The sequence below is a fragment of the Thamnophis elegans genome, chromosome 8, assembly GCF_009769535.1.
Source record: "Thamnophis elegans isolate rThaEle1 chromosome 8, rThaEle1.pri, whole genome shotgun sequence".
In the NCBI taxonomy this organism is placed as follows: Eukaryota; Metazoa; Chordata; class Lepidosauria; order Squamata; family Colubridae; genus Thamnophis; species Thamnophis elegans.
Genome location: NC_045548.1, coordinates 16,326,901 through 16,450,512, shown reverse-complemented (window position 1 = coordinate 16,450,512; position 123,612 = coordinate 16,326,901). Strand labels below are relative to the sequence as shown.

Below are 123,612 nucleotides of genomic sequence, written 5' to 3'. Positions count from 1 at the left end.
ATTGAGCAGAATTTTTGAACTTTAATTATAGAACGATCAATTATACAGTTATTTCCTTAGCTCTCAGAATTTGAAACACACTTGAAACTTAGTGTTATCAAATTTGCTTTTCAAATATTGCTAATTTTAATACAAGGGGAAGAAATTATTGCTGCTAGCACATATATATTTCAATATATCCACCTCTTCCATGAATCTAATTGTTTTATCTTAAGACATCATATTATATATGCTTGCAATTTCTAGAGGTACCTGCTTTGTTTAAATTGTATCTGAAGATGGAGGTTGCTATGGATAAAAGCAATTTTGATTGTATTGTGCAAGTTCTTTGTTTTGCTTTGCATTTTCATTTCAACAGCCCTGAAAGTCAAGTAGGTTTATCTTTCTAATGTTCTGTCTCTGAAATGCTTCTTTCACCCTGTTCTATGCGAACCACAATTTTCTCTGTGCTTCAAGCATCCCAGGCCAGAAATACAATGGATCACCTAATGGCTTTTCAGGCTTTTAAAGTTATAATCCTGTGCTCAAAAATAAGAGAGCATCATAATTTGACCAGATTTGGAGCATAAAGCAAGAATTGTCAAGAATCCCAAAAAGATTCTGTAAAAACACAAAAGATTGTGTAAAGAGTGGCACTTGATTTCTACAGTCTCTGCTCACGCTTAGGATTAATTCCATGCATTCTTCCTTTAGACCAGTGGTAGTCAACCTGGTCCCTACCGCCCACTAGTGGGCGTTCCAGCTTTCATGGTGGGCGGTAGGAGTTTGCTGTAACTCTGCTTTATAAATTTTATAAAGTAAAGTTACTTCCCTACTTTATAAATCACCTTTACTGTGGAACTGGTGGGCGGTTAGAAAATTTTACTACTAACAGAGATACAAAAGTGGGCGGTAGGTATAAAAAGGTTGAGTATCCCTGCTTTAGACAATAAAGTATTTTTTTTTTTCTGGGTCCACAAACAATGGGTTGGAGAATAGAGGCAAGGATACTTCACCGTTTGGGTGGAACCCAATTCAGTGTTCTTTGAACCCAACCAATCTACTTTCATCATCTTTTAGCAACATTTGCTTAAGTTTAGATGGTTAATTTTCTGTCTAGGTTATTCCATGTCATCCTTGTGGTATATTGGCTGGTTGGCTGATCTCATTCCATAAACACTAGCTAGTTGGGAATATATTCTGATTTGCTTGCTCAATATATTTGCTCACAAACGTTAGACACCATTTTATATTTCTGACCATGAAAGCCCATCATGGTTCCATATTTGAATACCTTTTAAATTAATGTTGCATGGTGGACCAGTCCCTAGACTAATGTATGATTTAGTTAAAATTCATATAAAGAAAACTTGATCCTATCAATATGGAAAAATTAATGGGTTGCAGAAAACAAAATGTTTCATGTACAAAATCGGACCCACAGAGAGAGAGGTAAAAAGTGGAAGCAAAGATGAATAATACATTTACTTGAAAAGTACAGACTTTGTTTTAGTGTTTTCTCGCTCGTAGCAATACTGTGGAATTATTTGCATAGGATAGAAGACACGTTACTGAATTTATTCATTGAATAATTCATTCACTATGGTAACACTTTCCTGTTTAAGAATGATGATATTCAAATGAAGTTGCTGTTGCCACCATATAGTGTACTCCTCCGAGTTGGTCTGTGTGAATTCAAAGTAATTTCTCCCTAAACGGGATCCATTGTATTGCAAATGTAGTGCATTTAGGTAGTGTATTAAGGATGTGCTTGGGTGGAATAATAGACAGTCTTTTATTTCTTCCTAAAAATGTGTCCCATAGGAAAAAAATATATAATTTGTCCTTATTGCATTTAATTTCTGTAGAGGGAAGTTTTTAAAACAACAACAACAACAATAATCAATTATGTGAGAATTGCCATCTGAAGTATTACACCCTCCTGTATTGCTTAAGAATAATCTTTCATTAAGCAGTGAAAGATTACTTAGGACTTAGAAACTGTGTGCTGCTTCTTCAAATTAACAATGGGAAGATAAACATTGATGAGTTTTTTTTTCTTATAGCAGTTCTGTAACGAGCATTTTTTTTCATGACATCCAAAAAAGAATACATTAATTGTTTCTCCCAAGGGCACTTAATTGTAAGGGGCACATTTGTCTGTGTGTGTGTGTGGGGGGGGGAAGCAGTGATAAGCAATGAGCTTAAGATTCAGTTCAAGGTGTCTCCGATGCAAGAAATGTCTGCAAATCTTCAATGTAGCCCGACCATTCCCAAGAAGATCAGAGAAGGTGTTAGGTTCATAAACCTTCATATTTAGCACCAGTTCTGAATATAGGTAGTCCTTGACTTTCAACCATTTGTTTAGTGACTGTAAAAAGTTTCAATGGCACTGAAAAAAATAACTTACATTGGTTTTTCACACTTTTGTAACTCTTGCAGCATCCCCATGGCCACATGATCAAAATTCAGGTGCTTGACAACTGACTCATATTTATGACGGTTGCAGGGTCCTGGGATCATGTGATCTCCTTTTGTGACTTTCTGACTATGTCAATGGGGAAGCCAGAGTCACTTAATAATTGCGATACTAACTCAAGAACCGCAGTGATTCACTTAATAATAACTCTGGCAAGAAAAGTCATAAAATGGGACAAAACTGATTTAACAACTGTTTTGTTTAGCAACAAATTTTGGGCCCTGTGGTGGTTGTAAGTCAAGAACTACCTGTACAATGTAAAATGTGCCTCCTTTATACGTTCAACGAAATGAAGGATCTTCTCTGACAAAGACAGATGAGAAGAAAACTGTGTTTAAACTTGCCCCTGTTGCTTAATTCACCATGTACTGTATTTTAAAAGTGATATAATCTGCATCCAGACTTCGTTGTGAACTTGATATGCTTTAGTTAGCTGCTTTGTACGTTTGCATGAAATATCTTTAAAAAATTTCTCCAAATGTCATATTAAAAGTTGAGTATTTTATTTTTTTTCAGGAGTTGAACTCATACACTTTAAAACAATACACTTAAATGAAACTCACTATTACGTTGTGGATACACAACGGGACGAGGCTACACATAGAAAAATACACATAGCCAGTAACATTTTGAAAGAAGATGTAATGGAGGGACGTATATATTTGTGTGTTGGTGCATGCTCATGTTTGTTTATTGGTTTTGGTATTTGGTTTTGTTTAGCTTCTGTATTTTTCTACTCTCTCATCTTTCATTGCTGCATATTAAGACTGTTATTTAAAATCTATGGTAGATTAAGGAGAACTATCAGCCATAGTATCTCTCTTCATCTCTGGCATTAAGTGTCAAGAAGTTCTAATATTATGTTGTTGTTTTTTTAGCATAGCTTAAAGTAGATGCTAGCTTGGGCCTAAATGTATTCTATAACATATAAGCTCAAACAAAACTTTGTAAGAGTAAAAGAAGGCCTCAAGTAACAAAACAGGTTTTATGTTTTTAAAATAGTGCAATTCAGAAGAGCATTTTTCTTCATGTAGAGGGGCAAACCCATTCCCACATGCGTATATCTTCATATATGATCTGTTAATATTTTTACCTCTAGTTGTTAGTGCTAATGTCCATTACCTGCAGTGACACAGTCTATCTTATTTAGGTTCACTGCTTGTTTAACTCTGCTGCAGTAACAAGACAACTACAACTACTAACTATGTGTGCAGTTACAATCTGGAACTTCATCACCAAAGGGCTTTCTGGAATGAAAAACATTAGACTTTTTTTTTTTAAAAAAAAACTATTCGCCGCAAAAAAGTTTACTTTGCAGCGAGCCCACTCTTCACATATCTAAGTCTAGGGTTTTCTTGTTCTTTGGGATTATTCCTTATTGCTATCATTGTTATACTACTCTAATTCAAGTTTGATATCTTCATGTCTCTCTCCCAACCACTCTTATTTCCCAATATGTTGGCAGTGACAAGCAATTGGTTATGCACAAGAAGTTGCTAAGACGTTGTGTAATCCTTCTCCATAACCATTGCTTGGACCCATTGAAACATTCACAGCTGCCTTCTCCCACATCACAACATACCTTGTACTCCCAATGTAATATACCTTTCCATGACTGCCTAATCCAGTTAGGAAAAGAAAAACAAAAGGTGTGAGAGAAAAGGGATAAAAAATAAGAGCAAATAAAAATAATAAATCAAAGCCAAATCAAAACATTGGATAAACAGCCCTTACAACATTCTGCACGTGGTTTTTTTTTATTATTATTGTTTGTTTACAGCAAAGATCTCAAAAGATTAATTAATGACCGCATTAATTTAGGGTTATATTTTATGTGGTTAAAGGTTAGTGAAAAAGAAATCGGAAAGGGTATTAATGTTGCTTGTTCCTGAAAAATTAAAGCTTTATATTTCTTGGGGAGCACCTTGAAGAAGAAGAAGGAATAAGATGGGGGATTTTGTTATTTTTTCCTAAATAACGCTGACCGAAAGCTACCTTGCAAGTTTGGGAGGCTTTTGTTGTTGATTTTTCAACTCTTGGTCAGCATTTGCCAATATAGTTTTGCATATTCCTACTGCATGCATAACTCAACTGACATTAACAAATAGATTGTTTTTTTTTTTATCTAAGGAATTCGACAATTTGTTATTAATCCTTGGGGTAGCTATGTTATGAAGCAGAGAATGTAGCCTTTTAGTGACATCTTAAGTGTTTCAGCGCCTAGCAACCGGGGAGCCAGACCTTGACCCAGGTCGGGAACCGGAGCCTCCCTTTGGAAAGAAGAAAGAAGAAAAAGCAGTATTAAAATCAACATATGCAGCTGAAATATACAACAACATACATATTTTGTATATCCAATTCCATTCGGCCTGTGATTCAAAATAGCTCTCAAAGCAAGGTTCAAAACTGGTTGAACTTCCCTCAATAGAATTAGGATTCAATTCAATAAGGTGGCATCTTTATTATACTTCAGAAATGGCAGCTGTCATAAATCGTGGACAGCCACTGAGAAGGATGAAGCAGAGTTTACATTGCTTCAATTTCAAATTCAACACACACTTTCTCTATTTTCCTCCCATGTAATGGAGTTCCTAGCCTTCCATTTTCCAAGCTCATTTGATAGTGGCCGTTGTATGTTTGCAATTCTTTGCATTCCCGTTCTGAGTATTGACTGCCACTAATAGAACAATAGGGATGATGTATTGGATAAAGAATGGATAGAGAATAGCAATTAAATTTTGATTCACAATTTGGCAATTCTGATTACTTGAAATAAGGTAGTAGGTAAACAAAGCATTTTGTAGCATCTTCAATTAAGTTCATATAGATACTCTGTCATACCTAGAAAAACTGTTTTCTTTTGAAAAAGGAGAAATAGTATTAACTCTAATGTTTGCCTAGAATTCCAAGTTTTTAACAAACGTTCACAACAGTGAATCAATAATAATGTACTTTGCAAGAATAGTTCATAATCTCTGTATTTGTAATCCCGTTGTACATTTCGCCTGTGTTCACAAATTTGGGAAAGAGAAATAAATCTGCAAATCTCATATTTTGACATATTTCTAGCACCAAATAATTTTGTGATTTAGCTTCCAACCCTAGTTAGATATTGCAGAAACAAAACCTTTGTACTTCCTCAAAATATAGGAAAAATCAAGGTGGTTCTCATAAACCCAGAATATTCCATGAAATCAGTTTCTAGTTCATGTTTTGAGTACTTTCACCCTCTCTACTACAGGTAGTCCTTGACTCACAGCAGTTCATTTAGTGAAAGTTATAACGGCATTGAAAAAAGTGATTTATGACCATTTTTCACACTTAGGAGCCTCGCAGCATCCCCATGCTCATGTGATCAAAATCCAGATGCTTGGCTACGGACTTATATTTATGATGGTTGCAATGTCCAAGGTTAGGGTTTGCGACTTTCTGACAAACAATGAGGAGGCCAGATTTACTTAGCAACTGTGCTACTAACTCAACAACTGCAGTGACTCACTTAACAAATGAGGCAAGAAAGGTGGCAAAATGGGGCAAAACTCCCTTAACAATTGTCTCATTTAGCGAGAGAAATTTTGGGCTCAGTTGTGGCCGTAAGGTCGAAGACTACCGGTAGTTGAGTGTCTTGCAAAAGTACCCTTTCAGGATGAATATTGCCACCTGTCCTTTATTCGTTTTGCAGCCTTCCTAGGAGAGCTGCAAAAGGAAGGCAGGAACCAGAAACAGAGAAGATTTAGCTCAGCAGCTATCAGATTGATTTAAAGGATTGGGTATTAAGGAACCTTGGTTCCCCCCGCCCCAATTTTTAAATACATGCTTCTGCCTATCTCCTGTTGCCGGGTGCATTCCTTAGATTTCTAAAATTTATGCTTCCATAATTACTTGTTGATTCAGAAGGCACCGTACTACCTTATTTCAATAATTCACTGTTCATTTTTAATCTCAAATTACTCAGCCACAACATTATTGCTTAGTTTCATAAATGACAGAGCACTGTAATTATACTTAATGGCTTATTAATTATGTTCCATGAATCATTGATTTCTATGTTATTGTAGTCCTATTAAATCCATTACTTGTCATGGAAGCTCTCCTTAAATTTGTTCTGGTTTTAGGAACCAGGGTTTTTAAAATATATATATCTGGTGGAATATAATAACAGGGACCATTTCATGCTAAGTTACTGTCGAAAATAAACCTGTATTTTTGCCGGTGCTTAGAAAGAAGTTGGAGGGAACTTTTTTTGGGGGTAATAAGAAGGCTGAGCAAAATAAAATAACGAAACTGTCTCTAATAGATAAAAATTATTAGGAGAAAACATAAATGAAACTGTCTAGGCTAAAAGCCCAGGCTATTCTGAACTAACTTTTACCAGCTCTAAGGAGAATAGTCAACAGTGGAAGTTGTGAGATTCTCAAGGAAAACATCAAAACTTGGCTTACAAAATTAGTAACATTTATATATTTGTGTGGAGGTGTGTGCAGCTGCTTTGAAACTGTTAAAGCTGGGGAAAAGGGAAATATTTAAAACTGAAGAAAATGAGAAAATAATAATACAAGCTTTTTAAAAGGGAATGGAATATTTTTCCACATGTACTTCAAAGGGAACAATATTTATTTTAGCGGAACTTCATTCTCCAACATCATCATTTTGAAGATCTAATTCACCCAGTTCTAATATGAAGTAGTTGTTCCTTTTTTCTCTCAGAAAAAAAATCAAAAAATTCATAACCTGCAATTTCGACAGATATTTCCAAAATATCCAATTTGTATAAGTACTAATGCATAACACCGCCAAAAGCATTGCTGATTTAAAAAAAAAATTTAAGTTGTTAAAAAGTTGTTGTTATGAATGTTTAATTTTGTATAGTACAGCAAATCGTTATTTACTCATTGGCTGAGAGAGTGATAGGCCCATCCAGTGGGCATGCCTAAGAAGCTGGTATAGAGTTATGGTTCAGGTATTGGACCGATATGAAGAGGATCCAAGTTTGAGACTACTCTCATTTTCTCTACATTTGAAACAAAATTATTAAACTATAAATTTCTAAAGCTCTTTATTTCACTCAACGCATATTAACATTGAGTTGGGTGCAAACTAGTGGTGGGATTCAAAACTTTTTACTACCAGTTCTGTGGGTGTGGCTTGGTGGGTGTGGCAGGGGAAGGATACTGTAAAATCTCCATTCCCTCCCCACTCCAGGGGAAGGTTTCTGCAAAATTCCCATTTCCTCCAGATCAGCTGGGACTCGGAAGGCAGAGAATAGATGGGGGGTGGAGCCAGTCAGAGGTGGTATTTACTGGTTCTCCAAACTACTCAAAATGACTGCTACCAGTTCTCCAGAACTCGTCAGAACCTGCTGAATATCACCTCTGTGGCGAACCTCAGTAGTAATTCATGGATCTGACATTACTTTTCCCTATGTGATGGGATTCCACTGGATTTTGTTACATATACTATTTATATTTTTCTCTGCTTGGATGATCCTTTACATTTAGACTGATACTAATAGTAGTATTTGCCTTAGTTTAGATTTTTTTTAGTGTTGTAATCAGACATCCAAACTGTTTTCCTCTTTCCAATCTTTTAGACAATCGCTTAAGACTATTTCCTGGACTGCTTGAATGAATGCAATATATATTAGCAATAGATAGGGAACATTTTCTTATCCCTGCATAATGTTGGTTACTTTTGCTATTTTTAGAAGTATTATCTTTACCAGTCTAAACAATTTAGACAGTGTGCCCTGGCCATCATAGCGGTATCCTTTGTGCCCCTTGTGAGCATATTTATGGTCATAGAATTTGCCACTTCCATATCCAGGTCTGTGAGTTTCGCCACCCTGCAAAAGAGAAAAGCAAAATTACAAATATCGGTAGATCGCCATTAAAATACAGAACCATCCTTCAGGAAACAGTACTAAATGATCAAAGGCTGAATTGTATCAAAGAATATGGCTGCAGGCCTAATGTCATTTATCCTAGGGAAGCCACTGACTTCTGTGCGAAAGTTTATAGCTCTGTGTCATAGATAGCAAGCAGAATGTTTTTTTTTTTTGCAAATTACTAGTGATGAAAGAAAATATTTGAACAATTATTGAAAAAAAAGATACTTGGGGAACATTTCTAGCAGAGATAGTGGAAGGTGAATTCAATTCCATTAAAATTGACATTCTATATATACAACTTATCTTAGCCTAGATTCCCATTGTTTGGAAATTGCCTGAGGTGATAATGATCCATAATTACTTATATTACAATTACTCATTTTTGTATTCATTCTACCAAACAGTAACAAATGAGAGCAGTTAATGGCAGACTATCAGAAGGAGATGCTGGTACAATAAGTGCATCCATCTTTAAAGAATGAAATCCCTAGAAAATATTATATTGAATATTATCCAGAAAAACAGAAAAAAATGGGACATTTTGAGCAAGTACTTACAGATCATTGACATCCGCTTTTGAAAAGCATTATTAAAAATGAACGAAAGAATTGTTCAACATAATTGTGTAATTGTATGAAGAGAACAAGTAATTCAAAGAATTTCCAAATAGTAATCTGCTTTGTAACTAGTTCTTCAAACGAAAACCTCATTTCCAGCATTGGTAATATGCAGCCTTAATGATAAACTTATGAAAATTGCCTCAGCCAACACATTACAATTATGTCTTTATTTTTAAGTGTTTCCTATCAAAGTAATGACCTGGCTCAACCTTCCAAGCAGCAAGCACATCCAGCAAGTTTTCTATGGTTTCCAACTGTTATTATGAAAAAAAATCAGTAGGATTACTGTGTAGATAATTAAGGCATTTCACCAGGGATGTAAAAAGCAGTTAGTATTCACTTCTAAGAGTTTGCAAAAGGGTCAGTTCATAATAGGCATTGCCAACACTCCATGATCATGTTCAAATGCAATCTTATTGTAAATTACTGGTCTATGACTGGTCCCTTCTGTTTATATCTTTCTTGCACTTCTACAAAATTCAAGGTGTTTCAGCCATAGTCTTGTAAATTTGCAATAGTTTTCATGAATACCTTGTGGGCATTTTTACCCAAAGGCAAAGTATAGAATATTCTACTTGGGTGTAAATTAATGGAACAATATAGTTATCTTCCAATATCATTTTATAGCTGAGCTTCCTGATGGAGATAACAATAGCACATAAACTTATATACCACTCCATACTGCTGTACAGCACTTTCTGAGCAGTTTTCTCCCAACATTCTGGATCCTCATTTTATTGAGACTGTTCTAGGTATCTGTTGGGTGAAGTAGCTTGAAACTGCTCTCAGCTGGACTCTGCCTATGCAAGTCCTTTGGACTTGTCTGAGGCCCAATTTACTATAACTTCCTAGAGAAAAGCTATGAGGGATCTAAATGGGGAAGAACAGCTTTGGCTTAACCCAAGCAAACTTGAGGGGCTGCAAGATTTGGGATCAATCAGGTCTGGAGTTGGGACAATATAACCCCTTCCCTCACCAGCCATAAATCCAAGTATCTAACTCTGACAAACTTTCATAAAGTCTTAAAGTCCTGGGATTTTTCCCTAGAGCATTAACCAATGATATTGGTTAAGCTTGTCTAGTAATCATTTTGGGATGTTTGCAAATTGGTCTCAATTGTGGCGTAGTGTTGTATTGTTGTGGCTTTCTGTTATTAATCGTTCTATTTATAATTTGGTTAGTCTTACGTCAGCTATCTAAAGTCGCTCTTTGTGAGTTGGGAGTTAGTTATATGAATAGAAAGATGATGGATGGAAGATGATTGTAGATATAGATATATACCGAAGGTATAGATTTAGATAAATTCATTGTCACATTGCCTTAATGTGAACACTCTCAAGAAAAGCCACTTTAAGATAAAGATTAAAAATTGTGGATTATGAGCAAGAGGGAGAAATAATCTTTGACTTTGATGCTCCTCTGCCTGGTTGTCACTAACAGTACATTTTTATAAGCTTACTACTCTTTCTCTCAGCAAGAAATTACCGTATTTTTGGACTATAAGATGCACCGGTGTATAAGACGCATCAAGATTTCAAAGAGGTAAGTAAGAAAAATAAGGTTTTGTCCTTCCCTGTCCCCAGTGGCACTCTGCAGGCTTCAGCAGGGCTGGAGGAAGGCAAAAACGCCTCCATTTGTGCAAAACATGGCTCATTTTTTGCAAAAATGGAGGCATTGTTGCCTTCCCTCAGCCCCACTGAACCCTGCAGAGTGCCACTGAGGCCTGGGGGAAGGCAAAAATGCCTCTATTTTTGCGAAAAACAACCTATGTTTTGGCTGTTTTTCATAAAAATGGGATGTGGGGCTGGGACTTCGGGAGGCCAAAAATGGCTGTATTCGATGTATAAGACGCACCAACATTTCTATGTTCTTTTAGGGGGGGAGGTGTGTCTTATACTCCAAAAATTACGGTAATCTGTTTTCACAGACGTGATGAACAGGGTGACTGCTTTAAGTGACCTTTTTAATTTCCAGAGATACCCCAATCCATGAAAAGGGTCCAAACTGATAGCTCTACTTCCTTTCAAGTCTGACTAGCATTCTGGTCCTCTCTAGCTCCAGGGTAAAGACATGGAGCCAAGTACATAAAAAGATTTGCCCAAGGAAGAAAAAAAAATGTATTATTTGTTCTCTACATCAGAAGTCCCCAACCCCCAGTCTGCAGACCGGTACTGGTCCATGGCCCATTGGGACCTGGGCTGTACAACTGATGGGCAAGCATATGAAATTTTACTTGTGCATGTGTGGGATTAGGTTGTGTGCACGTAACCATCCCCTCCCTCCGCTGCCACTAATGCCAATCCATGCAACCAGAAAGGTTGGGGAACACCTCTCTACATCATTATCATAAACATAATTCGGCTTTTCCTACAGTTTCATATTTTACATCTTCATTTTTTTTACTTTAAAAAAATGGTTGAAGAATGTGTAAGTTCTCAGTATATGACAATGTTGTAAATATAGGGCAAATCCAATAGAGTACTGTGCTCTTGAACCCATAAAGAACTGGAGCTTTGTACCGTTCATAGTAGAAACCCACCCTTTCCTTCCCCTGCCCCTCCTCCGTCCCACGGACATACAGAACATTTAGGGAACCTTAAAAGAATGCAATTTGCCATGCAGTGAAGGTGCTCTGTGCTCAGGAATCTTAATTTAAGCTTGACTCATTTCAGGATAAAAGCAAGCAATAAAATCATGAATATAAAGAAACTGCTTTGGAACCAGGAATGGATCAGTAAGAGTAAAGCAAACAAGCCAAAGAATAAATAAAAGAATAAACAAATATATACTGGAATTCTGCATCAGCTACAGAAAAGCAAGACAGCAAACACATGCCCTTTGGGCCTGGGGAAAACAAAATAATTGCGAAGGGAAGCATGTTTATCACCTACCCAGCTAAATCTGCTGAAGGATAATCCTCTCCCCTGCACATGTAAGAAACAAACAAAGTGACACGATAACCACCATGGACTTTAAAGACACCGAGCATGCCAACATCTGGTAGAAAAGGATTATCACAGTCGGTTGTGTGGATTAAAATATCTGAAGTCCAAGATGTTTGGATTGCAGTTGTGATGTGGGACTGTAGAAGAGTTTACCACATTACACCTTTCAGATGTGCATCATAAAACCCATTGTCTAATGTGTACATGAATTTTACCAAAGAGATTGGTTGTCTGTCTATTGCAGGATTGTTCACAATAAAGCATTTCAAGTGGTTTTTTTTTTTTTGAGGACAATGAACTATGGTCCAATGTTCTGCATAATGAGTACTTTTCATCCACCCACAGTCTCGGTCTCTGCTATTTTATTAGGTCAGAATTTGAAACAAGGTAGTTTGGCTTTCTGTATTCAGAAGCTGAAGCTGTAGAGAAATTTGAGGGGGGAAATGGAGCGAGTAAACTGTGGGGGTGGTTGTTGTGGGGAAAACAGGAGAAGGAAGAAATAATTGGTATGTTTTCCATCTCGAGTTGTATATGAAAAAAGGGCAGGATAAAAATCTAAAAAGATCCTGCACTTGTAAAGATTAAATTGGATATTGAAATACAGGGAATCCTTGGCTTAATATCCCAATTGAGCCCAAAATTTCCATTATTAATCAAGGCAGTTGTTCAGTGAATTTTGACACCGTTTATGATCTTTCTTGCCATACTTGTTAACTTGTTAACTTACCAACATGGTTGTTAAGTGAATCTGGCTTCCCCATTGACTTTGGTTGTCGGAAAGTCACGAAAGGGGACCACATGACTTCGGGACACTGCAACCGTCATAAATACATGCCAATTGCTAAGCGTCTGAATTTTGACTAGGCTGCAATGGTCGTGAGTGTGAAAAACAGTCATACGTCACTTTTTCAGTGTAACTTGGAATGGTCACTAAAAAAAATGGCTATAATCAAGGACTACTTGTAACAAGCCACAGAATGAAAAGAATCATTTCATCCTGTCCTCTGAAGGGAGCCAGCACAGCCTTAGTGCTTAAGACTGTTTCTAATTTCCATTTATCTGGACTCCTTTGCTTGGTCATCAGACCTTGATGGCCCTGGCTGCTGTTTCTTAATGGAAGTCAGCTTGTACTAAGGCCTCTCTTGTTTATAATTGAATAATCAGTGGAAGGGGCAGCCTCATATGTATCACTGAGATCTAGCTGGTATCAAGGAAGAAGGGGAAGCCCACTCTAAAAATGTGGCCAACCCAGGTTTGGGTGTGGCATCAACCATGACCCCAGGACATTTTATAATCCATATGAATCTTGTGGTTTTCAGTGGTGTTGCCTTGTTAATGAAGTTGGGCATGAAGGATCAGATAGGATTGCTACAGCAGCACAGACTGTGGTCAGGTGTAGGCAATAGTTTTTTTAAGCAACCCAATATCTGCTGTAAATGCATCATTTAGACTACATTGGACCGGAAGGTTATTGAAGTATTTTTTTTTAAAGGAAACCTTTCTTTCTTTTCTTTATCACAGGTTTTGTAGGTTAATATATTCACAGCAAGCACTTACTTTTGCCTGAAGAGGAGGAGTTGTTCTGGGTGACACCTGAAAATCAATTTTAAAAAATAATAATTTGCAAATATATACTGTATATTTGGAATCTCTCTCTCTCTCTCTCTCTCTCTCTCTCTCTCTCTCTCTCTCTCTCTCTCTCTCTCTCTCTCTCTCTCTCTCTCTCTCTCTCTCTCGTAATTCCATGGTTAAGTTACAAATGACCAATAGATGGCAGCAAAGGCAAACTTTTCTTTCTCATTACTGCTATCTAGTGGGTGTCTAATTTTCTGCACCCACACCTGGTACCCACCTGTTTTTCCATTTTCTTCCCAACATAATCAGCTAATTAATACATTGAGATGTTTAGATATGACTGAAACTGGTGACAAAATGTTGTACCGATTTTTTTTCCATCTAAAGTTTTCATATTTCTGCAAGTATTGGGACTTTTTAAAATTAAATTCTTTTCTTCATGGGACAGGTTCTTGGGTTGGTTGTTACTTTAAACCCCTTTCTCAACTTTAGCAGATGGAAGAATTTGGACTTCAACTCCCAGAATTCCCCAGTCAACCATGCTGGCTGCGGAATTCTGGGAGTTGAAATTCATGTACCTTCAACCTGCTAAGGTTGTGAAACACTGTGATATGCAAATAGTATCAGCATTCAGGAAGAGGCTTATCATTACAAATTAAGAAGCCTTCCTAGATAGCAGGGATTCACTGGTAGGCCATGTTGATAAGACATCACTCAGTTCAGCTAAGCATATCATTGTGGCTTGCTCTTTATCCATAAGTAATCCCGCCACAAACAGCTGCAGGGAATAATGCTGGCTTGTCCTACTTCTTGTTTAATATAACTTTGTCCTCCTATTTAACATGCTCAGTGGTGTTTATCGGCGAGTTTTCCATCTTTAAAAATTTGGAGGCCTCTCTGCAAACATTTCTTAAGCTTGTTGTTATCTCATTGTCTGTTCGGTGGGCATAGGGAGAGGCATGCATACAAATATACCGTTATCTACCAGTATCAGAGGTGGGTTTCTACCGATTCAGACTGGTTCGGCCAAGTAGGTAGTAACTCGGCCTGCCATGCCCCCAAACCAGTTCTCTCGGCAGCGCCATAGGTGCCGCCATCTTGTTTTTTGCTTCTGCACATGCGCAGAAGCATTTTTTAGTGCTGCACATGTGCACATAGCACGCATCAAGCGCATGTATGCCCTGAGTGAACTGGCAGTAGCAGCAGCTGGAAGCCACCCCTGACCCGTATGTGCTATTGGCTAGTTATAATACAAAGTAAAGCTTCAGGATTGATAAAGATTGGTGATCAATATCACTATTAGATGTGTTGTAACTGATACATAATTAGTAGTTCCTTCCTGTTAAACTTTCAATCAAAGCTATTTGAATGGGATTGCATGGCCCTAGCATTTTTCTAGGAAACCACTTAAATCTGCTCAAGCTCATTACAGGGACATCAAACATTAGAAGGGTTATCCGTGTCACAGTGCTGTTCTCTTCAGAACACTTTTGAAGTCCCAAAGCCACGACTCTTGCAACCAATTCTGTTAAGTATGTGATACTTCTCAGACAGATCTTGTCATTAAAATCAGCTTTATAACGCCAAGTGAGAAATTAAGACTTAGCTACCAAGTAGTAATTCGCGTTCTTCATCTCAGAAGTAGCCAATAAACCTGGGCTTTTGAATCATGATGTGGCATACTTTGCTTTGAAGCATGTTACTAGAGAGAAAGGAGCTGAAGACACCTATTACTTTCACCATTCATTCTGTATTCATTGTAAATTTATTTCACCTCTAAGTTATCAGATGGGATTGCACAATGTCAGATTAGTTCATCTTTAGGAGTTTGAATGTCTGTCTGCACTTTTTCAGAAGTTTGGGTTGGAAATTTATTTTGAATAATAGCAGCAGCTGTTCAGGCACACTTCTGTCTGTATGACTGGAAGACTGGGTTTATACAGATGAATATTAGAGATTTACAAATCTCTATACAATTAAAGAAACAGAAATAGTCTATTAAACACTATCTATCTATCTGTGTGTGTGTGTGTGTGTGTGTGTTGGGGGGGTATGTGGTGTGTGTGTGGTGTGTAGTGTCTAATAGACTACTTCTGATATATCTATATCTATATCTATATCTATATCTATATCTCTATCTCTATCTCTATCTATCTATCTATCTATCTATCTATCTATCTATCTATCTATCTATCCGTTCTCTCTCTCCCTCTCCCTCTCTCTCTCTCTCTCTCTCTCTCTCTCTCTCTCTCTCTCTCTCTCTCTCTGTCTCTCTGTCTCTCTCTCACACACACATACACACAAACAAATGTTACATAAATTCAAGGCAATGTGACCAGTGAGTGATGATCTCAGCACTTAAGAGTAGTTTCTCAGCTTTTTCTCTGGGATTGTGTCAGTCATAGTTTATTATTCCAGTTTAGTGGTCAGAATTCCCTCCTTAGATCTAACAATAATAGCCAAGAGATGATCCCATAACTGCAGAGGTAGCCTAGGTATCATTTTCAAATCAATCTGATATAGGGGGAAAATAAATTACAAATAGAATAAATAGTTGAAATATTTTGATTAACCCTGGGCAATTTATAATCTAATCCTATAAATGATGATTAAGTACCAGAAAGTTTGCCTAAGCTCAAATATATTGATTATCTGAAACAACTCCCACATGTATACGTAGGTTAAATCCACAGATAGGCACATGAGTGCACATAAATGTGTGTTTACACATCTCTACCCAAAGTGGTTATTTATTTCACTGTAGTAGATGGTTTCCTAAATTCTTTTGAATTTGTAGGACATATCCTCCTATGGAATAGAACAGAGCTGGATTTATGGATAAATAGCAATAGCACTTAGACTTATATATTGCTTCATCATGCTTCACAGCACTTTCTAAACATTTACAGAGTCAGTATTGCCCTCAACAATATGGGTCCACATTTTACTGACCTCACAAGGATGGAAGGTTGAGTCAACCTTGAGTCGGTCAGGATCGAACTCCTGGCAGTGGGAATGCAGAGTTAGCCTGCAATACCACATTTTAACCACTGCGCCACCACATCTCTTGGGAATTAAAGATTTCCATACCCATTGAGGCCTGTGGATGAGAACAATCCCTTTGCAACTCCCACCTACCAAAACTACTTGGAGCCCTGGCAGTTCATGTTTCCTCAAGACATAAAAGTAGAAATGACATAGAAGAAAGTAAAACTTACAATGTTCCTGAAGAAGTGGACAACTGGGTTTTCATCCACATAGCGTCCATGGTAAGATCTTGGATGAGGCAGAGAACTTACGTGGCTAACTCTGGAGGCATGGTGATAGTCCTGAAACACAGGGTAGAGTCATACCTGTAGATCAGCATGTATTCCGAAAGTAATTAATGTTCCCCTCTTGAAATCAAATCAAGAAAACAACATAGATGCATCCATTTAATTGTCACAGAGTTGCATTTGATTTGATAAAAACATAACATTTTTAAAAACTGAAAGTTGGAGCTATATTTCCAATGACTATTACATTTATAGCAAGGGACGTGCTGTCTGGAGAATTCTGGGAGTTGAAGTCCACAAATCTTAAAATTGCCAAGGTTGGACACCCTGATTTAGAGGCTATTGCTAAGATGCTTTAATTGATTTAGCTCTTAAAGCTAATTTCTTTTAAAAACTAACTCTTTATGCTTTAATTCCATGGACAGGAAAGAACTCATTTGGAAAAGAATAACTCTTTGGGTTTCCAAGCAAATACTTTTTTTTTAACTTCTTCAAAAATCTCTTGCTTGAAGTTCAAGCAACTTGAGATTGTTTGTATGCATATCAAATATAGTATATTGTTATTAATTTGCAATCCAGTTTCCTCCATGTATCTACCTATTGTTCAATCGCAAGGCTGTGAAGGATGTGGAATACAGAACTCCTTCCAACTCCTTTAGCAAAATGGCTGTAAGAGGTCTCTGTAGTTTCATTTATGTACATAAATATTTCATTTATTTATTTATTAAATTTGTTTGGTGCCCATCTCACCTCAGGAGACTCTGGGAGGCTAACAATGTTAATAGGTAAATAATGCCTATGTTGTATTAATGTGTATCTAACTTTATCTGGGTTTAATCAACTTATTCAAGTAGAGTACAAATTTGTGCCTCTATGAGTATCTATGTTTCTGCTCTCCCCTTATGTTGCATCTGCATGCTTGTATATATGTGTACACCAGGAACTTGCACAAGTTTCACTCTAAGCCAGGGATGTGCAACTTTAAGACCTGTGGAGATTGGGGAACTGGGAGTTGTAGTCCAAGTTTAGTTGCCAAGGTTGGACATGCCTGCTCTACGCCACGTAAAACAGGATGGAGCAAGGCAGAGGGAATTTGAGCTTCTACCCAACCTATTTTCCCATCAGGATATATTGGGAGAATTTTTTTTCTGGATTGCTTTTTTTCACAGTCCAAGATTGGATCTAGGCCAGTTTAAAGCTTGAGGTTTCTTTTGCTAGCTTCTGCTGCCACACCAAATTTCATTGTTTTCATTCTGTTCTGTTTCCAGAGAATTATCCTGCTGAGAGGCAGGCAGAGTCATGAGCCTCTTAACCCAATTAACCTTTCCAACCCTCTGTTGAGTAGAAAAGAATAAAAAGAGAGAGGTCAGATGAGGCTAGCCAAATGGATTATTTTCCCTGGCCCTCTAAATTCCAGGGTAGATACAGAAAGCCATTTAAGAGATGGTCACCTCTTTAAACTCAGTACAAAAAGTATGTAAACATATGAAGAATAAGTCACCAGTAGCACTTAATTCTGGGCATGATTGAACATTTAAAATGTGACTGGATGCTGTATTGTATGCTGTATTTTGTGAGAACTGATTTCCACAAAAAATCTCCACTGAAATTTTTAGAAGCAATGCTGGATTAACATGATCCAGAAGAAGTTAGCAAATCATTATCCTTTATTAAACCAAGCATTACTCTAAACCTAATTGTCTTTAAGTCTTTAGGCATCGGTGTTTAAAACATGCATGGCAAAAATGAAGTAAAGTATGAAATTATAAGAAAAAAACTGTTGTTAAACTAATCATAATGAACGTTCTTTCTATTTCTATTCACATATACATACACATACTTATACATCATATATATATATACACACAGACACATACTCATACATTCAGTTGGCCCTCTTCTTATACCAATAGCAATAACATTAGGCTTATATACCACTTAACAGTTCTTTACAGCCCTCTCTAAGCGGTTTACAGAGTCAGCATATTGCCCCCCAACAATCTGGGTCCTCCTTTTACCCACCTTGGAAGAATGGAAGCCTGAGTCAACCTTGAGCCTGGTGAGAGTTGAACTGCCGAATTGCAGGCAGCCAGCAGTCAGCAGAAGTAGCCTGCAGTACTGCATACTAACCATTGTGCCACTGCAGCTTATGCTGTGAGATTCTAACAAGAGACACAGCCAATTCTTGTCCTTACTGTGATTTTCTTTTGGGAGTGCTTAGTTAAGGTTGACAACGGAAACCTCCCAGGGGCAAGTCTCTTCAATCCTCAGCCTTAATACCACCTAAATATTGGAAATGTTGCTTTTGGCTATTTTGACATAATGTCAGCTGCTAGGAACATGGAGCATACAGCCCTAAGCCACAGGCAACCTGTAATTGACTTCATGTATCACACCATGAACTAGATAGGTCATAAGGACAAATGGAATCTCCACAGAATGATGTAGAAAGAAATGAATTTGTTCAGCGTTGCAAGTAGTACATCCTCTCTTCCTCCATAATATTGCATCTAGTTTTGCAAATCTTCAAAACTAATATGTCATCTTGGCTACATAAAGATCAGCAACTTGGAGAAGTGTGATTGTAGCTATCCATACAATTATTCATTTGAAGGACTACTTGATGTCTTGGATGGCGAACGGAGGGTAGGACACTGTCCTCTCTTGAAATCACTTTCCATATTTAAGAATGATTAGTTGCCCAATCTGGAGGGATTTAAAATATGTGCTGTACAGTTTTTCCTTCTACCTGCCACCCTATGAAGAATTTTGTGTAACTTAAAAATTCCCATTGTTGTATATCGGTGGAACTCCTGATTCTGCTCCCTGCCTTCAGCCTGTAACCTGGAAGACTATACACAAAAATATGACACAAGGTGCAGTAAATAATATATGAAAGAGTGTGCATTTTAGAATATAAATTTCATGAACTTTTCTTGGGTATCATAAAAATATGCATATACTTACCTTTAGTTGCAGGAAGACCTACATTAAAATTTGAATATAGTGTCTGAATGAGTCATCTTTGCTTTTGCCACTAATTCTGGCTTGTCATTATAGATCTCAGATGCTCCGAAAGAAAGTTCACAAAGTACTTCAAAATTACACAGTTATGTTTTTGAGTTTTTAAAATTCTGTTTATTAAAATACATAGCTTGCTCTTTATGAAAACTTCTATAGTTTTCCATTTAAAAAAATATGTCTCTGTTAACATGTAATCAGGGGTGAAATCCACTTACAGTTGCTACCAGTTTGGTAGCAATGTGAGCACATGCCTCCTCGCATGCACAGGACCTTCCGCGCATGTGCAGAGCGCATCTGTAAAGGTAAGCAAACAGTGAGGGGGAAATCCTGCTTTCTAGCTAATATAAATCATGTGTCACAGCTGATTGTTGGAAAAACTGGTTTGCCTGAACCAGTAGCATTTTTTTTTACTATTGGTTTGGGTGAACGGTAGCATTTTTATTGCCAGTTCGGGCAAACTGGTTCAAACTGATAGTATTCCACCTCTGTAGGTAATGCAAATTCCAGCGCTGATTTGATCCAGTCACTCCTGTAAGGAAAGATTTTTCCCAAAGAGAATAATGGAATAACAGAACTGGAAAGGACTTTGGCGGTCTTCTAGTGGAACCTCCTGTTAGAGTCTGCTAACTTCCCAATGTTTAATGTCGACTGTTTATCAGATGGTCCATTGTCTCTTCTGATGTCCATTGTTAAGATGAAATTCTACAGAGGGTCTGTGAAAATGAGGCTCCTTAGATCAATCCTCATGGGAGTCTATTAAAATTTATATCCAAGGCTGGGTGGTGAGAAAATTTTTTAAAAAAAGAAGGAACAAATGGGGTAGATAAATATACTGGCTCCATTCACGATAGCACCATCTTTGATTGTGTGTGCCACTGCAGATTTTTCTTGATGCGGGAAGAAAAGAGACAGCTTCCTTTAAAAAATAATTTTTTTTTGGCTCTGGCTGGATGGTCATAATTGCTTAATACATCCTGAATCATGTGTTGCCACAGCACAGATTTGAGTTAATAGGCCAGGATAAAGGATATGTTAGAGACCCATCTTGTTCAAAGATGCCTATTAGATAAATGTTTGGAGACATAGTAAGAAGCCTGTGAAACATTAGCCTGAGGCAGAGACACAGATTTGAATATTCTGTGAGAGATCAAAACCGTACAAGCAAAAATACAATCTGGTTCTCTCAATTACATCTATTGAGCTTCAAATATTAGAATTAAACAAAGGTTTTTTTTTTTTAACTGGGCTCTGACTGCGTGGCAGGAGACTACAACTTTCAGTGCTGCATTTTAGTTAAAAGTTATTCTTCTTCACCCTGAACCAATTATTCCACAGATGGCTTTCTGTGAGCAGATTGGAGACTTAATGGTTTTTGTTATTCCACCATCACCCTCAAATTTCTGAAAATGTTTCTTTTCAAGTAACCATTACAAGTTGGAATAGTTTTTATCAACTCCGCAAATGCAATTCAATCATATCCACATGGTAAACTAAACCGAGTCAGTGGAAAGAAAATGCTGAATTATGGAAGAAACGTCCTTTTAAAACCAAGTGGATTTGAGTGATCATTCAGATGCTGTGAAAATGATTTTTTATGAAATAAGGAAGAGAGGGAATCAGGGAGGGAGGAAAGGAGGGAGGGAGGGAAAGGAGGGTGGGAGGGAAGGAGGGAGGGGGGAAGGAAGGAGGGAGGAAGGAGGAAGGAAAGGAGAGACGGAAGGAGGGAGGGAAGGGAAAGAGGGAAGGAAGGAAGAGAGGAAGGGAGAAAGAAAGAAAGGGAGAGAGGAAGGAGAAAGGAAGGAAGGAAAGGAGGGAAGGAAGGGAGGGAGGGAAGGAAGAGAGAGAGGAAGGAAGGAAGGAAGAGAGAGAGGAAAGAAGGAAGGAAAGAGGGAGGGAGGGAAGGGAGGGAGGGAGAAAGAAAGGAAAGAAAACATAGATTGGAAATGCAGTAAATGTAAAACTAAAACTTTTTGAAATTCTGCCATTTCTGCTTTATTCCAGCGAAGGAAAACTTGTTGACAGACCACTACTTAACAATGCTTAGTGGTTCTCAGGTCAGAGTGTTCTCTGGAGAAAGACTTTCCATTTTTAATTCATTTTAAACATCCCAATCTCCTTTTCCAACAGCCAGTTTTCAACCACACGCAAAAAAGAGAGATACATCCTGGTCATGAATGAAAATGAAACTCAAGTGGACTCCTACAAACAACCAGCCTGCATCTGCTGCAGTGGGATTTTTTCTCTCTCAATGTACGCTGTAGAAATTCTGGGATGTCTCTCATCCTGAAGGCACCAGATTGGGGGAAGACTTCAGTAATTGGAAGCTTCAAACTGAACGGTGGCCATCTTACCGTCTGTTTGTTTGGTTTGAACAGATTTGGTTTTACAAATAAGATTGGCACACTTCCGTCTCAGGTGCCTTCATCAAAAAAAAAAAAAAAATCCTGACTGCCTTCAATTGCCTGGGGAACCAGTTCTGCTGAAACACAGGAGACGGGAGGGCCATCTCCATCTCCAGCTTTTGTAACTAAGCAACAAGAATTACCAAGGCAACCAGACACTTTCAGGTAGATAAAAGCTAGTAGATAAGAGCTGAGTGGTGGGGTGACTCTGGACTGAAAGCTCTTTAAACCTGCCAGTCATTTAACTAAAGTACTGGGGGGAATGGAGAAGAAAGTTGGGGCTGTAAAGCTTTGTTGTTGTTGTTGTTGTTGTTGTTGTTGTTGTTGTTTTCAACTGCCTGGCTTCTCCTTTTTCTCTTAAAGAAGATGGGCTACAAAGGGAGGGCTCTTCTTATCCTTGAAATTGATTCCGACATCTGAAAGCTGTGTGTTCTCCAATATCTTTGTAGCTGTATCAAAAGTATAGTTGTTACCTTTTTTGGATTCTTTTAGAAACACAAGCCACTCAGTTCTGGCTACCTGAAATCTTAGGGTTTTTTAAAATTTCAATCGAAATAGAGGTGTTTAACGGTTTTTATGTATCGGTTTTATGATATTATGCCTCAGAGTCGCTATATGAGAGAGTTGTGTAGACATGACAAATGCATTGAAGAATAAAATTAAATTACTCATTTATTTTTTTGACTCGTGCCAAACAAAGCCTTATTCTGAGTTTTTGCTATTGAAGTATTATCAATGATGCATTTGCAAGAACAAATGAAGCATGAACATTGTGGACTTTGGTTACTTATTGAGAAGACAGTATTTCAACTGGTACATCTTTTCTTAACCTACTATATAAGTTGCAGTTATGTAACTAATTTCTCTCCAATACTGATGGCACTGATATAACAGTTCACCGACAAAAGGGTGAATGACAAAACCGCGCCCGACTAAACTGCGTCGCTGATGTCATCAACAGGGCATCAACAGCGCGGAGACAGAAGCATGCTGTAAACCCTAAACCTAAACTTAACCCCTAAACCTAAACCTAATCCTAAACCTAACCCTAAAGCTAATCCTAAAGCTAACCCTAAAGCTAACCCTTACCTTAAGTTGAATCGGCTTTCTTTCAACGCGCTATTTAAAGTGCCCTTCTTTCTCCGTGCTGGCTGTTGTCGCCGCGTTGATGATGTCAGTGACACGGTTTAGTCAGCCGCGGTTTTGTCGTTCGCCCTTTTGACGGGTCACGGATATAACTGCCATGGGCCCTTTACTTAGTCAGTTAAAACTACAAGGGAATCCAGCACTGCTTCCCTGTCAAATCTTACTAAAACAACAGGACTTTGTAAATAATCAGTGCTAGATAAAAGGCATTGTGAGAAAAAAGACATTTTTAAAAGTAAGAATTTAAGACACAAATAATGGACATTTCCTGTCATTGAGAAAGGACGACCGATAGGTTGCATAAACTACACTCCAATTTCAATCCTATGTTTTGGATATCTTTCAAGATGGCAGGAAAAAAAACAGCATTTATAATCCCAAATTCTGAAAACTATTGGTTGGAAAAGGCTATATTTAGGCCCTTTCTTGTATTCTTTAAATCACTGTCATTCTAGTACCTACACCTGGGAAATATAATACCTATATTGCATCTGAACAGAAACTGGTTACTCTAAGGGGAAAGATAGCATGGGGAAAAAAACACTGCTGGGATAGTTTCTTTGAAAATCTGCTTTGTTCCATTAACAGAAGATCCCAGAAGTGCCAAAGCAATTGCATTATTAGTAAGGCTCTTTATCTGGGCAGTACATTACATACCAAGAGTATATTGAGAAATTCATCTCATTTGGTTCAGGAAGAACTCCGCCATGACAATTGTAGCTTCATTATTACAATTTCGGATAGAGTTTTTGAAATGGGCAATCTGAGCCTATTTAAGTCTTCTGCAAGTAAAAAGTATGATTTTCACCACAGGTATGATGATTTTGTAAATAATTACAGAGTTGCAGCCTGGCCTTATTTCTTTTCATATGCAATGTTTGCCTGCTGTGCTGTTCTCCAGCAAATGCCACTGATAGTTGCAGATGCCTACCAGTCTACTTGTATTTCAGTGAAATTTAACATTTTGTCTTTTTCTAAAAATGTATTTAGTGGTGAATCGACATGCAGATACACAGACACACAGACATACACGTCCTACACCGGCAACACAAATGATAGCGATTATACAATGAAGAAAGAAAAGCTCAAAATGTAATTAAAACAATTATTAAAATAAACTGGCTATGACAAAAGCAAGAAAAAAGGTTGCAGATAAAAAAAAGGATCCAAATAGTTACTATACATAAACATAAAATAACATTTACCTTTGTATTAGATTCCACAATGAAAATTGGGCTTGTTGCAACGTGTAGCAAAGGTTTTTGGTGCACATTTTGAAAATCGAGCAAATAATTGCAGTACAAGGTTAGAATACAGTAAATGTATTCGTCTTTAAATTATGAAGAAGATATTGTTGTTTTTGTTTGTTATATCTAGCATATATTTTTAAAAATCACATATTGAATAAGAAATAGAACTGAAAGAAAAAAAATCAGATAAAATTTGTATTATTTAAAACATATGATCCTATTTTTGAGGGAGGGAGCACTATGTATTCAAACCAGGACTTCTTGCACTTACAAATGTGATAAAATTCAAAAACTGTAATACTCTTGATAAAACTGAATATTAAACTAGAATACATTTAATCTTCCAAGCACACTATGAAATAGGATAGGTTGGTAGATAAGTCCTGTTTGAGCACAGACACTTTCAGACTATCAACAATTTATGCCCGGTAATAATTCTTGTAATACCCCCTTTTTATTTTGAAAAGTGTAGTCCTTCCTATTATCTTATGGGTTTACAAGTAATATGATTTTTAAAGAACTATTGAAGTTCTGAAACTCAGTGAAAGAAAATTAGTTATATGAAAGAATGCTAAAATATCCTGTAATGAAAAACTATTATTTCAGAAGATTTTTCTGATAATATTTATTTCAATATTTAGTCAAACTAGAAAATTATAAACAATTTATTATTAGTAAGGTTACTAAATTTGGGTGAAGAACCATGACAAACCACTAGCTGGCAGCAACGATGTACATTCATCTTGAACCTTTGTTTCCATTTAGTGATTAGTCAATGTTTTTGCAGACCATATTTAAAGCTCTTGTATTATATAATTGGACTGTGCATACTTTGAGATGACTTAGAAGAGAAGCTTCAGAATATGTGGAAGCATAAGTACAGCACATTTTTAAAGCAGCTGCATCTTTTCTCAGTGGTCCCCTTAAAGAAACCACATTTTTCTAGTGGCTGTGTGATTTAAAATGTCTCTTTTGAATCAATTGGAAGCATCCACCACTCAATATGATGTTATCTGTATTATTCTAGAGAATTATCACTTCCCTTTGCATTGGACACTATCTAGAACAATATTTGTGTTTGATTGGAATTACTCTTTCCAGAATTAACTTCCACTTTCTAATTTAATATAGCCAATATTTATTTAATTGATCTCTCAAAAGTGTTTTTGCCCAAAAATGGTGCTGAAAAAAACAAGCAATTATACAAAGATAAAGTATGAGTGCCAGCAAAAAGAGCCAAATAAAGTTACGCTAGCTTAAATGCTCCTGAGAAGGTCAAATTGGATTATTGGAATACATGTGTTAGGTGTACCCAAACTGGAATATTGAAAGCCACTCTGTTTGTTGGAGATTCTTTGAAATCTACTTCTGTTCCAGAATGCAATTTCAAGATTGTAGGTGGGTACTTTCAGGCAGGATCATATCATATCTTTCTACAAGGGCTGCAATTGCTACCCATTTCTTCCTGGGCATGTTTCAAAGTATTTGTTCAAGTTTCCTCAGGAGCCCTCTCTTCCAGTACCTGTTAGTCTTGATGGAGAGATCCTTCTGGATGTGTTTATGTAGTTGAGGTCAGTGGTGAGATTCAATTATTTTTACTACCGATTCTGTGGACGTGGCTTGGTGGGCATGGCTTGGTGGGCATGGCAGGGGAAGCATACTATAAAATCTCCATTCCCTTCCCACTCCAGGAGAAGATTACTGCAAAATCCCCATTCCTTCTCAATCAACTGGGACTTGGGGCGGGGGGGGGGGGGGAGAGAATAGATGGGGTGGGGCCAGTCAGAGGTGATATTTACTGGTTCTCCGAATTACTCAAAATTTCCACTACTAGTTCTCCAGAACTGGTCAGAACCTGCTGACTACCACCTCTGGTTGAGGTAAAAGGCCTTCTTAGTGGCTGAAACTAAACTTGTTTGTTCCTACTTGGGAATGATATTCTTCTATGTAGTATTTTAGCCACGGGCAAAGATATCCTTTTATTAGCAAACAATTTCTCATGGTAACATTAAACGTTAGTAGAAGCCATCTTATCCCTCTGCTAGATTTACAATTCTTATTAAAAAATTTTGTAAGTGTGCTTGTTTTGACTTTCAAATATTTTAAATTTGGTGGTAGTTTAATTTCTGTAAGTTACCCTATGTAATTTGTATGCATTGAAAACATAAAATATAAAAGCATCATAAGTGGACCCTGCCATAGTGTGGGAATAACACTTTGAAGACGAAAACATAAAAAAATAGTGTTTTTATAAATACATTGACAGTAGAAGAACCCTCTTGAATATAATATATTTGTCTGCTGTTGGAAAGACAATGAAGAAAGAGCAAATTTGCCTCATGGGTAAGAAGTTCCAAATCCTAGGAGTAGCTACTGAGAAGGCCCTGAATTTTCATCAAGACTGCCTCCCACAGTGATAAGCTTGAGAGAAACGCCTCTTGCAAAGTCCCTGTATGGGACAGTTCAGTTTTTTCAGATGCACTACCTATGTAGTTAGGATTTTCATAACTAGTCCCTGAACATGTGCCTGCAAACAGAACTGTTAAATATTACATGTTCGTTACAATGGATCCTGTTCAGACATTCAATTGCAAATTTCTACATTGGATGAAGTTTTCAACTACTTTCCCAAGTTAGTTTCAACTCAGTGTAGTCCTCGACTTACAACCACAATCAAACTCAAAATTTCTGCTGCTAAGCATTTGTTGACTGAGTTTAGCCCCCATTTTATGATCTTTCTTGTGGCAGTTGTTAGGTGAATCCCTGCAGTTGTTAACTCAGCAATACGGTTGTTAAGTGAATCTGCCCCCCCCCCCCCTACTTCCTTGGCTTGTCAGAAGTGATCACATAACACACGCACACATCCCGGCACTGTAATGTCAGAAATACATGCCAGTTGGCAAGTGTCCAAATTTTGATCGTGTGACCATGTGGAAGCCGCAACAGTCATTAAATATGACAAATGGTCACAAGTTACTTTTTCCAGTGATGCTGTGACTTCAAATGGTCACTAAACAAAGAGCTGTAAGTTGAGGAGTATACTTGCATATGCTACCTTCACCCATGGACATCATTAAAGAAGATGGTATTTCCTGCTTCTCTTTCTAATTGCACATTAACGGGGAGAGATTTAAACTGGCTGTGGGCCATCCTGATCAACAATTTTCAGCTATAGCCAATGCACACTCACTCACTGGCATCATGCATTGCTTCTTGTCCTGCCTTCTGGTGCTTTTACATATGACGTGTGGGTCCCTGTTGGATGCATTATGAGAAGCAATGTTTAGTTCACATGGTGCAAAACTGAATAGGACTTAAATGAATAGGCTGCATTGATCAGTGCTAATTGCAACAGTTCTTACCAGAGTTAGGTTGTATGAATATATAACTGAGATAGGTAAGAGGATGACTTTCTTCTGAGGTATGTTGGGGATATTTTGTTTGCTTTGCATTATTATTTTTTCTTCCTAAAAGGGTAAACACTGTTTAGTATTGAGTAGAAACATGCATTTATTTATATGCTGCCTCAATAAGAGAACTTCTCTGGGCAGCTCCCATTAAAAATACAATGTAAAAAGAACCACATTATAAAAATAAAAATGCAACACAACAAATATAAAAAAATAGATAGTACCAATAGTTCAGTTCAGAGAAAGGCTCTAAAAAGGAATCTCGCTCTTTAGAAATATATGGAAAAGTGGCAAAGAGTGAGCCAGACAATTTGCTCCAAAGAGGCTAATCTACCATTGACACTGCAGTCCAATCCATCAGTCAGTCAATCAATCAATCATTCAATCTGTGAATCAATTAATCAGCCAATCAATCAATTAATCAGCCAATCAATCAATTAATCAGTCAGTCAGTCGACCAAGTAGTAAAGCAATCTCCCCTTACATCACTCTCTGAACTTTCCCAAAGTGTGGGGATAGGAGCGGTTTCTCCCCGCTAGCTCTAACGGGTTGGGTCAAAATTGGCTAGAAAAGGCAGTCCTGAAGAGATCAAAGTGCCAAGCCATGGATTCAAGAAGTTGCCTAAATTAAATCAGAAATCCATTGGCAACTAAAGCATGGAGTTCTGTGCTCTCAAATTTTGGTAAGTATCTCCTCACTTTTACAACAGAAAGCTTCATTCAACTAAAAAGTTGAATTCGGGTCTTTTAGACCATTCAGAGTTGATGACTAGAGAACTGGAGGCAGAACCATCGTGGACAAAAATATGCTGCATTCCCATATATTTGTTTGGAATTATTATCCAAAACATTAAAAATACACAACATAAACAATTGGGCATATACAAATAACTTTTTGGGATGAGCAGGGAATCCTCGCCCTGCCTTTTTATATGGTATTGCGCAAAAAAAAAAATTATACGGTATTGTGCAAAGTTTTTATAACAAAATATACATTTTAATCCTGAGCCTATAATATTATTGCAGACTACCAGACTTATTAAGAACCACTGGTCAATATGTAAAAGCCGCATCTATAATATTCTCCTGCATATGAGCAGCTATTAGTCAAATCCATCGTATATTTGAAATTGTGCTTAGTAGTTGAAATTCCTTCTTTCTCCTTTACTGTTGATTGAACATCTTGATTTTTGGCTTCAGAAAGCAAAAAAGATTGGAATTTGTCATGCGTTTTGCCTAAATGACAACCTCCAACCAGTGGATGTTGCTTTCAAAAATACAATAGTGGTTACCATCTTGAGTGGTTTAAATTTGAAGGAGGCTAAAGCTAATTGCTTTGGCTGTATAGCCACATCAGTAATAATGTGCTTTGCTCTATCAGTTGCTGAGCAACAGTAACAGGAAAGCATGACTACATTCCGATCCTAGCACTGTACTCATGTCCTATTCATGTCCTACTCCCCCAAATTTCATATTGGTGTCTGGAAAACATTTCAAGTATTGTTCAGAGGCCTGTGTCAACATTAGCAGATTCCAAATGAGCTGTTTATAAGCAAAAAGAATAACTTCAGTTGATGTGACTTTCTCTTAAAAAGTTTTTTGTTTTGAATCATGCCCTGAAGTATTAGAGTTTTTCATTTGTGTATATTCAATATTTCCCTATTATGAATTCTACCATCTTATGCTGCAGGACATTTGAATCCCCAGATTCAACTCAAAAAGGGAATCTTAATGAAAGATAGTGTTGTTTACAGAAATATTTTTTCTTATACGGTAGTTTTCTTTAGAGAATTCCGTGCTTGCTATTTAATTAAAAAAAAAGGATTAATTCCCATGCTTGCTTGGAGAGCTGGAGAGTTGGCTTTTTTTCTTGATATCAAAACATTGGTCAAACATCAGCTAATGTGATTGCAGAATCTTATCTTGTTTTTGCCCAAGGATACATTTTCTCAGATTTAATTTTTAGAGGTTGCATGTTGAGAGTGGGGTAGTTGCTAATTAAAAGCAGAAAATGTTATTTCCCCCCTATTTTTCATTTCTTCTAATCACTAACCCCAATAAAGAGCAGTTTGAACCTATCAGAGTCTGAACTGATCTAAACAGGAAATCCAGTCAAAAGGTCCATGTCGTAGGATTCTCAGTTTGCTGCAGATCTGCAAATCTAAAGATCCCATTTCACCAACTCTGAACATTTTAGAAAACCAAATGATGGCTTTCAGCTGGGTTTGGATGGTAGTAAGTGTTGTTAAGAGCACAATTTATGGCTATAGTGGGAGAAAAGAGTGTTTTCCATAGAGAACACTATAGAAAAATCCAGTAAGAGGCAAGCACATTTTGTAGTAATCTCTGAAGACTGAATTATTACATATCAGCAATGTGTACATTCCAAGGGTTATTTATTCATTTATTTAATTGAGCCGAACTGTAGATCCCTTTAACACAATCCATTTTATTCGAAGCTTATTACAGTTATATATTTTACATTTTCGTGTTCTTCTCACCTCAAATCAGCTATCTTTCAAAACCCACATCGTTTTTGATCCCGATCAACAGAATACAGTATGAAAATATGTGACAATGAACATAAGATGTTAATGTATTAACAATGTATTAACTACTTAGTACACAATTTTGCCATGAGAAAGGTGTTTAAGACGTCCTTTACCAATGCTTATGAAGATCAAATATTGAAACAAAATCATGTTGATAATCACAGACTGTGGAAAGCTAGTACCGTTGATTATATATTTTACAATGCTACAATTTATATCTCAGTCGCACAAAATTGACAAGATTTTTATAGACACAACAAAGTTTTGAAAGAAGAAAAAGTCACAGTACATCATTTCTTTCAGAAAGTATATATACATATTGAAAGACTTAAGAGTGAAAACGAAAAGGTCCTATTGATGTGGCTAATTTTTCCAAATACCTTGCACTGAAAGTACAGTCTATTATAGCTATTACCCATTAATCTGAAACAAGTATTTGCTTCATTACATTTTACTTTCCACTTTGAGTGGTCTGTGATTAAATAAGAAGTCCTGGTGAACCACAACTTCTGACATCATTGGAATTGTTGAACCAATAAATTACAATTATAAGATTCATAACAATGAAGCAAATTGAACAATAATATGTGATGTTAGCTTCTTCTGAATACCCCAGATAGAAACACAAGGACTCTCTGGTTTACTCAAGGCTTGTTGCAAAGAGAGAAGTAAAGGATGGAAGGTATTTATGAAAGAACAATGGAAATTTTAGGTTAATAAATCAAGAGATGATCATCTGAATGTGACATATCATTCAATTCATATTAACAATGATCTAACATGTGTTCTGAGGGGAAAAAACCCAAGCTTTTTATTCCTGAAATATTCCTGTCCAGTTTCTTATTGACCAAATGTCAATAAGAAACTTAACTGTAAAATATTTCCATCAAGTTTAGATGCACCTATTTTTGAGAATTTAATTGTATAAAATATTTAGACGCTACATTAAATAAAAAATGTGTCTGTTAGGTCATGAAGCCTAAAAAATGCCAGTATGTTTTCACCAGTGCATAGCTCCTGAGTAGCAATTTAGTTGCTAAACTGAAACAGTTTAGATGCTGACATTTCATTGGAATCTGGAGCCAATCTGGAGCCATTCTGGAGTGCAGTTTAAATGGTCTTATTCTGGGTTTAAAAAAGGAATCGGTGCCACTTAGAAAATAAATCCACCCCTTCCAGTTAACTGCTACAAAATAAAATACAAAATCAATCTGAATCTCTCAGTTTCTACCTTGGTGTTTTAACCATTACACCAAATTGGCTCTCAGTAAGTTATTTAGAAGTTGACCTATTTATTGACCTATTGATAATCAGGTCAATGAAAGATCTCAAAGTTTCATGCCATAAAAGGGTGCATTTGCATTCTGTGTCGCTAACTCACAGGACCATCCCGTAACTGTTATGGGTTTAAAATGACAAGCTAATTTTAAATGGTTAATAAAATAATAATCTTAGTAAGAAGGTATCAGAAGGTAATACTTTGACGTAAAAAAATAATTTTATGTTCTATCATGAAAACAGAATCATTTTTTCAAATGACACAAGCATCTAATCCGGCTTTCTAAAATGGTCCATTGAATTGATTCTTTGATATGATAATGTATGATTCACTTCAGTGAATCCTGGTGAATGCTTGCTTAAACACCATGTTTGCCACTAGGTGCATTATCCCCCCCCCCCCCGGTTATATTCTATAAAATGTTATTATTTGGAATTAAGAAGTTTTGAAACTAAACAAGCTTATAATAACATCAAAAAATATCTCGGTGCTGGACTATAGAAACATGAATAATGGAGGAATGTATTGTAAATGGCTGAGTTTGTAGAAATGGCTAAATTGTTTAATTAAGGAGACAATTGCATTACTTTTATAAAAGACTGGAAACCTTTTATAGCGGTTTTGCTGAAAATGAATAAAAATGAACTGCTGATTTCAGGATGTATTGATAAAAAAAGTTAGTTTATGGGAAGAAAGCAGCTATGCAATATGGGAGGGTGGAAGTGATAATTGCTATGCTTGCAACAGCTGCAAAGAAAAATCAAAAATGGTTTCTTTAGCCATTTCCCATTTTTGTTATTGTTCACTTTTTATTTTATCCTTTTATAATCTGTTTTTTATTCTATTTATTTTACATTTCTGTAGTTTTTAAAATCTGCGTGAGACCTTCCTTCAATAAAAATACCCCTCTGTGTCAGCTGGATATTCATTTTAAATTGTCAAAACCATTTGACTGGAGGTTGCCATCTGAGGTACAAATAGCCATCTTAGACAAATTGCTCTTCCTTAATGGTGAAAAGCATCTTTGGGGAAGCGCCTATCCTTTGCCATTCCATAAAATTCAGTTAATAGGGTTTCTTTGGAAATGTGGTTATTAACGTTGCAGTTACTTGATTTTTTTACTAAAAACATGTCATAGAGGTGATTTGGGGTCAACTTATATGACAATCAGACCAACAATTTCAACCCTCAGATTGTTCTCTATTAATTTCAACTATTAAGTCTTCAAGAAGATGTTGGATAGCCATTTGTCTGAAATGGTATAGGGTTTCCTGCCTAGTCAGGGGGTTGGACTAGAAGACCTCCAAGGTCCCTTCCAACTCTGCTATTGTATATCTTGTATATCTTGTATAACTGTAATTTCTCACTATGCATATATTTAAGATGATATATAGGTGATTTGTGTCCTGCCACAAAGGTGCCTATACTTATATATTCAATTTCATGCGTTTTATTATTTTCCTATTCCTTCCTTTCACGTTTCTTAAACAACAAGAGAATCTGCATCCTGCAATAATGAAGAGGAGGTAGAAACAAAGTAAGTATTCTTCAGGCTTTCCTCCATCCTACTCTCTTTAAACAAAGCATATTATTATTCAAACATTGTGTTTTTTCATCCCTGGATATTAATAAGAAAATGTCTCTCTGCGAAGAATTTATAATGCTCTTTCACTGAATGTCAGCAGCTTCTCTGGACAAAAGGGTTACTGTGTTTGCTGCATTCCAACATTCACTGATGTGGGCAGATCAGTTATATAAACTAGGATTGCATTGCTTAGGGAAGGGATTTAACCATCATCCTAACTTACATTGAACTCTGGGAATCCTTTCCAACAGACTTTAGATAACTTTTCTGGTAGCTCAAGAAGTTCTTCGGTCTTATAACTTTATAAATCCAAAATACTTTTCATGTAAATAGGATCTGAAGTTTTACAGAGATATATGGTGATACTTTTAGTTTGTTTGTTCCATTTGAAGAGAGGTCCTTGAGTACATTTTATATGGGAATAACCTTGGGTGTGAGGTGGAAGAATGATAAGATAAGAGGCAGCTGAGCCCACAAAAGGAAGAGATGCATGATAAACACCTCAGAAGGTTCTTCCTTCTTAGCTTCTTGCACTGTAAAAGTGAGGGGAGATACTGACAGGCAAGAATTCTCTTAATGTAACTTTACAATAAAGATGGAGTGTGTACTCATGAGTGTTTTTCTTGTCTGAATTACTTCTCAGGATTGACAGAGCGTTTGCTCCCTCGTGATTCTCATTGCCAAGAAATTTTCTTCTTTGAATACAAAATGCAATACAAGGGCAGCACGATTTCACTTTCAAGATGCTTTCAAAATTTACAGTGCTTGTTTGTGTTAACTATTTATATACAATATCTAGACACATTTAATAGGAGGGATACAGTGTATTTCGGGCTATTCTGACATAGTTATGGACAAATCCTTTTCTGCCACTCACAAAAGTCAAGAAAGTCTAGGATGATAATAATTCTATGTTTTCCTAAAAGCATAAACATGCACATATAGTATTAACAAAAGTTTATAGCACTTACTGAATTAACTTCCAGCATTGAATTTCTCCCGGAATGGATTCCTAGGATAATTTTTCATTACCAGCATTATTATTTCAGAGAATAAATAACACTGTTGCACAATGGCATAGCCATTTGTTAATGATTTTGTCTCAAATACCGACAGTCCAGCATTTAAAAGCAGATGTTCTGTTCCAGCTAGACAATATTTGGAACTGTTTATAGCTTTTTAGTTTCTGTCCTTGAGGCACTGAGTTTTAGGTTGTGACAATTGAAATGCATCAGTGAAGGCAATGGAAACTAACAACTGTGAGCTATGAATCAACCATGCAAAACAATCATATATCATACAAAACTGTTTTTGTCTATATACAAATCCACTGTACAAGGTAAACAGCAGTTATTGCTCAATACAGAGCCATCTACAGCTTGAAGCAGATTTAATTCCCTACCACTAGGTGCTTGAAATGAAAACTTTGTGAACGATGGTGTCTCAAAATCGTGACTGACTGATTATCATAATGTTCTTTTCATTGATCATAAATAGGTAATTTTACAAGCATGCCATACCAGTCAGTTTTGCCACTTCAAAACGTTTCTGTATGTACAACAGGGGCCATTGATCAGCCTGGGCAACACTGTAATAATACACAGAGTTTCAAAATTCTTCTGAAAAAGAATCTTAGGAGAGATTTTTTAACTACAGTTGATTGTTCTTGCAGTAACTTTCTTGCTCTCCTCTTTCAAGGCTGTCCAGTATATAATGTGAGTCCCCTTTACAAGAGCTAGACTGTGAAGCAATTCAACATCCTATTAAAAAAGAGAGTTATAGCACCCAAACTCCTAGTTCTGGCTGCCAAGTACCATGATATAAAGAATTACTTGTAGAAATAGTCACCTGTATCTTCAATAGTGTGCCAAGTTTCTTACTCTCCAATCCCAGCTGACGTGTTTAGTACTGAGATGCACTAAAATATCTTAAGGCTTCCTTATTTCCGCCATAATAAGATTTGAAACAGAACAGCAAAACAACAACAATAAAACCACTATTGAATTTAACTTATGGACAGTAGATATAAATCTACATTGTGGAAATCTATTGTTGAGCACATAAAGAGATACAGTGGCAGAGAAAAGATATTTTTTGCCTAAAGATATAGAATGGAATAAAATACATCAACATGGCTTTTCTTATGGCAATATAAGCAACTGCCTTGCTGCTCCTAAGACTGCTGAGCCATTAGCAAACTCAACATTGTCCACACTAACTGGCATTGCTTGTTTGGGCTATAGGTTAAGGAATGCCTTCCAGTTTGGTCAGGACATGCTACTGGTTGGACTTTTTCCATACAAATGTCATGTTCTACACTTTGCTGGCCCTCTAGCGCCTTTACCTACACTGCAAAGAATCTATCCAACCAGAAAGCAGTTTAAGAAGTAATTAGAAGGGCCAAAATTGAAATGATTTAGACAAGACATTACAGTGATATATAACATTAAAAGATGAAACAACAGGCAAACAAATGTTTTTCTTGCATCTCAGCATCTTCGTTTTGCTTTCTCTTTATCCCCATTAAGATACCCATTCCTATTGTTTACATAGGGGCATGATATTTTCCACTAACATCCCCACTTAAAAGTAAGAATAGTTATTTCTCATGTTCCACCACAAAATTGATGTTCGTCAAAAGTGCAGTTAAATATACTTAATAGAGACATGGTCTAATTTTGCCACACTTTTCATTTTGTTTGAGGGAAAAGAGAATAGGCTTTGACTGGAATTCACATTTGCTCTGCATTGCAATAGTCTTCTAATGCTGCCTAGTGCCATGGAATTGCCCACAGGAACAGAAACAAAACAGATATTAAACTAATACACTTTAATTAACCAAAATCACTGCATAGAAAGATATCATAGAAGTATTGCATCAAATTACAAACATTCTAGGATTCTTCTCCAGGCTTTCAGAAACTCTGCAAGCAGTGTGATAGGAGGGGGGGGGGAATCAACAGAAGACTAACAACTTTCTCAATATACATTGGGAGAGTTTTACAACAAGTAAACAACAAAGATCCTGACTTCTGAAAAATCCTGACAACCAAAACTGAGGCATCCAGTTAAAAGATTAAGGACAAGACAATGTTCCTAGTCAACTCAAGGGTATTATATTTTTTGTAGGGATATTTTCTCATACACTATTTTAAACTTTGGACTAATAACCAACATTGCATTAGAACTCGATATATAACATCCTTTTTGGCTAAGCCAATTCTTGCTCTTTGGAGATTATTCAGTTCTTGTGATTTTTCTCCCACCCTCCTTTTAGATTTCTTGCTGCTAATCTGTTCTCCTTTCCTCTGAGCTCACCTTGCCCCGTCTCGGATAATGCTTGTCACCGCCAAAGAATCTGCCCAAAGAATCAAGTAGACTTGGTTCCCTGTATCTTCGTGGAGATCCATGTCTAGCATGGTCTATGGTACTTGCAGTTGCAAGTTTGGACCCATGCCGGAAAGAGGAGCGTTTTTGTGAAGCCATCAAATCCGAGTTCTCAGAAGCTGCTGCTGCTGCACTGTCCTCCTGAATGGTCTGTAGCTCATCTGATTCAGAGGGCCGATCTTTGAAGGTGTTGTCTTCTCTGCCTGGGGCATCTCGGGAAAAGAGGCGGACCAAATGGGGGCGACCAGTTGTGTCAGCTGGGTTGGCTTCCTTCCAGGCATTCTTTGGATCCGCTGTGCCCTTGGAGTCTGTCACCGCTCTGCTCTTAGTGGAGGTCCCATTGTTCTGGTTCACATCTGCCTCTCCTGCAAACAACAAGGATGAGATATGAATACGGGCCTGTGAAAAACAGAATGTTAGAACAATGGTGCTTTCTTCCCCTTGCCTTCAGTTAGCTGCTTCACACAAAAACCATAGATTATATGCAACTGCAACAGATCTGTCCTTTACTGAACCTAAGACACACATATATAATTTATATATATATATCTAAATTATATATATATCTAAATTATACATACATACATACATACATACATACATACATACATACATACATACATACATACATACATACTGGCTAAGAAGTTTGCCTAGGATGTAATATAGCCCAGGTTCAAATCCCAGTAAGGGTATGGCTAGCTGATGAGAGCTAAATAGCTTGAAATAGATCTATACTAGTCTCCCTTTATTTATTTATCAGCACAAATAAAAAAACACAAATATAACAAAGGCAACAGTAAAAATATTGGGTTTCTGTCGTGATGGACTCTTGTGACGAGCCTATGGACAGATGATGGAAGCAGTTAGCTTCCTCCCATAATTGGGGCTTACCAGGGGTTTTGTGTGTGTGTGTGTATGTGTGTGTGTGTGTGTGTATGTATGTATGTATGTATGTATGTATGTATATATATATATATATATATATATATATATATATATATATATTTTCTATTAAAAGTTATAAATTGCAATGTATCACACAAGCTCATTGTACATATGTTGTGCACTGACAATAAAGGAAATTATTAAATATTAAATATTATTATTACTAAAGTTATTTTTATTAAGCTGACGTGTATCTATTTATTCACTTGAAGTCAGTCATTAAGAAGACAATGTTCCTTAAGTGATTGTTAAAGTAAACTATTACCAGAAATTGCTAAATGATTCCGAATTCAAAACTTAAGATGAATCATATTTAAATGTACCATTTATTTCTTGATTAAATTGCAAGACTTTTATCCTTTTACAAAACCCCACGAAGCTTCCTGCCTGTTACCCAAATGCTGATTTTCCTGATGTGATTGATTTCCACCAATATCAACCTAGGGTGCAAAGTAATACGTGACGTTTCTTTAGATAAGGATAAGGCACATGTGGTTGCTTTTTTACCTGTGTTCCATCCCCCCCCCCCCGGTGTGCTTTTCAGGTTGTTATGAAGAAGCAATGGAGCCTGACGGATGAACATTTGTGAGAACCCTCATCATTGCAGAAAGCATTTCAAGTTATTAATACCTGGCCTATGGCAATAAATTATATTAACATTCTAAACGTACAATATAACATTTCCTTGTGATTTCACAATGTGTTCCTCATTTGCAACTGATAGACTGCTGCCCATTTGCAGTAGTGACAACATCCAATCAAGATAGCAGTGGCCTTTTAAAAATTCTGATTGTTACTCATATTTTAAGGGGCAATGCTTCACTCAATAACAGCTGCCAATTTTAATTGCATGAAATATGGCATTAAAATTAGTTTTGCTTCATCACGACAGCCCCAATTAAGGCTTTGGAACCAAAGGCCATGTTCATGAATAATATTTCTGCCACCTTCCTTAACTTCAGCCACTTTTTTTGCTGACTCTAAATGTATAACATTAGAATGGATATGTTAATATGTTGTAATTGAGCATACATCTTGTTAAACGGAAACTTTGAGGCTAAAATAAAAATCATATTAAGATTTTATGAAAAAAATTACTTGTTAACACTAAGCAAATTCTATACCATAATGCACATTCATTATACAAGAAAAAGAAAAACAACAATGAAGATATTGTGTCTAATTAAATGCATTAACAAAACACCAGAGCACCTGCATGCTAATATTTCTACTACAGTTGTGCTTTTGTAAGGGAATGCATTTAATTCTGGAAAACAATGGAGGACATTTGTGCCACAAAAGACGCTTCTCTCAATCCCAGCAAGAATATCTTACGCCGTTCTTTAGTAAAGAAGTTTTACACTGACAGTTTTTATTCTCCTATTCCTTGGGATAGGGTCATAATTGGTATGGCATAGCATAATGTGAAGACATGGTATAACTTGTAGACTTTGATAGTGAAGATGCTAACCACACAAAAGTACTCCTTGGCACCGTACCTATAGGTGCCTCTCTTGAAGCTTGGAGTTAGTCTCACCAATTTCTTTTTAAAGATTATTTTTATAAGAATTAATACTTAAGTGGGAAGCCAGCTTACTGGCAAAGTATTAACCTCCAACATAGTATCTTCTGAAACATTCTAATGAAATAAAGATGGTAGGCTCAAACCATGTCTAATGCTTTGTTTGCAAATATAACCAAATAAACCAAATAAAATATGAAGTAAGCTGGGTGGTCAAGGTATCCTAGAGAAGGGGTCTCCAACCCCCTCTTTGTGGAGTGGCACAGGTTTGCGGCATGCCAGAAACTTGGCCACATAAATAAGCAAAGCCCCATCCATGGGATACAAGCAGCACCTGAAACCACGCCTCCTCTGATCCCCGGAAAAATCCCTCCCCCCCGGGAACTGGTCCCTAGTGCCCAAAAGGTTGGGGACTGCTGTCCTAGAGGATACATGAATCTTTTCTGAATGGCCATGTCCACAACATGGTCTCAGAATTCTAAATATGCCCATCAGCTTAATAGATTTACATTCAAACAAAGCAATACAACTTAGTTTTTCTATGGCTCGGGTGCAGGGGTGGGTTTCAACCGGTTTGCAGCGGTCCCCGCGAACCGGTTGGTCGGCGAACCCGGAAGTAAGTAACTTCTGGGAACGGCGAAGGGCCCACCCACCCACCTGCGCTCCTTACCGGTCTTTGAAGGCTTCTGTGCTTCCCCGCAGGCGCATGGCACATACAGCACCTGCGTGATTCTCCGCGAGCAGCTGGATGGCACATACAGTGTCTGCGCGATTCTCTGTGAGCAGCTGGAGCATCGCGCAGGTGCTAAGACGCATGCGTGAACTGCGTGCGTGCACGCCGCCGCTGCCCCCGTTCCAACCGAACCGGTTGGAACGGGATTAGCAACCCACCACTGCTCGGGTACCTATCAAAATTCATCAGCTCCGAATATTCAGGGTAAGAGAAGATGTATCAGTGAAGTTGCTGATAAGTTAACCAACAATCCCTATCAGTTCCCACGAAAAATTGATTTGAAGAAATACACATAATATAGTAGCATTAGAACAGCCCTGCTGCCTCAGGCCAAGGCCTACTTTAGACTAACATTTAGATGACTTACCTTGTCAGTGGTTGATCCTGTTCTTGGTAACATCCTGCCTTCAGATTTAAGAAAAATTTCCAATCCTCTGAGTGTCAGACGATTTCAAAACATACTTATTCCCATAGCTCTGAAGCTGCCTTAGTTAGTTAGATTGTAAATGGTTTTTGATTGTATTTCTATTGATTGGTAGTATAAACTGCTGTCAACTCTTTCAGAAAAGCCATGCAGAGAACAGGCAGCACAAGGACTACCTGAAGTCTACTTTATTTTTATAGTGTATATTAAAAGACTCTTGAATACCTGCCTGAGTTTGATCTTTCTTCATCTTCTTATAATAAATGGAATCAAGGTAGAGTTTCTTCTTTCTCGGGACTGAATTGTTATTTACTGTACTTAACAGTTCTTATGTTTCCCTTAGTCAAGATAGCAATAGCAATAGCAGTTAGACTTATATACCGCTTCATAGGGCTTTCAGCCCTCCCTAATCAGTTTACAGAGTCAGCATATCGCCCCCAACAATCCGGGTCCTCATTTTACCCACCTCGGAAGGATGGAAGGCTGAGTCAACCCTGAGCCGGTGAGATTTGAACAGCTGAACTGCTGAACTGCAGTCAGCTGAAGTAGCCTGCAGTGCTGCATTTAACCACTGCGCCACCTCGGCTCTTAATCATCTCTGTAAAATGGAGGGTTATGAATAATTGCACAAATAGGCAAATATATGTTATTTTCAGAGTGACCAATCAGATGCTTCTTAAGTGCTCTCCAGCAAGAACAGACACATAGCTCTCTTCCCTTGTGGTTCCCCTATAAGTTGTATAGGGTGGCATGTTCCAGATGTTTTGCATAAAACTTATAAAATGAGTTTTAAATTTTCCTCCTGGTGGTGGCTCAGTGGCTAAGATGCTGAGCTTGTTGATCAGAAGGTCGGCAATTAGCGGTTTGAATCCCTGGTGCCACGTAATGGAGTGAGCTCTTGTTACCTGTCCCAGCTTCTGCCAACCTAGCACTTCGAAAGCATGCGAAAATGCAAGTAGAAAAATAGGAACCACCTTTGGTTGAAAGGTAACAGTGTTCTGTGCAACTACAGCGTTTAGTCATGCCAGCCATATGACCACGGAGACGTCTTTGGACAGTGCTGGCTCTTTGGCTTTGAAACGGAAATGAGCACTGCCCCCTAGAGTTGAGAACGATTAGCACATATGTGTAAGGGGAACCTTTACCTTTAGGAGCAAGATCAATCTATGAATACAAAGAGTATACATTTCTGATGTCAACACAAGAACACATTCCCTTAAATTGCTTTCAATGTTGGTACCTGCTCCCTCCCTTGTGTTTATTTGTGGTGATATTTCAAGTTTCATTACAAGCAAAAATACGGGACATGAAAAAGCATTCAGGAAAAATAAATTACCATCTGTCAAGTGTGGCTTAAAGATTGGGAAGAAGACTTCTGGCTCTTCACAGATTTTCACACAGTGGGGGAAAAATGAACTCCTGCTGAGATGAAATTGAAAAAAAAACAGCCCTAAAGCAAGATTCTGTAGTGTACACCTAATGTTCAGCACATCTTTGTTTTCTAACTACTTTTGGCTTGGAAGTTGGTTATTTAGAGTATAGTGTAGGGAGAGAAGGAGCAGAAAACAAAAGTCTGTGGTAATAGGTGGTGGGATTTGCTATGGCAGTAATTTGGAATGTATGAAAAGCATGTGGCAGCCATCCATATCACCCCACAGAGACCTTAAACAAATACACACATACACACTCTGAATCAAAGCCTTTTCAACAAGGAAGTTCTATTAAAACACCCACAGATTTCAAGTAAATGTAATCTTTTGTGTTTCTGGAACGTGTAGTTTTTTTAAATTTAATTCTAGCATTTCATAGCAGAGTTCATAAACAGTGCAATGATAATATGTATTTTCTAGGATCCTTTACCTGTAGGTGTTTGTCTCCTACTTTTCAGAAGAAAGCATACAACTTTCTTCTTCTATAAGATATGCTGCAGTCAAGGAATGCTGCTTCATTTTGACATTGATATTAAATAACCTAAATTGACAATCTTACATATGGCAGAAACCAGTGGTGGGTTTCAAATTTTTTTCGAACCTACTCTGTGGGTGTGGCCTTCTTTGTGGGAGTGGCTTGCTGGCCATGTGACCTGGTGGGAGTGGCTTGCTGGCCATGTGTTCTCTCTCTCTCTTTCTCTCTCTCTCTTTCTCTCTCTCCTTCCTTTTGTCTCTCTGTTCCTTTTTCCTTTTTTTTCTTTCATCTCTCTCACTTTTTCTTTCTTTCTTTCTTTTTTTATTTATTTATTTCTTTCTCTTTCTCTTTCTCTGTGTGAGTCTGTGTGTGTGTGTCAGTGGTGGGTTTCAAAAATTTTTGGAACCTCTTCTGTAGGTGTGGCCTGCTTTCTGGGTCCACTGGTGGAACCTCTTCTAACCGGTTCGGTAGATTTGACGAACCGGTTCTACCGAACTGGTGCGAACTGGTAGGAACCCACCTCTGGCAGAAACCCTCTGACTGGCAACCCAATTTGTGACAGTAAGCTACACATTACACATTAAGGGGTTATTTCCCAAACCTCCCATTTTTATTCCACTAAATGTCTTAGGGCTTCTTCATGATATCTTGAAATACCATTTTTGGAAGTAAACTTACCGGGAAACTTTTAAGCATTCTCCTGACAAGAATGGGAAGATATATTTTTTTAAACATGATTTAGATATTATGGAGTTGATCTGTTGGAAAGTACAGTGAAAAGCATTTACATAAATAAAGATCCTGTCAATTATGTTATTTTTTTTCTAAGACTGGTTTTAGGATGGAGATGCAACTTACTAATATGTTAACTGCAATTCCTATTTCAATATAAAATTTACCTTTTAAGATGCTAAACCTTGTTTTTATGGGTGGTTGTTTCAAAAGTGTGCCTGGAGAATTGCTAGACCCTCTTTTTCTTTTGAAAAATGTAATTTCTTTTAAAAAGTTCTATTAAGCTCACCAAATATGATTATTTGCTGCTGTTAGTTTTTATAATTGCTGTATTAATATTTTTTTAAGTTTACTGTAATAGTTTTTATTATGTATAATTAGGAATTGCTGGGTTGTTTCTAATCCTCATGAAAAATAAAATAAGAATGATAAAAATAGTAATAGTAATAGCAGTAGTAATAAAGACTGCAATATATTATTGCATTAAATTTTAATATTTATGGTAAGTCTTTAAAATAAATAATGATTTTAAAAATGTGGACCAGAAACATCCACAGTGTATTAAAAGTGGTGCAAAGATGTAAGTTATGGAAAGTAGTTTAATAAATTCCTTTAGTCATTAAATTTTTTCTAAGTTTAGAAATAAATTATTTAAAAAATAGATATCTCATTTTTTGCACATTTATAAAAGAAATATCCAAGGGAGAAAACTGAGAATTTCTGCGGTTCCAATTGAGTGTTTCATAACATGGCCTAAAATGTGAAAGGAACCTTCAAAGTTTTTTGAAAATTGAAAATCATATTGTTCTGCAGAACATCTATTTCTGTCATCCGAGAGATATAGGTAGTCCTCAACTTACAGCCACAATTGAGACCTGAATTTCTACTGGTAAATGAAGCAGTAGTAAAGCAAGACATTACATGACCGTATTGCTTAGTGACTGCAGGGATCATTAAGCGGTGGGAGTCCTAGGTAAGAAGTGCAGGGGCTGAGGGATGCCCAGGGATACCCAATGTAAGACACGCATGAGTTGGGGGGAGATGTATGCTGTAATGCCACTCAAAGCTGCAGCTGCCTGTGGAAGTCTCAGCTGCCCCAGTCCAGTAGTGTGGCGCAAAACTGGGAAACTTCAGTAGCCTTACCTGATCCAACAGTCTCCCCCTATATCTCCCCATGCCTGATTTATGCCCTTTTGGGCACCTTATACAGTGGCAGTCATTAGCAGAAGTCCTTGGGCTGGAGCTAAAGTAGAGATCCAGGGCCTCCAGCAGTCTTAGTCAGGTACTACTGCCCCCAGGCACTTACTTTAGACCGAGGGCCACTGCTGTCACTGATAAATGCCACCTCGAGCTCCCCGTTGTGACCAGCCATTGCAGCACCATTGTGAAAGGACTCAGTTTTCCCCTGCCACTATGTGCTTCACAGGTTGTGCCATGCCCCGCTGACCTTCGCTATTTTTCTCCTGCTGCTGATAGGCGCACCTGGACTATGTGAGGCAAAGGCTGACTGCACCAGACTGTCTTTTTGAGGTCATCTTGGGCCACTCGCCAAGCCTCTAGTGCCACTCTTTCTCCAAATTGCATGCCTCATTGTGGTGAATCCTTTGGAAACCTTCTGGTTCTCTCCAAGACTCGCGAGAAAGGGGTGCACGATTTGGAGGAGAAATGAAAACCGCGATTTGGAGAAGGAAGTCTTCCAAAACTGGGGGTGAAGTCAGGGCCTCAGGATGGAACTGAGGCTACTGAATGCCCTGGGCCTTTGTAGCAGGTGGGCTGCCATGTGACCAAATTTTGATCACGTGACTGCAAGGGATTCCACCACAAAACCGCGCTCGACGAAACCGCGCTCGACAAAACCGCATAGCTGACGTCATCAACAGGGCGACAACAGCGCGGAGACAGAAGCACGCTGTAAACGCTAAACCTAAAATTAACCCCTAAACCTAAACCTAACCCCCCTAAACCTAATCCTAAACCTAACCCTTAACCTAACCCTAAACCTAATCCTTAACCTAACCCTAAACCTAAGTCTAACCCTTAACCTAACCCTAAACCTAACCCTTACCTTAAGTTGAATTGGCTTGCTTTCAAAGCGCTATTTAAAGCGCCCTTCTTTCTCCGCGCTGGCTGTTGTTGCCCTGTTGATGACGTCAGCAACACGGTTTAATCGGGCATGGCTTAGTCGAGCGCGGTTTTGATGGGTCACGACTACAAGGGGCGCTGCAACAGCCATAATTTCAGGTCTGGATTGTAAATCCAGTTTTTAAGCATCCTTTCAATTTCAAACGTTTACTGAACAAATGACCACAAGTCAAAGAGTATATATAGTTTCACACACTCACTCACGCACACATCATATAAACAGAACATTAGGAATTTCTCTGACTGCTCTGTTTGGAAGTTCATGACAAATGAAATAAAAGCTAATATTAACATTTTTTGTCATTAAATTGTTACATAGTTTCACTCATTTTCCCTCTCTTCTTGAAATATGTTAAGATCTGACAAAGGATACTTTCTTCAGGTTCAAAAGTACAGATAGCTCTCAACATATGACCACAACTGAACCCAAACTTTCTGTTGCTAAGCGAGTTTTGCCCAATTTTCTGACCTTTCTTGCTATAGTTCAGTGTTTCTCAATCTTGGCAACTTGAAGATGTCTGAACTTCAACTCCCAGAATTCCCCAGCCAGCATTCGCTGGCTGGGGAATTCTGGGACTTGAAGTCCAGACATCTTCAAGTTGCTAAGGTTGAGAAACACTGCTATAGTTATTAAGGGAATCACTGTAGTTGTTAAGTTAGAAACACAGTTGTTAAGTAAATCTGGCATTCCCATTGACTTTGCTTGTCACAAGCTTGCAAAAAGTGATGATAGGACCCCAGGACATGGCAACCGTCATAAATACATGCCAGTTGCCAAGCATTTGATTATCCGACCACAGAGATGCGGCAATGGTTGTTAAATGTGAAAAAACAGTCATAAGCCACTTTTTTCAATGCCATTGAAACTTCGAACAGTCACTGGTTATAAGTTGAGAATTACTTGTATAATATGGGTGAAGATAGAAAAATGTTTCATATTATAGCATCAGAGGTGGTATTCAGCAGGTTCTGACCAATTCTGGAGATCCAGTAGCGGAAATTTTGAGTAATTCGGAGAACTGGTAAATACCACCTTTGATTGGCCCTGCCCTCATCTATTCTCTGCCTCCTGAGTCCCAGCTCATCGGGAGTAAATGGGGATTTTACAGTAATCTTTCCCTGGAGTCAGGCGGGAATGGAGATTTTACAGTATCCTTCTTGTGCAACGCCCACTAAGCCATGCCACGCCCACCAAGCCATGCCCACAGAACTGGTAGTAAAAAAACCTGAATCCCACCACTGTTCAGCATGATGGTGAATTTGGTAGTATGGTTGACTTTTTTATATTGACATACTACACCCCAAATTTGGCTTTGAAACATAAGCTATAGTTTAATTTCTGGTTACAAACCAGAATCTGATCTTGGAGAGAAGCATTGAATCCAGGATCACAAAAGAAATATAGAATAATAAGGAGGGAAAATGAAAATACAAAGCTTATTCTGGGTTTAAGTTATGCCACTCAAAATTAATATGAGAATAAATTTAGTGAATTATATGTCCCATATAGCTAAGGGTGGTTACAATGTGCAATGTTAGAAATTTAACATCTAAAATGCTTAAATTTGTTAACAATCACCTTCCAGGTTTTCTTCTAAATTGATCAAATATTGCAGTTATGAGGGGAATGGTCTCTATGTTCAGTAGATTTACTGTAATGATGCTTTAAAATAACAGGCGAAAGGCACCTCACTTAAATCCTTATACAATGGACAATGTAAAAAATAATGAACAATGTCTTGTACGCAACACAAACATATGCACAAAGGCATTCTTCCAAAGGAATGTTAGAATACTGTCTTGTTAAAGGAAAGAAAAGGCATAGATTGAAATCTGAACTTGGTAAAAGCATGCTGAATTTTCAGAAACTGGAAATAGCTGGCTTCACAATACTCCATCTTTACTGAAAGATTTTTTTTTAAAAAAATGAGAAACGAGAACCTCAAACTATAGACTCTTTTTACCTGCATCACAACCTAATACTTCAGGGGATGGTAGAAAACATCTGGCAGTGAAGAACTGCAGCTGTAAAAGGATGAACTTGGAATCTCTTCCTTGAAAATTTATGCTGAGCAGTTTCTAAACTTTAATAACAAAACACGTATTATGATAAAAAAAAAATAAAGAAAAATGTATGTGGATAATAAGCTTACAAAATCAAAACCTACAGGATAAATTTTCTTGTAAGATTCATTTCAAAATGTCACTCTAGATACGGTACTTGAAAGTACAAAAAAATAGCCATCTAGCAATCGTTCAAATTTGGAGGCTTTCTTTAACTATAGGAAGTCCTCAGCCTACAACCACAATTGAGGCCAAAATTTCTATTGCTAAGTTAGAGATGTGTTAAGTGAGTTTTGTCCTACTTTACAGCTTTTCCTGCCACATTTGTTAAGTGAATCATTGCGGTTGTTAAATTAGTTAACACAGTTGTTAAGTGAATCTGGTTTCCCCATTGACTTTGCTTGTCAGAGGGTCGCAAAAGGTGTTCACGTAACCCCAGGACACTGCAACCGTCATAAATGTGAATCAGTTGTCAAGCATCCAAATGTAAATTACATGACCATGAGGTCGTAAGTGTAAAAAATGGTCATAACTCACTTTTTTCAGTGATGTTGTAACTTTGAACGGTCACAAAGTGAACTGTTGTTATGTCAAGGACTATCTGTATTTTCATTATTCTGATTTTGGAATAAGAAATCTTTACATAAAGTACTAAACTGGTTGATACTCCCAAGAGGCCTCTCCTGTGTTTCAATATTTCTACCAGGTCATCATACACAATAAACTAATAGTTTGCTCTGCCAGGTATTTGAAGAAAAAAACAAATGCAACATTCCCTTAACAACTGTTGTGTTGACCTATATCATAGAACAGGGTGGACTGACTCATTTCCTTGTCAAATCCTTTTTAAAATCTAGAAACCTCAACTCCCCACTACGGTGAATAGGATAATTGCTCTAAGAAAATGTGTTACATTCTTTATTATAGATAAAGGCTGATTATCTTTGTCACTATATCTAGAGCACATCCAGATTAAGTTTAATTAGTTAAGTTTAATAAATTTATATGCTGCCCAATCCCGAAGGACTCCGGGAGGCTTACATAAAAGACAATTTAAAAAGTACTAAAAAGTTTAAAAAGTAAAGAAAACAAAGCAGGTTAAAACACAACACACTCAACCGTAGTGGGGCTGGACCTCATTCAAGAGGTCAACAGCCCCAGGCCTGCTGGAAAAGCCAGGTCTTAATAGACTTTTTGAAGGCCGTGAGAGTGGGGAGGGTTCAAAGTTTGAGGTTCATTTTATTTATATGCCGCCCTATTCCCAGAGGGACTCAGGGCGGCTCACAAACCCAAGGGAGGGGGGAGGTAAACACAAAGAAACAACAACATAAAAGGTACAGGGGAATTTAAAAAACAGCCAACAGTCACATGATTCGAGAGGGGAAGGGAACTCATCAACCCCAGGCCTGCCGACATAGCCAGGTTTTAACGGCTTTTCGGAAAGCCTGGAGAGAGGTGAGGCTCCGAATCTCTGCGGGGAGCTTGTTCCAAAGGGCCGGAGCAGCCACAGAGAAGGCCCTCCCCCGGGTAGAAGCCAGATGACATTGGCCAGTAGATGGAACCCGGAGGAGGCCTAATCTGTGGGATCTAATGGGCCTTTGGGATGTAATTGGCAGCAGGCAGTCTCTCAAGTACTCAGGTCCAATACCATGAAGGGCTTTATAAGTGACGACTAACACCTTGAAGCGTATCCGGAGACCAATCGGTAACCAGTGCAGCTCGCGGAAGATAGGTGTAACGTGGGTGTACTGAGGTGCACCCACAATCGCTCGCGCAGCTGCATTCTGGACGAGCTGAAGTCTCCGAATGCACTTCAAGGGCTGCCCCATGTAGAGCGCATTGCAGTAGTCCAGTCTTGAGGTCACAAGGGCATGAGTGACTGTTGTGAGAGCCTCCCGATTCAGGTAGGGATGCAATTGGTGGACCAGGCGAACCTGGGCAAATGCTCCCCTGGTCACAGCCGATCTCTGGGGGGTAGATCGTTACATAGGGCCGGAGCAGCTACAGAGAAGGCTCTCCCCCGAGGAGCCGCCAAACGACATTGTCTGGTTGACGGCACCGGAGAAGGCCCACCCTGTGAGATCTTATCGGTCGCTGGGAGGTATGTGGCAGAAGACGGTCCTGTAAATATTTCCCACACTACTGGGAAACATGTTTCCCACCCATATTGAATTTGGAGGAAGCGGAATTACATATTACTGAATGTTTTCCAATGAAATCTAGAATTGTTCTTGAGTCATTTGCCATTAATAAACACCTTCCAGTCATAATCACTCCTACACCCTGCACTGTAATAAAAATCACAGAAAAAGATGTCCTACCATTGTTTCTGCTTACTTACTGTGTCTCAAGTCTCAGATATAAAAACAAATGAGGTCAGTAAAATGAGGTTCCAGATTGTTGAGAGCAATATGCTCACTCTGTAAACTGCTTAGGCCCATAAAGCAATGTGAAGTGGTAAATAAGTCTAAGTGCTATTGCTAAAATGGCAATAAAGTTTAATTTTACAAAGATGACATTATGTTACCAACTCCATGGCAGTGGTGGGTTTCAAAAAGGTGGGTTTCAAAAAATTTTACTAGCATTTCTGAGGGCATGGCTTGGTGGACAGGCTTGGTGGGCGTGGCAGGATAAGGTTACTGCAAAATCCCCATTTCCTCCCAATCACCTGGAACTCGGGAGCCAGAGAATAAATTGGGGGGGGGGGCAGTCAGGGGTGGTATTTACTGGTTCTCCAAACTACTCAAAAGCTCCGCTACCGATTCTCCAGAATGGTCAGAACCTGCTGAATGCAACCTCTGTTCCATGGGTAGTGATGGGTAGCTAACCATTACATGGGTAGAGCTTTCCAAATCAGCTTTCTGCCAATGCGATTCAGTTTATTTGATGTCACAGTTGTAGCGTCACCTGCAGTGAGCCAGTTAAGTGAAACTCTTTGTAGGCAGCACAGTGGGCTTACTCATCTGCTGGAACCTCTTTCCTCATCCCCTAATTGCTTCTCAGTACGCGATATTTTTTGTGAATGAATCCAGGACCCACAACGATGATGATGTTATCCATACAGCCATGTTGGCTCTTGATGATTCTATGGGCCAGGTCTCCATGTCTTCCGATCTTGCGCTACTTTTTTGAGTTGTTCTATACTTTGGTTGGTGTCAGTTTTGATGTCCAGCCACCATGTTTTTTGGTGGCCTCGATTCCTTTTACCGCTATTTCTTCATGTATCTTCATGCTTTCTGCAGTTATCTCGCCCACATAACATGGCCAAAATAAGTGAGACATAGTGTCGTGATTTTGCCTTCCAGTGGCACAGCTGGTGTTATGAGCTCCAGTGCTTGCTTGTTAGTCACCTTTGCTGTCCAAGGACTAGGACATACAGAGAGACCATTTTGTTGTTCCTACAATTCCCCAAATTCTCCTTTATTGATTTTTTGCTAGACTTCTGAGATCATATTATATAGTGGATATTCTCAAGAGAAAAAGGACCTTGTTAAATAAGCAGGGATGGATTACAAAAGGGAAGGAAATAATCAATAAAATCACCAGGGCTGAGAAAATTACATGTCTATCTGAACAGACAAAACCGGTAAATAAAAATAAAGCCAACACTAAAGCAAAACAGCAAGGGAGATTTTAAAAAAAACACCCTGGGGGAAAAAAAATCATAGCTAAATAAATGGAATTGGGTAGCATACTCCGCACTAAATCTGCCTTACCGAGCTGGAACTAAAAAAATAAAAAAGTTTTAAAAGGAATACAACTGTGAGGGTTTAAAACTAGCCTAGCACATAACAAAATATCACATTTTAATTTAATGTTTCTGAGGATTACTGAGACACATCATCAAAAGCAATATAAATTCAGTACACCATGCAGTATGAATAAACAGAGCACTTTGGCTTCTATTATTCCTCCCCAAATATGCACTTAGAACTTTCTCAGACTTTTTATGTATAATTTATGGAACCCTACATAAAAGGAACACAGAGGCTTTTTTTTTTTTCACATACTGCACACAGCTGTAGAATTATTCTCCCCAGAGGTTTATCAATGCTTAGCCCGAATAGCTTCTAGAAAAGCTGCAGAACTTTTCATTTCTGGCTTGTCACTCAACAGGGTTACACAGGTGTGGGATAATTATAATTTAATAGGGTAGTTTGATGTCATTGAGTTTAACAACAACAGCCTGGAGAATGTCAACGCAGATTTATCATTTTAAAATGCAGATATTTGGATCTTCTATTATCCCTTCATTTGACTCTTTAAAATTTTATTTTTTAATTACTAAAAAGAAATGCATTTCAAAAACCTTTAAAAGGATTGAAAGCTAGTTATCAAAATATACCTGTTTATTTCATGTATACTTGGCCTCTCTACTTCAACAAATAGTCAAAATGGTCATACAGGTCATCTTAAGAGCTCTTTTCTTTCATTTTGATAAAGAGAGAGAGAAAAAAACGAGAAGTAACATTTACAAAATGTCACTGAGCTCTGTTTCAGTTGTTTTTGTATCATTCAACTCTCAGCAACCTTTTTATTCAAAGGCAGCATTTATCAAAAAGGAAAATGATAGTGAATGTAAAATGACACCTCTTCCCAGCCTGGAATAATAGAGAGAAAAGAAGAGTTAAAAAGAAAACTACATATAAATATAAATTAAAATCCTTTGCTATGTCAAGCTTTTCCACACAATCATTGCCCATTCTCATTTTAGAAGAAACCAAGAGGAGGAGGAAGAGGAGGAGGAAGAAACTTTTTGGGATGAGTGGAAGATAAAGGAGAAAAAAGACAATTGCACTGGAACAGGGCCGGATTTAGATGAAAAGAGGCCCTAGGCTATTCCACTTATGAGGCCCTTTCACCTCCCATTTTTAAGTTTGTAAATTACATGAGAGACAATAAAATACATCATTACTGTGATATATAAATATATATCAATATATATAGCTGGCCTCCCGACGGAGGGCGGCTCTGCTCTGCGGCAAAGGCAGCGAGGCCAGCCGCCTCCCCTGCTGCGCTCAGCTGCCCGGCTCAGCCCCCTCGCCCTCACCTGCCTGGCCACTGGTAGGCTCCGCATCGACGGGGCGGCTACTGGGAGCGGCCGCTCTCGCCTGACCGCCGGTGCCGGGAATGTGGGCGGGCTCCCCAACTGCCGCGGCGCTGGAATGATCTTAACCAATACATTTTTATGTTTGTTTATTAGTCATATGCGTAGAATTTCTCCTTATTTTCGGTTCAGTGTTTTAGTGTTCACTGTTTTTAGAATAGTGTAATTTTAATTTTGCTAACAATTTGAATGTAGGCCCGTCTTGATCTTGAGGCCCTAGGCTGAAGCCTAGTTAGCCTATCGGAAAATCCGGCCCTGCACTGGAAACAGAATGAGAAGGAATAAAACAGAATTGAAGAAAAGCAAGGAGAACGGGTAACTGAACAGCAACAGAAAAAAATGTTATTTAAATGCTACCTAAAACTTCCTTGTATGCAGAGGTGGTATTCTACTGGTTCAGACCAGTTCACGCGAACCATAGCGGAAATCATGGATGGCCCCCCTATTTGCCCAGGCTCTACAGCATCCCATTTAGCGCATGCGCAGAAGGCTGTGTGCATGATCGATGGTGGAGCATGCAAGCAAAGCATGTATGCATGCTCACATTTGTGAACCGGTAGGGAAGGTAACTGAATGCCACCCCTGCTTATATGGTCCTGTAATACCTTAATTCAGGATAGAGTCAAGGTGACTGGATGGGGCTGAATGTTTACTGATTCGAAACCCTTCCTGACACCATGTGGAGTTTATTAACTAAAGATACTACCTAAAGCAGTGTTTCTCAACCTTGGCAACTTGAAGATGTCTGGACTTCAACTCCCAGAATTCCCCAGCCAGCATTCGCTGGCTGGGGAATTCTGGGAGTTGAAGTCCGGACATCTTCAAGTTGCCAAGGTTGAGAAACACTGACCTAAAGGGATTAAAAATCACCCGGCAAGGGAGGTGGGTTTCTGCCGATATGCCCTGGATTGGGAGAACTGTTGGTGGCGGGAGGCTCCACCCACCTTCTGGACACTTCTGCGCATGTGCAGAAGTGTCGCACAAGTGTGCACAAGTGTGCACAAGTGAACCAGTAGTAAAATAAATTGAAACCCACTACTGCCTGGCAAGCAAGAGCCCAGCCCTTTCAAGTGATACCTGCAAGATGTACAGCAATTTGCATGTTTTGCCCATTCACTTGCTTTGAACATATATTCTGTTAATTGCAGAAAAAATAAATAAGAGGAGCCTCTGCTTTCAGATTAGCAAGTAATTATTGCAGGTTTGGGGGTGGGGGAAATATATTTTGCTATTTTCAAATGTCCCAAGTAGCTTGCTTTTGGAGCTTGCCCTCCATATCTATCACAGAAACCATATCCAGATATAACTCAAACCACCTGCTTGGTACTTTGGGGCTAAGAGCCAAGTTTATTTACTCAGCATGTGCCTATGTATTGCTTGGGAAGATTGCTAATGATGTAGAAATGGGCCCATCAAGGAAATTTGTTTGGCATTTCTTATAATCCAATTGAAAAAGAAAAAAACAACAACACATTGGCAAATTTCCCTGGGTTTTGGGAAGCCAGTGTTCAGAGGAAATGTTGCCATTTGACAAGGACATAGAAAAATCTGTCTTAAATAAAGAGGGGGGGGGGGAAGAGATAATTTATAACCACATATTTGTACTCATGTTATGGTAAATGTCTCTTTTATGATTTCAAGCCCGAATAAATACTTGAGCCTGTCAAAGGGAATAAAACCGGCTGAGATAAAATTGCCCTTGGCAGACCCTTGTAGAATTCCTATTATATCTTCCAGCATGTCCCCAAATAATCCTTTGGCTGCAGCACAAGGAGCACAGCGCCACAGAGCACAGCTCCTTCTGGGTACTATTGACTATTGTATGGGGGAAAGGGCAAGCTGATTTGCACTGGGACTTCGCTGGCTTTTCAAAACGCCTTTGTTTGTCAACTGCATAATCAACCACGGCCATAAAGCCTGGAGACACACGTGGTTAATACCCCCCCCCCCAAAAAAAAATCATTACATTCAATTAAAATAAACATTAAACTGTCGATCCCTTCATCAAGGAATGTTTTAGAAATACCCTTGTCTCAAACATGAAAATTGTAAAATCAGCTTTAGCTGTCAGATTGCAGCACTTCCGATTTAGTTCTGAAAAAAGGCTTCACGGCAGGCAGGCTGGAACACATCTGCAACTCTTTAAAGCAGCTGCAATCCTCAAAATAAATAAAAAAGATGGGTGCTGTTCCCGCTACAAGAGACAGGATATTTCTCCCATGTGCTCCCAAGCATCTGTTGGCAAATCTGAAGGACTGTGCAGCTCTGCTGAAAAATAGCACTAAAAGTCATTGGGTACAAGAGGCATTTCAGAATACGTGAATTTCAGAGCTGCAGCTGAGCGATGTCCTCTCGTGATTTCTCTTTCCTTCCCTGAAAACCCTTTTCTGATTACAATGTATATCTTTCCCCTTTCAGGATCGATTCCTTGGGGCCTCTATTTGCTTACTGAGGATGGCTCATCCTTTTAGGCTATAAAATGTACTTAGTCCCTTCAGTGGTGGGATTCAAAAGTTTTTACTACCGTGGGTGTGGCTTGGTGGGCTTGGCAGGGGAAAGATACTGTAAAATCTCCATTCCCTCCCCACTCCAAGGGAAGGTTACTGCAAAATCCCCATTTCCTCCCGATAAGCTAGGACTCAGGAGGCAGAGAATAGATAGAGGCGGGGCCAGTCAGTGGTGATATTTACTGGTTCTACAAACTACTCAAAATTTCCGCTACCGGTTCTACAGAACTGGTGGAACCTGCTGATTACCACCTCTGGTCCCCTCTAAAAGGAGGTCAAGGAATTAGGGATAGGTCCAGAGTGGGCTGCTGCTGGTTTGCGTGAACCAGCAGTTCCAACCAGTGGCTGGGCCCACCCACCTACCCCGCCGCTATTCCGTCTTATATAATTGCCATGTGTTTGAAGCCGCACTCTCATATTTTCGGCTCTGGGCGAACTGGTTGTTACATGGATAGGTCTGAAGTTTGGGAGTAAGATGATTCCAGGTATACAAAGGGCTTTGTGGAGGATGAGCTATCTAGCATTAGTCTATACTTTCATTGGTACAATGCCCTTTCTTTCTGCTCTTCCTTTCTGAATCGCTATTTTTTCCTTCTCTAAGCTGCTCTGGCAGCACTTTGCCAAATTAAGCATCAGACCAACACATCTGATGACAATCAGAGATCCTGCCACTAAGTGATACTGGGTGTAATCCTTTGCCTGAGAGCCTAATTATGCAGTGATATTTATATTTAGGTTGAAAAGAAATGAATCTTATTAGAGGACATTGTTGTTGTTGTTTGTTGTTTATTAGTTTTGTATGCCGCCCACTCCCGAAGGACTCCGGGCGGCTCACAATAAACAGGGAAAGGGAAATAAATAAGACAATACAAATAATTTAAAAATGCACAACATTCACAATTGAGGCGGGGCTAGATATTTCAACAGCCCCCAGCCTGTCGGGACAGCCAGGACTTGGTAGTGGAAGGCCGGGAGGGTAGTAAGGGTCCGGATCTCCACGGGGAGCTCATTCCAGAGGGCCGGCGCAGCAACAGAGAAGGCTCTCCCCCAGGGGGTTGCCAGCCGACATTGGCTGGCAAATGGAACCCGGAGAAGGCCAAGCCTGTGAGATCGAATCGGTCTTTGGTAGGTAATTGGCAGGAGGCGGTCTCTCAGGTACCCAGGTCCGATGCCATGCAGGGCTTTATAAGTAACGACTAGCACCTTGAAGCGTGTCCGGAGACCAATGGGTAGCCAGTGCAGCTCGCGGAGGATAGGTGTAACGTGGGTGTACCTGGGTGCACATTGGTCTTAACTGCTATCAAAATTACTTATCATAGTTTCAGCTAAGTCTCTTAGTATATTACATCATGAATTGGAGATAGTGGATTTGCAGACACCTTAAGGGATTCCTAAAATTTGTAGAAATGCATTTCAAAAATAAGTTTGAAAAAGTACACAAATATCCAATGACTGACTGTGATTTATATTTAAATTATAATTAAACTGAAATACTTTGCTGATTAGATAAGCCAAGTCTATAACATTGCCATGGCTAATTTTTTTTCTGTGGAGTATATAAACTATCTTAGTCCTCATGAATCTGCATTTTGAGTTATTTTAATATTTAACAGAAATTTTATACAATGAGTAACACCTCTGCGGCCCTTATTCAGGCTTTTCTATAATCTAGAATAGGGCTGTTAAATTCTCAGCCCACGGGTATCACACACTGGCCATGCCCACACCCAGTTTAACAAAGGGGGAGGAAGTCCCAATATGTCATGTGATGCCACCATGATGACATGGGTTTTACACACCTCATCTAGAAGCACAATATTTTCATGGTATTGTAATGGAAAGAAGTAACACAATATGTCAGCTCCAGAAATTGCTATAATATTGTCTCTGAAACAATCTCCCACTGAGCCAACTCCCTATGGTGGTTCACATGCCAACTGCACCCATTACAACTCTTAGACTCAGATTTTTTTTTTTAATTTTCCAAGTTCATTTGGAAACTTTCTTCTCACCCACAAATAGTACTCCAATGGGTCTATGACAATTTGCCACCATGGCCAACTCGCTGGGGACAGGAGTTACGCTAATATCAAAGAAATGGTGGAACAGAATCATTTAAAAAAGGATGCAAAAGAATGGAAAGAATGAAATATAAATGACAAAAATTAAAACATTTTGTATTTATTTTAAGCAATTAAATTGCATTTTTAAATTGTCCTATGGTGAGTCCTATGTCCTATGGATTCCAGAGCAGTGTTTCTCAACCTTGACAACTTGAAGATGTCTGGACTTCAATTCCCAGAATTCCCCAGCCAGCATTCGCTGGCTGGGGAATTCTGGGACTTGAAGTCCAGACATCTTCAAGTTGCCAAGGTTGAGAAACACTGCTCCAGAGGATAGTAGAGGACAGGAAAGCCTGGAGGAACATTGTCCATGGGGTTGCAATGGGTTGGACATGACTTCTCAACTAGCAACAATGGCGAGGTGGCCACAGTGAGTTGACTAAACATGAGAGCCATTGCCACAAATCCACCCCCCCTTTTTTTGCAATTTTCAAAGGCCATCAGCATGCTTTAACTTTTTGTTATAATCTTGCCTGTTTTATTTTAAATAATTTTTATAGCAATATATACCGTACTTGCTGAATTGCACTATTTTAAATCAGACTCCTGAACAATATTTTGACAGAATAACTTTATTGGCTACTCATTTGGTCTAGTTATCTAGCTAGCTAGTTTGATATAACGATTAAGGTGCTAGACAAGAAACTGGGGGACTGTGAGTTCTAGTTCTCTCTCGGGCATGAAATCCAGTGGAGGCTTTGGATCAGATATTCTCCCTTAGCCTAATCTACCTTACACAGTTATTTTTAATGAGAAAATAAGAACCAGGAACATTATGTATATCTCTTTACGCTATATAGATTAAAGGCAAGATAAAAATCATACAAATCTTATCCATCTGTACTTTCCTACGAAATTATTTTCTTTTTTCGCACTTGAATCCTAAATGTGACTCCATATTTCATGAAGAACAATGGTGGCTAATGACACAGACACACACACACACACACACACACACACACAGTAACAGCAGCAGTGATCGATGGGATCTTAACACAATATCAGCTTTTCAGACTGAACGTTCTGCAGAGAAAAGCTGCATGCACAGTACAAAGCTTTGTACCAGCTTGTGGGTGTTACTGCTATTTAAAACCCATTTTGCAACAAAAAAAGGCAGTTAGCTTTTCAAATATGTATAGTATTCTTCAGTATAACATTGTGCAGAAAAGGCAAGCAGAAAAAGCTGTGGGTTTTCCAAGAACACAATTATAGGAATAGTAAGAAAGATGCCGCTTATGATGTTTCAGCACTTGAGGGGAGGAAAAAACAACAACAACCTGGTGAAATGCTATTAACTTTAATGCCTCTTTTTGCCATTTATTTGAAATAACTGTGACTTAATGTAACAGAATAATATTAAGCAGAGAAACGTTCCACTGAGAAGGAAAGAATAATACAGTCAGGTGCTTACGACGATTTGTTAAACAACAATAAACTCTTTTCCCTACCTATCAATGTGTTAAATTAATACTGCTCACTTTCTGTGACAGTAACCACATGATTTTACCATATAGTCATGCAGACTGGTGCCTTCAGTTGTTAATGTACATTTTAGTTCCATTAGTGGCAGCCTGAAAATTGCAAAGAAAAAAGTATCTGCTATGAACTCCACATGGTGTCAGGAAGGGCATCTGGCCAGTAAATGCTCAGCTCCATCCAGGCATCCCGACTCTACCCAGAATTAATGGCAAAGGACAGTAGGAAAAAAATTCCTAAATTTCTGAAATCAACTATTTGTATGAGACGGCTTATCATTGAGAAACTGAACAGGGTAGTCCCTTCAAAGCCACCCAGAAATTTGTATATGCAGGATTGTATTTCATATAATTTTATTTATATAATGCCTTCTTATATATATATGAGATACATTTCCCTAAATTGATGAATTAATTTTGAGATGATTAGTGATTGTTTTTTAAAGGAAAACAAACATTACTTGTTCTTTTAGAACATGATGGTCAGACCTGCTGTCGATACCAGTTCTTTGGCTGACTAAGCTACAAGAAAGGATTAATGAGGGTGCCTACTGCTATTTTATATTTATTTATTTCACTGACGTCGTATCTTTTTGTATAGCAGATCAAGGTTATGCACAGTGCTTTCTCCTTCTATTTGTCCCCTCATAGTAGCGCTAAGAGATAGATTAGGGTGAAGAACAGTAATTGGCTCAAAGTCATCCAGAGTGCTTCTGGGGCTGAAGGTAGATTAGAAACTAGGTCTCTTCACTTATAGTCCTTGGCCACAACACATTGGCTCTCACAATACACAAAATTATCCACTACAATGTCCTACCTGTCAATGACTACTTCAGCTTCAACCATAACAATACATGAGCACATAATCTCAAGGTAAACCGCTCTAAACTCGATTACAGAAACAACAACTTCAGCAACAGAGTGGTCAATGCCTGGAATGCACTATCTGACTCTGTTGTTACATCCCCGAAACCCCTATAACTTTAAGCTAAGACTGTCTACTGTTGACCTCACCCCATTCCTAAGAGGTCTGTAAGGGGCGTGCATAAGCACACCAATGTTCCTACCGTCCCTGTCATACTGTCTCCATTTATTCATAACCATTTACTGTGTTCGTACTTACTTATACCTGTTATCTTTTACATGTTTGACAAACTAACTAAATAAAAATAAATAAGTAATATTTGGATTTGGATTTGGATTTTTTTTGGATTTTAACTTTATTTATATGCATGCAGTTTGTTAACCAGAACTGAAGGCTTACTATTCTACCTGAGAATGGCAGCCATTGAAACTGGAATTTTAAACAAAGTCAGGTGACCTTGCCTTATGGCCAGCTTGAGCCATCCAACATTTCTTAAGAATCAGAACAGACATAGCACCCGTGCCAGGTAGCTGCAATTCCACAATCCACTATTATTTTGAACCACTGTTTCAAATGTACTCTTTTCCATTATGGTCCATCTTAATCCCTTCCAAACTGTTGGTCTATTACCCTTCATTCCAGTGTATGACATCTCCAGAGCCTGGCACATCTCTTGCCTTCTAGCAGCTTGTCAGCGCTTTGAATGACCATTTCATCCTGGTTGCTATTATCAGCTTCATTCCCCCCTTCCAGTTGATCCCACCATGCTCATAAATAATCACAATTAAGCCCACTTCAGTGGTGGGATTCAAAATGTTTTTCTACCAGTTCTGTGGGCATGGCTTGGTGGATGTGGTATGCCTTGGTGGGCGTGGCTTAGTGGGCAAGGCAAGACAAGGATACTGTAAAGTGTCCATTCCCTCCCCACTCCAGGGGAAGGTTACTGCAAAATCCCCATTCCCTCCCAATCAGCTGGGACTCGGGAGTCAGAGAATAGATGGGGGGCCAGTCAGAAGTGGTATTTACCGGTTCTCTGAACTACTCAAAATTTGCACTACCATTTCCCAGGAGTGGTTAGAACCTGCTGAATACCACCTCTGACCCACTTCTATTTTTCTCACCTTCTGCCCTATCCAATTTCATCTATCTCAGCGGGCACCTTTTTGGTTTCCAAACAGGCTGGGTGAAACACGCTTTCCTGTGTGTGCTGCAATGATCCCGTTTCTTTTTGTTTTGTTTCAATGCTTAAATTGCAGCACAGGCATGTTGGAAGAAAGCTAAAAGGTTTCAGTGCATTCTACTTTGCTTCAACGAAGCTGAACCCTCATTCCTTTTGCCATAATGTTTCTATGGAGCCAAGGTGGAAAGAAGGAACAATACTGTTCCTTTTTTTGTAAAGTTTGTAGTATTGAAGCAAGCATGATACAACGAGGAGGGAAAATAGTCTCTATGTTAGTGTCAAAGTCTGTGGGAAAGCACAAGGAAAAAAAGGATTACTGGAACCCACATTCTTTAAAATGAGGATGGGTACTAGGAGACACACTGGGGTGAGCCAATAAAGCTTGTCTACTGGGAAGAGCAAGAAGCATAGGAACAACCAGTCCCAATATGAGGTAGCTTTAATCTGAGACAGATTAAATATCCCAGTATGACAGTGGTGTGTTTCAAAAATTGTTCAAACCTACTCTGTGGGTGTGGCCTCCTTTGTGGAAGTGGCTTGCCACCCATGTAACCGGATGGGAGTGGCTTGCCACCCATGTGACTGGATATGAAATTATGAATTAGTACTTAGATCGGTCCAAGTAGCTATTCAGAAACTCTGGCATTGAAGCATGCAAGTCTTAAAGCTCTCAAGTTACAAGATCCTTGCACCCCTAACCCTTTAGAAAAAAAACCAGGGGTCTTCAAACCTGACAGCTTTAAGACCTGTGGACTTCAACTCCCAGAATTCCTCCTCCAGTCACGTTGGCTCAGGAACTCTGGCATTGAAGCATGCAAGTCTTAAAGCTGTCAAGTTACAAGATCCTTGCACCTCTAACCCTTTAGCAGTGGTGGGTTTCAAAAATTTTTGGAACCTCTTCTGTAGGTATGACCTGCTTTCCGAGTCCACTGGTGGAACCTCTTCTAACTGGTTCAGTAGATTTGACGAACTGGTTCTACCAAATAGGTGCGAACTGGTAGGAACCCACCTCTGCAGTATGATATCCCAATATAGGTACATATCCCAATATGACAGGGCTGTGGTTGACCATGGGGGGCCAGGCAGGCATGGCTGACTGGGTGAGTGTTGCCAATTAGGTGGGTGTGGCCATATTAAGGCCACTCCCCAAACTGCTGGCATGTTTCCTCTTCGCATTGGGTAGACTGAGCCAAAGCCATGCTGGCCCCATGTTTCCTCTTCACATTGGGTGGATCAGGCTGAAGCAACACAGGCCAGACCCTTACATTTTCCAGAACAGCCCCATGGGCCAGATCTGACCATATCACAGGCTGCATCTGATCCATGGGCCTTGAGTTTGATACCCCTGCAATGTGAGGTAGCTTTAATCTTTAATTTAAGCCCCAGTGGAGCCACCTAACTTTTTGTATTCCAGGATTTGAGAGGCTGCCACAAAGAAGAGGGAGTCAATTTATTTCCTAAAGCACCAGAGGGCAAGACAAGAAACAATGGATGGAAACTAATCAAGGAGAGACGCAACCTATCACTAAGGAGAAATTTCCTGACAGTTAGAACAATTAACCAATGGAACAACTTGACCTCAGAAGTTGTAGGTGCTTCATCACTGGAGATTGTTAAGAAACAACTGGACAGACACTTGTCTGAAATGGTATAGGATCTCCTGCTTGAGCAGGGCGCTGAACTCGAAGACCTCCAAGGTCCCTTCCACCTCTATTCTGATTCTGGATTGAGCACCAATCTAGTCCCACTTCTGGTCCACTGCAATCTGGATTGAAATTTTTAGTCAACCTCAGAAACAGCTGGAACACTGTCAGAAGCAAGCAGTTTGAATTTACCATGCAAAATTGCTCAAGGGTTGACTTAAATTTACTTTCTATACATCAAGATGGAGAACCTGAAGGGGGACTAACATATGACTGGAGTAGAAAATAATATGGGCTTTGGAGCTTGGTGGATGATGCAGGTGTAGCTCTGCTCTTCAAGTTCCACTGGATCTTTTCCAGATGACTGGATTACAACTGCCTATAATTCCTGCCACGATAAATCCTTGAGATGGGAAGACTGTTTTAGCTTTATGTTTTTGCAACACCTTATAGCAGGAAGCTAAGGCTCAATTATCACTGAGGACAACAACAAAAAATAAACCTGTGAAAATCTATTTGCATTATTCCTTTGTTTGGTATCAAGTGATTGTTCTAATAACAATATATTGTGAAATTATCTCTTCTGTTCCTCAGAGGGTTTTTTTAATTAAGAGGTTTGAAAGAAAAATTAGAGGATGCTTGGAATATGTGAAAATATACTTTTTATTGCCCTCATGGTAACCCTAAATCCATTATTGTCTGTCTGTCTGTCTGTCTGTCCGTCCGTCCGTCCGTCCATCCATCCATCCATCCATCCATCCATCCATCCATCCATCCATCCATCCATCCATCCATCTATCTATCTATCTATCTTCTATCTATATCTCTCATCCATCCATCCATCCATCCATCCATCCATCCATCCAATCATTTATTTAGGTGATTTTTATAGCTACCCCTCTTAGCAAACCACTCTGGAGGGTTCACAATTCAAAAATATATATTACAATTCCATAAGTGCTTTTCAAAAGGCAACTGGACTTTATTTTCCTTGAAAATGTTTCTCATCCAAGAAGCTTCTTGTCCAGCCTCAGAACTGAAGAAGCTTCTTGGATGAGAAGCGAAATATCTTCAAAGAAAAACAAAGTCCATTTGCCTTTTGAAAAAGCACCTTTGCAACCACCATGACCTGGATGACTGAGATCCATATATCCATAGACATATATTACAATTAAAATCTTAAAACATTTGCAAACAATAAAAACAATAAAACCATTAAAACAATAAAAAACCAGTAAAACTTCTCATCCGAGTACATATAAGACATCTGGCCTGTTAATAATATAGCCAGGATGCGGGGCTTCTTGGTGTATGTAGCACCCCAGGCTCGGGGGCATAGCCAAGTCTTTACAGAAGCTAACAGGGATGGGGCCATTCTAATCTTCTGAAGGGAAGATGTTCCACAGATTAGGAGTTGCTGCAGAAAAAGTTCCCCTTTTATTAGAACTTCAAATGGATGTATTCACAATTCTCTCCAGCAATATTAATTACACTCAAATATCAGTATGCAGAGAGCCATAATCCACTTTGCTTTAGTCTTTGGCAACATCATTTAACATTCAGCAAACAATCAATTAAGAAGTCTTTAAGTTCAACTGACCTACAGCAGAGTTCAGTACTAGTCTAACAGATTGCTCCCACTTTTTCTCTGTTCTTGACAAAATTGAAATACAGCTTGATCTCAAAGGCCAAGGATGGGCAATTTGTAACAATGAAACTTAGCCTCTGGCATATGTTTGAATAGCCTCAGCCAATAACTAATCTTGGACTTATGGCAAGGGTGATCTATTTCATCTTGAACTGCTTGCTGGGCAGTGTGTTGGAGGAAAAGGTTAAATGGAAGAGAGGGAGGATTTTTAGTGTCTACCCTATTTATCATGAGCTTCAGCCTTGACCCCTGGAGTTATAAGGCTGCCAATCTATTATCTCTGAGTAAACAGAGACTTTTCCACCACAAGCAATGTTTAAACATTGAGCATAGTATAGAAAGTCAGCTTGTTGTAGTGGTTAAGATTTGGCCTAGAAACTAGGAGTGTGAATTCTAATCCCATTTTAGGTATGAAAGCTGGCTGGGTGATTTTGTGTCAGTCATTCTCTTTCAGCCCAACCCACTTCACAGAGTTGTTATTGTAGGAAAAATAGGAGGAAGGAAGGGATATTAGGTATGTTCATCACCTCGAGTTGCTTATAAAGTAATAAAAGCAAGAAAAAAATTGAATCTATCAATCAATACAGCATAGCTGCATGTTATGCAGTTTTAACTTTTGACTGGAAGCTGCCCAGAGTTGGTTAAATGATGGGTGGCTATATAATGTTTTAATAAAAATGATGGAAATCTCAAATTTGTGTTCCCAGAGCCTTTGTGTTCTTCAATCTTTAATCCTGCCATTTGCCCAAGTGGTAGTGGCTTTGCAGTTCTTACTATCACCATTTACCTTTAGGGGGCACTTTACCTGATATGAGCTTACATATGGAGAGAAATGGGCCTTCAACACCATGCTGCCTTATTGACAACTACAAAGATAAAAACAAAATAATGAAATAATTGCTATTGGGCCATCACTGGGCCATGTAGTATATCAGATTTCTCCACGCTTAGGAGACAAACTAATCTTGCAGTGAATAAATACAAGTAAATATGACTAATAGGAATCAGTGATGTAACAAACTCTTTTGGAACTCATTGGTAGCCTCATTCTTTAATGAACAAGGACACATTCAATTTTGCAGCTACTAAGATTGTTGGATGAGCAGGCACAAAAACAGCCAGGGAAATGATTGAAGCCTGGGAAACAGGCCCTTCATCAATCAACAGGAGTGCTGATTTACCACCGCCCTATCAAGTACTTAGAAGGTAGGGGCTGGGCAACACAAGGAAACAACAGCTAACGACTTATAAGCCAGCCATCTACACACACCCAATCAACATCTAAAAACCCCCCCACATACAACAAGCACCATGAATACCACACACAGAACAACATAAATTCTGCTGGAGAGAAGATCTCTGAAGATGAGTCCAAAAGCTCAGAAGACAAAACCTCTGGTCCTGGTGACTGACCCAGATTGGATCCTGCAAACTCTTTTTAGTTTCAAATGTTGAAATGGAATAAACAATATTGACAAAGATAGATGGCAAAACCATTCCAATCAGGGGATCCAACAACTCTAATTTACATAATAAGAAAAAGATGCTACAGAACACGTGTAAGTAAATACAGGATAAGAATTCAGTGAGGGTACATGCTGATCTGCTATCAATAAAAGAAATTTTGCTTTAAAGACATCAATAACACAGACTTCCTGAAGAACTGATTCAAATTGACAGCAAAACAACATGTCCTTCCATTGTGTGATGAATAAAAATGACTGAACCCACAGAAAATGAAGATTAAACTCAACAGAGTTTCTAGTTAGACCATTCATCTATTTCTACCCAAGTAACATAGTCGTCCATCAAAAGTTCTTTTTGATTCAATTTAACTGGGCTTCATTTTGTTTTCTGGAAGTTTCAAACTTTAATCTAGACCTGGAGAATTATCTCATCATTCTTCTTCTTTCCATCTCAGAACACATTTTCATGCTTAACTCCTTTCCCACAAAGGACTGCCTCTAGTTTCTAAAAGAAGAAAGCCTCTAGTATTTTCTTGTGTGCTATAACCAATATTTTTCTCACAGAAAAGAAAATGATTCAAAACCAGTCATGTTTGAGAGGTTGATAGAAGATGGTAAGTGTTTATATTGTAAGCAAGGTATTTTAACATGCACATAATCACATGCACGCTAATTAGTAGACTGTCATTTTGATGGGAACACACTAACTTTTATGGAAATATTTGTGTGAAAGGTTTTCATGAACCACTGTATATTTAAGTAACCAAAGTAATTTTCTTCATCAGAAATACTGACTAGTTTGACCTGCAATTCTGTAAACACAGAATTATAATAGTTTGACATTATAATAGAAATGAGTACCTTATTATCCAGAAGATTTATCATTACCAGAATCCTCAAGAGCGTATTACCTGAAACACTAAATATGCACCTCTCTCTTATTTATTGATGAACTTGATATATTTATGGCTCTCAGATTTAAAATCAAGATAATGGCATTGTTAATAAATAATTAACAGGCAGAAATAATTAACAGTGTAAGCACCTGTACAAAAAAACAATGCATGTTAAGCACAAGCTAATACGTCCCTTAATTCTGCAAGGAATGCTGGTTAGCAACAGAGAAAACTCAATGTTCTGTATTCAGCAGAGTTGTGGAACCCCAAGCAAATCTTCTCAGATAAACATGGAGGCTCTTACAGAAAAAGATTTCTCTCAAGTGTCTTGGATCTAAACTGTGTGCAGCGTTCATGATAATAATCAGAACTTTGCATTTCTCCCCCCCCCCAAAAAAAAAAACATTGGCAGCCAATGCAGTGTGTTCAACATAAGTCTCTCCTCATTCGGAATAACCAAGTAGGTTGCTGAGTTTTGTATTAATCAAAGTCTCTAGGCTAGATAAAAAGACAATTCCATGTGAAGTGCATACTATAGTCCAGGGGTGTCAAACTCAAATCCTGGGGGCTGGATCCTGCCTGCAGGGTGCTTAGATCTGGCCTTCGGAGCTGCCCTGGAAACAGCAAAGGATCATCTTGCAGTGCCTCTGGTAGCAGAGGGTTGTAGGAGGCCGTCACAGCTGAAAACAGAGCTTGAGAGCCCATTTTCGCTGGCAGAGCACTTGGGCCACCACAAGCACCTCCAACACAAGTTCTAGCAAGGGCCACCCACCCTGGCCACAGCCCCCAGCCTCTAAGATCAAATACAACCCTGATGCAACCCCAATGAAATTATCTATCATGTGGCTGCTATGAATTCTTAAACCACAGCAGACAGAATGTGAATATTCAAATCTCACAATACATAAGGCTAAGAACCTTTAATGCCAATTCCAAGACCATTTGAGACTGGTTCTTTTGTGATTCTCACATCGCTCATGTTGATTCTGCTGCTTCAGAAATTCCTTCAGCATTAATTTTCTATGGCCCTGGAATATATTTATAAAAGGAAGACATACATCTTAGAAATAAATGAGTATTACAAATAAATAATAATATCTTATACAGCATAAGCATGCTGTGTACTTGAAGTCTGCAAGTTATTGAATTATGTATCTGTGCTACATAATTTCTCATCATAAAAGGTCTATTGGCAGAAGATGATAAAATCTAATATAAGTTCTATTTTTTTAAAAAACACACTTTCCACCCAAGACAGCATTCCAGTCAAAGGGGAAAAAAGTGCTAGGAACCTAAACCTACGAAAAGGTGAATGTGAAATTATACCAATACAACTTGCTGGTATTAGCTTAATTAGCTTATTAGTATAAGTTTGCTGTTGCAACTTATAATTTGAATTTAGTTTTCCATAGCTGCTAGCACTGAATTGCCAGTTGAAAACACTACACTGGGTTACGAATATCTTACAGCAAGTAATGTAATTGACAAAAAAGATTGATAATATTCATCATAAATTATAGAAGTTGAATTCCTTTCTCCTAAATTGCTGTAGGGTTTAGAATACTTGGACTAACAATACTTATATTCTGCATATGTTTTCAAATGCAGTTTCAATTATGTTGAGGAAAAACTTTTCATACATAAAAAGGTAGACTTTGAGGTGGACTTAAATAGGATTAAGAGCAGGCTTTCCCCAATTGTACACTTGATTGCTGATTGATTAGGACTGACCTAACACTGCAGTTCAGGAATCTACAGCTTCCTTTGGTTTGGGGCTGGATTGACAGGAGGGGTCGGTTCTGCCAGCAATACTGCTGGTTCGGCATGTGTGTGCATTTGCACCTAAAAAGGTCTGTACATGCGCACAACATTAGAAAGGGGAACATTTGTTTGCAATGAAGATTGTTCTGTGCGTGCACAGAACTGAAAATCAAGATGGCGCCGCTAACAATAGAACTGGTTCGGGGGCGTGGCAGTCCAAGTTACTACCTACTTGGCCAAACCGGGCCGAACTAGTAGAAACCCACCCCTGCTTGACAGGAGGAATACGGCACTGAAAAAATGGGTGGGTTGAGAACCTGTTTTAGGAGGGAGATTTTTGTATATTAAGGGTGAAATAGATTCCTTAATGCCATACAGTCCTAACTTTAAAATGTCTTCCAATTTCCCCAAATAATATAAAAAAATGTGGAAAATGTGAGTACCCATCACCATCAAGTTGATCTCTTCTTAGATGGTGTTGGAATTAATTTCCTTGTTTTAAGCCTTCTTGCATAGACAATCAAGATCTTCTTTTTACAGTGGTGATTATATTAATCTTAAAATATCATCTAGAGGTGTTCTTTTTTTTTTAACAAACATTTTTTTTTGTTTTTACTAAACAAACAACATACAAAAATGATCATCTTACATTACATCTTGTAGAAAGTGTGTCAATTGGTTACAATTAGCTTTCGTGCATCTCTTCCAGAATCATTACTTACATTCATATCGAATATCAAAGTTCTTAATGAGTCTTACTTTCAACATATCATAGTTCTCATTTAGCTAAAATTGTTTTAATGTCCTTTTGCCTAGAATAATCCATAGTTAAAAAACAACAACAACACAGCCACCTAATGGCATTTCATTAATTATTATCGAGAGGTGTTCTGAACCAAATCACACACAGATGTTAGAGGATCTTAGACAATTTCTAATTATTTTGCTAAATGCTGAATCAGATGCTAAGTAAAATGAGCAATGAGATGAGAAACTTCTAATTATGAGGCAGCAAATTCAGATTTAATCCAATCAAATAATAACATAACTTCCAGATTATGACACTTGAACTTTATAATGTTTCTCAACGATAACAATAACAAAAGGAAACAATTTGTATTCTGCAGAATATGTGCTCACCTATTTCACCAGAAGAATAAATGGATTGCATAATACACAAATATTGTCAAAGCTAGAATAGGTACAAAATCTTAATATAAATTTGTTCCTGAGGCATTCATCTAAGTTGCACCAGTGAACAGGATACCAATGGTAAAACATTAGGTCAAAGCTCTAACTTAAAAGATCTTATTTTACAGTTATCAAATCTAGTACAATAAAACAGCAATGCGAAATAACTATACACAATTCAGTTATATGCAGTAGAGATTTAGGATGCCAATATGCACTGTTATAAAGACCAGGGGTCTTCAAACTTGGCAACTTTAAGCCTGAAGAACTTCAACTCCCAGAATTCCCCAGCCAACTTTTCTGGCTGCAGAATTCTGGAAGTTGAAGTCCACCAGGTTTAAAGTTGCCCAGGTTGGAAACCCCTGATATAGACCATAAGAGCTATTTGGAGTAAGTATTCTAGGCAACAGTTTGTGGGTTTGGTTAATAATCAAGAATTCACCAGTCTTTTAAAGTAACAAATTAGGTGGCCTGAATTAAATACAAGAGCCAACCATGTTTGTTAATCACACTTTCCACATTCATTACCTACTTTAGGTAATGAAACGTCTGCAAGAAAACAAGCAAGCTCAGAGCACCAAGGACCCCTCAAGAACAAACTGCCTGTCTCATTTATTCCACCTTATAGTTTTTATGGAAACTTTCTGGAAAGTTCTGCTACCTAAACATTGTGAAGAGTCTGGGGTTATTAGGAATACTATATAAGAAAATGCTATTATTGAACTGTGTGTATTGTAATGAAAAATCAGAAGAAATGTAATTTAACAGTTCCCAATTTTATTAGTTCTTGAGAGGAAAGTGCTTAAGATGAAAATACCTTTTTAAGAAACCTATTTTCATTTATGATGCAACCTCCATTGCTGGTATTCTTGTTAATTCCTTGTTGAAGAAGTACTAAAAGTGCTACGTGATTCTTTGATTTCTATTAGAAGTCCTGTACAATTATGAACAAGGTTTTCCTTGATGTTATTCACAATAGGGGAAATATTGAGACCTACATAATGAATAGAGCTTTTATTTCATTCCTTTAACTAATTCCAACCAGGGCTATGGGTTAAAAATGTGGAACGCGCAGTGCTGCAGCAAATAAGAAGCTTGTAACTCAACCTCTTCAATAGTTTGCCATTTAGCATTGTTGACTGATCTTGAAGTTATATTAAGAGTAACATAATCTGCCTGGAATATGTAAAAACAACAATCCCACTTAATTTTCTATTGAGCAAATAATAAAATACACTATATTATGTAAACATTTCAAAAACATTTTGGACTTTGTGCATCTTGACTTTCAAGCAATACTTTTTCTTCTCTTTGGAGAAAGCATTTGATGACATAATTGTGTGTGTGTGTGTGTGTGTGTGTGTGTTGTTCTGGAGTTGAAGTCCACCCATCTTAAAGTTCCCAAGATTGAAAAATATTGGTTTAAGAATACAAGAAAGGCAAATAAAATTGTCTGTTTTATCTTGCTATATCTGGATATATATATGGAATATATATCTGGATATCTGCTATATCTGGATATGTATCTGGAAAACACCAGCTTGAGGATGGCGAGTGAGACCTCACCAAAACGTTGCCAAGACAATCTCAATCTTACACGGGAAAAGATCCGAATACAACAAGACCAGCATACGTTCACCCGTGAAAATCTATGAAAACAGTATGTATGTATAGTATGTATGTATGCATGCGTACGTGAATACACACACACACACACACACACACACACACACACACACACATATGTATACATACACACACATACATACACATACATACATATATACATACATACACATGTACATACTTTAAGAACAATGCAAAGAAATCAGAATGGATTCACAATCAGGTGACAAGCAAATATATTCTATGATTAAGGGCTGAAGGACTTTCATATGATCTTGGGCTGGAGGCTAAAAATATTTTATTGGTCATTGGTTGCAGGAATTGGATATGTCTACTTTAATGAAAAGAAGGACTAGGGGAGACATGGTAGCAGTGTTCTGCTATCTCAGGGGTTGCCACAAAGAAGAGGGAGTCAAACTATTCTCGAAAAGAAACCTGAAGGCTGGACAAGAAGCAATGGACAGAAACTAATAAATGAGAGAACCAACCTAGAACTAAGAAGAAATTCCCTGATATTTAGAACAATTAATCGGTAGAATGATTTGCCTCCAGAGGTTGTGGGTGCTCCCAGACTGGAGGTTTTTAAGAAGAGATTGGACAACCTTTGGTCTGAAATGGTATAGGTTTCTGCTTGATCAGGAGGTTGCACTAGAAGATATCCAAGGTCCCTTCCAACTCTGTTATTCTGTTATATTTAGCAGTGAGAAAAGACCATTAAAGGGGGACACAAATATTTGAAAGACTGTCATAGCAAAGATCTGGATTTCAGTAACAAGAAGGGATTGACAGGGCTCTGCCACCTTAACCTAACCATGTGAGAATCACCAATAAAATATTTGAAATGTTACATACAATTTAATATTAAAATGTAATGTTAGAAGTATCTGCAACCAAGATTAGTCCAATGTATTATTATTGGATAATATATAACACTAGCTGCTGCTACAAAACTTTGTGATCAGGTTTGATAAATCGACACTTGAAAATTAATGACCAGTTACGATCGGCCTCTCCTCTCCCCTTCAGGCTTGCCCCAAAGAAGCCTCTCCTCTCCTATCCCCCTTCTCTCCCTAAGGCTGGCCCTACTGATCCTCTCCTCTCCCCTTCTCTCCTTCAGGCTTGCCCCACAGAGGTATCTCCTCTCCTCTCCCCTTCTCTCCCACAGGCTTGCCCCACAGAATCTTTTCCTCTCCTATCCCCCTTCTCTCCCTCAGGCTGGCCCCATAGAGGTCTCTCCTCTCCCCTTCTCTCCCACAGGCTTGCCCCACAGAGGCCTCTCTTATTTTATCCCCTTCTCTCCCTCAGTCTAACTCCTTAGCATCAGAGAGTTTTTCAGGTGGGGAGGGGCAGTAGAATGTCTAAACTCTCAGCCTGCAGGCCAGATGAGTCATGCACTGGCCACACCCATGCCCAAGTGGCAGTTGGAACAGAGTTCTTTTCAGGTGGGGAGGGGGAGTAGATCGTCTAACTCCTTAGCATCAGAGTGTTTTAATAATATTATAAATATAATTTGGAAAAATCCTTTCTTAGTGAGCACCTAGAAGCCAAGAGGAACATATGTGCCAAATGTCAAGTTTGTAGGCTTTACGGTTCTGAAGATTTCGTGATGATGTGTGAATGGTATTTTGCTTTTATATATATAGATTTCAAGTTGGCATCCATTTAACCAAATGCATGAATTATCATTATTTGCACCTGATGCAAGTTCTGAACTAATCCTAGCTGCCCCTCCCTTAAAATTTATGGGGTCAAATATATATTATTTTATGGATTTGATAAAACGGACTATTCTCAAGGAAAGCTTTTCCTTAAAGCAGCATTTTTACCTTTGAAGAAACCTTGAAACCTTTTCAAGTCTCAAGAAACCCCTGTGTAAAAATCATAAAAAATTCAAAAACCCCACAATGCAATTCACTTTTAAACTATTTGATCGATACTTTATATTTACCAACAAAACAGTAGGCTGGAAGCAGAAGGAAGCAGGTAAAAATTTATACTGCTGTGATTTATACTGCTCTAACATAGTGTGATGCATGAAGTCAGAATTCCCCCCGCCCCAACGACAATGTCAGGGACCCACAATCTCTTATGACACTCCTAGTAAACTTTCATGGAACCCCAGTTGAGATAGGCTGCCTTAAAACAATGGTATTGCAGGGCTAAAATACTCTCTTAGCTTCAAAGCTATACTTCTGCATGCACGTATTTATGGTTTAAATATATTGGGTTGTTGAGTAGCATATCGAGTAGAACTTCTCTATTTTGGACTCCATTGTATTTCCAGCCCAAATTATGCACCTTCAAAAAGAAGATTCGTTCTGTTGGCAAATGCTCCATATAAGATAACTATTGATGCTATCATTTCTGACAACCTATTAATAATCATGCATTATCTTGATATATGAGTAGGAAAAAGTTAATATTAAATGTATAACAGACATAGTAACCTTCCCTATCAAGAATGACTCATTTTTATCTTGAGGCAGACAAGACTATGAATTTTAAATTGCAGGCTAAACTTGGTACAGTTGCTGTTTAACTGTATTTATCATTTAATTCTCTTTTGCACTGTAATTCATCCTGAGGCTTTGACAGAATTTACCTACAATATTATTCTTCTAGGGTTGGCTCTAGCAGTGCCACTTAAAATATTCACTCTCACGCTAGCAGCCTTCTATATATTATAAAGCACCACAAAGTTGTTAGAATTGAAACAGCTAGGCCTACGCATGTGGAACAGGTATGCGTATTTCTCCCTCCCAAGAGAGGTGGGTAGGATGGTTGGTGTTAAATACCCAATGATAAGTATTCAGTGAATAGTATACACACAAACCTATGGTCCTGGTTAACAGAAATGGCTATTAATATAAACTGCAGATTATGCAATTCCCTTGGGTCAATAGCAGTCAAAAACTATAAGGAATATTATGTATTTAGAACTTTATTTTTGAAGACGTTCTAAAATATGAAAAGTAGCGACATCAATACTTGTATTAAAGCACAAATAATAAACAATGATTTACAATGGGTACGATCCTGTCTCCAATAGAGGTCCTTCAGTTGGAGAAATGTTGCCCTTTGGTATTTACTCTCCTTAAGAAATCTGTGCAGTTCAGAGGAGACTGAAATTCATTTATTCCTTTACATTTGCCTGCAATCATTCCACCAAGAGCATACTCAAGAAAATAATAAATGTATTGCTCATCTGCCATTCCTCATTGCTGTACTGCTGTACTGCTATGTGTTGGAAGGCAACAGCCAGCTATCCTGTGTCATCTAAGATAGCTTTGTAGGACTCAAGACATGATTCATATGATCACAGTGTGTTATACAATTCTGTTGTCAAATGTCTAAGACTGATCAAAACAATTCAGCGAATACTTCACGTCTCATATCCTTCAGGGATTAAGTAAATTAAAAATGCATTTCATTTTATAAAATTGATTCTGTCAACAACCACTAAGTCTTCTTCATGGTTTACAGCAGCAGCAGCAACAATAATAATAATCACATTTATTATGTGGATGTAGTATCTATCCTAGTCCATAATCCGATATGTATTTTTTTCCTTTGCTATTCAGCCCAGCATGTCATATCCCAACAAGAGCAAACTATATCCATCTGTAGTTGGGCTTAGAAGCCTGGCCTGATTCTTTTTGTAGATATGAATGCAAGTTTGATTAACGTTACAGTCTGACTTCAATTCCATGTTTGCAATAAACTGTTTCTTATGCAAATATAGTCACACTACATCGACAGCACGATTAGAGTAATGGTGCATGGCTGCATTTAAATCATTTGATTAAGCTATTATTGGATCTTTCTGTCTTGCTGATAGCTCATGTTCTTCTGGAAGGCTTGCCAAGCAGGCATCACACATGGGAAAAAAACAAAAGGTTGTTGTTGCAGCTAAATGGAAACACTGCCACCTACATCACTAACATGACACACATTTCAGGGACACTCTGTTAGTACATGGGTAGCATGGGGGATGCTGCTCAGGAAAAGGGCATTGAGAGTTCATTCTGCACAGTGTGGGAGCCACTGCTCCTTCCATTCTCCTCCGGTAACTTCATAAAGTCAAGTAGGAGAAACCCATGAGGGAAGAACATTATTATCTTCTCTGTTGTTGGAAGTACATATAATGCTTCTGTACCGGAGACAAATTCTTTGTGTGTCTAATCACACTTGGCCAATTAAACCTCTTCTCTTCTCTTCTCTCTCCTTTCCTCTCCCCTGCCTTCTCTTTCACCCCACCTACTCTACTCTACTCTACCCTACCCTACCCTACCCACCCTACTCTACTCAGCACGGGCTTTCCTGGATCTTGTAGAAGACATGGCATGGAAAGGAATGTGGATGTTCTCCTTCCAGGATTTCCCCATCTTTCTCTGTGCTGAACAAGGCTCTCGTGCTTCTAAAGGCAATGCCAGAAACTAACAAGAAGTACTTCAATCATGCTAAAAACTGAATTATACATAAGTCTTGTGGTTTATACAATGACAAGCAACAGGTAATAAATCAAATTAACAAGATAGCAAGTTAATATTGTTTTATCTACATCCCATAGACGTACAGAAGGCATACTGGAAGGCTAAGGATTTTTATTTAGCTGATGTTTCTTAGCAGATAAAAAGGCAGCTGCTCCACAGTACAGCGTATTCGGTGTACAAAGAATCCAGGTTCAGTAGGTACAAACTTAATCAACACAGTGGTATAATCTTCATGCACTGGGATTGAGCAAAATGATTTTGATACCTTGCCAGGGATGCAGAGACTTTGATGAAGCCTATTTGAGAATCTCTCTGAATCATCCTATCGGTAATAGACAACAAACTGTACGGAACAGTGTGTACCAAGGTGTTACGTTTCTCCCCAAACGCAGGATTTTAATTAAAGTACACTTTGTTTGCAACTAGTTCTGTGTGTTCACATACCACATATTTCTCAGGATCCTGTGAGAATTAGAGTCAACCATGTTGGGACCAGTTCAAAGAACACACTAAATCTTCAATTTACAAAGGGCAGATAATTGAAACCATGAAGAGTTTCTGCTAATGTCTTGGGAACTTGGGGTAGCTTTTACAGAGTTAAAGGAGTAGCATTTCATTGTAAGTTGATTTTGCCTGGTAAACCAATCCAAACAATTATTTAAGGGGTGGGATAAAGAAACTTCTGAACAAAATAAAAGAGGAGAATGGACAGGTCCCTGAATACATCTGATATACGGCAGTTTCTTAGGTTTCTACAGGGAGAAGATCCACTAGATAAGAACTTTGTAAAAATAATGCACAACAAAATGCTTTTTTTCTGCTTTAACTGTGTACTAGGAACACAGAAAATAATATTTCATCCTGGAATTTTTTCTGAAAACAAGCCAAGTAAACAGTCAATTCATATAAAAGCAGATGCAGTTATATAGTGAATGGCTTGAATCTTCTTACAATAAATAGGTATAAACAAAGCCGCTTGCACAATATTTTGTTACTAAAATGACAAATCATTTTAACTAGTTTAAAAAAAGTTCACAAATTGCTACTTTTGTTTGTGTGGTTTGGCTTTGACATCAAAACAGGCTGAAACAAACAAAACGATTTAATGTTATTGGGACAAAATAAATGTTTAAGTGATATTTCTAGGATAGCAATTCGTACACTTTCAGATTAGTTTTAGTCATTAAGTGAAAATGAAGGTGAGGTTGTGAGTACTAATCTCCCTCAGGAGGAATGGAAAACTGCAACACCGAGCAATTGGAAACGTAGGAAGCAAACAGCTTTTTCATTTCCTGCTTTTAAAAAAAATGAATCTAGGGTTATGTACCCAAACTATACGAATTAATGTGGAAGTAACAGTCATTTAAATCAATAGAAACCTGCTTGCTTGTATGTATGCATACAATTACAGCCTATTCTGTCTTCTTAGCTATTATAACGATAAGCCTTATACCATATATAAGCCAAAGCACAATGGCATTTGCTGCTAATGACAGTGCTATCCCTAAGAGTTTACAAATATCTGAAGCAGCAACATTCATGGTGGAAGACAGAGTATCAGAGGGACAAAACAGCTTTGCAATGCAAGCTGTGGCCTCTTCCATTGTCATTGTCATACCCTACACAAGCCCCAAAGGGCAACGCTAGAAGTATGACACTCAATTCAATGCAATTCCATATGCAATAGGAATCTGGGGGGACACTGCTGATCTAAAAACTGAATTTGTGAGCAACTTTTTCACTGGTTTTTTTTAAAAAATGTCTTGCTGTATCTGAAAAAAGCAATCTTTAAATTGATATTTCCCATCTCACGGATACTTTTCATTCTTTCCAGCCTAATAGAATATTGAAAAGAAATTACACAAATGGTGTCTGATAGCCAACAGGTTAATAACTTGAGAATAGAACAGAACAATCTCAGATCTCATATCATGAAAAAAATCCCCACAAAGTGAATATGAAAATGGCCTGGATTCAGCTTGAGAGACAACTATTCCAGAAAAAAAAAATCCCTCCCCATTAGACTTCCCTATTGCTGATCATTTCATTCTAAGCTCCCTCCCTCTTCTCCATTGGACACGTGACCAAGAGTGATGAAGATGGAACTCATCCTACACTTGCTAGTGTTGACTTTCAGACAAACACCTACATGGGCAAAGTAAACTCACACACAAGTTATTTCATCGCACAGAAGAAAATAAAGGGGACTTCTATGGCCACTTCTGGTCAAGAACTTGGGAAAAAGAAATTAAATTCTTATCCTCTGCAGGCTTGTGTTAGTCTTTTCAATCTAATGGAATGTTGGAAACAATTTCTGTACAGATGTTTGGATTGAGTTCTCCATCAGAATTAACTGGTTAGAGCCTAAAAAAGTACTAGTTCTAAGAATAACATAAATCCAGAAAAAAATGAAATAACTCTCTTTGGGAAGGGCAGTGCCTTGGAATGCTGCTGATTTTTCTAGTCTCAATCAACCTCTCTCCTGATGAAATGTCCAGAAGGACGAATTTCAGAAGTTGTGATCTGCATGCCATCCTTCCCTTTTTCTTTTGGACTGAAGAAGCTCTTTAAGGATATACATTTTTTCCCAAGCTAAGAATAGTAACCTGGGTTGGAGTTCAGTGTCAAAAATGCATTCCCAACAAGTGGAAAAAGCAATTTTATTTAAGTGGAATTTTACTATTTAATTTAATAAAAGTAACGTGATTACTTCCCGTTTACTTTAATTCCAACAATTTAATAATTCTAATCTGGAAAGCCACAATACTTAAAAAAAAACCACTGAACTGCCTAAAGGAGAAGTGTATTACTTTGAAATAAATTGTTAAATTAAATTGTTATCGACTTATTTTATCAAGACAACCAAGATGTATGGAGATATCCGGAAATTGGAATCCTCCTTTAAGAGCATGAAGATTTCAATAAATCTTTACAGGCATTTTCACAGGCAAAACATAGCAGTTACAACTGATAATGAAAAATACATTTCTTAAGTTGCTCTCATTGTTAATTGATTTGGAAGCGGGAGTTGATATATGTTTTATAGCTGGGGTCATTTCATATTTGTTGTTGCTTTAGATTTATAAGAGCCGAGGTGGCGCAGTGGTTAGGGTGCAGTACTGCAGGCCACTTCAGTTGACTGCTAGTTCTGCAGTTCGGCGGTTCAAATCTCACCAGCTCAGGGTTGACTCAGCCTTCCATCCTTCCGAGGTGGGTAAAATGAGGACCCAGATTCTGGGGGCAATATGCTGACTCTGTAAACCGCTTAGAGAGGGCTGAAAGCCCTATGAAGCGGTATATAAGTCTAACTGCTATTGCTATTGCTATTGCTATTGCTATTGCTATTATAAAGCCTTCCAAAGTTGTCTGGAATAGGACAACTCAGCGAGCAGACAGGTTTGCCTAATTGTATTATAAAATGTAACGTTATACTTGAAACAAGCTATCCCTAGAAAATGGTTGGAAGAGGCTGCCTTGATCCAAGAAAAAAAAAAAGCCAAATGAAAATGCCATCATTTGATTGTATCCCCAAACTAAACTAGTTTGGGAAGAGGGCAATATTTGAGCTTTCTTTACTATAGCAAGTCTTCACATACCCTGTTGAGCTGCACATTCAGGAAAAAAAACCCCTGATAAATCAAGCATTTCATTGAAGTTATAACAAAGACAAGAGCAGCATCAAGAAGGGACTGGAGTGAGAAACTTATCTGAATGCCTCTGAAATAAAGAAGAGTATTATCAAGGATTCGCAGGGATTTGCAAGAGACTGCCGTCTTGTCACCACCAGGGTATTTCTACACAAGTGCCAGTGTACGAAGCTGTAAATACTAGTCCCTTTCAATTCTCTTTTCTATCATTTCATTAAACCAAGCAAATAAAAAAGAAAGAACCCAATGAGAACCTGGAACTAATTTTTACTCTGTTGATTTTTCCACCCCATGATGATCTATCTTCAACTTGGTCTTTTGGGTCTTCCAAATATCCACTTATCACCACTGTATCTGAATCCTTGCTGCTGGTTGTCCTCATTTCAATTTTTACAATTTGCCTTCTAAACAAAATCCTCAAGGAGATGCAATGCAATGGGTTGTTAATTAGCCTACATATTATTTTAAAATAGCCTTCTCTCTAAATGTAGTTCTACTGTAATGATAGGATTTCTGCTTGGCCAGACATTGGCTTCAACTCCCTTCAATTTCAAAGAAATTCTGGAAGTTGAAGTCCACATATCTTCCAAGTTGCCAAGGTTGACCTAGAAATTCAGAGAAAATCTTTTGTGGATTTTGAACTATCTTCTGAGAAAACGTACCCTTGTCTTAAAAAGGAACAATAGTCAGGTATAGACTACATCTGGGTTCAAAATACTGTGCCAAGGGATTTTGATCCTTCTCTGAAAACCATTCTCTAAAAACCAGCAGTGTGCTGCAGCAGTCAAAAAAGCCAATACAGTCCTAGGCCACATTAATAGAGGGACAGAATCCAGATTACATGAAGTTTTAGTACTATTTTGTAATACCTCAGGAAGACCACACTGAGAATATTACATCCAGTTTTTATCACAATATTAAAAAGAGATGCTGAGACTCTAGAAAGAGTGCAGAAAAGAGCAACAATTAAGGAACTGGAGGCTAAAACATATATAGAATGGTTACAGCAATTGGTTATGTCTAGTCAAATAAAAAGAAGGACTAGGGGTGACATAATGGCAGGGTTCCAATATCTAAAGGGTTGCCACAAAGAAGAGGGAGTCAACCTATTCTCCAAGCTTCCTAAAGGCAGAACAAGAAGCAATGGATGGAAACTAATCAAGGCGAGAGAACAACCTAGAAATAAGAAGACATTTCCTGACAGTTAGAACAATGAATTAGTGGAACAGCTTGCCTTCATAAATTGTGAGTGCTCCCTAACTGAAGGGTTTTAAGAAGAGATTGGACAACCACTTGTCCGAAATGGTATGTTTGAGCAGGAGGATGGACTACATGACCTCCAAGATCCCTTCAAACTGTTATTCTATTATACTATAAAAGGCTATACCGACTAGAATGGTCTTCATGTTTTGCATTGTCAATAATCTGCTAAAATTCTTCTTCTTCCTGTTGTGGTTCGCTGGTGGCCTGCGGAAGTGGGTGCTTATCAGCCTTACCCTAAAAGACTATGGCAGACTTCTGTCAGACTCTTCACAAACTGTTTGTGAATCACTACAGGCTGTGAATGAACACAATTCGCATCTGTTTAAATAAAAAAGGGTTTTGGGACAAAGTGTGTGATTTTTACTGTATCAGGAAGCCTAGATCAGAACACATCCTTTGGTGGGGGGGGAGGAAATAAGGAGCGCTGCTTTACCACTATCTTTCTATAAAGTTACCATTTTGCCATTTCCTGGTTGGTTATATGCATGTTCAAGATGTGGATATGAAGCAGACATCACAATGCAAACCCCTAGTCTATCCCCAAATAATTTCTGTGACACCCCTCCCTCCAACATGAATAGAACTGATTTCACTTGAATGATGATTGAACAAGAGAGAAAAGTACCCCTTACTTTTAATAATGAAACATTGACCAACACACCATAAGAGATCTTAAAATTTTGTGGTGCTACTATTGCTGCTGTGGTTCGCAGAAGCAAAGATTTGGAACATGTTTTGGCCATACTCTCAATGTACATAAGATGACTAATCATGTTGAAAAATAATTAATGACTCCTCTCTAAGTTATTTGTGACCCCTGGGGATCCTTAACTGTAACTTTGGGGATCCTGCTATTTCAAATTATTATTGTTAAACTTCAAGCATCTTGGCTGATAGGAAAGTGATTTAAACCACAGCATGTTTTGTCTCTCCTACAGCAGGAGGAGATAGGATCTATGATGAGGATTTATTTTTTGGGGAAAAAACACAAGATTCCGAATGAATGAATGACCTAAATTTAATTTTAAACATCACTTCATAATAAAATGAATGGATAATAATCACATATACCAATGGTGAGGAGGAGACTGAGATTCAATCTCACCCATAATACCATTGAACACAGAGTTCTATTCATCTATCTGGATTTAATGGACAGACGTGCTTCTCTTTTTAGACGGTGATATTCTTCAAAATGTGCTAAGACAACCCAGTTGCATTTGGGAGCTGTTCAACATGCTGAGCGAAACCCTGGATATTCAATATGCTGAGTTTTGCCCTGAATGTACAGTTGCACAAAAGTACAGCACAGTGAAGATGTTCCCTACTTATGAAGAATACAAGTTAGCTGACTTTCTTTGTTCTCATTAACAGATGCTTCCTGGAGCCTGAGCTAAAGATCTGTCATTCATTTCTTCCAATGTACTGCAGTGACCTTCTCAGCTGAAATCCTCATAATTAGGTATCAAGTGTAAAAGACCCCAAGTTACTTTAATTAATTATTTAAGATCTCTGTGACAGCAGATAGGATCCAAACTGCATGAGAATGTCTTCTTCTTTATTTAGCACTCATATCAGTCACAGGAATGGGCTCAATTCCATCTGTTTTGGGTCCCATGAAAGGTTTTTGTTTTTGTTTTTGTTTAGGTGTGTATTGGCTGGGATGGAACGGGAATCATTACACTGAAAACTATGCATAACAAATCCCAAATCAAAAAATCTTCCTAGTTTAAAAAAAACAATTGATAGAATGAACTCTGTGGATTGCCAGATAAGAGTCAGATGAACAGCAGAAAGTGGAGTGAAATATCAGGATATTTCCATAAATCACTGAGTAAATTATAGTATAAATAAGAAAAGACATACATCTGTAACCTGAAAGACTTTTTGGAAGATTGGGATGAGGTGTTAAATCACTGCAACAGTGATTTGCAGGGAAATAAAAGCGTTTGGATTCTGCAACTTTCAGAGGTTAATGGGATAAAACTCTGTTTCCTATTGTTCAATTTCCCATTCCTGCACTAATCAGGATTAGTGAAGAAGCTGGTGGCAATGATGGAAAAGCATTCCTTCATTCAAAATTTTCTTCTTTCAGATGATATATCTTAAGATCTGTATAATGCCCTTGAATTTTAAGTTTTAATATGTAGGAGAAGTCCTTCTATTAGCAAAGCTATATTTTCTTCAATATGAAGCAGAAATATCTTCAATTTATGGAAGAAAACATTAAGTATGAAGCTATGAGAAGAATTAGAGATCCCCACTTTTTTTGTACATACACACCAGTGGTGGGATTCAATTTTTTTTTACTACTGGTTCTGTGGGCGTGGCATGACTTGTTGGGCATGGCTTGGTGAGCATGGCTTGGTGGGCGTAGCAGGGGAAGGATACTGCAACATTCCCATTTCCTCTCAATCAGCTGGGACTCATGAGGCAGAGAATAGTTGGGGGCAGAAACAGTCAGGGGTGGTATTTACCAGTTGTCTGAACTACTCAAAATTTCCACTACCAGTTCTCCAGAACTGGTCAGAACCTGCTGAAAACCCTTCTGATACACACACACACACACACACACACACACACATGAACGTACACACACCATACATTTACCAATATTTGTTTAAATTGGATTAGTTGATTAGTAAACTGATCAATACTTGGTCACTCATATACTGTGAATTTTGTAACTTTTTTCTCTCTCCACTTTGCATGTTTTGTAAATACACACACACACACACACACACACACACACACACACACAATACTAGTACTAATAATAGGAGTAAAATGAATAAGCACTGTACAGCTAAAGCTAAATCATTAAATACACAATTATTTCAATGAATTCAATGAGACTTTCTCCCAAGTAAATATATTCAACTCTACTGTATTCTGCATAACAATCATTATACATTTAGACAATGTGTGTGATAGTACCATTAAAATCTTTAAAATGAATAAATACAGAGAAGGATTGTCCTGTGATCATGACACAATCTGGCAACAGCCCCTCTCTGCTCTCCAACCAGAATGAGCTTTGTGTGAGTCTGTCACCACTTGGCATTAATGTTGTGGCTTGTTTTCAAGGAACAATTATGTTTCTAATTGACAATAGAAGCTATCCAGCAAGTAGATTGCCATGAACTGCAATAACCTTACTGCTAGCATCCACTGCACAGCAAGTCCACCAAGCTTGCCAATTAGGTTATCCAGGTAAACTGTTCTTGTTCTCGCTCTCTTTCATTTGTGCTTCATCTTGTTGACTGGTGCCTGAAAATGCACTGAATGCATAATGCACATGATATACTTCAAAACTCAGCATGTACTAAATACTACATGAAGAACTTAAATTAGTTTTTCACCATTGGTGTTGTAGTGCTTTCTGGACCAGCTTCAGGGGCTAAGAGTGGGAAGCACAGTTTTGGATTGTTCTTCTCCTTTCTCCATGGCAGGTTCCAGTTGGTGGCGAGGATGAGAAGCAATCAAGTTCTAGGACCCTTCATTGTGGAATGCTTCAGTGTGGGGTCTCTCCCCTTTCCTCTTTAACACATACATGAAACTTCTGGGTTATGTCACTTGATGGCACATTATACAGGATCCTCAGTACACCAAAGATACTCAGTTATACATCTCTACCCCTGGTCAGGTAAGTGATGTTGATGTGATGCTTCCAAGTACCTGGAGGCTATAAAGTTCTGGATGGGGATGAACGGATTTTGGCTCAACCCTGGCAAGATGGAGTGCTTTCAGGGTCTTGGACCCTTAGGGTCTGGTGCTTGTCATCTTTGACTTTAGATAGCGTTGCATGCTGCTGGACAATGGTGGTATGCAATTTGGAGGTCCTTCCAGACTCACATTCTGATTGATGAGCAATGGCAGGGGGATATTTCCACAGTTTTGTCTCATGCACCAACTGTGTCATTTTGTAGACCAAGACCCTCCCTTTTTATGATCCTATAATCCCTTAATTTGGAGTAGAGTCAGGGTGACTGGATAGAGCTGAGCATTTTACTGGCTGGATGCCTTTCCCTGTCACATGGAGTTCGCAGCAGATTTTTTTGCTCTTTGCGCACCAGGAAAGAAACAGCTGCCACTAGTATTGAACTCTTAACCGTCTGTGTGGGAGGTGAGCATCTTCATCGCTAGGATCAGTGACCATATAAATCTTTTAAATAAATAAATAATATGTGTAGCATGCAGATAATTGTTATCTATTCTATTCATTTTCCTGTATTCATCTGCCTGCATAGCTTGCTAATGTTAACCTAGATTTTCTTTGCAATGATGGTTTGATAGCATGCTTGGCTTTGGTTTTTGATCTGCTTGACAGCTTGAATACGTACACAGCTGATAAGTCTGAGATGCAAATCGATTTTTAATTGGTGGTTAGTTTTTATCATTATGATAATGTCCCATTCTTTAAGCAACTGTTGTTGGAATGTACATATGTACATATGTGGTATGGACTTTGACCATAGCTCCCAGCTCTTATTGGAATTATTTTCTCTCTCTCCCTCTCCCTCTCTCTCTCTCTCTCTCTTTCACACACACACACACACACACACACACACACACACACGAACACTTTATTTCTTAGCAAGAAATCAGTAGGTGAAAATTTGACATCCAATGCTTAGTTCATTCTTTTAATAAGTGATCCTATACTTGTCTCACCAAAACAGAGGCCCTGGTGGTAGGCTTAATTCACCTCTCCCAATTTTCGTCGGCACTAATTTAGAATTCTTCTATCACAATATAGATTTCATAATTAAGTTGGTTTCCGATCCTGGCTTGCTTGGAAGCAACTGACCCCCAGCTTCTAATTCAGAACAATTATAATGAAGAGTTATGCTTAAATGCATAGCTTTTCACTATAATTTGCATAATGATTAGGCATTGTAATTTGCTTATCAGTCTGAATACTGAAAGAGGAACAAAGGAGCAAAACTCCTGCAAGCAGACTGTTCACATCTATTGTCCATTTTTGGTAGAGCTTGGCAAAATGTCCTTTTCGTATGAGAAATGTTGCAACAGTAGGAGGTAAAGCATGGAATCTTTGCCTTAATCTGTGAGGTTTCATTCATTCAACATTTCCTAAGATTCATTAATACCCATGTATATACTATTTGGGGAAAACAGGTAAGGATAAGACAAACAGCAAAATAACAGCAAAAATATTTCTTTTTTCTTTTCAAATAACAGTCATGAGTTTCCCCCCCTTCAAATACACTCAATTATTTTAAAAAAACTCCGTGATTTAAGTGTAATGGATGAAAAGGGCTAATCGCTAGCTCAGCAAAATCTTGGGAAAGGGGAGAATTTTGCATCTAGTAGCCCATAAAAGAAAGGCAGGATAAAAACATACCCAAAGTAGGAACTGAGAAAACGAATTATCACATAATAAAAGCAGCTACCTTCAAACATAGCTAGCCTAAACTTCCCAGTTCTTATGTGGTTAATTCTATTAGGGATTCTATAAAAAAAAAATCAAGAGTTTAACTCTCTTAACAAATTCAGAAGTAGAAAAAGGTGCTATTGGCTTTCTGATCTTTTGCCGCCGTGGACTAACCCAGCTCTCCTACTATTACATTTGCCCTCAGGGTTATCAGTCTTTCATAACAAAAATATCCCAGGCCAGATGAGATTACTTTAGTCGAAAATCTTTCCTGTAGATAAAAGCTGATAACACAGATAGGTTATCACATTTCGTTGCTGCAAATGTTAAATGTTATCCTGCAAATAGATGTTAAACTGCTAAAACTTTACAACTGTTTTGATTTGCCTAGTTACCCAGCAAGATAGGTATCTACCACAAAATGATTTTGTGGTGGAGTAGTATATATTCCTTTCAGAATAAATTGCATCAATTTTAGCGTGGGAATTATTTTAAACAAGCAAGAGACTGGACACATACAAGTGTTCTTGAGAAAATGTAAACAGAGGTCTCCCCCTTCTGACTAGTTCCTGACTTACTCTTCATTAATACAGCTCAGTGGCTTTCTAAAAAAAATCCTTCTTTATTTACACAGATAGCATCTAATGGTCTCTCTAATTTTCAAATAGCCATCTGTACCTCAAATGGTGGAATATTTTAGCTTTCTTTATTTCATTTACCCAGTTAGCCCAGTTATTTTACTTCCAAATTAATAGCCAACACTCAAGGAAAATACTTGGACTGGACTTTTTTTCAGAAACCTAAATAAAAAGCTGCAAGCCTGATTAAACAAAATTTAGCAGGTCCCCCCCCCCCCTCAGAATAGCCACTCCCATTTAATCCCATTTCTACAAGGCAGGGATGACCTTCATAATTCCCCCAAGAGTTGTTAGGGTTTAACCATTAATTTCTGATTTCCTGACTGGATCCAGAACATTAGAGATACAGCATTTTCATTGATTGGAGAAAGCAGAAATTCTTCTCTTCAAAAGAGGCTGGCTTTTAATTATTTTCCACACTCTATAACATTGAATATATGTGATGAAAATAATAAGTCAGAAAAGAATAAATGGGAGTAGGAATTAGACTTCAGGAACATCTAAGCAGGAGGCCCAAAAGTTCTGCCTTGAGCCCTTTTCTCTACAGTGAATCTGTGATGAAACCCAAGACCTTATTCAAGGAGGTGCTACATAAATAATTTAACTAAATTATAGCAGTTAGACTTATATACTGCTTCATAGGGCTTTCAGCCCTCTCTAAGCGGTTTACAGAGTCAGCATATCGCCCCCACAGTCTGGGTCCTCATTTCACCCACCTCAGAAGGATGGAAGGCTGAGTCAACCTTGAGCAGGTGAGATTTGAACCGCTGAACTGCAGATAGCAGTCAGCTGAAGTGGCCTGCAGTACTGCACTCTAACCACTGCACCACCTTGTGGTCTCCCCTTATTTTCCCTACATATGCTTTATTTTCAGCTTTCTAAATAAACTCATTATTTTACCTGGCATTTTGGCTTTGTTGGCTTTATAAGTCAATGTCTCGTGAAAATTTCCCCCATCTGTACTTTTAGGCCTTAGACCAGGGATTGTAAACCTTTTCGACACCAAGTGCCCAAACCAGAACGTGTATGCATGCGCATGTGCCAGAGCACCGGAAACCTGAACACCAGCTGGTTGGTGTGCATGTGCACACCAGCCAGCTGATCTTTGGGTTTCTGGCATGTGCATGCGCACCAGTCAGCTGGTCTTCGCACGCGCTGGAGCACCGGAAATCCAATTACCAGCTGGCTGGCGCATGCATGCCTGTTTTTGGCCGGTTTGGGGGCTGTTTTTTGGGTTGCTTTCATGCCGTTGTCCAGGCCATTTTCAGGCCATTTTTCAGGCTGTATTCCAATGCTCCAGTGGCCGGTGCGTGTGTGCAGCTGGCAAAGGCAGGTGTGCCCACAGAGAGGGCTCTGAGGGCTGTGTGCCACCTCCGGCATGCGTGCCATAGGTTTGTCATCACGGCCTTAGATTATGGAGATTGGAGCAGCTGGAGATTGTGGGGTATACTTTCTATGTGCCCTGCCAGATTCGACATCGTGTTCTATTACTTCTTTCCTAGTGGTTTGGTTTTATTTTTGTTATTGTTTTTATTCTGTTCATTGTATTATGAGCTTTCCTGGATTATCCTGGATTTGGGCAGTGCCACATCAAATAAAATAAATGATAAATAAATCAAAATTTCTTAGCTACTCTTGTGTTTCATGATTGGCACTTGTTTTATTATATTAGAAATACTTAATATTTAAACTCTGTTTTCTTACAGATGAAGGGAGAAGTCATTGGCAGAAAGAACAAGAACTCCCCAAACAGGCTAGGTGGTTCAGAAGAATTGTTCTTGTTGTTATTTTACAGAAAACCCTCGCAAGAAAAGAGTCTGCAGGTGCGTTTAAAATTATCTTCCTTCTTAGTTTTTCACAACCCCTCAGAATAAACTAGTATATTTGGGATTCACTCCATTCTGAAGATAGAAAAAAATTGTGGGACAGTCGACCATCGGCTTAACTTGGTTTAAAATAAAATAAAGGGGGAAAAAATCCATGCCAAATCAGAAGTAAGCAGAGAAGATCCTGCCCATCGTCATAAAGCAATCCTACATTATTAAAAAAAAAACCTTGCCACCTTATAACCTTCAAAATATTACTCATTCCTAGTTTGGTTTCTTTGCAAGATGTGGGCTTGCTGTGTTTTGTAAATCTCTAAAAAGAGACTTTAACTTGCAACAGGATCTCTTGTTTATTATACAAATTATTTTTTAGGTGTGAAAAATAATGTCAAGAGGAGACTTACCAAAAACTTCATTGTCTTCTGAAGGCTCCTGGGTTAATGGAATTGGTTTGGAACTATCCTTATGTTCAGCCTCCTCAAAATTTGCATTGGTATTCTGAAAAGATATATTGTAAGGATGTTAAAAAGATAGCCATAAAAAAATGGTTATTTAGCAAATACAAATTGTGCACACGTTTTCAGATGATGGCTCCATTTGGCCTTTTTTGACATCTTTGGACCACATCCCAAAAACTGAGGGGCCAGGAAAATACATCAAATTATAATTCAGTTCATGCTTATTCAGCTAACTGGGTTGTAGAGCTGCACCAGTGGTGGGTTTCCATTTTTTTTACTATCGTTTGCTTGTGTCTGCGCTCGCGATGCTTCTGCACATGCACAGAAGCGTCCGGGCAGATGGGCGGAGCCTCCCACCGCCACTACTACTGGTTCGCCCAATCCCACCTTTGAGCTGCACCATAAATGGAAGTCTCTCTTTCTCCCATGATATGTACTAAACCCACATTTAATCATAGTTATCTGCTCCCTAATCAGGTTGTGAGTTTGCATAGTGATATTGGAATCTCCGCCCTTGTTAGTCAGGCTGCTCCCGCTTTCAAAATCAGTTATCAAGCTAGATTACCTGACAGCCTTTGTGGTTACAAAGTGAATCTGGTCTCAAAGATTGTTTGAGAATGTTTGTGTTGTGGTTAGATGGGGAGGGGGGGAGAAGTTGGTTGTGATCAGATGAAGACAGTAACCCCAAAAAGAAGAATATTGTGGCTTTGCCCGTTGACTTAGGCAATATTTATTGTCCAAGGAGGGTATCAAGGTTCAAGTTTAATCCTTGATCCCAAGTAAGTTTGAGATGAAAATTTTTGCATTGCTTGTCTTTAAGGGGAGTAATAAGCATAATCTTCCTTAGACATTCAGCTTCTATTTGGGCAGAGAATGAGGCACAAATGCTGGTCTTATTCTTTCCTCTTCCTGATTTTCATGATTCAGCTGAAGAAGGCTACTTGAACTTCAATATAAACTTCCATGGGATCTGGTACACAGTTATAAGATTGATGCTATCCAATTATTACAAATAAATGTAGGGAAGTGGTGGATTTTTATTTTTTATTTTTGCTTTCAAGGTGATGAGCAAAGCCATATCTATTCACATGCTCTTGAATATTTCTTTATCCCATTGTGAATCTGAGCTGCCCCCCACTAAGGAACAGCATGACCCAGCAACTAGCATGCAGGTCTTGTAAAAATTATATCCTAATTCAATCTCAAGCTGTTTTGGGATATTGTATTCTATCACTGATAAGTCAATTTGAATGCACCCCCAACAGGCAAGTTCAGTTGCTATCAGAGGACTGGATGAAGCAGATTTCAAGACCAACTCCACCTTTGTATAGTTAAAACTGATTCACCTTATTTTACCTATTTCAATTTTTTATCTTTAAAAAAATATAATGTGCAATTCTTAAACGACGTCAATAAAAAGCATGCACTCAAAGAACATCATTTGACAATTGATTGTGTTTCAAAGATCTTTTTTCCCCAAAGCAACTCCTAGATTTAAAAATTTAGAACCATGTCAGTGGCAAAATAACTAGTAAGAGTTATTAAGATTTGACCCTAGGCAATGTACATTTATATGTGAGGACTGTTGAGGGGTTATTTCTCTTAAAAGCATTTTAAATAATCAGATGTTTTCTTTGCCATTTTAAAAGAGATGGACTGAACTAGGGGGTATTGGCTAGTACATTATATTCTGAGAGATGGGTAAAAGTGATGGCATAAAGCAACAAACCCCAAGAAGACATAAGGTATGGGTTCACATATCACATTAAGAACAAAGTTACACACTATTGCTTAGCTGTGGATAACCTCTTGGTTTTGGATGCTTTGTGCATTGTATCTCTGTAAGCCACAGACATCCTGATCTAAATTCCATGCTGATTGCCATCCATTACTGAATAACCATTGAAAAAATAGAATGGAGTTGAAAAGAATTATGTTGCCTATATAATATTGATATATCTTTACCTGCATTGTATCACTTAGGTTTAGGTTTAGGTTTATTAGATTTATATGCCGCCCTTCTCCCAAGGACTCAGGGCGGCGTACAACATTAAAAGAAACACATGATACAAAAGTTAAAAAAAATTAAATAGAATATCCCAAACAAACCCAATAAGAATTGACAATAACATTTTTTTTAAAAAAAATCGAATTAAAATTAACAATGATCAATAATTAATTTTGTTTTGTTCAGGCTAGGCTGGCTTGCTGGAAAAGCCAACTTTTTAGGGCACGTCGGAAGGATCGGAAGTCAGGGATTATACGAAGCTCCGGGGACAGCTCATTCCAGAGGTAAGGCACTCCCACAGAGAAGGCTCTCCCCCTGGGGGTCACTAGCCGACACTGTCTGGCCAACGGCACCCTGAGGAGGCCAACTCTGTGGGATCGCACTGGACGATGGGAGGCTAGCAGTGGCAGTAGGTGGTCTCGCAGGTACCTGGGCCTAAGCCATGGAGCACTTTAAAGGTCATAATTAGTACCTTGAAACTTAACTGATAAAAAGTCAAAATAGCCCAACTTCCATACTAATAACACATCAAACTACCTGAAAACGTACAACATTCTAAACACTTTCAAGCGTCCAAATGTTAACCAGTACGCAGTTAAAATTCAAGGAGCAACAACAGGGTGTATGTGTTTGTGTGTGTGTGTGTGTGTGTGTGTGTGTGTGTGTGTGCACGCATGATTTGAGACGGGTGATTCACCAATGTATGCACCAAGTTACAAACATTAACAAATTATGCCAGCTATGGAAAGGATGCTACGTTTCATCAAGGTTGTTGAGAAGAAAAGAAAAGGAAAACAACCTCCAAGTTTTGGAAATGCAACATAGAAGCTCTTAAAGTTAAAACTCTTTCATTAGTGATATTTTCTGATTTTCTGATGTGTGGAAAACAAAAAAGATATTAATATGTAACATTTATAGTAGCAATTTGATGGCCTTCTAAAGATGAAGTGGAGCTATTTAATTGCCTATGTTATGTGTAAGATTATGCCACTGACAGGCAATTTTGATGTGCTTCATTTTGCATTTCAATCTAGTCCCTGATTTGCAATAAATTGGGATGCTCATTATAGGCATATTAGATGGACTGGAGTTGGGCAGACACTTTGAATGTTTTCAGCTATGGAGAATGGATTGAACAGAACTTTAACCCAGATGTTTAATTTTCTTTATTGGTTCCCTAAGAACTACTACTTGCTACTGCTTGTCATTAATGAAAAGAGCAAGAAAATAATATTCATTTCATACTCACTCAGTGGGCTGGAGAGGCTCATGACAAGCTCTTGGCGCACTTTAATGAGAAAAATCATGACAATGAGATTTCCACTAAAATTTAATTAACATGGTTTTTATTCTAATCCAAATTAAATTGGAAATTGATTCCCATAAATTGTAGATAGTCCAACAGTTAGTTTAGGAACATTTCCAAATTTGATTATGTCTTAGCTGTGTGCAATGGTTGGTTCAACATGCCACCTTCTATTAAATAAGAAAGCCAAACTACAGATAAAACCTATAAAAGAAGAGTCAATCAAAGTGCTAATGTCTATTTAAACAAATGTGGAATAGAACTTTGCAGGCCAGAGGATAGAAAAATTACATACCCACACTAAAGAAAGGTGATACAAAAGAATGTATGAATACGCACACTTTTGTATTGTAAGTTTATTTATAGGTCGCCCTTTTCCCTGAGGGGACTCAGGGCGGCTTACAACTTGTGGGGAAGGGAATACAGACAGTGACATATAAAGACAATACATAATTAAAAATAGAAACAACATTCATCATTCGGGTGGGGGACAAATTACAATCTTTAACCCCAGGCCTGACGGGATAGCCAGATCTTGAGGGCTGTGCGGAAGGTCTGGAGGGTGGTGAGGGTACGAATCTCCACGGGGAGATCGTTCCAAAGGGTCGGAGCTACTACTGAAAAGGCTCTCCTCCGCGTGGTTGCCAGTCGACACTGACTGGCGGATGGAACTCGGAGGAGGCCTAATCTGTGTGATCTGATAGGTCGCGAGGAGGTAATTGGCAGGAGGCGGTCTCTCAAGTTGAACTAATTCTCACAGCAGCAACGTTTAGCTTAAAATTTCACAAATGCAGTTTACCCCCAGTGCAAAATAAGTTCTCCCTACAATTATATTACCATCAGTACTGTCATTGTATTTCAATTTACCCTTTGAAAGAAGAGCAATATCCAGTGCTTATGAGTGGGACTTTCTGCTTTTTATCTCCTTCAGTTCTCTATAAATCTACATTTACATACCATTCAAAAGAGACAATTAAAAAACTAGGAAGAAAAGAAGACTGGAACACAGCACCAACATGCCAATAAGCAGGCTCCGGGCAAAAAATCAGGGAGAATACAATACTTTAATCAAGAATGAACCACCAAGAAGGAAAGCACACCCCTGCCTAAACTTGCAGAGTAAGCAAGTTACATAAACACTCACACTGATGATGTTTATTAGTTGGGTGATGAAATGTCTGCAAGCAAGCAAGCAACCCCAGAGGGCACCAAAAATTCCACAATCCTCTATGTGCTTCAAAATGTGATCTGGGTGGAGATGAGGGTAGATGTAGGAGAAAGGATAATTATTCTTTCATCAGCTGCTTCCACATGTGCACCATGGGTTCCACCCTAAGTTTTTATGCAGGGCAAAATACTAACATCTTAAAAGTTGCAATTTTGGGGGGGACAAAAATAATTTTAAAAGAAAAATAAATAAATAAACAAACAAATAAATAAAAAACAGAGTATCTCATTAATCTGTTTTGTAAGCCAAATCACAAATTGGGTCAGATATTGTCTGGAAATAAAGGTTGTCGTCGTGACTTAAGTTTCTTTCCTTGAAATCAGACATAAGAGACATTGGTCTTTGGTGAATCAAAACTGTCTCAGAAATAACTCAGAAACTCCTACCTTTGTATGTATGTGGAAGGGTGGAATATATATTTAATAATAATACTATAAGAAAGAATAATTTTCCTACGGAAAGCCTTTGGCAAGAACCAATGTTATCTCTTATGCTTCTCAGAAGTTCAAGTGTTCCTTTTGCTTATTCAGAATTTGCAATTTTTCAGCATAAAAATGAAAGGCAATGCTTCCAAATGATTCACTGTCAAAGTGAGTGGAATTACTTTTTAAATCAGGGGTCCTCAAACTTTTTAAACAGGGGGCCAACTCACAGTCCCTCAGACTATTTGGGGGGGGGCAGACCGGTTGGGTGGGGATGGCTAGGTAATCATGTCACTGGGTGGGTGTGGCTACGTCATGTGACTAGAGGGTGTGGCCAATTTAACAGTCCATTGAACAATGTACACAAATCAAACTTTAATTTGTTTTGCTCCTGGGGGTGTTTTATTTGATTTTGTTTGCATGTTGCTGTTTTGGTTCACTTTTCTTTTTCCTACATCATTTTTTCAGTTATTTAGGAGTCTAGTAGTCCACTTCAGGAAACTCAATTTTGCAGCAATTCTTCTCGGCCCCAAGGAGCTTACAATCAACAGGTCTCTCTCCCTCTCCCCCCTTCTCTCTCTGCCTCCCTCTCTTTCTCTATCTATCTTCGGGAGGTGATGGAGGTGAAAAATGGGCCCATTGTTTGGCCTCCTGGGGCATCTGTGCACCCCATTCTTCACCTCCCCTGTCTCCAGAAGCATTCTGAAGATAAAAACCAGACAAAAACAGCCTGGGTTTTGGCCAAAACCAGGCAGTTTTCACCTATTTCTTGGCCTCCTGGGGCTGAAGGATGGGCGGGGCGAAGTGGGCAGGGCAGCCTCATGGTCCTGTGCAGGCTGAATGAATGGCTGTGGCAGGCCGCAAGTGGCCCCAGGCCGTAGTTTGAGGAGCCATGTTTTAAACATTGATGAAGATGAAATAGATGAATTTTCACTCAACTGTTTTATGCAGTCTTTTTTCAAAAGAGCAACTTATCTGGACTCTTGAGGAGTATCTGAATTCTTGTATGAAAATCACCTGTGGCACTATGGCTGGAATGTGGTAATAAAAACAAATGATATAATTTAAGCATTATTTGTTTAAATGAATCCTATTGACTCATGTGTGACTGGTATAAATTGTTCTGTAGTGTGGCTGTTTTTCTTATATGATATTACTTATAATTAATAAATAACCTTGAAATTCTTGCAACAGATATCTGACCTTTAAAGCGCAAGGAGAAAAGAATTTTAAAGGAAAAGTGTTAAGCAACCTTTCACATTATATGTTTTTGAACTTTGTTTTAATCAAAACAAAAGGCCTGGAGACAGCATATGAATCTTAAGACACTCTTAATTCATCATGTAAGGAGAGAAAATAAATTTTGTATGATAATATGATTTACTCATCCAGTGGCCCTGTACACTACCTAATTAAATTCAGTTCAGTGTATTAAATTTGTTATGGCTGTTTACTCCATTAGACTCTGGGCAGCTTTATTAATAAACAAAACAAAAACAAAAACCAATTAAAAACATATAAAGAAGCAGTAAGGTTTAAAATAGCCAGAAGAATAAATACTATAAAAATGACAAATGACTCTAGAAAGCAAATCTAACCCTTAAAAAAGTGAAGGACTGTTTATCAGAAATAAAGACTAATCATGACTATCTCAATTTTTTTTTTTTAAAAAAAAAACATGCTTGGAAAAGAAATTGAACCAGACTGTAAAACATGAAGAAAAATGAGAACCTTGCAAGGGAAACAGACCTACAGATGAAGATACAAGCAAAATATAACAACTATTTTCCTCCTGCTCCTTCTCAATTTCTCACATATACAACCTACAAAATAAGTGTCCCAGAATGAGACTGTTCTATCCCTGACAGAGTTAGTTACTACAACACAATAGTAGCTTCCCTGGCGCTCTCTTTATATGATTATCTGGCATTGGTATAGCTCTGATATAGACTGTAGTGAGGAAAAACTAGTATTATAAAGTTGTATGCATAATAGGTGGTTTCTCTGAATTTGGAGAATCAGATTTCTAAGGGTTTTTTAATGGGTTTGTCCACATTTTCCAAACACCAGAAGTAGCTTAAACTGCTGTGGAAGAAATTTCTCACACTAAACATCAGAAATATCATGAAAAATAAAAGGTACACATTAATTAATTAACTGCATATATTGAATGAGGTTTCTTTCTATCATCTCAGTCAATAGCCCATAAATTAGACTGAGGCAACTAATAATCACCTCAAGCCATAAGTCAAGAGTATTTGAAATGCTGCAAGATTTCAGCATTTGCCCTGAGTCAGAAATTGACTGGGGAGGTCACAAATCATGATCATGTGGATGCTTCAACTGGTCACAAATGCAAGCCAGATGTCAAATACCCGAATTGCAATCCCACAGTCATGGGGTTGGTGTGATGGTCGCAACTTTGTCAATAGGTTATAAATCACTTTTTCCAACATCATTGTAGCTTTGAACTATGGTTAAATGAACATTCATAAGTTGACTATCTGTATAAGTTCTTAAAGCTGTTTATTAAAACCCATAGTAGTTTAATGATATACATACTCACCCTGAAAAGATGTTTATTCTATAAACAGATGAATATCAGGATCTGTTGCTATACGAAGAACAGTAGGGAGGTGAGTAGAATAGTAAGGCTCATGTCAAGGATAAGTTCTGGCTGGCTTTACTGCCGGTTCGCTTGTGTGCGCACTTTGTGTGCATGCACTGGATGTGCAGAACTCAAAAACAAGATGGGGGTAGTGATGACAGTGACCAGGGAACCTGTTTGGGGGCATGGCAGGCCTGGTTGCTGGCAGTTCCAGCGACCCAGGCCATCATACCACTACCGGTTCAGCCGAACCGGTCCGAACTGGTAGGAACCTCTGGCTCATGTACATGTCACTATTATGACTTATCTAATTCTAAAAAGCAGCTTTTATTTGCTAGAGTGAAAAGGACTTAGCCACTGGCATATTGTACACAGGATTGCAGCATCTACATGAAGACTTACATTTTGAAAGAAGAAAGGGAACAACAGATTTCCTGTATGTAATATGTAACAGATGACAGAAGACTGAGCTAGATTAATACTAAATAAAGCTTTCTGTTTCCTGAGAGTTTCTCAGAAGACACACAGCATATCCTACCTCCTTGACTTTCCCTTTGATAAAAACCTTGCAGATGCCGCAAACATTGGATATTAGTACTTCTGAAAAAATCCACAAGAATTTGGGCTACGAATTTGCATGGACTGTCTTTCTGCTCTCCCACCACATTTGTCTTATGAGTTTTAATCTTTCCCTTTCTACCCTGTTTCCCGGAAAATAAGACAAGGTCTTATATTAATTTTTGCTCCAAAGGACAGATTATGGCTTATTTTCTAGTTGTCTTATTTTTGGGGAAATATGGTACTAAATGCATCCATCTGGCTGATGATCTTAACTGGGGCTTTATTTTTGGGGCAGGGCTTATATTTCAAGCATCCTGAAAAATCATACTTGGGCTTATTTTCTGGTTCGGTCTTATTTTCAGGAAAACACGGTAGTCATTCATGATATTCTAAGCTGTTATCAACTGACATAGTAACTTTACAGAACATTACCTATCATCTGAAAAGATGTTGGTTTTTTTTTAAGATGCTTTCCTTTTTCTGTCTGATTAAACAGCGAACGAGCTAATGGCATCACTGCTTTTCTTACTTGCGCAGACATTGAGCGTTTCATTATTATCATTATTGTTTTTTGTCTTCCTTTGCATTGCCATATCATAATGGAAGAACATTTTGCAAGGTTTAAAGAAACATCAGCGCCACTGTATGAATAGCTTATGTACGAAGCAAAATTTGTATTTAGCAGAGACATAGATATTTTCTTTCTCAAATATCTTCCTTAGAATCTCTTTATCCTAAATAATTTGTCAACAGATCCCTCAATTAATTTTTAGGTGATCAGACAGATTGGAAAAGAAAGTAGAGATTATTCCATATTTATGATGTACCACCCATAGACATTTGAGTGAGTGTATATTTATATGCATGTGCAATATTGCTTAATAATCAGATAATTTAAAAGTAGTAAGAGTCACAATGACTAAAAGATGATATTTGCTATGTACAGTATAGTGGTGCAATGATAACAATAGATTTGCAAAATATTGGTGAACCTCAACTATGTAGCAAAGTAGAAAGCCATTACATTCCACCTATGGCAGATCAATTATAAGTTCCCATGAGCACACTGAAATCACAAGGAAATGATTCACTCAAATACCAGACCAAGGAGTGCCTTCCACTCCCAGGTGACACTTGAGTCATCTCCCAAATAAACATTCCTGTTCTGCTAGAAATCATTTTGGAAAAGGAAAAGGTAAGGTATGTCCACACTATTTAAAAAGTGTTTTTCTAACACTTCAAATGGAACATGTGACTGCTCAAAAAGCAACCAGAGAAATCACCTTAGGGGATATCCTGGACTTGTATCTCCTGGTTTCTCTCTCTTTTTTTTTTTTTTGCCACATGGAATTTTCCAAGACTACATCACTGGAATTTAGAGGTTACCCCCTCCCCACTATCAAAATCATTAATAAACATTAAAAAAAGTAATTAAACAAAGTAAGCCTCCATTAGATCTAATGCATCTCTTTTACAAAATATCCCATAAATCTCCTCTCTCCAAAAGAATGTGATATTTTAATTATCATGAACCCCTTAATGTCTCTGGAAATTAAACAAACTAATAAATAGAGAATTGACAGCAAAATGCTATGGGAAGTAATAAGCACGCACAAAATGGCTTTTAAAGTGTACTTAATTGAAATGTATGAGTAGTATGGCATGGGAGTCTATTTTTACAGCTCGGTCTGTATTTTTTTGAAAATGAAGGAAAATCATATCTGCTTCCCTTTGGCAAAAATCTCGAGTATTAACTCGAACTACTTATTTTTCTCCACCACTATATGAGAAGACATCTTGCGCAATCTTGAGGACATCTATTCAAAAGGTCCTCTCACTTCATTCAGTGAGAGTAACTCCTGTATGAGTGTTCATTTTTTGCTCTGAACAAATACTGGCAGTTCTTGTTACGGTCTGATTACTTCTTCAGTTTCCCTGTTTGTAGGGATTTCATACACCACAGCCTTAAATGGCTTGATTTTTGGGATAGGAAGACAGTTTAAGAATCCTTTCTTCTACTTTGGCCATAGTAATGGATTCGATTTTCCCCCTTCCTTACTTCTCCTCCACCCCAGGGGAAAAAAGCGCCAGTCATTGAGGACATGTGTTTGCCATGAAATATATTTTTCTATGAGCCCCTTGCCACTGATTTCCCCCATGTACTTGACATCTTCCAATCTGATGTATCCCTCGGTCAAACAAGGAAGGTAGGCAGTTAAGCAGATTGGCTATCCTGGGACAGGAAACTATCCTAAATCCTGTCATTTCTGTTTCACCCAGAAATTTTAAAATATTCCAAAACACATTTTCAACATCAGTGTCACTGGATTTGAGTCAATGCTAAAATGTTTGGGTGGAAAATATCAAATACTGTCCCTGGCTGTGAGTGTGGCATCTTCAGCTTCTCATATTGTAGGTAGTTCTCTACCTGTGACCACAATTGCAACCGGAACTAAGCGATGCAGTCGTTAAATAGGTGCCTGATTTAATAACCTTTTTGCCCAGATGTTAAACATATCGCAAACTCCTTAAGTGAATGTGTCTTCCCCCATTGACTTTGCTTGTTGAAAGCCTCCTAAGAAGGTCACAATTGGTGATCATGTGAGCAATCCAAGATGCTGAAACCACTGTAAATACAAGTTAGTTACAACGTCTGAATTTTGATCATATGACTGTCGGGAAGCTGTGACGGTTGTGAGTACAAGGAGAAGGTCATAAATAACTTTTTATAGCACCAACCTAGAATGCAGTGGTTATTAAATGAATGGTTCAATGGTAATAGCTTTATCGGTAATAGGTTTTCTCTGCCTGCTCTTAACTGCCAATGTCTTTGGAACAGGGAAAGAAAGTGCTAGGAAGATCAGTGGAAGAACAGGATAAAATGAGTGCAGAGGAGTTGGAGAGAGACAGATGAAGTATTCCAGCATTCCTTTATTCGACTCAAAAGATGCTGCCAAACTAAAGAGTTTTGTTCCACCAAAATCCTGGTTTTCCATTTCCCAATTTCATATACTTGCCTAATCTGTATAGTACACAAGAAGATAGTGTCAAAGCATTTCAGGTTGCAAGACTATTTTTGATGATGAAAATGTAGGTGGTCAATAAGTTTGACTTTAGAGCTGCAAAAAGACAACCACAACAATAGAAAAATGCTAATGAAAAGACTTTGAATATATACTGAGTTGCATAAATTAAGCATTAGAGATGGCAGAATTAGCTTTTTCTTGGTTTAGAATGTGAATTTTCTATATTTTTAGAATCTATTATATGTCCGCATTGAACCCATCTCACAGGACTGTTGTTTTGTGTGCGGGAATAATAGAATGGATTCCTATTGCATGTTGCCTTGAGCTTTTGAAAATAAAGTGGGGTATATATAAGAAATAAACAAATAACGCTTATAATCTGAATCAGAATATGGCTGATCTTGTATGTTGTTTAAGAAAATTCTAGCTGATATAGCTGCAGGATTATATAATTAAAACTAGCTTAATTACAATTAAATTAAGTGCATGTACAAAATTCAAGAGTTTTCACTTTAATTATAAGGTAAACCAGTAAGACATTAGCAGCTCCTTCCTTCCTTCCTTTTCTTTCAGATGCCTTATCAGATAATTAGACTAACAATGGACTCTAACTGAGGTCAAGCTTTGAAGTGTGCTTCTTAACCACTTAAGTTGTTCAGTGTAATGGATGTTTCATTGTTATTTCGTGAGATGTGCCTTGATTTAAAGAAAAATTGCTGTAGACAATTTTCAGTACTGTACAAGTTATAAGCTTTGAATCAAGGCTGTATGAGGCCAAGCCATTTTACCCTGTGGAAAAAAACAGACCGGCACAAGCATTATTCAGTTTGTTTACTTGACTGCATTTCTCCATGAGACAAATGTTCTCTTACTCACTTTATTCTTAAAACAAGCACGCTAGTTCCTTATTCTGCAGAAAATTCAGTCAACCACTCTTACCTTCCTTTTCTTTAATCCCACTATCAGTGCCAATTCATAAACCCGCGGATTCTCCCTCTGTCCACACACCTACATCAGGATTTCTCCGTAAAGCAGGCAATCTTTTAAGATATCCTATAATTAAATTCACTTCTCTCATGTACATGGAAAAAGTGATGTTGGAAACACATGTGTCTTGTTCTTCTCACATCAGCATGAATATGCAGCACATAATTTCTCTAGGTGTGAGTGGTAACCCCTAAGAGGGTCATAAAGCAGCGCATCGGATTTGCCAGAGTATGTCTTTCTTCTGATGCAATAGTACACTCAAGGATGGGCTGCTGGGGGTTCACAGGGATTTGGGAGAACCTCTAGCTAAGATTCTGTATAGTTTGTAGAACCTCAAAATCCCACCCACCCTTCCCCTCCCAGGAGTCCCCACGTGGCGCGTTTTGGATGCATGTAAGTGCAGTGCATGCGCGTAGGCTTAGGGAAGGTGAAAAATGGGCCTACCAGAAGTTCAGGGCCTCTGTAGCCTGTGGAGGCCATTTTCACCCTCCAAGACGCTCAAGAAAAGCCTCCGGAGCCCAGGGAGGACCAAAACACCCCCGTGCCGCGGTACGGGGAGCTGACTAGGCCATGCACACCATGGCCGCACCCACCCAGCAACAGGGCAGAGAATCTCTTGCCCACCCCTGAGTACACTGTAAGCAAATCAATTGATTGGTTCCAGAACCTTCTATGAAGGAGGTATAATCATGCTAGAGGGCAAAAGTCTTTTATGCACTGCTCTTAACAACTGACAAACCCTTGGTCTGTAGAGAGAATTACCATGGAGTAGAAGGAAGGATGGCGATAGAATAAAAGAAAAGGAAAAGGTGGAAAAGGTTTCACAAGTACCAAAACACAAGCCAGAACAAAAAAGGAGATGGACTTTGAAGGGGACATAAAAAAGAATTTACTATTTGCCAGTGTTTTTCGAGTTGCTGTATTTTAAATTGAGAAAAGCCATTTCAAGGTAAAGAAACACAGTTCTGTTTTTTTCTCCCTTCCTGACTTTATTGATTGAGACTAGCTATTTTGTGAAACCAGAATGAAACCAGAATTCTGACTTTAGACAAAAATAATCGAGTTCATGCTTTTCATGAAAAGCATAATTTAAATGTTGTTTTTGTTGCTTATTCCCATAAATGGATTTACTTTATAAACTTGCTTCATTTGATGTAGGGATGAAAACTTCATTATTAAAAGGAAATGATATCTCCATTTCTTGCCTAACCCCAAAGAAAATATAGGTTTTATTTAGGGAAAAGGAACTGTTTGCATAAACCTAGCTTGTTCTCCACTCACATTTTATACTATCAGGCAAAATTCTTAAGATTTAGTCGAAGTAAGCCATTGAGGTGTACTCCTTGGGTGTGGTGATTTAGCCAACTATGAATCCATCCAACAGTAATCTAGTTTAGCCCAGTTTCATCTTTTTATTAAGAAGAATGTTATAAGAGACTCTGTTGAAGACTTTGCTGAGGAATAAGCCACATGTGTATTCCCCAGATTTTCTCATAATACTTTATCAAGTGAAGATTCTAAACCCCATGAATCTTTTCTGAGAAACCTCTAATATAGCCCAGACAAGAATTGAATAAAGAATTATAGGAGAGCTGTAATTTATTGCTGAGATAATTCCTGGTAAAATATCAAAAGCAAGAAAATTATATTGTAGTGAGATAGTCTCCTTGGGTCAGAAGGCCTGCTAAATAACATTGCAAGTAAAGTCAACGTTAAAAATAATCTTTAAAAAACAAATTGTTATTTTTTTTCTATTTTATGATCAATTTTACACTCTGTAATTAATCAATTTGTTAATTTTAATTTATTTTAATTTATTTTGTCAAACATGTATAAGATAACAGATATAAGTATAAACAAGATTATGAATACAGGAAATGGATACGAAGAAGTGGGGACAATAGGAACGTTGGTGTGCTTATGCATGCCCCTTACAGACCTCTTAGGAATGGGATGAGGTCAAAAGTAGACAGTTTAAGGTTAAAGTTATGGGGGTTTGGGGATGAAACCACAGAGTCAAGTAGTGCATTCCAGGCATTGACCATTCTGTTGCTGAAGTTGTATTTTCTGCAATTGAGTCTGAAGTGGTTGAAGTTAAGTTTTTATCTATTATGAGCTTGTGTATTGTTGCGGTTGAAGCTGAAATTGTCATTGACAGGTAGGACATCGTAGCAGAAAATTTTGTGTACTATGCTCAGGTCAGATCGAAGGCGGCATAGTTCTAAGTCTGGTGGTATAATGTATTCTGTTGTGAGCAGAGGAAGGGAGGACTCTTCTCATGAAATATCTCTGGACTCTCTCAATTGTATTAATGTCTGATATGCAGTGCAGGTTCCAGACAGATGAGCTGTATTCGAGAATTAGTCTAGCAAAGGTTTTGTATTCCTTAGTTTACAATACAATATTACCGGAGAAGCTTTGCAAGAGTAGGTTCACAACTCTTTAATGCCTTTTTGGCAATGCTAATATAGTGAGTATTGTACGAACCATAGTTTAAGTCAGCTTAAGTCAGTTGAAATTTATTTCTTTTTGAAGAGCGTATTCTATTTTTTTATGTTAGGTATGATGATAATGTGTGTGTGTGGGGGGGGGGACAGAGTATTGAGAGCCTGCTAAATACAGAAAACAACACTTACTCAACCTTCCTAGTTCTTCCCCACCAGTTTTGTCACCTGAAACCATAAAGAAGCTGCTATTTCCTGTCATTACATTTTTCACTCCAATTATTAATCACTGACTGATTATCAAGAGTACAAAGTACTTCAAAACATTTCTTTACTTTTTTAGAAACAAAGAAGTGATTGAAGAAGACTTTGTAAAGATTTTGTCAAGACACTTAACAACCACAGTCTAGATTAATGGCATTTTGATAGGACTTCAAATCATACTTCATTAATGAAACTTGGAAGGAAAATTCACCTCATTCAAAATGTTTATATTACTACACAATTTAAAGTTCTAAAATTAAAATCACACCATGGTTACTTATAATCAGTCCAGATGGGAGGCAAAACTTGTGTGTGTTTATAGCAGAGACAAATCTACAGTAGTTAGTATTGGATAAGGATGTACATTAGTCTAGAACAGGAGTGTCAAACTCGATTTCATTGAGGGACACATCAGGGTTGTGTTTGATTTCAGGGGGCCGGGGTGGGCATGGCTGGGTGGGCATGGCCAGCTCAACATCACTCATTTCAGGGGCACCTGTGGTGGCCTGAGCACTCTGTCAGTAAAAACGGGCTCCTGGGCTCTGTTTTCAGTGCCATGGCCTCCTGCAACCCACTGCCAGTGAAAATGGAGCTCAGGAGGGCCGCATACATCCCTCCAGAGCTCCATTTTCACTGGCAAAAGCACTACAGGCTGGTCCTTCCATGTTTCCAGGGCAGCCCCGTGGGCCAGATCTAAGTACCCTGCAGGCTGAATCCAGCTCCCAGGCCTTGAGTTTGACACCACTAGTCTAGAAAGTCTGATAATATCCTCCAGAAGGCAATTGCAAACTATTTCTACATTATGCCAAAAAAAAAAAAGCATGGATGCATCTATGTAAGTCACCAGAACTTGAACTCAGTCCAAAAATAACTTGACTACTTCAGCAACGATGGAACTGACAATAGTGGAATTGAAGACAATTGATAGAAAAATAACTCAAAATTTCTGGAAGTAGTTTTGGGGTGGTCATAAGTCCTTATTCCTCATCTCTTCCTTTAGTTTCATTTTAAACTGGGTTTAAGTGGGCAGGTTTTTTAGAAGCCCTTGGGCATTTGTTTGAATCTTGTTTGATGCATCCGTTAAATCCATAAATTCACACTACTAATTTATGATTAAATAGATTGGATCTGCTGTTGGTTAGATTGTGATTCAGATAGAATCGTATGAGTTCCTGGAGCTAATCTTTATTTATGGTTTTTGAAATGCAAGTATTTTGGACAGAAAATATATTTTTTCTTTTCTCGTATATATGTATTAGCTTAATGGTTCACCTCATCCTGGTAGAGTTTCATGAGATTTCTAGGATTTCATAAACTCTCCAATCTACAGAAAGATCTGCTGATGTTGACCCTACTTTCATCCTTGGTCCTTCATTTGGATTTCTATAGTCATAGGCAACTGTTCCTAACTATAATGATGCCAAAATGACTAAACGTGTTGTGTTGACAGGTGGCTCAGTGGTTAGGGTGCAGTACTGAAGGCCACTTCAGCTGACTGTTATCTGCAGTTCAGCGGTTCAAATCTCACCGGCTCAAGGTTGACTCAGCCTTCCATCCTTCCGAGGTGGGTGAAATGAGGACCCGGATTGTTGTTGGGGGCGATATGCTGACTCTGTAAACCGCTTAGAGAGGCCTGAAAGGCCTATGAAGCGCTATATAAGTCTAACTGGTAAAAGTGTCGTCCTTTATATTTTCACTGCAACATTGCATAAACGTACTTAAAGAGCAGCGCTCGTGTCATAAAGCACCTTTTAACACTTGCCTCCTGCGGATTGCTTCGTCTGTGATTCACACGTAAGAGTGCAGAGGCACCTGTGCAGGGCCTTTGAAAGGCCACAGCATCATAATACTTTAGTCACCTCCCAAGTGGTGCAATGTAATCTACCTGGAGCCACCACTGAAAACTACCAGATGATGCAGCTAGTACAGAATGCAGCAGCACAGGAAGTTATGGGAACCTCAGTACCACCCATGTCATGCCTCTGCTCTGTGAGCTGTACTGGCTCTCAGCATACTTCCAGGTGGAATTCAAGGCAATTGTTATCACTTATTAAATCCTCTATTTCATGAAGTCAGGTTATTTGCAGGGACCGCTTCTCCATAGTTGTTTGTGCCTATCCCATTAAGTCTTCCAGTAGGATCACACTTGGGGGTCCCTTCATATGGAATCCCAGAAGCACGTCTTTGATGTTGCAGCACCTGCCCCCTGGGACACCATAATCCTCAAGATTGGCCTTGACCCTTTCAATACATCTGTAAAATCAGGCAAACTTGGACTATGTGTGTAATTGCTATCGTTTTTGTCTTTTTTACTTTTTTAGATATTATGCTCTTTACTTTTCTTCACGTAAGGTGAAATTTATATTTATATTTATATATGTGTGTGTGTGTGTGTGTGTGTGTGTATACACACACATATGTTTGCAGATGGTTTAATACTAAAACATAGGGGGTGGGGGGAAATAGTAACAACCTGAAATCCAAGAAGATCTTTAAGTTTCTAGCTATTATTTGATTTGGGAAAATACAATCTTTACAGTGTCATAATGATAAAGCTTCACCTACAAATCGTGTTGTAACATGTAATGAAAGATCTGTATTTCCAAACACTGACCTACTTCCAAGGATAATGCTTTTTCTTACCTTTGCCTTCTCGGTAATTTGATCCTGTTTTCGAACTTGATTCCCCATGATGATTTCTACGTTCCTTCCAGAGCTGCAATAAAAGAATAATTTTTAAAAAGTTGGTTAGGAGCATCACAATGATTTAAATGTGATTTAGACAACTATATTGCACAAAAGTTTATACCCCCCTCTAAGTCTATATACACTATTATGGAAATGTAGTTTTATGTTTTTATAGTTCATACTGTGCTCCAGGTTCAGTCTCAAGTATACATGAGGAGGCTTGGAAAAAACAACTGTAAGTTAAAATGCTTTCCCCTCCTCTCCCCCCACCCAATCATTGCAGCCAGTTCTGAGATCAATGCTCTCCATTGTATACACTTTGTATACACTTTGATACAGTATAAGGCAGAATACTGTGATGCTGCCTTATTAAATTAAATTTAGGTATAGTGACCAAAGCAAATTGTAGTCCTTAAAAGGTTAGTTCCAGGTTATTTGTAAAGCATGCTTCCGATGCAAAACCTCTCCAGAATGTAGATCACTGATAAATCTAACAATTGGTATGTCTGACACTGATCATTATGGCACTAACTTAAACTGATCCAATAACAGCCAACAATATCTCTTTATACCTTGGTGTGAACAACCTGGTTTTGAAGAGTACAGGAGATAAATTTCATCCATGTAGAAGTACAATAATGTATTTATCGATTGAAATCCTACAGAAGATTGAGAGGTCTTTCATGTTTGACAACTGTTTCCTGTTCCTCTTTTTAATCCACTAATGTAAAGCTCTCTACACACATTTTAAAGTGAAGCATTGTCGTGACAAAAAATATTAGAACTGTATTGAAGGTGAATCAAAACCTGGACCAAACTAAGAAAATGTTTTGCAGAAAAGCTTTCCATTTTTAAAAAGTTTATTTTCAGAGTGTTTTTAAACTTTTTAATCTAGATTGTGGTGAAAGGTGTCAAGAAATCATGAAGGTGTTTTGTTTTTTTACACAGTAACTACGGTAAATATAAGAATAATAGACCCATGAGAATTTCACCTGACATTTATTTTCCCCAAAAAAAGAAAAAGAAAAGAAAATGCTTGTCATAAAATTGAATGAGACTGGAAGAAATCATACAGGTGCAGTTTCTGGCCCAGTGCATGTATGCGCACACACGCACCTGCAAATACACACACACACACACACACAGAGGAAGAGAGAGACAATACTGTTTCATGTAAGGGTGGTTGTGCCAGATAGTTTGTCCTATTGCAAGCAGTCCTTGAATTATAATAGTTTTTAAAGTATTTATGACTACTTTTCACACTTATGACAGTTGTAGCATCCCCATGGTGGCGTGATCAAAATTCAGACTCTTGGCAACTGACTCATATTTATGATGGTTGCAGTGTCCTGGCATCATGTGATCACTTTTTGCTATATTTGGATAAGCAAAGTCAATGAGGAAGCCAGATTCATTTAACAATCTTGTTACTAACTGAACAACTGCAGTGATTCACTTAACAAATGTGGCAAGAAAGTTCATAAAATGGGGCAAACTCACTTAACAAACATTTCACTTAGCAATTGAAATGTTGGGCTCAATTGTGGTCGTAAGGTGAGGACTCCCTGTATTTCTAGATAGTGCATATAATCTTTCTGCACGTTCCCAGCTATTTCTTCATCAACTTGCTCAATGATACTGAGCAATGATACAGTTATTAAATGAATGTAAAACAATGGTGAGAGTGGTTTTAAATCCATTAATAACTGTGCATTTTATCAAATTTCTAATTATCAGGAAGCGTTATCAAGTTCCCTACATTTCCCCCCCAAAATCTGGCATTTGAATGATCCAGCTGACCAGTTAATAAATACTAAGCAAAGTCTGGCAGCTGGCAGGCAAGAAAACATTAAGCAGTTAATTTTCTGGCTTTGTAGTATTCAAGAGAGCTATTAAAATATCAATAAACGAGATCGGTTGGCAATACATGAAGTACGATGGCCAACTTTGCTCATATTTAATTATTGCCAGAAAACTTTTGAAAGGTTGTGTTTTCCACAGTGAATTCCAATAATTACATCTGATTCTTTCTAGAGATTCATATTTTTACCATGAATATCTAGTATTTTTGATAATAGGACTGAGGAAGGAGAAAAATGGATGGCACTCAAAAAGACTGGACAGAGCAAAAGAGAGCAAAAACAAATGAAAGTTGAGCCCAACAATTTCTTTATTTAGTCATTGGATTTCATGGTTGTCTGAGTACAAAAAGACTTGGCTTTTTGGGTGGCTTACTGGTTATTTTTTTTAAATGAATTCTAAGCACTGTTTCCAAAAACTCATTGAAAAAAATTGCCATCCTGAAAAGAGAAAATTGGCAAGGTGTGCTATGAAATACTGCAGGCTTAAAGCAATTATAAAAACAAATACCATCCGCATAGCCTGACCAAAGAAACAAGAAAAACTCCCATCCCAGATGTTATATAGTAGTCCTCACTTAATGGCCTGTCAAGGCTGCTTCACTTAATAACCAAGAAAGAAACCACTCAACTCCATTTTGCAGAATTAAGAGTACTTTTACTGATTATAAGTAAATAGAAGCTAAGCAAAGCCGGATCTGAGCAAAAGCATGCGGAAGCATTTGATATCATACATGACCCATTCCCCTCCCCTTGGTAACCCCAGTCCATAGTCCAAACCACTATCTCCCCAGATGTCAGGTGGGAGACATCTTCAAAAATCATCATCAGGTTGGTATGCCTGACAGTTGGCCTTGGCATGAAACTCCCCCCCTTGCCACATGCGCAATAGATGGTGAGAACAACTCCCAATTAATAGTCCTCCTGTACAGATTATTTCCCACTCCCAAATACCGTGCCCTCCCTCCTCGTTTCAATGGCAGCCGAAAAGCAAGCAGCAGAGGCTGACATGGCCATTCATTCAACAATCATTTGAAGTTACGACAGTGCTGAAAACGTGCATCTTAGAACAGTCCTTATAATTGCAGTGGTCACCGTATCCTCATGGTCACGATAGAGGGCCGTGGTGACTCAATCACAATCTTAACATCTCAACATCCCTTGGTCACGTGATCACAATTTCCAACCTTCACTGAGGGCTTCCCACAAGCAAAGTCAAGAACACAAATGATGACTATCTGACATTATGAGCCGTGGTGGTGCAGTGGTTAGAATGTGGTACAGCAGGCTAATTCTGCTGCTGCTGGCTGCCTGCAGTTTGACTGTTCAATTTGCACCAGGCTCAAGGTTGACTCAGCTTTCCATCATTCTAAGGCTGGTAAAATGAGGACCCAGATTATTGGGGGCAATATGCTGACTCTGTAAACTGCTTAGAGAGGGCTGTAAAGCACTGTGAACTGGAATATAAGTCTAAGTGCTCTTGCTATCATGCTGTCCATTTCTATCTATAAACAATATAACACCAGGGCAATACAAGCAAATTCCATTCTATTTCAGTCATGGCAGTAGTGTGAAAGATGTGATATTTGAAATTGGACATTCGTAAACCTATTTTTATTTTGCACATTTTCCTAATACATGAGGAAGTATTTAGAGAAGATAGGAAAGTATGGAGAAAACAGAGGAATATCAGGGGTGAGTTTCATTACCAAAGTATTTGCTGAACAATGTCTAAAGCATAAATTTGCAGTGTGTGCCCATTAAAAAGTCTATAGCTCCTTACCCTGAAATAGAAACACTTTGGATAAATCACATCTGATGTATGTATGTATGTATGCATGTATGTATATAAACAACACACACTAATTAAAAATAAACTTCCACACAGCTAATGAGCAAGAATGCAAGAGAGAGAGAGAGGGAGGGAGAGAGAGAGAGAGAGAGAGAGAGAGAGAGAGAGAGGGAAGGAGAAAGAGAGAGAATGAATTGTTCAAAGTATTAAGGTATTAAGTTCTTCATCCAAGAAACCCCAGCTATTTATCAGATGAATTCAAAACACAGAATTTTGCAGAAATAATTCTGCACTGATGCCAACACCACCGCAAACTGCTCCATTGTTAACAAGAGTAAGGATTCCAATAGTCAAACACATCACTTTTAAATGTTGTTGTATTCAAATGAAGCTTTTAATAGCATCATAAACATTAGCCTGTCTAAAACCACAGAAAGAATTTAAATTTTTAATGAGGATTTATTAATAACAAATTCCATTATTTTATTTTTGGTGGAAAAGACTAGTTTCACATTAATTCACACAATACGCCAACGAGTTAAAAACAGATGAATTGTTCTGCAGTGGAAAATGCAGCCAACCAATTTAAAGATTCAGACAGGTTATGTGATCTGTTCAAGGTCTAGCATGGAGGGAACATGTCCCAATGCTCGGATCATATGTGGTTCTGCTTTCCTTTCAGTAGGTCAACTTTGTCTATCCCTCTTCTCATTCCCTTCCTAGATTTTCTCTTTACTCAAAGATGGATCTATTAGAATAGAGATAAGTTAATTTTATCTCCTCCTCTGTGCCCGGATAGTCAGTCTGGTGACATGAACCTGAAAATGGAAAATCAGCTCAATCCCATGATCACACACACAAACACAAAATTAACTTAAAGATAAAATTTCACTTGAGTCACCTTTGTTAGATGATGATTTTATGGACATGTCAATATGTTTTCCTTGTCTTTTGTTAGGGGTGTTACCTGGAACCCTGACATTCAGCACCATAGAAGTACGTTTTTTTTACACCTTCTTTTATTTATTATTTTTATTACATTCTACATTTGTTTAAACTTGCCAGTCTAGTCTACAGAATTCAGGTTTCTTGAGGTTTTCCAATCCAAGTACGAACATGGTCTAAGCTTGCTTACATTTTTTGGAATCACACAAAATCAACTACAGATTGCCTCTTCCTGTGGCCAAAACCATGAAAAAAATAATCCAAATAAAATAATACCTCATCCAAACAATGTCATATCCACCTATGGCTATAATTTTCTGAGCTCCTTGCACCTCAAAGCTTTTAAACGCAGTTCTTATCCATTTAAAACATCTCAGTCTTTCTCCATGCATTTCCTTTCTTGCAAATGTGGATTCAAGGTTCAATGGTTCCAACTATTGATTGAACAAGCATTTTCAGTTCAACGCTAACTATAATTTATTAGGATGTTTGAAAATGACATCATGTACTTAGTTTGCATCCAGCGTAAAGTTAGCTAGGGCTGGAGTCCAAGTTGAACATTGTCCAATTTATAATAGCTTTATGAATTTATATTAATGAGCCACTACAAAAGCAAGATCAATTTTGGTTCCAAATATACTAAGCATAAGGCCCTTGTTGAGAAGAGTTAATAAAGCTGAACCTTTTTTTTAGAATTGTGTCCAAGTTAAGATTTGGGAAGCTTTCTCTGCTTATATCAAATACATTCAGTTTTCTCACTACACAGTGAGCCTATGAAATGTAATCATTTTCCTGAAACTTGGAGAAAGGGTTACATTCCATCTTTTTTACTAGTTATAGTACAATACAAGTAGTCCTCAACATAAAACAGTTCATTTAGTGACCATTCAAAGTTACAACGACATTGAAAAATGTTACTTATGACTGTTTTTCATAGTTGTGACCTTTGTAACATCCCATGATCAAGTGATCAAAATTCAGGTACTGGCAACCTGTTCATATTTATGACCTTTGCTGCATCCCAGGGTCATGTGATCAACTTTTATGACCTTCTGACCAGCAAAGTCAATGGGGAAGCCAGATTCACTTAACAACCATGTTGCTAACTTATCAACTGGGGTGACTCACTTAACTGTGGCAAGAAAGGGCGTTAAATTGTTCTGACCTAGGTTTCCCAAAAGCATGAAGCAAACTCCTTGTTCCGATAAAACCCCTTTTATTAATTTACTGTGAATTCTGCCCATTTACATCCAGCAAAGTCTTTCAAGGGAGGATTTACAGTCACAGAACTTATCTGGCTTGGACAGCTGCCAGGCTGATATTTGCAAAACTTTGCAAGGAGTCTTGGGGAGTCACGAACTAATTAAATGAACTAATTGTATCCTGCAAACTCTACTCCCCTTTTGCTCCTCTTTTATTTCCTCTGGGAGGGCCATTCATCGTCCACCTGTGGCCTTACTCCCAAGTTGCCCCTGGCAACTCTGTGCATGTGTACACTGGGAACAGGTTCCAGCTGTTCGTCTGCCTCACTAATGTCTGACTATGAAGGCTCTGCCCCCTGCCTCTGACACAGAGCCGGCTCTGCCCCGTGCCTCTGACACAGAACCCTCATCAGAGTCTTCACCAGACTCCAGGACTGGCCCATGTTCCTTCCCAACCTCCTCACTGTCCGAATCTGCTGCCCACTCTGCTGGCGGGGAAAAACAAAAATGGGGCAATACTCACTTAACAAATGTCTCACTTAACAATATAAATTTTGGGCTCAATTGTGGCTGTAAGTCGAGGACCTGTATTAACCTTTTATCATTTCTACCCTGTTAGTTGTTGAAGAAGCTCCAGATAGATACCATCTTAGTGCTATTAACAATTGCATTGAGAGAATAGGATACTCATGCCATCATGTTCTTTGTGCACCTATCTTTATCCTTGCGTTCTTCATGCACTGGGAGAGGCATGTCTACAGAGATGCTTGAACCATATTTTGATGCTTCTGCAACAATGCAGATGTGCCTCCTGATGTATACAAATAGGGAGGATGGACAACAAAGTTCAAGAAAGATAGTAGTACCAGCTCTGCAGACCCACCATGCAAAGAAGAACTCCTGTACCATTAATGCAGAATTGTATTATTAGAACTCATGACAGGCATAACCCAGGGTTTAGCTGCAGAATCTTAGGTAACCTGCAGGATTGAAGGTTCTTTTTTTTCCTTGAGAGAGAGGCAACACTTTCAATCATCATTTAATGAAACAAAGATGCTTGTCTCTATACTCCGGCTCAAAGTTTATCCCCAATTAACATATACGAAGAATGAATTCTTGTAATAAGTTTGGATAATGTGATTCATTTGCCCTTCTGCACATGTACTTGCATCCCCCCCCCTTAATTACAGAGGGGTTGGTTGTTGGTTGCTACAATCAGTCACATACAGGAGAGATAAGAAAAATATTTTTATAGTAGAATTGCCACCTGGTCTGTTTGAAACCAGTTTAACCGCCCTGTTCACTTCCTTTATCAGCTCTTGTCACTGAACCACAATACTGCAGAGTTACCACATTTTACAGTTCTATCCACAGTCATGCAAATCAGCAGAGGCCAAACACACATTTCGGGTAAGCTGGCATGAAATATGAAAGCAAGTCTGAAGTACCATCATTTCCCCCAAATGAATTTAACCCAATCTGTTCTCAAGACTAATTGTGTTTTGCAGCAAAAACAAAACAGAGTACATTTGAAGGACAATTCGCAGCGCATCGCAGGATTATTTTTACCTCTCTATCCCAACAATTTCACTGCGTTTCTTGACTGGCAAATGAAATGACATTCTTTTTTGAAATGGCAAGTTTATCTATTCATCAAAAAAATGACTCAGTGTGTTTTTTCCCTTGTGGCATAGATTTTAAAGACATTTTGGAACGTTAGAAAATCATTAACTACTCTTTCTCCCCAAGGTAGATTTAGAAATCTGTTTGACATAACTGACAGATATGGAAGCTTTCCCTTTTTTCCCCTCTTTTTGGTTTACTTTTGTAGCTTTTACTTCATGCATTCGTTTCCTTATTTTTATTTTGTCATTTCTTAAATTTCTGTCTGTAAAACTTATTAAAATAAGTATTTGAATAAAATAAAATAGAGCTATAACAACAACAAAGCATGTGAACCAATTCCATGGAATCGGTTTTGATCTTTTGATGACCCGTTCAGGTATGCAAATCCTGCTGCAAGTTAGCAGATAATAACTAGTATATCTATCCATAATATACTCTATTAAAGGATAATAGATATCATTTGTTGCTTATATTACACTGTTTCCCTGAAAATAAGACTTCCCCAGATAATAAACCCAATCATGCTTTTGAGCACATGCAGTAAAATAAGCCCTCCCCTGAAAATATTGCAAAACAGCAGCAGCCATGAGGTGATTATGCTCGCCACCTCCTGTACCTCAAAAATAATAAGAGCTCCCTGAAAATAAGGCCAAGTGCTTATTTTCGGGGTCAAAAGAAAATAAGACCCTGTCTTATTTTCAGGGAAACACGGTAATATCTAGAACACGTCTACCTCATTAGTATATTAAACTACACTGAAAGATATTGATGAAAATCAGTAGTTTTCAATCTGGAAATAAAACAAATTGCCAAATACAATTCTATTGTTTAAGTTTTCACAAACGTAGTCATCTGTGTTTCAGCAATGTTTGAAGACTATAAAATATCCAATAAAGTTTGGAACTATACAGTATACAAAGCCATACTTTCCTCTACCACTCCTTTCTCCCGATCCCCTCCCTCCCTTCTTTCTCACCCTCCTTCCCATCCTCTCTCCCATCCCTCTCTACCCATCTTTCTTCTATCCCACTCCTCCTCCCCTTGGTGTATTTCCACTATATGTCAGTGTACTTAACTTATCCTATTTTTACAGAGAAATTATAGAAAAACAGTATACATGTGAAGTCATAATACATTGAAATCTAACCGAGTATATATCCCTCCCTCCCCCACCCTCCCCCAACCCCCCACCTCCCTCCCCCCCGACTTCCCAGAGCCCATACATGGTATAGATTTTTAACAAACACAGTCTAAAATATATTGAGAAAAAAAGGGGGGGGGAGGGTTAATAACATCTCTACATTGATCTTAGCTTCTTCTTGCTAAGCTAACTTTAAACAATTTAAATCATTCCTGATCTTAAGCATAGGCTATCTGGAATTTCTTAGTCCCGTATTTGTTTTGTATATAGTCAATCCATTTTTTCCAGTCTCGTTTGAATGATCTTTAAGATATGCCGATATTTTAGCCATCTCAGCTAAACTTATAACTTTCAATGTCCATTCTTGAGTTGTAGGCAAGTCTTCCTTCCAGTATTGCGCCACCAACAGTCTTGCTGCCGTTATTAGGTGCAGAATCAAGTTAGTCTCTACCATTGTAAAGTCAGTACTTATACCTAGTAAAAATAACTGAGGAGTGAACTTTATCCTTCTTTTAAAGATATTTTGCATAATCCACCATATTTTTATCCAAAATGCCTTAACCATACTTTCATTGTGGTAAGGCCCATCATGGCTTTCATTGTATCATCATATCATTTCCTGGTCATTTTTTTCTATAAAAATTAGCAGTTTATTTAGAATGGTCTTAATGCCACTGGCATCAAACACATTGCCCTTGTTGCAGGCTGTGTTTTTAAAGTTTAACTTTTTACAAAAAGTCAGACTCAAACTAACCACATGAGTTCCTGTTTTCTGCCTTGGATGAGAACATTTAATTGCTTGCTATCTATGCAAAGGCACACCTCCTGTGGCACTTCCCTTTTCTCAGTGTGATTCAGGCAAACCAGTTTGTTCTACATGCCTTACTCCAAAGGCACGTGGTACAAGATTTTGAAGTTTTTCAACTATGTTTTGACAACCTTTTAAAACACAAAACGCAGACCATCCCTCAATTTTTCATTTAGCTTCATAAGCTTTTGGCATGTTTGAAAATAGAAGGAAGATTCCCATTGCTAACTTTCATTAAGTAGAAATTGAAAAGATCGGTTTCATGCAGTTGTGGGGTTTTTGTTTTGTTTAGCCTGTTAAAAAGAATAAGATAAACAATGAAGTAACCAATCCAGATCACTGACTTGTTGCTTCTGTTGCTCTAAATAAAGGCTTCTGTTCCCCCAACCATCATCATCGCTGGGATAATTTGGGGAATTCGTCTTCCAGAATTTTCTACTCCATTTAGATAGACTGACGAGTTCTGAGAAATGACCACACCGGCTTCGGAAGTTCTAATAGAAAACCGGCTAGAACATCCATTAATTTGGCTTAACCTTCACAAAGTCAATTGAAATAAATCAGCCATGCATTAGTAGGGTTAAGACACAAGGTAAGAGAGGGAAGGAATATTTAAAGGGCTCAGTGGGAAATGATTGATGGGGCTTGGGGCACATCTGTACAAGGTCAGGTGCAGCCTCTAAAATATTCTATGTCCATTATTGTTGGTAGGAAGCCATGATTCAAACCATGAAAAAACAACTCTGTAGTAAATGTTAAGAAAGAGCTTTCATGAAAGTGTTTTTTTTAAATAATATTTGGACAGTGAAACAGACTACCTATGAATGATAAGTACTTTGTTGCAACGAACATTGACCATATATCCGTCAGGGGCGAAATCCACTTACCTTTGCTACCGGTTTGGTAGCAATGTGAGCATGCGCATGCTCAGAGGGTCACAAACGGACGTGGCGATGTCCGGTTGGGTGGGCGGAGCCTGCTATGAACGCCCCTGCAAAGGTAAGCAACAGCGGGGGGGGGGGGGGGAATCTGTTGTGCCAAGCAATTTAGATTAACTAGAAAGCAGGAAATTCTGCTTTCTAGCTAATATAAATCACACATCACAGCTGATCATCGGAAAAGCATTTTTTTTTACTATTGGTTTAGGCAAACCTATAGCATTTTTACTACCGGTTTGGGCGAACCAGTCTGAACTGGTAGCATTTCACCCTGATATCCATACAATATGCTCTAGTTGTGCTCTATTTCTATAAGGGACTGGAATAAATAAACCTTTTTAGATATCCCTGATATAGGAATACTTACTGATCAGTAACTGTTGTAATTTACGTGATGTGGTCTAACTGGCACATACATGGTAGATAAATACTTCACGGCATAATGGACATAGATGTGGGTGGCGTCTTAAGAAGATTTCGACCCTCTCAGTTAATTATGAGAATTAAAATCTGTCTCCTTTCTGTCAAGGGAGAAAATCTATTTGCACACCAGAAAACTGCTGCACCTGCAACCAGGATTTTAAAGAGTAGGCATTGTACCAAGGTATAGTCTGCCTTTTCCAAGAACATTTTCAAGGCATCGATATCCTTGATTATTATTTTCAAAGCCTTTCCCACAGAATAGCCTCCACCCTGAAACAGAAGGGCTCTTCTCTCGGGCATTGGGTACGATGGGAGGTGAGCCCGGTATATATGCATATAAAAGAAAGCTCAGGATCATATTGGTTGAAAACGTGTGGAAGAGGCCTTCATCCTGCAGTGGGTACACAACAGCTAAAATGATGATTTGAGAGAGTATTGTTACAGCACTGATGGTATGTAAGAGTCTCAAATGTTTTTTTTTAATTATTACTAGCTCTTACCCCGGCATTGTCCGGGTATTTATTTATCCAAATCCTATATTAGACATTCACAAATATCTGGACCAAATGTAATTTCTAATGTTGGATTTTCCCCCTTATAAGAGGGAGCCCCTTTGTGGACTACAGTGAAGCCATTACCATAGCAACTCCACTATGCTGTACAGTAGAAGCCATTTAAGGCAGTACAGAATCCATTTTCAGGCACAACAGGCTGTATCTTAACAGAACACACCCTGAGGGATGTTAGAGGTATCTGACCCCCAGAGTATTTGTTTCCAGAGAGTAAGTCATCTGTGTACCAAGTTTGGTTGAAATTGCCTGAGGTGTTCCAGAGTTATGCTGGAACACACACACACACACATACACACACAAAGTCATTTATATTAAATTATGTCTGTTAGGTGCCAATAGTTGTTTCATATAATGTAGGCATCCATATAAATGTTTCACATAAATAAATAAATTGCTAGATGATAATGCTATCATCTAAACTTCCTTATTGTAAGGTTTATTTATTTATTCACAACTTGGTAATAAATGACAGAGTTGTTCTTTCACACAACCCATTTCCTAGAAAAAGATACGGCAGGTTTCACAGACACAGTTCAGTTAGATAATAATCTTTTACTGCTGACAAGAATGAAACCGTATGAAACAGTTCATTGCCTGTTGCCAGTTGGAAGGGTATACATGTTTCTTACACCCATAGTGGCTTATATATTGTGAATATATATTCTGTTCTCCCCATGAATTAATGCACTGTTTGTGCAGTTCTTAGAGATCTTGAAGTTGAATGGTTATTGAGAATGTACAGAATTGCCCCTTCTGGTCTGAGACTCACTGGCTTTTTGTTAATTCTCAAGACAAACGAATAAAAACATTATTTATAATACCCACACACCCACATATAATCCATCTTCAATTAAAATAATAAGCAAAAACAAATAGCCATTAAAATTATCCAAGAGCAATGAAATCAACATTCACTATATGGTAAAAACAACTCACAACATTAAATGTGATATCCCGCCATCTAATCTTGCTCATAACTTTTCAAAAATAAAAGCTAGCTTCAATACTCTACATTTCAAGATATGTTAATAAGGGCTTCTAGCAATCAGTCTGGTTTATGAAATAAGCTTTCACATCTTTGATACATCTACATCTAAAGATGCAGTGAGCCAGATCAGGGAAGAAGAGAATTTTATAACTGGGGACTTTAATCCTAATATACAAAGAAATGGAAAAGCGAAATCTGTAAAGAGAACTGAAAAAAAAATAAAGTCTTGTTAATTGTATTTATAAATCAGATCAGAACAAGGTGGTAGCTTGGATAGACAGCGGAAATGACCAACTGCATGAAACACTAGTCTCAATAACTTAAATCGGGCAATGCAAAACCTGCAATGTGAATAAAATCAGTAAAATGAACAATGGTACTGAGTAATGTGTATTGCAAAACAATGATATAACATTCAACTTGGGTAAGTTGGAGTTGAAACTAAGGGAGGACAGCATCTTGGTTTCTATCAGTGTTGCAATGGCTAATTATTCAGTGGTTTAAGGCATTTAGTTCAATACATATTTGTATGAATACTAAATTTGAAGGAGGAATGGGTAATTGCCATTTCTGCAATGGAATGCAGCTATGCAATAAAAATGTTCTGTTTGCAGTAAACCCTTGGTTTACTAGAGTAAGGGGATAGATCATTAAAGCAGAATGTACATTAAATTTGAATGGGATTTTACACATGCCTATCCTGTATAGGCCACAAAAGAGAATGGAATTTTACACTTGCTTTTTCTACATATTTTACGCATGTCATATATATGTAAAATTTTATTCATGCTTAAATGACAACTAGGATTTTATATGTGTGCATTTAGATTTTATAACTTCCATACAAGATCTCTTTAATCAACAGTTTTAGTAACCAACTTACTAATATATCTCTATCAGTATTAAACACCTATCTATCTATCTATCTATCTATCTATCTATCTATCTATCTATCTATCTATCTATCATCTATCTATCTATCTATCTATCTATCTATCTATCTATCTATCTATCTATCTATCTATCTATCTATCTATCTATCTATTAAATATATATACCACCCATTTCACCCAGATATTTTTCACATATTAGCTGAGATCTTAGTACCTGTGACTGGCACAGAAAGTTTTTATATGTTTTGTTTGACATTGTTACAAGCTGATATCTGATACTTTTACTTTTATAGACGCTGTTTTAGATATACATAAAGAATTGGTTATGAGTCTTAGGTTTTTTCTTTAAATTACATTTCAATGCACAATTTTAAAAAACAACCTGTGGTAGAGGCTGGTGCCTGAGAAATACAGAACTGAGAAATATGATTGATATTGAGATTTTGATTCAAATCTTTTATTTTACAATTTTGTGCCTCCCCCTTTATATTTTGCATCTAATTCATAATTTTAAAAAAAAGTATGAGGAAAGAAAAAAAGAGATTTTTACTCAAATCCAAAAACAGTCCTGTTCACCTCGACCTAAATTTGAAGTAATTGAAATTTTATTCATTTCAGAAATTATCATGCCAGAAGTGTCTGCTTGAGTCTGATTAAATTTTAACAGAATTAATTGGTCTCTCTCCCCCCGTCTCTCTCCCTCCCTCCCCTAATAAAATTCAGAAAAATAAATGCAGGCATCTAGATGATAGCATACTTTTGAAAATACATTATTTATAGGAATGAAACATAATCAAAATCCACAGGTGTGAAGTTTCAAGCAAGGCAAGCCTTTAGAATTTTAGGAAGCGAAGAGGAATAAAAATGTTGCTCATCGGTATTCAATAGGTAATTTCTATAAAATTAAGAAAATTCCAATGGTACATTTTGTCTGGATGTCTATCAAAGATCAGAAGGATAATCTTTTTGCTTCTGAGCTGAGAAAGGATTCTCTAATTTGCTTAATTGATAGTAGAGTGAAAAAAAAGTTAATTTATTACTGGGAGCTAGAAGTTGAATAACAATTATTATATTGTGAAGGGAAATTTCCCAAATTAGTTGAAACTAGGATGTGAGCAATTATGATGTTGACAAAATAATGAGGGGTGATTTGGTTAGCTATAAAGGCAAGGGAGGAATTCCAAATGTGGTGAGATTAAAAAATAGTCATGTTCAGATTAAGAATACAACCAACATTTTGAGTGAGCAATGAATGTGAAAGACAAGATAAGAATTAAGTCTCCGTACACAGAGAGACAATTCCAGGCTGCGAAGACAATTTAATTGTATTGAGCCTTGAGCAGGGGATTAAGATCAATAGCACAAATCAGCCTCCTGCAATCTAGGTGTCTTCCAGATTTATGGACTTCAATTCTCACTTCTCAGCAACGGTCATGAGTAACTCTGGGAGAAGGAATCTACAGGTTTTTATTTCAGTCGTCTACATACAAATCCATAGATTTTGGATGGTTGTACCAACTGCAATTTGTTTGTGGAGAAATAAATAATACCAGAGAAGACTCCCAAAACTAACCGACCCTACCCAAGAAAGCAATCACAACAACTCTATAAAACAGACTTTCCTTTGTTTCTTTATTGCCTATACTGCCTAATAAGATGAAATTCAATGTGGATAGAAGTAAAATATTACATTTAGACAAGAAAAACCAAATGCACAAATATAGAACAGGTGGTACCTGGCTCAACAGTAGTAACTGGACAATCACTTGAATATGAGCCAGCAGTGTGCTGCAACTGCCAAGTTAAAGCAGTCCTAGGATGCATTAATAGGATAGAATCAAGATCACATGAAATGTTAGTGCAACTTAATAATGCCTTGGTAAGACCACATTTGGAATATTGCATCCAGTTTTGGCTGCCACGATATTAAAAAGACTCTAGACAGAGTGCAGAGAAGAGCAACAAAACTGATTAGGGGGTTGGAGGCTAAAGCATATGAAGAACAGTTGCAGGAATTGTATATCTAATCTAGTAAAAATAATGATTAGGGGTGACATGATAGCAGTGTTCCAATATCTAAAGAGCTCCCAGAAAGAAGAGAGGGTCAATCTATTCTCCAAAGGCCCCTGAATGCAGGACAAGAAGCAATGATGAAACTAATGAAAGAGGGAAGCAACCTAGAATTAAGGAGAATTTTCCTGAGAGTAATTAACCTCTGGAACTGCTTGCCTTCAGAAATTGTGGGTGCTCCAACACTAGAGGTTTGCAAGAAGAGACAGGGCAAACATTGGCCCAGAATGGTATAGGGTCTCCTGCTTGAGCAGAGGATTGGACTAGAAAATCCCCTTCCAACTCTGTTAGTTTGTTATTCGATCATTATCTGGGCAATCCATGAAGTATAATCTGTAGGAGCCGAGGTGGCGCAGTGGTTAAATGCAGCACTGCAGGCTACTTCAGCTGACTGCAGTTCTGCAGTTCGGCTGTTCAAATCTCACCGGCTCAGGGTTGACTCAGCCTTCCATCCTTCTGAGGTGGGTAAAATGAGGACCTGGATTGTTGTTGGGGGCAATATGCTGACTCTGTAAACTGCTTAGAGAGGGCTGAAAGCCCTATGAAGTGGTATATAAGTCTAACTGCTATTGCTATTGCTATTAGGTGAATTGTGAGGGTCAAATAAAGTCCATGTACTCAGTGTCAAGAAGGGGCAATATTTCCTATACAGAAATGGCGAGTAACTAAGTAGGGTGTAATTAGAGGAAAGAGCTCTGGACTTATTATATAGTTTCAAAGTTAACAGCAGGGGCTTCTTAGAATAATTGCAGTTATCCTAGAAAATGTACTTTAGTTTTATGTTTTTCTTGACAAACTTCAACAGTGTTAGTTCAACCCATAAATGTCTAGGATTTGGAAATACTGCGAGTGGGACATGTTGCAGCAACTCTGGAAGACTATAGTTAAATAATGGAGACAGATGTAGCAATACAAAAAGGGCTGTTGGGATGAATTATCAGAAGTCGAAAAACCGCATAAAAGTAACATTTAAAAGCTAGTTAAAAAATACAACATATGTAACATGTATTTTCTCAAACTGTTTGACATCACCTTATGAATGTTTAATTTTAAGTGGCAACCAGTCAGTGAGTAAAATAAATGATGCAGTAATCAAGCTGGAAAAATGTTATTATCACAATCATCATCATATTTTTAATGAGGACATTGTACCTAATATGCCCAACGCTGTTGTACCGTAGGACACGTGTCAAACTGATTTGCATTTGTGCACGTACTAAGCACAACACATGATTCTCTGCAGTCTCCAACTAGAATTTAGAAGCTATCTACAGACAACATGTCCTATTTTTTTTTAAGTACACCATGCAGAGACTGATATTCAGACAAAGCTCTTGGGGATCATGCTCTATATGCCAGCTGGCACATTTCACTCACATTGTTTTCCAGCTGGATTCAGTAATTTCCTGCCTCAGCTTCTCATGCTGACCATGTTCTACATTCTGTAATTTACACTGGCTGGTTCAATAGTCAGCAGAAACACTGCCCACTTGCCAAATCTGGTGAGTACAATTTGCTGCTGTCTGCTCTCAAAGTCATGTATTACTTGTGTGAGAGAGAAACTGGATTCAATTCTGTCAACATGTTTGGTATCAAAGAAGGAAAACATAACATTCTCTTAGATTTGTACCGTAAGTGCACTGTCTCTCAAAATCAGTACTTCACATACTGCTCTGAACTTTCTTGAAAAGAGAAACATGCATGTAAACCAGACCAGTGAAGCCTAGAACTTTCCAGATGTTCTAAACAGAAACGAGAACATTCCTCATTACTATAGCACTTAGCAATTGCACTTAGACTTATATACCGCTTCATAGTGCTTTTACAGCCCTCTCTAAGCGGTTTACAGAGTCAGCATATTGCCCCCAACAATCAGGATCCTCATTTTACCCACCTCGGAAGGATGGAAGTCTGAGCCAAACTTGAGCTGGTGAGATTTGAATGGCTGAACTGCAGGTAGCAGTCAGCTGAAGTAGCCTGCAGTATTGCACTCTAACCATTGCACCACTATGGTTCTCTAGCCATTACTAGCCATATTGGTTGAGTTGCTGACAACTATAGTTTAGCAGCACTGGTAGGGTTTGGGGTTTTGCACATAAATGTTCTTCTTACCACAATATTAAGTCATAGAAACAAAAGACAATCAGATTTTCTTGGTCAATTAATCCAAGAATAGAACCAGGTTGCATATGGATCTCAGCAAATCAATCTTTGCCCTGCTCCCCATTTTAAGATTGCACCACTCAAATAAGAAATAAGGGGAATTACTTTTTATCCAGGACAGCAAATATTGACATATTTTTTATCTCATTCTGTTGGAAGTATTTTAGATAGGAAAAAC

The 123,612-nt window shown here is 38.2% G+C and overlaps 1 protein-coding gene across 1 annotated transcript; it reads right to left on the bottom strand.

Moving 5' to 3' along the window:
- Positions 1-3,743: 3,743 nt before the first annotated feature.
- MBP (myelin basic protein) lies at positions 3,744-113,444 on the bottom strand. Its single transcript, XM_032222811.1, has 9 exons — positions 113,382-113,444; positions 105,970-106,042; positions 88,419-88,512; positions 36,726-37,159; positions 16,704-16,814; positions 13,468-13,503; positions 11,857-11,889; positions 8,178-8,300; positions 3,744-4,728 (listed from the first exon to the last, which is right to left on the bottom strand). The coding sequence occupies exons 1-9, from the start codon at positions 113,432-113,434 to the stop codon at positions 4,672-4,674; spliced, it is 1,014 nt and encodes a 337-aa protein (XP_032078702.1). The 5' UTR covers positions 113,435-113,444; the 3' UTR covers positions 3,744-4,671.
- Positions 113,445-123,612: the final 10,168 nt, after the last annotated feature.

Excerpts from the sequence above, each read along its gene's own strand:
- MBP (XM_032222811.1), bottom strand. The coding sequence starts at position 113,434 with ATGTCATTTCATTTGCCAGTCAAGAAACGCAGTGAAATTGTTGGGATA. Across the intron at positions 16,815-36,725 it reads ATTATCCGAGACGGGGCAAG|GACTATCACCATGCCTCCAG; the intron begins GTGAGCTCAGAG and ends CCTGTGTTTCAG. Across the intron at positions 8,301-11,856 it reads CCTTCAGCAGATTTAGCTGG|GGTGGCGAAACTCACAGACC; the intron begins GTAGGTGATAAA and ends TCTCTTTTGCAG.